The 108,193-nt window shown below is 41.7% G+C and overlaps 4 protein-coding genes across 9 annotated transcripts; 2 read left to right on the forward strand and 2 right to left on the reverse strand.

Annotated features, from left to right (window-relative positions):
* Window positions 1-300: 300 nt before the first annotated feature.
* LACTB2 (lactamase beta 2) lies at window positions 301-16,249 on the reverse strand. The gene is made up of 7 exons (XM_072151772.1): window positions 16,036-16,249; window positions 15,579-15,742; window positions 14,191-14,317; window positions 6,691-6,869; window positions 5,873-6,021; window positions 4,240-4,321; window positions 301-1,770 (listed from the first exon to the last, which is right to left on the reverse strand). Exons 1-7 carry the CDS (start codon window positions 16,158-16,160, stop codon window positions 1,727-1,729), a joined length of 870 nt encoding a protein of 289 aa, XP_072007873.1. The 5' UTR covers window positions 16,161-16,249; the 3' UTR covers window positions 301-1,726.
* Window positions 16,250-23,049: 6,800 nt separating this feature from the next.
* Window positions 23,050-33,072, forward strand: XKR9 (XK related 9). The gene is made up of 4 exons (XM_072154657.1): window positions 23,050-23,605; window positions 25,634-26,154; window positions 28,642-28,844; window positions 31,377-33,072. The coding sequence occupies exons 2-4, from the start codon at window positions 25,889-25,891 to the stop codon at window positions 31,997-31,999; spliced, it is 1,092 nt and encodes a 363-aa protein (XP_072010758.1). The 5' UTR covers window positions 23,050-23,605; window positions 25,634-25,888; the 3' UTR covers window positions 32,000-33,072.
* A 1,695-nt stretch (window positions 33,073-34,767) lies between these two features.
* On the reverse strand, window positions 34,768-80,053 carry CSPP1 (centrosome and spindle pole associated protein 1). Of its 6 annotated transcripts, none has more exons than XM_072151776.1 (33): window positions 79,921-80,053; window positions 75,250-75,295; window positions 73,440-73,552; window positions 71,474-71,585; window positions 68,332-68,435; window positions 66,776-66,799; window positions 65,163-65,243; window positions 63,366-63,476; window positions 60,092-60,468; window positions 58,122-58,211; window positions 55,788-55,889; window positions 54,908-54,996; window positions 54,441-54,537; window positions 53,784-53,841; window positions 49,878-50,170; window positions 49,058-49,176; window positions 48,726-48,816; window positions 47,332-47,449; window positions 47,103-47,250; window positions 46,408-46,533; window positions 45,996-46,108; window positions 45,310-45,459; window positions 44,925-45,080; window positions 43,407-43,511; window positions 42,356-42,422; window positions 41,018-41,144; window positions 40,729-40,871; window positions 40,381-40,524; window positions 38,855-38,898; window positions 38,685-38,748; window positions 37,621-37,715; window positions 36,776-36,929; window positions 34,768-36,658 (listed from the first exon to the last, which is right to left on the reverse strand). In XM_072151776.1, exons 3-33 carry the CDS (start codon window positions 73,536-73,538, stop codon window positions 36,420-36,422), a joined length of 3,840 nt encoding a protein of 1,279 aa, XP_072007877.1. In that variant the 5' UTR covers window positions 73,539-73,552; window positions 75,250-75,295; window positions 79,921-80,053; the 3' UTR covers window positions 34,768-36,419. The 6 variants fall into 6 exon arrangements, with proteins under 6 accessions (XP_072007877.1, XP_072007874.1, XP_072007875.1 ...); XM_072151773.1 differs by having other exon boundaries at window positions 37,606-37,715; XM_072151774.1 differs by having other exon boundaries at window positions 37,606-37,715; window positions 79,944-80,047.
* A 2,216-nt stretch (window positions 80,054-82,269) lies between these two features.
* On the forward strand, window positions 82,270-100,716 carry COPS5 (COP9 signalosome subunit 5). Its single transcript, XM_072151779.1, has 8 exons — window positions 82,270-82,454; window positions 86,164-86,398; window positions 88,355-88,483; window positions 89,261-89,326; window positions 89,466-89,551; window positions 97,783-97,894; window positions 99,657-99,805; window positions 100,422-100,716. The coding sequence occupies exons 1-8, from the start codon at window positions 82,315-82,317 to the stop codon at window positions 100,504-100,506; spliced, it is 1,002 nt and encodes a 333-aa protein (XP_072007880.1). The 5' UTR covers window positions 82,270-82,314; the 3' UTR covers window positions 100,507-100,716.
* The last annotated feature ends 7,477 nt before the right edge of the window (window positions 100,717-108,193 follow it).

Below are 108,193 nucleotides of genomic sequence, written 5' to 3' on the forward strand. Positions count from 1 at the left end.
CCAAAGTGTAAAACACAGACATCAAGACAAGACAGAACTAATAGAGGTTTAGGATCGTGTCAAAACCAAAAGGACAAGTGCAGTAGAAAGTCAAAAAGCAAAAGGATAATCTGAATACAAACAAGGGGTGAGGGTGTCACACTTTTATTATTTTGACTGTGGTGGTATCTCAAGGGGGCTGCAAATGTGGCATAGACCTGAAATCTAGTTCATCAGAATCTGCCCTATGGTGTGCCTTCCCTTCTGTGCCCTTCCATTCGACAAATTGCAAAAAAAAAAACATTCAATGCGTTTTAATTCCTGTAAATAAGCTTCCTACATGCTTGAATAATTAGATGGGAGAAGTTTTTAAAATGGGGCGATTTGTGGGTTTTCTTTTTACCAACTGAATTTTCAAAGCTCCTATAGAAATAAAGTGGACCCCAACATTAAATCTATTCAATACATTTTATTCAATTAATTTTTTTAAAAAAGCTATTAAATGTGTTACCTCTCTAACATTGTGTTAAAACAAAATCACATTTGTTTTATGGAAAACACAAAACAGAAGTAAATTTACCACCCGTTTCTGAAAAACAGAAAATTAAAAAAAATATGGAAGTTTATTTAAAAGTTTCACGTAGTTCCCTTTTTTCATAAATAACTGGAAATAGTAACAAATACAATTTGTTAACTTACATAAAGTACAGACGTTCCCCTAGTTACAAACGGACCTCTGGATGTTGGTAATTTACTGTACTTTAGCTTTAGGCTACACTGATCAGCTGTAACAGTTATCACAGGTGTCTGTAATGAAGCTTTAGTGTTAATCCTGATTCTTATGACAACCCAACATTTTTAAAATCCAATTCTCACAGAGACCAAAAAAGTTCTGGCTGGGATTACAATGATAAAATATACAGTTCCGACTTACATACAAATTCAACTTAAGAACAAACCTACAGACCCTATCTTGTATGTAACCCGGGGACTGTCTGTATATGTCATTAAAAAAAAAACTGAATTTGTTAAAGTCTTCTAAAGTTGTTACCACATACAATGAAATATGCCCTTTATGAAAAATAGGGCTTGGTCCTCAAATGAGCTTATAGTGTTGGTGCTGCTGTTCACTGGCAGACAGGGACTCCTTGCATCATACTTCACTATGATGCTGGGAGTCTCGTCCCTGCCACTGTGCATGGTACTATGGCACCCGCCTAATTTACATGAACTTTATTCGCAGCTAGTGTGGGCTCTGTTTTTCTCAATGGCTCCTTTACTGTGAAAATGGGTCAGAGTGCCCAATAAATTAGAGCATTTTCTATCTTATTATAGCTCTGATTTATCTCGCTGCTCCAGTCAGCTGTCCAATAAATCCTTAGTGCTGGTCCCATCTGGACATGTCCTTTGTAGGGCTCATCTCTGGCAAAAAAAACATGGCAGACCTTTGGAGATGAGATAATAATATTCCAAAGGGACGTAGCTGCTCAATCTTGGCGTTCAGCAGAGAAAACTTTTTTTTACATACTTCCTAAAATATTCCTATAAAATGTACAATTAAAATGTACTAATTACATCTGTTTTAGGAACTACATCTGCACAATAGAAAACTGAGGTGCAGCCGTACAACCAGCAGTATCACGCATAGTGTTACCGCATACAGACACTATAAAGTTATTGGTGAAAGATATTCCTAGTGATTTCATTTCACATTCTGTTGATTTGATCAGGTTTCCTATGCGCCTTTTTATAACTGACTTTTCCATCTGACACTTGGTGACTCTTCTTGTACTGAAATGAAATAAGGATACAAGTAAGTACTTCTGCTATAGGAAGATTCAAAATTGCCATAAAATAGATGAAAATGCGCCCTAAAGATTATAAAATGTAAAGGCCATCTACCCGCTGATTCCCTGATGATAGATAATTTATACTTGCCTTCCTGTCCGGTGATTTTAGTATAAATGTTGGCGTTCCTATTTATAAGAAATAAAAGTTTTTAAAATGTACAAATGCATCAGAGGCTCTGCAGATAACCTCTGAGCTTGTCCGTCTTTCAATTTATTCACTGCTCTCCTCCCGCCCACACTACAAGCAGAGGGTCTCTGCAAATTTTGCGTATGCAATGTTGGCTGCACAGCTGCAGTCAGTGGCGTATCTACCAGTACGGCCACTACGGGTCTGTGAGGTTAAGGGGCGCGGGGATGCACGGTCCCTGTGTCCCTGCAGTGCTTTGCCACGGCCCCGAAGGAAGTGGTCCGGGGACCCACAGCCACCCGAATCGAGCCCACAGGCCCCTCCCTGTGTGTCCCGGCTACCGCACTCCTAAACCTGGTCCACCCACCTCTCTCCTGGCCCGCAGGTCAGTGTATACTTATATGTATATGGGTGCAAGTATACGAGTGTAGAACTTTATGTGTGTGTATATAAGTATATTAGGTGTGTATATATCAGTGTATAAATGTGTGTAATTGTATAAACATGTCTGTATAAGGGTACATTCACAAGAACGTATATCTGGCAGCAAATTTGCCATTATATACTTCCCTCATAGTTGCCTGGGCTCGGTACGGTGAGCACAACGAGTACTTGCTCTATTCTCTATGAAGAGGGCAGGGGTGAGCCGCGATCAGGTTGATGTAAATGCAGCCTAAATATGTAAATATATTTTTTGGGGGGACGGGGGGCCCCCCCATGCAGAAATCTGCTATGGGGCCCAGCCTCTCCTAGTTACGCCCCTTGCCGCAGTTCTTATCAGCCAACATTGTATACACAAGATTTTAGAAAGCCAGGTGACGTCACAGGCTCTCTGCGCAGAGGTTGGGTCGGAGGCAAGAGCAGATCATGAAAAATTAAAAGACGGAAGAGCTCGGAGGTGATCTGCAGAGAGCTTCAGACTCATTTAAATATTTTAAAAACCTTTATTTCTTCTAAATGCAGCTGTTTCTAATTATACTAAAAGCACATTAGTGCAAAAGGGGGAGGGACAGGGAGGTCTATCTGGGAATCTAATAGTAGATGTCCTCTAAAGGCGTTGTCCACTTTCAGCAAATAATTATTGTCTGTGTAAGGAAAAGTTAAAACAATTTTCCAATAGACTTTCTGTATCAATTCTTCACGGTTTTCTAGATCTCTGCTTGTTGTCCTTCTATAGAAAGCTTCTCTTTCAGGGAGTAATCAGATCTGTGTGATATTAATAATTCGTGCATCTGTGTGACATCACATCACATGACCATGGACAGATTTCCATCTACAGGATGTAAGCAAAGAAGCCATCTATGGCAGGACAGCAAGCAGCGAGCAAGAAAACTATAAAGGATTGATACAGAAAGTATTTTTTCATTGTTCCAGTACTTCCAGTTTCACCCCTGCATCTGACATGTAGTTTTAGGGAGTCATGGGACCCGCTTTATCTAATAAGTGGCCTTCAAGGACAACACAGGAAGTAAGTGGAAGTTACCCCCTACTACCTGGAAGGGGACAACCTACTACTTGTGTTCAGACGCAGGGTCTGAAACTGGGAGTACCAGAGCGACGAGGGGATAAGGCTAATAAAGGGCCCACAGCTCCAACAAAGGAAATACATAATTTGAAGCCTACCAGGAGTCTTTTTACAACAGGTAATTGCGATTTGGGCTGAATGCATCTTCAAGTTCCAAAAGCAACAAGAAAATATTATAAGACACCTTGCACATAGCTTAAAGAAGGCAGCGAAACAAACCGAAAATGTGCTATGGTATGAGTAAGGCTCCGTGTGCTACCTGATAACTCACATAATAATCTCACATGCAATTTAATTTTTTAAATGTATTTTTTCACCAAATATACAAACAAAACATATATTCTAGGCATATATACTCGAGTATAAGCCTAGTTTTTCAGCACAAGAAAATGTGCTGAAAACCCAAACTCGGCTTATACTCGAGTAAAAAAAATATAGGTTTTACCAGGTTTTTGTGGTAAAATTAGGGGCCTCGGCTTATACTTGGGTCGGCTTATACTCGAGTATATACGGTATATATTATATTACTATATTAGTCATGTCAGCACCCGCTTACTGTTTTAGATTTTTCTTGTCTTGGTTTCTCTACATATTAATGTGTGAGATTTTTGTTATTTCTCTGTTAAAAAACTATAAAACTTTAATATGAAAAAACGTACAAAAAACATAATGAAAAATAGACAAACAAAACAGTACAATAAGAACTTTATGCTGCACTCAAATCAGACATCAATACACTATAGAATTCAGAAACCTACTTATTTTTCCTTCTCTCTTTAGTTTGTGTAAATGATGAGTTAGGTTGAACTCTGCAGCTGCATGTAAATGCTCCGGAGTATCCTGTAGGAATAATAAACACTATGAAGACATATATTGTGGCTCAATAATAAAATGCAGGTGTTCTGTGTAAAAAACACAAAGTCATAACATAAGTTTTTCTTCTTTACAGATTCCACATGTGAAACTCAAACAACCAACGTTACAAGTGTCACCAGAAAATTACCCAATACTAAACCAGGTTTTTATGCAATCATTTTTAAGTATTTTGAATTTTTTTCCATAGACTAAGGCTACATTCACACACATGTATGGGGGACGTATACGCGTCCTATCTTTTCCCGTGATACGGCGCCGTGCGCTGTAACTTCCTATGGAGAGGGGCGGGGGAGAGCAGCGCTCATCCCCTGCTCCTCTCCGCAGCGCCGATGTATGCTCGCCGTACTACGGTACGGCGGGCATACATCGTGTGAATGTAGCCTGATGCTTACTAATTCTGTAAGGAATTTCTGTGCAGCAGACACTTTATTTACAATGCCAATAAGACAGGATTACAATAGAAGATGATAACCTCTATAGAAAACATCATCATTGTCTCCATTACTATTATTAGATGACGTCACCATCTATCTACACCTCTTATCCGCACAGAGAATGCATAGCATAATATCTATAGACCTCAATGAGTAATTTTCAGTGTATTGTTGCTTATGGCCGTGAGGATGCTGTAAAGCATATTGCTAAACGCTGTTACTAGGGCTCAATCAAGAAACCCCCCCAAAAAAGCTTTCAATAGCCCCAATAATTGTAAAAAACAAAAAATGGAAGAAGCTCTACAATTATAAAAAAAAAACCCTCTTATTTAAATTGTAACTAAACCTCTGAATATTTTTTTGTTGCAGAAATTAATAGATCAGGTGAAATGGTAAACGCTGAAATACAAGTAAAGCAGCTTCTCTGTGCATATTTTTTCTCTTCTTTCTCCTATAGTGAGCAGTGTATCTGGAAATCCTGTACACAACATAGGAAGCAAGCTAACGATATTTAGAGCATATTCACTTGCTGATTCAGCTCTCTAAGGAGATTAGACTATACAGTTCCTTTTATCTTTCGCTGTCAGTGGATACAGGACAGCGGAGGATTTACACAAACTGCTAACATAAGAGAGAAGTATTTCTTTGTGTAGCTTAGTTAAAAGTTTAGTGATGCTTTAAAGGAGTCAAAAGTATACCTGGTAATATATTACCTATAATGCAAAGAACACAAAGTGCAAAAAAACAAACAAACCCTAATTCATTTTGTTATCAGGTCAAAACAAATATGTGCAACTATTTCCCTTATAAGGTTTATCCAATACAGCCTGAAGTTTTGCTGATTTAGTCATTTTTTCCATAATTATCTGCCAAATGCTCCACCTGGTGGTTGAAACAAGATAAATCCCTTTCCTTTAACATCCCACATTCCCCCAGGCACCTAAACGGTGTCCATTCTTATTATTCCCATCCACAGCCAGATTCACCTTAGTAAAAGCCAAAGTGAAAGACAAAGTACTAAACAGTTTCCTTTCCCTCCAGTTCAGAAGTTTTAGGAAATTACACAGATGTGATTATTTACCTTGTACACAATCTTTACCAGTTCCGCGGCAGTCAGCGATTTCCCAGAATTTTCTTGTAAAACTTGAAGAATTTGTTGTTCCCGAGCTTGTCTATGCAAAATGTACTCCTGAATTTTGTCTCTTGCACCTTGGACTACAGGGCCATGACCTGAAGGTTAGAAATTATAATGGATATTGGGTAATAAATAAGACACCGTTTTAAAGGTTTTACTACCTGAGGAACAATGTTGCTCAGGAATTCTTTTATTATAACTCTACGTATATAACCAAACATCATGATAGCAGCAATGTAGAGTTATAAAAATGATGCTACTTAGTACTACAGTATATGGGGATTTAACACATCAGACAGCCTCAGGTCTTTGTATGACCCAAGGCTGTCATAGTAACCGATTGCCGCCCCCTGATGACTTCACAGGGGGCAGTCATCAAATCCAATAAGCTGGAGCCCACGCTCCGACAGGATTTAATTGCCTCCAGCAGCTTTGCCAGAGCCATTTACAGGGTCCACACCTGCAATTGGTGCCAGAAACAACCACGGGTGTTACCGGTGGGCATTTGCAGCAATATGTCCCTATTGTCACAGATGGACATTTTTAGAGATCAACCATAATGTTGTCTGCGAATCTTTATCTCACAAGTTATAGGGTTATCTCTAAGGACCTTCCTATGTAACAGGAAACATCTTGATATGTTGTAATATAGTATGTGGCATACGTAGCAACACTAGGGGAAGAGGACGAGCTTCTAACCCTAGCTGTAAGATAGAGAACAAAAGCTAAAATTACCTCCTAACATAAAATACTAATATACTAACCTGGGTAAATTTTATCAGCCTTTACGTCAAGCAGTTTTTGTAAAGACTTCATGTAGTCATACAAATCCTCAAACACAGCAGTTCCTTCTCCAAGGATACAATCTCCGGAGAAAATGGCATTTTCTTCCACTAAAACCAGAGCCATGTGATCATCTGTATGTCCGGGGGTAAAGAGGACCCTGGATATAACACAGAAGCAGAATCAATACAATTTCTATCTTTACTGGTGATCATCAAGATTTCCAGATAACAGAAGGATAGTACAATGGTTATCAGGACTGAAGCGTCACAAGGCATGGAAGAGCCACAATTCCAGCCACATGACTAGTAAACTAAGTGACTTTTTGTCGGTTTTACACCACACACACACACAACACATATTTGAAAATGGACGTGGCGAGCCAGGGCCATCCCACCAGTCTTAATACTGTCCCACTGTACTCAGCTAATATTTTTGGTCAGGCTTCCTGCAGATTTATATGTCCATACTAGTAGATCCACTGGTCTTCATGTCATCTGCAGGTTGTAAGTCTTCATGCTAGCAGCTTGTAGGTGCTTCTCCTATTTACTTTATGCAAACTATGTCTGCAGTCAATCCAGGTGGCCACTTTTAACATTTGATAAATTTGACACTAATGACAAGCGGTGCATATATTAGGTCTCAAAGGAGGGCTAATTTGATATTTTAAAAGGCCTGGAGGAAGAGAGAAGAGGCTCCCTCATGCCCTAGAGGTGCGTTATGGGACAGTCTACCACCGAGAAAATGTTGGTAGATGTCCATTGTGTTCAATGCATAATGGATGTGCAACAAGCTCCCTCTAGTGGCCACTGCGTGCATCAAGCATGTTACCCCATGACAGAAAATGCATCTTTATATTTACTTGTTACTTCTTTTTTTGCACCTTTTTGGGAGGTAAGAAGTTTACCTGTGTGTGTGTCGGTTGCAGTGTTCCCAATGTATCGTTGTAGCGTTTTCTCTGATTTGCACCTTCTTATTTCCCTATTTTTAGCAACTTTTTGGCACAAATCAAAGTGCAGTTAACCCATACTTCCATACATGTTTTAAAATGCGCCTAAAATGTTGCAATAAAAAAAAAAGTTTAAAAATGTGCAGCAAAAAACATGTTCTTATGTATCTCAGACAAAATAGGCAGCAGAAATACAGTACGAGCCCCATTGTGTTTCAAATAAAAATAAAGAGACTAGATAGATATACACAAGTATCTAGTTTTGAAAAAACCTCAAAAAAAAAAAAAAAAAAGATTAAAAAGGATTGTCGTACAATAACAACTGGACTAGTTATAGGTCTCGCATGTCGCTCCATTCATTGCTCCACACATTGCAGCGTCCGCCCACTGGGGCATGACATAGGGGGCAGCTGTATTCCCCTGGCACCTGAGTCGCTAGAGAGTGGTATAGTGCTAGCCGGGTTACAGATAACCTGGAACACGTGAACTGGCCTCTTCCACGCCGGGCAGAGACAGCAAGGGGATACAAGAAGAGCGGGAGGCCGCAGTATGATGGAGGTTGGGGCACTCCTGATGTATGTGTGGTGTAGGGATCTCGGAGAAGATGGCTGCTACTCTCCGCAGGCCTTGTATAGCAATGGAAAGCTCAAGACTGATTTGGAATCCAGCCAAAGGGGATATTTTTTACCTCCCGCTCCGAGTGGAAAACAGAAGTTACTTACCGGTAATGATGTTTCCTCGTACCACGACGGCACCAACCAGAGAGAGGGATCCGCCCCCAGGGACAGGAAACCTGAGCTTAAAAACCGCACTCCTCCTATCCTGCCTCAGTGGGTTACAGAGACTTGGAAGAGATTCATCATTAATACATCAGAAAAATTTTTTTCATGCATGCGTAGTATGCGGGTATATACACATATGTACATGACAATTACACACACATATATATATATATATATATTTTTTTTTTTTTTTTTTGCGACACCCAATTGACCGACACCAAGAAAAGGTAAGAATGACACCCGGGTGGGAATATACCAGGTGCCGTCGTGGTACGAGGAAACATCATTACCGGTAAGTAACTTCTGTTTTCCCCAGCACCACGACGGCACCAACCAGAGAGATTTTCAGAGAAGAAAACTTTAGGGAGGGATAATAGAGGAGAGAACCTTCCTCCCGAAGGAAAGGTCGAGAGAACCCGCCACATCCAACCTATAGTGTTTAAAGAAGGTGTGGGGGGTAGACCAACATGCAGCTTGACATATTTGCTCTAATGAGGCATGTCTGAACTCTGCCCATGATGTTGCCAGAGCTCTGGTGGAGTGGGCATGAATATTTTCTGGAATAGATTTTCCGGCTATTTCATAAGCTAACTGGATGGTAGCCCTGATCCATCTAGCGATAGTCGTTGATGATGCATTTGTCCCCTTGTTCTTCCCTGAAAAGAGAACAAACAGACTATCTGTCCTACGGAACAATTCTGAACTTTCCAAATATTGAAGTACACCACGCCTGACGTCCAGATTATGGAAGGACTTTTCCCTATCTGACTTAGGTTCAGAGCAAAAGGAGGGCAGAACTATATCCTGAGACCTATGGAAGTCCGAGACTACCTTCGGAAGGAACTTAGGGTCGGGTCTCAATACAATCTTATCGGGAAATAAGGTAAAGTATGGAGGCCTACGAGATAGTGCAGCAATCTCACTTACCCTCCTAGCAGAAGTAATGGCTACTAAAAATACAACCTTAAAGGTAAGTAGTTTTAGAGAGAGATCTTCTAAGGGTTCAAAGGGAGGACCTGATAGTGCCTTTAATACCAAGGATAAATCCCAAGGCGGAAAGCTTGACCTAGTGGTAGGGCAAAGTCTTATGGAAGCCTTAATAAATCTAGCCACCCATGGATGGTTGGCTATATCCTGGTCGAATAGAGCTGCAAGGGCCGACACCTGGACTTTCAGTGTAGATGGTTTCAGACCCTTTTCTAGGCCTAGTTGTAAAAACCCCAGAATGTTATTAAAATCTGGATTATACATATCAATTGGTCTCTGACCCATAAACCTAAAGAAAGCCTTCCAAGTTCTTAAATAAATCCTGTAAGTGATGGGCTTTCTACTTTTTTGGAGGGTCGAAATGACTTGACCTGACAGACCCTTTCTTTCAACCTCTCAATAGCCATGCCGTAAGATGAAGTCCCCTCACCTCCGGATGATAAATAGGGCCCTGGTATAATAAGTCTTTCCATTCTGGCAGAACCCATGGGTCCGCTATTGACATGTCTCTCAGACTTGAAAACCAAGCACGGCGAGGCCAAAAGGGGGCGATGAGGATGACTTTTGCCCTTTCCCGCTTTATCTTCCCCAGAGTTCTGGGAATTAGGATCATGGGGGGAAAAGCGTATAACAGGCGAAAGTCCCCCCACTTTTGGGAGAAGGCATCTATTGCTAATGGATGATCCCTGTAATCTATGGAGAAAAAATGTTTCACCCTTCGATTTTCTCTGTTGGCAAAAAGGTCTATTTCCGGGACCCCCCACCTTTTGGTTATCAGGTTGAAGATTTTCCCATTGAGAACCCATTCTCCCTGACGGATGATGTTGCGGCTTAAGAAGTCTGCTTGGGTATTTTCTGCCCCTTTTATGTATACCGACTTCAATGACGCTAGGTGTGACTCTGCCAGCTGAAATATGTGAGAGGTTATCTGCATGAGGTGTGGACCCTTTGTACCCCCTTGCTTGTTTATATATGCTACTGCAGAGGTATTGTCTGATCTTACTACAATGTTTTTGTCTCTCAGGAAAGGTAGAGCTGCTTCCAGCCCCTTTAAAATGGCTAGTAATTCTTTGCCGTTTGATGAAAGAAGTTCTTCCTGAGCGCTCCACTGGCCCTGAAATATTCTGCCTTCCAAGTGTGCACCCCAACCCCATGGGCTTGCGTCTGTTGTAATGATTCTTTCTGGAGTTAAAACCCAGGGGAGACCTTTTTCTAAATTTATACGATTCAACCACCAATTTAGAGATTCCTTTACTAACTCTGGTATATGTATCTCTTTGTCTAAGGAAGAGGGATTTTTGTCCCAAACTTGAAGAAGAAAATACTGTAAGGTTCTTATGTGAAATTGAGCCCAGGGAACTGCGGGAATGGTGGCCACTAGACTTCCTAGCAGAGACATACCTTTCCTGATGGTTGTACGTGAGGACCTTTTTATATTGATTATACTTTCTCTTATTCTTTCTTGTTTCTCCCGGGGAAGAAAGGTCTTCTGGTAATTTGAGTCTAGGAGAAGCCCCAGAAAGAGCTTCTGTTGGGATGGGACCATTTCTGATTTTTCTATGTTGACTAACCAACCCAGAGAAACTAGAATTTTCCGAACTCTGATTACTTGTTTTTTCACTGCTTCTTCTGAAGGCCCCACCAGAAGAAAATCGTCTAGGTAAGGTATGAAGATCCCCTGATCTAGTCTGATGAAGGCTGACATTTCTGAAATAATTTTTGTAAAAACCCTTGGTGCGATAGCAATACCAAAAGGGATGGCTCTGTATTGGAAATGTCCTATTTTTGGACCTAACTGAATCGCAAACCTTAGGTACTTCTGATAATCCGGGTGAATAGGTACATGGTAATAGGCGTCTGTAAGGTCGATTGACGCCATAAAACATCCCGGATATAGCAGATTTACCGCTGATTTTAGTGTTTCCATTTTGAAGCTTGGTACCTGTAAGAAACTGTTTAACTCTTTTAGATTTATAATAGTTCTTAAGGCGCCACTTGGTTTTTCTACCCAGAATAGTGTTGAGTAGAACCCTAGTCGTTCTTCCTCTATTGGAACTGGGCACAGTACCTTTTTGGAGAGTAATTCGGTCACTTCTGCCATCATCGTGTTGCCTTTCTCTCCTGATGGGACTCTTGTTATCCTGAATTTTTGAGGAGGAAAGTTCTTGAAGTCCAGCTTTATCCCCCGAGATATGGAACTGAGAATCCACTGACTGCATGAAATGTGTTCCCAGGCGGGGAGGAAGTGGGATAATCTTCCTCCCACCTGGGGCCTCGCGTCATTGTGGCCGGGAAGTGGTCTGCCTAGACTGCGTCTGCTGTTGGCTGAACAAGTAACCCCTGGATGGCTGAATGGGTCTGGATGGACCTGGTCTGTTTTCTCTATCCCTCCTTTGGTACCTTGATCTACGAAAGGACCGAAAGGGTCTCGGTTTATTAGGAGTAGAGGCAATAGGAAAACCTTTCTTTTTGTCACCTGCTTTTTCTAACAAATCGTCCAGGATGGGACCAAATAAGAAATTTCCGTCACAGGGGATGCTGCATAGTTTACCTCTAGAGGCTATATCCCCTGACCAATTTTTTAACCATAACGCCCTTCTGGCTGAGTTAGACAAGGCTGCGGATCTAGCTGAAAGCCTTAGTATATCTACTGAAGCATCGGCCAGTAGAACCGCCCCTTTTTGAATACCTGCTATTGAGGTCTTTAGGGATTCTCTAGGGACTTTATTCTGGATATCCCCCCCCAGCTGGTCTAACCATAACAGGAGTGAGCGAGCCACACAGGTTGCCGCTACTGCTGGTCTGAAGGAAGTGGTCGCATACTCCCATGATTTCTTGAGAAAACCCTCTGCCTTTCTATCCATGGGGTCTTTCAGGGCATTGATATCCTCAAAGGGTAAGGAGGCGCCACGGGAGATTTTAATAATAGAAGCATCCACTTTTGGTGGAAGGCCCCAGGCTGACGTGTCGTTTTCCTCAAAGGGGTATTTTCTCTTAATCGCCCTAGGGATATAGGACTTTTTATCGGGGTTTTGCCATTCTTTAGTGATCAGGGAACGTATGGTATCATGGATTGGAAAGGTACGCCTTTTCCTTTCCGACAGTCCCTCAAACATTATGTCTTGTATTGATTTATGAGGTTTTTTCTCCTCTATGTCCATGGAGGATCTAACCATCCTCAATAGCCCTTCCGTATCTTCCGCTAAGAATAAAGGACGTCCCGACAGTTCCTCTTCTGAGACTGGAGAGACATCCCCCATTTCTCCCTCCTCCTCTGATACGGATAATGTTTCCATGGGAGTAGCCGAGGAGGGTCCCGGAAGGTCTTTTTCTATAAAGGTAGGTTGTTGGTCAATAATATTTTTAACTGACACCTGCACTTCTTCTCTAATGACAGACCGCAAGGATTCCAGCCAAGAAGAGGATTCTTCTGCCACAATCTTTGCAATGCATGCGGAGCAAGTACTTTTCTCATAGTTTGTAGGCAACTTTCGACTACAGATTTTACAATCCCTGTGATGGGTTTTTTTGGTAGCTTTTTTGGGGACCTCTTCTCCCTAAAAATAGTTTTTTTAGAAAATTGGTATTAGTGTCAGAAAACCACCGAAAAGAAGTCCCTAAGAACACACCACCCTGAATTACCGGAGTCGGGGTCCTCAAGGGCTCAGGAGCATCACGTCTTTCTGCCATGCTGAAAGAGTGTTAGAGCGCCATTCACCTGAAAGCCCGGTCTTTTTATGAAAATAGGCTCCGCCCCCCCTTCCGGTGCCGCTTTGACTCTTTTGAGTTTTCTTACTCTAAAAGAGTCCCAGAAATAGTGAAAAACTACTATATTATAATAAACAACTCACCCAAGGAGGGAAACTAAAATCCCTGGGCTCCTCCTGGATCTTGGCGGCGTGTCAGGGAAACACGGCCCCGCAAACCGGAAGTACTTCTTACTTCCGGTCGCGCTCTCTGCCATGCGCCGGACCAAGTTTGAAGAAGCGCTCTGCGTGCGCGCGCCTGGTCCCCGGAGAAGTCGGCCGACCGCGGGTGCAACTCCCTGGATGGAGGCCTCCGCAGGTAAGTAATATATGAACCGCCAACCAGCGGTTCCAAAAAATAATAAACCAGAGAAGCTCGGGTCCCTTCCAGGGACAGGAAACCACTGAGGCAGGATAGGAGGAGTGCGGTTTTTAAGCTCAGGTTTCCTGTCCCTGGGGGCGGATCCCTCTCTCTGGTTGGTGCCGTCGTGGTGCTGGGGAAATCAAGTCTTCTAACCAATAGGCGCAGAGAAGAATTAACATTGTATACCATTATAATGTCCACACTGATATCTTTAACCTGTTCCTTCAGGCGGATGGGAAATACAGATGCAATACCAGAAAAGAATAGTAGCTGGTGGCAAATAATAAGAGATAAATAGGTTTCACATAAAGAACTTCATCCAGCACCTCCTAGATTGTACAATAGAGTTGGCATTACTAATTATTAAGTAGTTAGGGGCCAAATAAAGTGTAAAGCTTCGCAAGGTCTCGACCAGCGGGCAGTTACATAACTCCGGTCTCATGATCTATGGTTACTCACACAGTGAGAACCCAATGTATTGCTTATTACCTCTCCTAGGTCACAAGTTGCTAATAGAGAACGACTTTTATACAAGGAATATTATATGTAGGTTAAAAATTCCTTTTGGTAGTAAAACACCCTAGAAGTACTGAGTAGAGCGAGTACAGACATGGAGACTATGATTGTTGTATTTGTGTTGTCTATCTACTCACTTCAGGGTTGCTCCCTCTGTTGTTATCACATCTCCATCTTTCAGGTAGTTGTACTTTTGCTCTCCTGTCCCGATGACCTCCTCTTTATGAGGGTTGCGGGGAAGTTTGCGGATACAAAAGTCTGAGCCTAGAGCAAGGTAAAAAGCAAAAATATATATAACAAGGCTTCCACTTGTATGTACATGAATCTTATCCATGTTATAATAAAAAGTTCTATCTTAGTCCCTGACTATTTTTCAGTTTTCCCATCAGTGAGTCACTTCAGCTTGCTTTTTATTTATTAAACATAATGATAGCAGATGATAACCCAGGGGCACTTACTCATAGATTCACGAACTGTGACTGTGGTAATCCTCTTTTATTTGTTATCCATGGGCGCTTTTCTTCTAAAATCAACTTTTACAATGATGCCAATGAGCCTGAAAGGCTACCCTAGCCCTTCTACAATCTGGCTTTACAGACTCTTACACGGTCTCACCTTTGCCCTGCTCCCTCAGCACTTGTGTAGTCAGTGAGCACTTCCTGCGGGGGGTAGTTGAGACAGTGTAACAGCAAGTAAAGCCAAATCATATGGGGGCTAGGGCAGCCATTCAGGTTCATTAGCATAATTGTAAAAGATGATTTTAGAAGGAAGGAGGCCATTGATAACAAATATAAGATTACCACAGTCATGAGTCTATGAGTAAGTGTCCCTGGTTTATCATGATGGATTTTTATGGTACATTTCCTTTAAATACATTACAAAAGTAAAGGAATAGTAAATTAAAATGAATAAAAAAAAATTATGATAAACAATGGATCATAACAAATAAACGAAAATGTGGGTCCTGTTTCCATAGGTATCCATCAATTGAACTTATACTTTAGTTTCAATTCACTGAAAGTAATAAACTGTTGTAAAAAGTTTACAAAAGTAAATATGAGTTCATAACAGAAGCCCTAACGCAAATGTGAACTTTGGATGGAGGTCGGATGCTAGTAGCCAAAGTATTAGAGAAGGAGGCACCTTACTCTGATTACAGTGCAGAGGACGGGACTCCAAGCATCATATTGATATACAATACAAGAAGTCCCTGCTTTCCTGTTGTAATCTTGAGCACTGCTGTTCTATATGGAAGATGGGGTTCCTTGCATCATATATAACTATAAAACTCGCCAGCCATATATTTTGCCCCTATGTTATGAACAGAGGCATCACATCTCCTAATTGTGGGCCATCCATATACCGAATATTTGGTTTACATAGTACAATCATGTATAACAACAAATACCGGACACTGGTCAGTGTTTATCCTTAAGAGAAACCATGAGCTCTATAGACATGGAGGAACCCGGTGTGTATACATAGTGCATGAATATTCCTGCTATAATAAACCTTACATCCCTACCCTTGGTGATATCTCTGCATATATCAGTGATGCCCCCGGAGTGGTCGTGGTGCCAGTGGGTGACGATTATCTCCTGGATGGCAGCGCTGGAGTCACTCAGCACTTGCTTCAGATTGTTGATGTATTCTGGTACCGCCGGCTCTCCCGTGTCTATGAGAATCCTCCTATATACACAGCAAAACATAAAAAAGTCTATTTTATAGGAAATAAAAAAATTTAATTAACCATATTGGGGCAAACTCAAGCATAGCAGAAAGGTCAGTGAATGTCTATGATGTGTCCTCACTGATGGTGCAGGTGGCCCTGTAGTCTCTTCAGTCTACAGATTATATACAGCCGCTGGCAATGTGTGCACCTATAGCTATGTAATGTATGTGCTCCATGCATCTCGTCTTACTACATACCACCACTAGAGGCGCTATGATGAACATACCAATACCCGTCCTGCAGTACTGACCTCTGGCCGGTGCCCACCAGGTAAGTGTTGGTGCCCTGTAACGTCATGGGCCCCGGATTACAGCCCAGCACACGGATCACCCGGGAGGACAAGTGCTCTACACGAGGGAGGAATGACAGCGCCATAGCGGATTCCAGTGAGTAGCTGCAAACTCCACTTTCCGGTAAGGACCTTCTGACGTCAGAACATCACATCACGTGATCGTCACATGGTACACGGAAGCGGCGATAGATAGAAGTGCACTGCGCAGTGCTGTGCTATACTATACTATACTGAGCAGTGCAGTGCAGCGCTTTACTATAATGTGCAGTGCTGTGCTATACTATACTATACTGCGCAGTGCTGTGCTATACTATACTGTGCAGTGCAGTGCTTTACTATAATGTGCAGTGCTGTGCTATACTATACTGTGTAGTGCAGTGCTTTACTATAATGTGCAGTGCTGTGCTATACTATACTGTGCAGTGCTTTACTATAATGTGCAGTGCTGTGCTATACTATACTGTGCTGTGCTATACTATACTGTGTAGTGCTGTGCTGTGCTTTACTGTAATGTGCAGTGCTGTGCTATACTATACTATACTGCGCAGTGCTGTGCTATACTATACTGTGTAGTGCAGTGCTTTACTATAATGTGCAGTGCTGTGCTATACTGTGCTGTGCTATACTATACTGTGCAGTGCTTTACTATAATGTGCAGTGCTGTACTATACTGTGCAGTGCTGTGCTATACTATACTGTGTAGTGCAGTGCTTTACTATAATGTGCAGTGCTGTGCTATACTATACTGTGCAGTGCTGTGCTATACTATACTGTGTAGTGCAGTGCTTTACTATAATGTGCAGTGCTGTGCTATACTATACTGTGTAGTGCTGTGCTATACTATACTGTGCAGTGCTTTACTATAATGTGCAGTGCTGTGCTATACTATACTGTGCAGTTCTGTGCTATACTATACTATACAGTGCTTTACTATAATGTGCAGTGCTGTGCTATACTATACTGTGCAGTGCTGTGCTATACTGTGTAGTGCAGTGCTTTACTATAATGTGCAGTGCTGTGCTATACTATACTGTGCTATACTATACTGTGTAGTGCTGTGCTATACTATACTGTGCAGTGCAGTGCTTTACTATAATGTGCAGTGTTGTGCTATACTATACTGTGTAGTGCTGTGCTATACTATACTGTGCAGTGCTTTACTATAATGTGCAGTGCTGTGCTATACTATACTGTGCAGTGCTGTGCTGTACTATACTGTGCAGTGCTGTGCTATACTATACTGTGCAGTGCAGTGCTTTACTATAATGTGCAGTGCTGTGCTGTACTATACTGTGCAGTGCTGTGCTATACTATACTGTGCTATACTATACTGCGCAGTGCTGTGCTATACTATACTGTGCAGTGCAGTGCTTTACTATAATGTGCAGTGCTGTGCTATACTATAATGTGCAGTGCTGTGCTATACTATACTGTGCTATACTATACTGCGCAGTGCTGTGCTATACTATACTGTGCAGTGCAGTGCTTTACTATAGTGTGCAGTGCTGTGCTATACTATACTGTGCAGTGCTGTGCTATACTATACTGTGCTATACTATACTGCGCAGTGCTGTGCTATACTATACTGTGCAGTGCAGTGCTTTACTATAATGTGCTGTGCTATACTATACTGTGCTATACTATACTGTGCAGTGCTGTGCTATACTATACTGTGTAGTGCTGTGCTGTGCTTTACTATAATGTGCAGTGCTGTGCTATACTATACTGTGCTATACTATACTGTGCAGTGCTGTGCTATACTATACTGTGTAGTGCTGTGCTGTGCTTTACTATAATGTGCAGTGCTGTGCTATACGATACTGTGCTATACTATACTGTGCGGTACTGTGCTATACTATACTGTGCTATACTATACTGCACAGTGCTGTGCTATACTATACTGTGCAGTGCAGTGCTTTACTATAATGTGCAGTGCTGTGCTATACTATACTGTGCTGTGCTATACTATACTGTGCAGTGCTGTGCTATACTATACTGTGCAGTGCATTGCTTTACTATAATGTTCAGTGCTGTGCTATACTATACTGTGCTATACTATACTGCGCAGTGCTGTGCTATACTATACTGTGCAGTGCTATACTATACTGTGCTATACTATACTGTGCAGTGCTGTGCTATACTATACTGCAGTGGTGGCGAACCTATGGCACTGGTGCCGGAGATGGCACTCGGAGGCCTCTCTGTGGGCACTCGGGCTGTCTCCCAGGCACATAGTTTGCCTGACATGACACCTTCCTGCAGTCTCAGGCAGTCCAAGTAGTGACCCATCCTGTGCTGCTTGGTCCTGTCTGAAGAGTGAGAAGATGTGGACAGGGTCGGATTGGAGCTTAAAGATTCTGGTAGCAATAAGTTTGTTACTGCCTCAATTGCCGTGTTGGCACTTTGGGAAAAGCTTGTGTGTTTTAGGTCTCATTTTGGGCACTCGCTCTCTAAAAGGTTCGCCATCACTGCTATACTGTGTAGTGCTGTGCTGTGCTTTACTATAATGTGCAGTGCTGTGCTATACTATACTGTGCTATACTATACTGTGTAGTGCTGTGCTGTGCTTTACTATAATGTGCAGTGCTGTGCTATACGATACTGTGCTCTACTATACTGTGCTGTGCTATACTATACTGTGTAGTGCTGTGCTATACTGTACTGTGCAGTGCTGTGCTATACTATAACGTGCAGTGCTGTGCTATACTATAACGTGCTATACTGTGTAGTGCTGTGCTTTACTATAATGTGCAGTGCTGTGCTATACTGTGCTATACTATAGTGTGTAGTGCTGTGCTATACTGTACAGTGCAGTGCTGTGCTATACTGTACTGTGCAGTGCTGTGCTATACTATACTGTGCTATACTATACTGTGTAGTGCTGGGCTTTACTATAATGTTCAGTGCTGTGCTATACTATAATGTGCTATACTATACTGCGCAGTGCTGTGCTATACTGTGTAGTGCTGTGCTATACTATACTGTGATATACTATACTGTGCAGTGCTGTGCTATACTATACTGTGCTATACTATACTGTGCAGTGCTGTGCCATACTATACTGTGCAGTGCTGTGCTATACTATACTATACTGTGCTGTGCTATACTATACTGTGCAGTGCATTGCTTTACTATAATGTTCAGTGCTGTGCTATACTATACTGTGCTATACTATACTGCGCAGTGCTGTGCTATACTATACTGTGCAGTGCTATACTATACTGTGCTATACTATACTGTGCAGTGCTGTGCTATACTATACTGCAGTGGTGGCGAACCTATGGCACTGGTGCCGGAGATGGCACTCGGAGGCCTCTCTGTGGGCACTCGGGCTGTCTCCCAGGCACATAGTTTGCCTGACATGACACCTTCCTGCAGTCTCAGGCAGTCCAAGTAGTGACCCATCCTGTGCTGCTTGGTCCTGTCTGAAGAGTGAGAAGATGTGGACAGGGTCGGATTGGAGCTCAAAGATTCTGGTAGCAATAAGTTTGTTACTGCCTCAATTGCCGTGTTGGCACTTTGGGAAAAGCTTGTGTGTTTTAGGTCTCATTTTGGGCACTCGCTCTCTAAAAGGTTCGCCATCACTGCTATACTGTGTAGTGCTGTGCTGTGCTTTACTATAATGTGCAGTGCTGTGCTATACTATACTGTGCTATACTATACTGTGTAGTGCTGTGCTGTGCTTTACTATAATGTGCAGTGCTGTGCTATACGATACTGTGCTCTACTATACTGTGCTGTGCTATACTATACTGTGTAGTGCTGTGCTATACTGTACTGTGCAGTGCTGTGCTATACTATAACGTGCAGTGCTGTGCTATACTATAACGTGCTATACTGTGTAGTGCTGTGCTTTACTATAATGTGCAGTGCTGTGCTATACTGTGCTATACTATAGTGTGTAGTGCTGTGCTATACTGTACAGTGCAGTGCTGTGCTATACTGTACTGTGCAGTGCTGTGCTATACTATAATGTGCAGTGCTGTGCTATACTATACTGTGCTATACTATACTGTGTAGTGCTGGGCTTTACTATAATGTTCAGTGCTGTGCTATACTATAATGTGCTATACTATACTGCGCAGTGCTGTGCTATACTGTGTAGTGCTGTGCTATACTATACTGTGATATACTATACTGTGCAGTGCTGTGCTATACTATACTGTGCTATACTATACTGTGCAGTGCTGTGCCATACTATACTGTGCAGTGCTGTGCTATACTATACTGTGCAGTGCTGTTCTATACTGTGCAGTGCTGTGCTATACTGTGCAGTGCAGTGCTATACTATACTGTGCAGTGCTATACTATACTGTGCAGTACTATAATATACTGTGTAGTGCTATACTATACTGTGCTATACTATAATGTGCAGTGCTGTGCTATACTATACTGGGCTATACTATACTGTGCAGTGCTGTGCTATACTGTTCAGTGCTGTGCTGTGCTATACTATACTGTGCAGTGCTGTTCTATACTGTGCAGTGCAGTGCTATACTATACTGTGCAGTGCTATACTATACTGTGCAGTACTATACTATACTGTGTAGTGCTATACTATACTGTTTAGTGCTGTGCTATACTGTGCTGTGCTATAGTATACTGTGCTATACTGTGCAGTGCTGTGCTATACTAATCTATACTGTGCAGTGTGATACTATACTGTGCAGTGCTATACTATACTGTGTAGTGCTGTGCTATACTGTGCTGTGCTATAGTATACTGTGCTATACTGTGCAGTGCTGTGCTATACTAATCTATACTGTGCAGTGTGATACTATACTGTGCAGTACTATACTATACTGTTCAGTGCTATAGTATACTGTGCAGTGCTGTGCTATACTATACTATCCTGTGCTTTTCTATACTATACTGTGCAGTGCTGTGCTATACTGTTCAGTGCTGTGCTGTGCTATACTATACTGTGCAGTGCTGTTCTATACTGTGCAGTGCAGTGCTATACTATACTGTGCAGTGCTATACTATACTGTGCAGTACTATACTATACTGTGTAGTGCTATACTATACTGTGCAGCTCTGTGCTATATTATACTATACTGTGCAGTGCTATACTATACTGTGTAGTGCTGTGCTATAGTATACTGTGCTATACTGTGCAGTGCTGTGCTATACTAATCTATACTGTGCAGTGTGATACTATACTATACTGTTCAGTGCTATAGTATACTGTGCAGTGCTGTGCTATACTATACTGTGCAGTGCTGTGCTGTGCTTTACTATAATGTTCAGTGCTGTGCTATACTATAATGTGCTATACTATACTGTGCAGTGCTGTTCTATACTATACTGTGCAGTATAGTATAGCATTGGCTTAATGTTACCCTTAACCATTCCTGCCAATTCCTTATTTCATTTTTGCGTTTTCATTTTTTGCTTTCGTCCTCTACAAATCCATAACTTTTTAATTTCTCTTTGTACAGAGCTTGATGAGGGCATCCTAGTGTCAGTATTTAAAGAAAACCTACCACTTCGGATAGGGCTTATAAGCAGCACATGCCGTACACCAGCTCAGGGTGAGCTGGTGCCGGCGCTTATATCCGTTATGTTTTTAAACGTTTTTAAAGAGGTTTAACACTTTATTAATCTTTATATCTGAACTAGCTTCCCCACACCGTGGTCCGCACTCGGCGCACCATGCGCGCTACCACTTCCTATTCAGGTGCACGCACGGTCGCACGCATGGTGCGTCGAGCGCGGACCACGGTGTGGGGAAGCTAGTTCATAACGAATATAAGTGCCGGCACCAGCTCACCCTGAGCTGGTGCACGGCACATGCTGCTTAGAAGCCCTATCCGAAGTGTTAGGTTTCCTTTAATATTCCATGTCATGTACTGGGAAGCAGGGGAAAAAATATGAAATGCAGTGAAATTGACAAAAAGAGTTTGCGCCAATTTCTTTTTGGCTGTTTTTTACAACTTTTTTTTTGTGTATTCTAAATCACCCCTCTCCTTTATTCTCTGGTATCACAGGGATACCAAATGTATATAAGTTTTAATAGCTCTTTATTAAATGAAAACCTTTTGTACATAAAAAAAATTTGTTTTGCCATATTCTGATGCTGATAACTTTTTCATACTTTGGCATACAGAGCTGTGGTAAAGGGATTGTCCGGGTGTTAAGAAAAAATCTATATAGCTGACCTGGGGGCTGTGAACCCTAAAACTTATACTTAGCCTCTCCGGCGTTCCCCCAGTGAGAGGAGAGAACCGGTTTACAGAGGCCGGCACTGTTTCCACCCATCTGGCATGTCCACCTGTTCACTGATGCCACGCCGGATATGCATTGAAATTAGGTGGTTTCTCTGCATTAGGCAGGTGGTTTATTATAAGATATGTGAATGTGATCTAAGATATGAGATCCTCAAGGCTTATGGTTCTTTGAGCAACAGAACTGGACATACAGGCAGATAAAAAATAGGTGGGAACTGGATCTTTTCTGCAGCTTTCATTTCCATATCTTTAGCTGTAGCTCACATAAGCCTGATGTCATCTGAAAGATGAGATTGTTATCTTTAATATGACACCAGTAACATGTTTCTAGTTGCTATAGAACAGAAGACACTGGGGGACATTTACTATGGCGTTTCCGCCAGTTTTGTGGCGCTCTCACCACATGTTCTGCTCTCAGACGTATTTATTAGCTGGCGGCGCCAGAAAAAATGACTTTTTCCGTCTGCTCCGACTCTTCTCCGAAAAGGGGCGTGGCTTTGGCGGAGTGGAAACTCAGACACAATTAATATGTGTCGCAGCCCTTTTTGGGCGCTGTAAACTGGCGGAAAGTAGACCAAAAGAAAACTGGTCTAGCAGGGACTGTTGGACGCATTTCTGGTGCTCGGGACAGATTTTGGTCCCAGGGACAGAAAATAGTCTCGGCGCCAGAAATGTCTCTGCACAGCTCTACAATATTAAATGTGTATCTTCTTTCCCAGAGCAGGTCGGTAACAAAGCCAGTGCAGACACCGACACTTTAAGTAAATGTCCCCCACTGACTCTACCCCTGTAACCACTAAAATTTACTCATCTCGGGGACCAGATATCACATAAAAGAGGGAATTTAGAAAGGACATTTGATACGCAACCTGAAAGGGCTGGTAGTTTAGTAGGGTTCTCTTTAAGCTCCCCGTTAGATAAAAGCAAGTTGTGTGCTTTAAAATGTTCAGAGGTCACATTGAGTTCACCTGTAAAGGTTTTAGGTTTATCCTTAAGTTTTACACACAGTCCCTTGATATGGTATGTGAATATATTGTGTAGTGGCAGCCGCATTATTTATAAAGGGATTTTCCTCTTCCCGTCATGGTGGAGGAGTAGCCTTTGACATAGTTTGTTGCCGGAGTAACCCTGAATGTATAATGAAAGCAGCCGACCTGCCCATACCTACAGCCCTTCCTACATTGTTACCCCCGTGGATATTCTCTACGCTGCTTCCTCCTTGCTGTAAGCTGCAGACTTCTACAAGAATTTATTACCTTCCCTTCTATATTTCTTCTCCAAATACTATTATCTGTGAGGTAAGAGCCATTTCTGCCACTTCATTTTATACTGGGAAAGAGAACAATGGATATAACTGCAATAAGAAGTAAAAGCCGAGCACAGAGATGATGAGGTATAAGACTAGTAACATCTACATGGTATCTAAGGCTGCGTTCACATCTACATCATTGCTTCCATTAGAGTATAGGAAAAACAAGTGAGGTTTGGGCGACTCTCTCGTGTCTTTATTAGTGTTATATGAAGTTGTTATACCTCAACATCTGTGACATCATAAATAGGTTACATTATATTCACATTATTAGAATTATGACAGGTTGTAATAAATGAGGGGGTCCCCTTTTTAGAACTGCAGGCTACACCTAGTGAACATCAATGGACCTGAAAAATTCTCAATTACTTTGTCTTTGTGTTAAACGCTTTTGTAGCTAGATGTAGGTTTTTACAACTCCCATACAGAATAAGTAAGTGTGATACATACAGATATATATACCGGTAACATTTCACAAGTTTAATATTCTTTACCAAAGATAACATTCATAAAAAAGATAAGAGATAACCCATTTATGATATTATATACAAGATAAATATAACCAGTCCTCTCCATACTGGTCTGGTGTCTGCTGTATTATATAGCAGACACCCTGCATTAAAGGGGTTGTCTGGGTTTAAACAAAAATATATAACCAGCCAGGAGGGATACAAAACACAAAAAAGAGCTCATACTTACCTTTGCCGTTGCTCCATGCCATCTTTTGTCAGTGCCATGCCTTTGTAAACAGAAGCAGGTATGCCGCCCCGACCACCGGACACGGCATTAGATTCAATGCTGTCGTCGGCGATCAGATGTTGTTGGATCTCATTTTTCTGCAACTTTTCCATATGTGCACCACAACGATTCACTTTAATGATCTAATAATTATAGCTGTTTAGACTCAAGTTAGTTGTATTGGCCACCTGCGGCTTTTAAAAAAGTTGGAAAAAAACTGCATTACAGCTTGCCGGGCCTCAGGTGGCAAACTTGGCATGAAGAAGCAAGAGAACCAAAGAGTTGCATTTTTCACACCAGGCATCAATGTTAGACTTACAGACACACACCCAATTCAACACAAGGAAAATCCAACTAAGAAAAAGTAGACTAAGAAACAAGAAAAAAAAAAAGGAACTAGACTGACAGGAAACTAGAAAGAGAAAATAGAAATCTCCCACAGAGTCTTCATAGGGCTTTGTAAATGAAAAATAAAAAGTTTTGGATTTTGGAGTGCAGGAAGTAATTTAAAAAAAAATAAATTAGGAAATCTAAAAAACTGTCTATAGATGTGTGCTTTACAGACCAAGCAGAGGGAGTCCCCTCCAACATTTATCATCATATTGTATCATATATCTTTCTTAAAGGTCACATGAATAACCTTTGCACTTGATGGGAGTCCTTGCATTGTACAGAACCCTCTAACCCTTCTCAGTCTAAAATTCGGTGGCTGGTTTGGTTGGCCATGGGCCCCTTAAAAGCTTGGGACCCGGGCTACCGCCTAAACCGCATTTATTGTAATCCACTACTGCAGCCAGCACATGGAGCACAACCCCTTTAAGGAGATTATTGTTGAAAACATTGGGGCTCATTTACTAAGGGTCGGCAGCCCACAGTATTGTCAGAATATCGGACGATTTCCGATGTGCGCCGCATTTAGAAGGGCTTTTGTCGCACGCAATCGGATTTCACACGACACAAACCGGGGGGGGGGGGGGGCGTGGCCGTCGGAGGATCTCACGTATCCGGACAACGCGGGATTTAACATTCAAAATTGTGTCACAAGCCATGCACTTACATGCACCAGGATGAAGAAGGTGAACTCCGGCGGACCTGAGTGGGGAAGCGACGCATGCAGGAAATTGGATGTACGATGTTAGTGAATCGCGGCAGCTCCGAATCCTCGTCGGACAACGCACCTTGGGATTGCGACAGGACGGGTAAGTAAATGTGCCCCAATGACTGATATGGTAGCCATGACTATTTTGTGACTGTAACAGATTTTACCTCTACATTTTAGGTAGATGTCAATTACCCAATGGCTGCAAACATTCAAGAACTTGAAGAATGAAATTTTCTACAACCTTTAGTAAAAATTACCTTCAGCATGAAAACATATCATACACATGAAACATGAGTTGATATGTATATTTTAGAAGAAATGTTGCAAATTGACTGTAAACTCTCATGACCGCTGTTGTGCGGTGAAGAAATGAAGTGATGATTGTGGTTCGTGGTAAAATGATGTAAGACAATCCCAGCAGGACTCCGGAGGATGAGCTTCACAAAATGGAATTTTATTATGACTGTCTTTGGGATTTTCTCCTTCCTCTTTGACATCGGAGTAGATTTGTGGATTTCCTTCAAATACTTTCAACAAGAACTTCACCTCTTTGCACTGTTAACCATCTATTTTGCCCTTGTGTCCACACTAATTGTACAGACTTTTAGTTATTCCTGGTTCAAAGATGATGATGACGATGATAAAAGTACGAAAAGTGTCCTCATTACTCATCTCTTTCTTGTAGGAGCCTTACTCAGGTAAGTGTAAAGCAGAAAAACATATGCACATGTCAAGTCTGGAGGTGTGCGTTTTCTGATCTTTCCTGAATGGGGTTGTCCTTTTTCGAGTTCTCTCTTATCCACAGGGTGTTGATACCAAGGGGACTGGTCAGGGTCCAACTGCTGGACCACCACCGCTTACAGAAATCCAGGGAGTCCCATTCTCACTAAATCAGTAGTATGACAGAAATCACCCTGACATCCCTTATGATGTGGATATGGGATAATTTAAAAACTTTGGACAACCCCTTTAAGGCTATACAGATTACATGTCAGTGAATCAAAAAGAATTAATAGTTTATTGTTCATATAACTTGTTTGTAGCACAATCCAATATAAGTGAGTGGGGCTAAGGTGTAATGCCAAGCATAGCCACTGTGCAATGTACGGCGCTTTGATAAGTAAGCAGTAACTTCTGCACTTTTCTGAACACTGCTCTCGCTCTCTGGAGATGATGTAACATTGTCCAGTCCTTATCATTATTCCTTATCTACCTACATAATACATTTGTGTGTATAGTCATCAGCTGTGGCCGTGAATACATGGAATCTGGGTTAGGTCAGAAGCCATTAGCTTGTGGTTGACCTAAGAATTTGCTATTGTGCATGCGGAAGTCATATAAGATTAGGTGAATTGTTTGCACGGCTCCATATCTCAAGTGTTAGCAACGTGGTTATGTTTCGGGGCATTGGTAGTGAACACACTCTATGGGCCGCATTTATCAGAACCAGTGCAGTGTGTACTATGTGCAGTTTGCTTGTGTAGTGTACAGGGGGCGCCAGATTAATCTAAACTGGCGCTCGGTCTTCATTAATCTGGAGCCCCCTGCACAGTTTGGGAAGTGTGCACTATTTTTTTTTGGGGGGGGAGCACCTTGTTCATGCTGCAGAATTGTGGCGCTGACAGTAATAAATGTGGCGCAATCTCCGACTAAGCACTAACAGGTCCCCTGTGGTGCACATTTTTTCTGTCTTGTTGAATACAGTGCACATGTTTTTTTCAGTGCAAAGTCAGACAAAAGGTGCAAACACTAATAAATGTGGGCCATAGTATGTGCTAGGGTTGCACAATGCATTGAAACATTGGTACTTTTTCGATACTTTAAAGGGAACCTACCACCACGATTCTACCTATAAAGGTAGATCGGGTGGTAGGTGGATGTATGGGACATGAGGATAGCCCTTTTTAGAGCTAAACCTCACGTCCCGGCTCTTTTTTAGAAAACGTTATTAGGCTAATATGTAAATTTTGTTAAGCGGCAACTGGGGCATGGAGTAACCGGACATGAGGCTACACATCGCGGCTACTCCACGCCCCAGTAGCCATTTTTCTCCTCCTACCCTGACATCTTTGGTGCGCGGCTCATCATCGCTGCTGCGTGCTCTCGTACGAGAAGCCAGCGTTCTGCACAGCTATGAGGAGCTGCGCGCCGAAGATGTAAGAGTAAGAGGAGAAAAGAGGCTACTGGGGCGTAGAGTAGCCGCAACGTGTAACCTCATGTCCGGCTACTACACGCCAAAGTAGCCGCTTAACAAAATTTACATATAATAACGTTTCCTAAAAGATAGCCGGACGTGAGGATTAGCTCTAAAAAGAGCTATCCTCACGTCCCATACATCCACCTACCACCTACCTTTATAGGAAGAATCGTGGTGGTAGGTTCCCTTTAAAACTCAGATGACTGGATGACAGATTCCTAGTAGCCATCTGCAGGGGAATCTTCAGAGGTTGTGCAGGGAATCCTTTGAATAGATGTGTCAGGCCATTGGCAGAAACCACATTGTCAGGGAAACAGCATGAACGGTCTAATTTTGGGTCAGACAAATTGAACTTGTAATCTCCACTCTTTAGCAGTGCAATCCAGTGCTCCTATCCTAGGCTATTAACCTACCTGCAATAGGAAGGATTTTTAGCTAACTAAGAGCTTCCATAGAGTCACACAAACTCCATGCACTGGTATATAGAGATGGATATACTCAGAGATCTCTATATATATCAATACATTATCCTTATTTTTAAAGCATGTAATTAATACAGTTAAATTGTATGGGACACAAAATAAATTATACATTTTAATTTAACATTACCAGGACAACCTTTACAATACGTATAATAGATTGTGATAACGAACAAAAGATTTCCTCGCAAAACCCTGTTTGATCTTTAAATGGAAACCCATACACAATCGGGCAGCGCCCCAGCCCTGGCATTTGCATTGCGTTTTTTAACACAACGTAAATGCCCCATGTGACTGCACCTTAAACATTTTTCATTCAAATAATAGTTTTTTCTTTTCTTGAAAATATTGAGTACTGTGAGACTTCAGATATCATATCAAAATTCTGGTATCTGTGCAACCCTAGTATATGCTGAAAAATATTGGAACATCTGTATTTTTTTTTTTTATTCTAATTTTACATTTCTTAAATATTTTGTTATTAACTGACCATTCTTTATCACATCTAGATACTGGTTTGCAGTGAAATATGGTTATCAAGCGACATACGACCATAGAAGATGTAAATTTCAGGCTACCAAGCAGAAAGCAGTGTGTGCTATGACGGACCTGAGCATGCTGCGCTGCTTCAAAACCTATCTGGAAAGTACCCCCCAGTTCATACTTCAGCTGTACATCCTCATGGAGCATGGTCACATCACCATCATGCAGTGTGAGTCAGCAGTCTAGTATTTGCTTTGTAATTAATATGCGTTTCACTTATAAGCCACTATATAGAGTTTCTATTAAGATTCAGGGCACCCTCACTCTTTTTTGTTCATTTACTTCCTAAGAGCAAATTGAAGGAAGTTTCCAAATAGCTTTTATTATAACTATTATATAATCCTCCTGCTGTATAGTCTGCGCTACTCTTATACTTAGCCGATTGTGCTGCTGCTTATGCCATAGTTTGGACTGCACTATACTCCTGGCTGTGTACACTCTCTACCCAGACCCCTCTGCTTACATTAGTGAAAGTTGTATACATCAATTTAAAGTGTTGAGTGAATATCCAATTCGATATTTTGAAATTGAGACAGACGGAGGAGCGTTTACTATGTATCAGTGTAGCGAGAGAATAAGGCACATAGGGTGGGTTCTAAAAAGCGAGGGATGGATAAAATACACACTCTCCAGCAGCAGTATCTGTAATTATCTGGATTTATTCATTGATCACTAATAAAATGTGTCTGTGACGTAATTACCGACAAACACCTTTTCTCCTTTAGCAAGCTAATAGGCTGTGAATGGGCTGGATACTGGGAGAGGGGCAGTAGGCTGTATACTAGGGTACAGGGGGCTGCTGGATGTATACTGGGGGCGGGGGGCATGCACTGGCTGGCTGTATACTGGGAACAGGCTGGGAGCAATTTCCTACCCTCGGCTTATACTCGAGTTAATAATTTTTCCAGTTTTTTGTGTTAAAATGAAGTACCTCGGCTTATACTCGAGTATATATGGGTATATAGTCCCTTGGAAACAAGATATCTGTCCTTTGATACAACCACCGCTGCACTACTTTGGCGCTATTGAGCACTGCTTGACCAGTTGGATTCAATGTTCATAACCACAGGACGGCTGTGGGACATACAGCAGTGATGGTGGTATCCAAGGACTGCTAATTAGTTTCTAAGGGATTGTGTAACTGCATTTATGGGAAATTATCGGCACAAAGGTACTTTTTTTTTTTTTTTTAATAACAACCAATTGAAGAAATATATGTATAAGAAAGATTAATTAAATTTAATATGAATGACCAGCTAAAAATACCCCTTTAATATATAAAATGATCTTTATTTTTTAAGTGCTTTGGGGCCCAACTGGGCTCCAGCCAGATCACGGCCCCTATAACAGTAGTATGCATGAGGCCTTAAATTACCTTTTTTCACTGTCTCCTTCACTTGCTGTAGTTAATCTAGGTCTTACTTATACACTGATGCCAAAATTTCAATATTCCAGGTGTGCCTTGCCCTTAGATGATATATGTACAGGACCTACCTCTACAGAAAGGGAAACTTGATTTGTTTTTTTTTAAACTGTTCTCCCTCCTCATGTAGCTTATTGGAGAGGGGAGGGAGAACAGGGGGCTCTGAACCAGAACTAGACTTGTTTTATACAAAATAGCTGTAATAAAAATGTGAATGTCAAAAGTAAAAAACCATCACACAAAACCAATGACAAAAAAGTGATGTGTCCTGAAAAGCAGAATCGGTCCTCATCCTGCCATTAATACTTACAGTGCATAATTCATATTGGGTATTGCCATGTCTGTAACAAACTGCCATAAAAAGGTTAAAAAATTTTGAAATTTTTTTTTAAATATCTGCAGATTTGAGATCTGGGGGTTTGAAATGTGGTGACATGAAGCTGTTTTTATTTTATTTTTTTTTCTGGAAAATTCATCATGCAAATGTCAAGACATTTACAGACATTATTCATAGTTGGTGTTTCCAGTATTGTACTGAGCAGGAAGATAAATATTAAGTCGTGAACAGAGCGTAAATTAGAAAAATGTAAAAAAAAAAATGCTTTTACAAAATTCAACTTAAGCCAAAAAAAAAACAAACCAAGCCCTACGATACATCTAAGATGGGAAGAGTTATGGACTTTTAAAAATGTAATGGTCAAAATAAACATTATTATTTTTCTTTCATGCCAGGCCTGGATTATTCTAAAGACACTGATATTTTTTCCTTACTTGACCAATAACCACTGTAATCTACTGAAGGGACAGATTTGTGTTAAAGAGGGCCTATCACCAGAATTTTACCCCTCACAAGAGAAATACCTGGTGGTAAAGGGTTAAAAGTCCTAAAATCATCTACCACTTAGTAGCTGTTCTTTAATTACAGCCATTTTTTTCTGACACGCAAAAGGAGTATAGATGAGTAAACATCTAAAGAAAAGAGTCAAGTTTTCTCCCGAGCTGCCAGTTAACCACGCCTCCTTCTTTTGACTGACAGCTTTGTGTCTCTTGAAAGCTCGACCTTAGTAGACAGGAAGTCCTCTACGTGTCATTACCAGAATGTTGTCCCTCTCACCGCATGGTGTATTGCAGTGAGCACTGTGTGGGAAACTTTCGGTCTTCTCACCATTTCAAGACCCCATGGTAGGCGGGGCCAGTGGGGGGGGGAGGAGTTTATTGTGCCTGTTCTTGATGACAGGTTTTCTTTGAATACCTAACATTATTACATTTCCTTTTTAGATCTCTCCATCCTGATATCTGCTTTCAGTATTTCATGGTCTACCGTGGATTATCAGATGTCATTACGAAAATCTCTACCCGGAAAGAAGGAAATAAGTGTGGGGTTCCCGCTACTCTCCTACACCCTCTACAAGTTTTTCACTTTGACCTCCTGGATCGTCAGCGTCGTCTTTCTAATAACCTGCAATATTTATATTTTTGCCGGCCTTGTGACTTCCTTGGGTGTTGCTGGATTTTGCTGGGCTTGGATGCAGGACACGGATTTCTGCACCAGCAAAGGAATGGAGATCCTGTACAGGGCTGTAGTAGGGATCATTCTCATCTTTACATTTTTCAATGTCAAAGGGGCTAAAACCCGAGTTTCTGTCTGTGTTTACTACAGTGTGCGTGTCTTATGCACACTAGGGATTCTCGCCCTGTGTTTCTACCTCAGACCTGCCTTTGCACGCACTTTTATATTTGCAGTACTCAGTGTGGCCACTGTGGTGACTCTGGGACTTGGTATTTTATCGCTGATCCTGTATTATGCCTGCTTCCATCCCACCCTCCACGCTATAGGTCAAACAAGTGAAGATGTAGTAGATGGAATCCCGGGTAGAATACAAAGATTCCTGATGCCATAGAAATGGTTTGTTTTAAGATTGTTTGATTCTGCAGCAATTTTACTTCTGTTATTAGAGATCCTTCAAGGAAATCTACCATCAAAATCAAACATGGATAATGAACCAGGGACACTTACTCATAGATCCAGGCACGGTGACTGTGGTTCTCTTTTTATATTTGTTCCCCTGGGCTTCCTTCCTTCTAAAATCAACATGTAAAATTATGCTAAGCAGGGGCACGTTACCAGAGCCCCTCCATGCTGTAGCTTCACAGGAGCACTTCTCCACCCCCACCATGTGCTGCTGTGAGATTTCGGGAAGTGCTGAGGGAGCCGGGGGTAGGTGAGACAGTCTGACAGCCTGTGAAGCAGAAGCATAAAGGGGCTCTGGGTAACACTCCCAAAGCACTTCTGTCTTATTACCATAATTTTAGAAGTTGATTTTAGAAGGAAGGAGACCATGGATAACAAATATAAAAAAAAGATTACCACAGTCACATTGCCTGGATCTATGAGTAAGTGCTCCCGGTCTATCATGTTCGATTTTGATGGCAGATTACCTTTGAAGGGCGTTTCCTATGTTTAACAGTATAAAAGGATCGCATTTGGATTGGTGACGGTCTGACCACTGGAAGCCCACTGATAGAATGAGGATCCTCTTCACCCAATTAATGGAGCAGCAAGCTGAGTAAGTGTCCAGATGCTCCATTCAATGTCTATAAGACAGCTAGGGGTAGCCGGACACTATATCCACAGGATAGGGGATAGCAAGAATCAGGTGAAAATTTTACTTTGGTTATGTTCAGCCATTTCACAAATTAGTTTTTAATATTAAAAATCCACTCGAAGGGATAAGTCATCACTCAAATCAATGGATCCAACACCCGGCAGCCCCAAGGATCAGCTGTTCTTATCGGTGTTAAGCAGTGGAACTAAAAAGAGAATACAGGCAGTCCCCCGGTTACGTACAAGATAGGGTCGGGACATTTGCTCTTAAGTTGAATTTGTATGCAAGTTGAAACTGTAAATTTTATAATTGAAGTTCTAGACAATTTTTTTTTTGTCCCAGTGACAATTGAGTTTCAACATTTTTTGCTTTAACCCCTTCCCGACGCGCGCCGTACTAGTACGGCGCGCACCGGGTCCCGGTGCATGGAGAGGGCTCGCGGGCCGAGCCCTCTCCATAGCCGGTAAGTCTTTGCTGCATATTGCAGCAAAGGCTTACCGGTAACACCCGCGATCGGTGTTTTCTCCGCGATCGCCACCGGCAATGCTGCCGGCGGCTTCAAAGAGATGGCGCCGCATAGGCGCCGCCATCTTGTCGTGGATCGCTGCTCCCCGATGACGATGACGGGGAGCGGCGATCCGTCGCCATGGTAACCTCGGGTGTTCCGAACACCCGAGGCTACTTCGTTTTAACCTATGCATTACAATGTGCTAATTGCACATTGTAATGCATGGGGAGTAAAATCCACATATACTGCCATACTGTAGTATGGCAGTATATGATAGGATCGATCAGACTACCTAGGGTTAGAGTACCTTAGGGAGTCTGAAAAATAGTAAAAGTAAAAATAAAAAAAAGTAAAAAAAAAAAATTATAATAAAAAAACCTAAAAATTCAAATCACCCCCCTTTCCCTAGAACTGATATAAAAATAAATAAACAGTAAAAATCATAAACACATTAGGTATCGCCGCGTCCGAAAATGCCTGATCTATCAAAATATCATAATGTTTTTTCACTATGTTTAACCCCATAACGGAAAATAGCGTCCAAAGTCGAAAATGGCATTTTTTTGCTATTTTGAAAAATATAAAAAAATTCATAAAAAGTGATCAAAAGGTCGCACAGTCCCAAAAATTATAGTAATGAAAACGGCATCAAAATTCGCAAAAAATGACACTATCAACAGCTCCATACACCAAAGTATGAAAAAGTTATTGGCCCCAGAAGATGGCAAAATAAAAAAAAAATATTTTGTACAGGTTTTAATTTTTTTAAATGTATGAAAACATTATAAAACCTATACAAATTTGGTATCCACGTGATCGTACCGACCCAAAGAATAAAGTAGACATGTCATTTGGGACGCAGAGTGAAAGCTGTAAAATCCAAGCCCACAAGAAAACGTCACAAATGTGGTTTTTCACCATTTGGAATTTTTTTCCCGCTTCCCAGTACACGCCATAGAATATTAAATACCGTCACTATGAAGTGCAATTTGTTACGCAGAAAATAAGCTATAACAGAGCTCTTTATGTGGAAAAATAAAAAAGTTATAGATTTTTGAAGTTGGCGAGTGAAAAATGGAAGTGAAAAAACTAAAAAAGGCCAAGTCGTGAAGGGGTTAATGGGACCAAGGATTATCAATAAAGCTTCATTACAGACTCCTTACAGCTGATCATTGCAGATGGAACTATAGTAACATCCAGAGGGGTCACAGTGGGCAGAGGGGTCCGTCTGTAACTAGGAGTCGTCTGTAAGTCGGGTGTCCTTAAGTAGGGAACCGCCTGTAGATGGGAAAGCTCCATCCACTAGTGGTCATGCCACAGTACTGCAGCCACAGCTCCTATTTACAGCACAGGAGAATAAATAAACTCATTTAGACCTAATTTTGGCAGAGGGACGACAATATGGAAGACATTTTTCTATCCTTCCTTACAGAGGGACCTTCTGCCACAGTGTTATATTCCCTGTCTTCACCTTGTTGTTATTGATGTTTTTGTACAATTGTCTTCTTCAAGAAGTTGTTATTTTTATATTAAATAAAAGAAGAAAAAAAACGGATTTGATTGAAGGTAATAAAATATAACTTTATTAAGTTAGAAAACATACTTTCTCACAACATCCTTAGATCCATAATAAAATAGTTTCAGTGCAAACAAGGGCGAACAAACGGTGAAACAAGTATATACAACAAGTTTACATGAAGCAAATACTAGCTTAACATTCCCATGGTGTCGTTTCTTAAGAGTAGAAACCCGTAAACTATCAGTAGAACACGCCTGTTGTAGTTGGACTACAGTCACACATCACGGATAGTGTGGTATATGTTCCGCTCACACATTTCAATATTTTTTTATATGGGATTTGCATTACACCAAGCCACGAGGTGTGACTGCAGCCTTATACACCTACCCAGAAAGCTTTGTTCTTCATCTAAAGCGAGTGTTTCCACTGTGATTCAAGTATGTAGTATCTGGATTTACAAGCATAACCGCAATACTGCTCAGATGTGAGGGGTTCTTCAAGTTACTCCAAGGATTGTCCATGCATCTACTAGTCAACATCTTCCACTGATGACCCATATGACTGACCAGTACCGTACTCCGTATGGAACCAGTATGTATCAAGAGGAAGCAAAGGACAACACACAAGGTATATATTAATAAGTCCCTGGAGTTATGTGAACTCAATTGGTCACTAGCTTAAGTAAATTAAGAGTGACAGTAAATGTAATAAACTTTGTAAAAGTGACGCGCTTCTTTCTCCACTTACCTGGCTCCTCTCATGTTCCCTTTCTTCCTAATAAAATTTTTAATTAAAAATAAAAGAAGTTTCAATCAAAAAAATCAGCTGGATTCCATTCTGCTAGGAAGCAGGACAGAAGCTCGCAGTGGTGTCAGAATACATAAAAGTCTATGGAGAGAGGAGGAGGAGAAGCAAGTCACAGCAGCTAGGTCTCCACAACTGCTGTAAAAATGCTGCGAACAAGTTATATAATGTCCATATATAGTATTGTGCCTTATATCCTCCGCTGTGCTATTGATTGATGCAGAGTTTGTTAAAAAAAAAATTAGGTACGATTAAAGGTATCTGACAAAGTTATAATCGCATAGCAGATATCAGTACTTCCGTAACTGCCTTACAGAAACAGGAGTCATTTTGGAGAGGTTTTATAAAATTTTGATGCGTGGGGCTCATAAATGCTTGTTTCCAGATGTTTGCACTACGCCTTAGAGTTACATGGAGCTCAAGCATCGATGCCCCAGGGCCTTTAACTAAAATTCATCAACTCAAAATCAGTATATGAGCAGTGTTTAGGTTGCACTACGACATTGTCTGGTAGAAGGATACAGACATAGACATCCAGAAGTCATGCTCTAAGAGAACGGTCTATGTGCTGTATGGCAGCCATGGAGGAAACCGAGGGGATTCATCTCATGTTTGCTCTACAGTTTGTCCTGTAAAACTGGCATCAGATAAACAGGTGCCCGTCTAGTATCTATGTTCAAGCATTAATATGTAACATTCATCAGAAGCCACAACATCTGAAAAGTGCTTTAGTGATTGACATTCAATCTCTAGGAAAGGCACATAAAGGACTGTGCTGAGAGGTGAGACGAGAAATAAAATGTGCGTTTCTTCTAATTCACCCACAAAGAGTGAAATGAAGAGAAGAATTGCCTCAAATCCCTGATACTTTAGATCAATGGCCATTACCCATGAGCAGTGGACAGGCCCTGCCAGTTGAAGGTTAAGGCATTTTCACTGGTAGGTTTCTCATTACTCATCTGTCCAGCTATAAACCTCTTCAGTGTCTCGGATGTGCCGGGACGCATCCATGGCTCTGTGGCTACTGTGTCCACCGTGTCCACAGACTGCGGCCTACGAACAGGTTTCACAGGGAAAGGTTTGAGAAGATCTTCTGCGTTTCCAAAGCCATCAGGATCATCATCTTAAGGTAAGACAAGTAAAAGGATTAGCAACCATTATAAAACAATACATCCAAAAATAGTTTGGATCTGGAGCCATCAACATGACTGTGTACAACGAACTCAGAAAACATCTGTACCTGTGCTGACTGTGCTTCTCTGGAGGTTGCTTAGTCTCCTGAGACGCTCATCGTTTCTGGCCCGCAGCTCATCTACGTTGAAGCTAGCAGCGGAGGTTAATGAGTAACGTTCCGGCTGGTGTAGGGGAAGGGGCGGCACAAGAGGAAGGTCATTCTGTGGATACATATTAAAAGCTTATAAATAAACTTGGAGCAATTTATCATTAATCTTTATAGAATATTTAGCTCTATAGCAAGGAATATGCAAATGAGTTGTGGGAAAATATGCCCACAGTGCTACCTTAAAAGGCAGCTCTCTCTATATCAATGTCTGGCTTACAAGAAGCCTAGTGATGTGATGTGCAATGAAGTGGGATAATAGCCAAAAAAGTAAGTCTCTGACAAAAGGAAACCCCTAACTGTACACAGCGCTGTTTCGATGTAATTTCAACTAGTTCAGTGTAGGGAACAGGTATAGATAGGCGTGAGCCTTTGGATGTAGGGAAGGAAGGAATTTGTCCTCCTTTTAAGACTTCTTATACAGGCATATGGAGTCTTAAAGGCCATGCATGCTCTATTGTTGTTATGTAAACAGTGTAGAACTGTCCTTTTCTACCTCTTTTACTGTACTGAATAGTAATTTTAATGTATGCTTTTACATAAAGTACTCTCACCCACAGGAGAAAGAACATCCATTGAGCACATCATAGTGCCCACATTTTGGAGATTACTTTATAGAAAAGTATATGGGAGTTATGGAAACAGACCAGATTGTAATTTGCAACATTTGCCTTGAGAGTGAAGCTTGAGAGAATAAAAAAAAAAAATTTAAATAAGTGATGGTATCATACATCATAGTCCGAGACCTTATTCTTGTGTCTCCTGCGCTCTCTGGCTGAAGGTAATGCTTGTGGATCAGGGATTGGATCGAAGAATGCAGGATACGGTTCTCCATTTTCACCTTAAAAAGAAATATACCAAGTAGATATATAAATATAGGTAGGGAAGTCCAGCTCTGATCTCTAAATGGTCTATTTTGTACAACACAATCTCCATTGGACTCTGAAGAATCCATATATTGGAGATAACGTATGCAGGATGTACAGTACAAGGTACTGCCCTTGTAAGGGGGGGAGCTCTCTTCTGCGGGTATAAGGGTCAGTTTAATTTCATACACCCTACATACTAGTCTCTACACTTATGACATTTCTCCGCAACGGCCCTTTGGGGTAGAACAGGATTTATGTCCCTGTATGTTGGGCATCTTCATGGGCTCAAACAGCCGAGTACGTTTATCCCTGTTGAGAATAACTTTCACAGTTTTTTCAGCAGGTCCTGTGTGGAACTATTAAATCATTTAGGATTTTGGCATCTCACTTTTCTGCCTGTATATTTACATTATGAAGTTAGAGTAGGGTACTGCGACACTCGGTGTAACCCTGCTTATCTGTACTAATATAATTTTCAGCTTTTGCATTAAACGATGGAAAATCTGCATGGCTGTGCAGACTTTGCAGATTATTTTAGAACTCTGATGATATTGTACACCAAAAAATAAACAATTAGAAGTCTAGGAAATGTAGCAGTAAAGCAATTCACATGGATTCACAATGTTCAATGTCTGTCTATACTTTATGCCTGCAGAATACTTCTACTACTATGACTGCAGCACATAAGCCAATAAATACACTGTAGATGTGCGGCTCCTAATAACAATTTATTAGGAGTTGATAACTCCTAATAAAATGTATCTTGGGCCACACTCCCGATAAGAGCATGACCCATATGATGCTCAAGCGATATAGAATTGTATAAACAACGTAGTTATCAATTACAAACATTCAAACGGCTGTTCCATACAAAAATGCTAAAAAGTGTCAAATACATCTAGAAAGAATGAAGCCTAGAGGGCAGAACAGGTTATTCTTACCTATGAACGCGCTCTCAGATTCAAGCAGTGAGGTCTTCAGTAGGTCTTTCGATGGATCACTGAGCTGTGGTCAAACAAGAACGCACACACATTTATAAAGAAGAAATCCAATGTATATACATATAAGAACAATCAGATGTTACTGGTGTACAGAGGGTGCAGATACGTACCATTCCAGGGCGCTGAAGGCTGTAGACCGGGACGGGTCCAAAATCTATAATGTAATAAAATGTAATAAATGTTAGAGGGGTATGAGAGGGAGGAGGAAGCAATGGAGGGGTGCTTACATTTAAGGTCACCCCAAACTCCCCTGGATAACCCATTACTAGGGTTTGGCATAATTACATTTACATTTTACACAGCGATGGAGGGGTATGAGAGAGAGGAGAAGGAAGCGATGGAGGGGTATGAGAGAGAGGAGAAGGAAGCGATGGAGGGGTGTGAGAGAGAGGAGGAGGAAGCGATGGAGGGGTGTGAGAGAGAGGAGGAGGAAGCGATGGAGGGGTGTGAGAGAGAGGAGGAGGAAGCGATGGAGGGGTATGAGAGAGAGGAGAAGGAAGCGATGGAGGGGTATGAGAGAGAGGAGAAGGAAGCGATGGAGGGGTATGAGAGAGAGGAGAAGGAAGCGATGGAGGGGTATGAGAGAGAGGAGAAGGAAGCGATGGAGGGGTATGAGAGAGAGGAGAAGGAAGCGATGGAGGGGTGTGAGAGAGAGGAGAAGGAAGCGATGGAGGGGTATGAGAGAGAGGAGAAGGAAGCGATGGAGGGGTATGAGAGAGAGGAGAAGGAAGCGATGGAGGGGTATGAGAGAGAGGAGAAGGAAGCGATGGAGGGGTATGAGAGAGAGGAGAAGGAAGCGATGGAGGGGTGTGAGAGAGAGGAGGAGGAAGCGATGGAGGGGTGTGAGAGAGAGGAGGAGGAAGCGATGGAGGGGTATGAGAGAGAGGAGAAGGAAGCGATGGAGGGGTATGAGAGAGAGGAGAAGGAAGCGATGGAGGGGTATGAGAGAGAGAGGAGAAGGAAGCGATGGAGGGGTATGAGAGAGAGAGGAGAAGGAAGCGATGGAGGGGTATGAGAGAGAGGAGAAGAAAGCGATGGAGGGGTGTGAGAGAGAGGAGAAGGAAGCGATGGAGGGGTATGAGAGAGAGGAGAAGGAAGCGATGGAGGGGTGTGAGAGAGGAGAAGGAAGCGATGGAGGGGTGTGAGAGAGGAGAAGGAAGCGATGGAGGGGTATGAGAGAGAGGAGAAGGAAGCGATGGAGGGGTGTGAGAGAGAGGAAAAGAAAGCGATGGAGGGGTATGAGAGAGAGGAGGAGAAAGCGATGGAGGGGTGTGAGAGAGGAGGAGGAAGCGATGGAGGGGTGTGAGAGAGAGGAGAAGGAAGCGTTGGAGGGGTGTGAGAGAGAGGAGAAGGAAGCGATGGAGGGGTATGAGAGAGAGGAGGAGGAAGCGATGGAGGGGTATGAGAGAGAGGAGGAGGAAGCGATGGAGGGGTATGAGAGAGAGGAGGAGGAAGCGATGGAGGGGTATGAGAGAGAGGAGGAGGAAGCAGTGGAGGGGTATGAGAGAGGAGGGGCAGCAATTCAGGGGAATGGAATGGAGGAGGCAGTAACAGGAGTGGTATGGGAAGATGATGCAATAGCAGGAGGGGCATGGGAAGAGGAGGACGGAGCATATTAAACAATAATCCTCCTTACCATCTGGGATCACAGTCTTCTTCTTCATCTTGTTCAGGTTTTTCTGCTGTTCCCTTAGTAGTGCCTGCTGCTGGATCTCTAATGTTTTATCGTCCTTTGGAGGATCAGGAAACATGATCCTAACGCCTTCACGAGTATCTGTATCTGTTTTGAAAGAGGAATCCTTTTGTTCCAGTGTGACAATAGAACTGAATATATTATGATATATGCAGCAGTATCTAAAGGATAAGAGTGATGTCTAAGGTACCTGAATCCTGTATCCCTGACACCACATGTATCAATAGTCAAAGTTATCTATAAAACAGGCACTGCATGTACCTTTTATTGTATACTGCATTGGTTATTTACCTCTGTACTTGAGGTTGTTAAATTCCCTGATGTTCTGCATGTTCACACTTTCCAGCCCTTTTAAAGACGGCCTCCTTACTGTGGCTTGAAGCTTCTGTCTGGCCAGTTCAAACACATCTGCTGAACTCTTCTCTCTTCTTCTTCTTTATGTATAAATAAAATTCATATATTTGCATTCACATTTGAAGGACAAAACATTCAATACATAAAAAATCTTCTTTATCAATATTTATATTTTTAATATTAAAAACCCCTATAGCTGGACAGGTGAACACACTGAGTACAGTACCCGCTCATGGATGGTATTGATTCATTATCTCCCTCTGTATCTTGTAATCGACCCTCTAGACGTCGCTGCTCACTGCGCAGCTGCTTCCTCAATTCAGTCAGCTCACTGATCACACTCTTCTTCTCATCTGTGGGTAAAACACAAAAACCAGACAAAGATCTTAAAAGCTTAGAACAAGTTTATTTATTTTACACTGGATAGTAGGGCTGCTCCGAACGCCAGAGACACACAGTTTGCAACAGCAATTCCTCCAGCACTAAAGTAAAAATGAGTGATGGGGACAGGAGAAGGATGGTAATGTTTAATTTCAAGGTAATAGCGGTTTCAATCTCCTCCACAGCCTCTATCACATCCTCTGATGAAAACCGGATAGTAGCTACCTTGCTCATGTTTAAGGCCTGTACATAAGACAAAAGGATGGCCAACACTAGGCTGCATTCACACGACAGTATGAAAACGGCCATATGCTTCCCGTACCGTTTTTTACGGGTTACATATGGCCACATTCATTTCAATGGACAATACATCCGACCATTTATATTGGCGTTGTTAACACTGTTCCGTTCAGTACCATACGCTAGCCATATAAAAATATAGAGCATGTCCTATTTTCTCCCGTATTTCAGTTCCGTATGCCCTAGATCAGTGGTGGCGAACCTATGGCACTAGTGCCAGAGGCGGCACTTGGAGCCCTCGGTGTGGGCACCCAGGTCATCACCCCAGAATGTTCACCAGTCAGGACTCAAAGAATCTTCCTGGAGAATCTTCCTACAATGATAGGGAAATTTGCCCTCCTCCTTTCAACTGCGTTGGTGTCTTTAGGAGGCTGAACGATTGAAAATTGTCAAAGAAAAAGGAGAAATAAATTACTGCTTAAATTGCTGTGCTGGCACTTTGCAATAAATAAGTGGCTTTTAGTTGAAGTTTGGGCACTCCGGCTCTAAAAGGTTAGCCATCGCTGCCCTAGATCCTAGAAGTTTATGGGGACATATAAAATATGGGTTACATAAGTGCTGTATACGGATGAAAAACGTTACGTATATACGGGCTCATGCGGCACAGAAATACAGGACTGGAGAAATCACACGTTCGTGTGAATGCATTCTTAGGCTGCATTCACACACGGTATGCCCCCCGTGTGGGCATACTGCCGTGTGCTAGAGAGGTGCAGGAGGTGGCCCCTTCTCCCTCCATAGGAAACAGCGGCGCACGGCCACATCTTCTATATACATTAGATATGTGGCCAGCTCAGTTGAAAGCAGTTCAGCCAACTCCCATCTAATGTGTATGGTCGCCTTTACGGCTGATCTTTCCTCCTGGATGATTTGCCTTACATACCATAAGCTCTCAGCTGATTCCTTCTGGCTGGGACTGGAGGAGAAGCTGTCCTGGATTGTGGTTCACCCTGTTTTACAAATCAGACAGAAGAAAATATTTGTACTAAGTAAATAGAACCATCATGTGGAAGATGTGAGATTTACAGTATAGTGTAATGAAGATTTAAGCAGAAAGTTGTCTTTCAGAGAACACTTCACAAAACACAAAAAAATTCCTAGAGAAATTATTGGAATAGCTGTAGTTAAACTAAAAAAAAAATGTAACGCCACTAACCTACCTGCACCCTTGGATAGGGTATGATATATCCTTTTTAGCATTCCCTATTTTATGTGAAATCTCATCCACTTACCTATAAAATAAATCAACTCCTGCGATATGCAAATGACGAGAGAAGAGTCAGTTTTTGCCTGAGTTGAGCATTAGTGTCACTTCAGGCTCAGATTTTTATCCTTAATATGATACCAAAAGCATGGTACTAGGTACTTTACAGAAGAACAAAGAGGCCTCTGAAGTTATGCTCCTCTCCCAGCCTATAAAAGCAACTACAGGCAGTCCCCGGGTTACGTACAAGATAGGGTCCGGAGGTTTGTTCTTAAGTTGAATTTGTATGTAAGTCGAAACTGTATATTTGATAATTGTAGATCCAGACAAAAAAAATTTTGGCCCCAGTGACAATTGGAGTTTAAACATTTTTTGCTGTAATGGGACCAAGGATTCTTAATAAAGCTTCATTACATACACCTTACAGCTGATGATTGCAGTCTGGCACTATAGTAATGTATCCAGAGAGCTTCACCAGAGGTCACAGGGGTCTGTCTATAACTATGAGTTGTCTGTAAGTCGGGTGTCCTTAAGTAGGGGGCCACCTGTAATCTCAAAATATGACTGTATTCAGCATATTAGCACATGACTTTGGAGTCCATTCTTTGAATGGACGATATTAAACATAAAAGAGTGAATAGTGGAAAGGTCATTTCATACTCTGAGGAGGCTGGAAGGTAAATGGGGTAAAAGCTGTTGACAGGTTCCCTTACATTTCTACAACACCTACATGTGACTGGACGGAGGCTTCACTCTCTGCTGTTGGCGGCCTCTGAGTACGAGATGAGAGCTTGTGTTGCAATGTTGGGATGACTGGTGAAGGTTGTCTTGGAGGCTGTGAAAGAAAACCCTGAAGAATTACTGAAATTCTGAAAACATCCACCAGTCCGGGGTAGCGCTTTTATACCGATTGGTGTGCGGCTAAAGGGGAGTCTACAATTTATCCCTGCATTTTAGTAACGCATTTTATTTACTATTTATATTTACTATTTATGCTAATTAGGGTCATATCAATGCTTCCTGGCGCACGAGTTTTGGTTTTTTTAGATTGTAAAAGGGTGATTTAGCAATAGCCATGAGCATACTAGAGCAGTGGGGCCATAACCGGATTCAACCTTGGCATATGGTCAACACCATGACCCTACTCAGTGTCCAGTGCCGAACATATGTTTTGAAAGGTGTCTAGAGAATGACCCTAGGCCCAGTTGAGTCAGTTATGTAAAGGGGGAAGGCAGGCATAGTTAACTTTTGTAATGTTTCAGCCATCAATTTTTATTATTAACCTTCCCTGATAACAGTAGTCTCCTGTTATTTTCTGTTTTGCACAAAAATATTACACAACAGAAACCAGAAAAAACCCTCAAATAAAAAGACCAAAATAACACTTCAATACAGGAGTTGCAGCAGCCTGTGTCTCTGTCTCCTGGATGTACCGTATATACTTGAGTATAAGCCGAGACCCCTAATTTTACCACCAAAAACTGGGAAAACCTAACGCACTGGTCACAGCCTCCCAGTATATAGCCAGCCAGCTCCCTGTAGAATACTGGCTGCCCAGTGCGCGGCTCCTCTCCGTTTTTCTGTAACAGCCGGCAGAGAGGCGCCCATGTTATCTGTCGGCTGGCGCATACTATGATGCAGCCGCTGCTGACATCATAGTATGCGCAGGCCGCCAGATAACATGGCCGCGCTTATGCCGGCTGTTACAGAAGACCGAAGACAGAAGAGGAGCCGCGCTGACATCGAGGCTGCCGGATGGTGAGTATGTAAGTTTATTTTTTTAATTGACTTGTGTATAATCTGAGGTGAGGTTTTTCAGCACATTCCCCCCCCCCTCCCCCCCGCCTGAATTTCCACCTCTCCGAGACTCACCACGCACTGCTGGTAGGGAGCCAAATAGTGTGTAATAAAGTTTTATAAAGTAGTGGCAGTTTTCAGAAAGCTGACAAAGTCATTTTTAAAATCAGCATAACATAAGCTATTGGAACCTGTCACCAGCTGAAAATGACAGTCCTGGTGAAAGGTTCCCTTGAAGTTGCATGTTAGATGTTTTTTCGATGACACAACATTTTTTCCTATTCAGATTTTCTACTTCTATTCTTTTAAACAATCTTTTATACTACTTTCAGGTTATGCGCTTTTGTATTAGGATTAAATCTTAACTCCTTATAACGTTTACAAGAAATCTCTAGCTGGATTAACAAAATTCAATAAAGCAGCCTCTACAAGGGTTTTATGTTGCACTCACTCTATCTTGCTCTTCAGGGATATTTTCTGATCTCTGCTGTTCATACAATCGTTTCATTTCTTCTTCGTGTTTTGCTTCCTCCTCTTTTCTTTTCCTTTCAGCTTCTTTCCGTCTTTCATCAGCCAGACGAACTAGCTCTTCGTTTTTTTGTCGTTGCTAAAAAAGTTTCAAAAAGAAAATAACTTTACTCAGCCCTGTGCTCTGCTATTAAAATTCCACAGCCAATCCACCATTTTGAATTTACCCAAATGTAGCAAACACTTAGGGAAATAAATAAAATATCAATAGAAAAACACCAATGCAATGAAAATATTGACTGCAAAAAGGCATATTTATAAACTCCCAATAAAAGCATAGGCTGTCTGCTATAGGCCACTTATATTACCTCTTCCTCCTTCATTTTCTTCCTATTTTGCTCCTCTTCAAATTCTCGTTGAATCTTAGCCCTCTGTTCAGCAAGTCGTCTTTCTTCTCTTTCTTCTTCAAGACGAATTCGGTCTCGCTCCTCTTCTTCTTTTCTCCTCTTCTCTTCAATCTGGATCAGACAAAGGTTTCTTATTGTAAGATATGAATCTAGAATTACAGCTAGTATTTTCTGAGATAATGATGACAATGGGACCTGTTATTCTTAAAATGTGCATAATTTTTACTATTTAAAATACTTTTTATCGCATAGCGTCGCCTCCAAAAACTTTAAATAGGAAGAAATATTTTGTACTCTACTTTCTTAACTTCAGCTACTGCTACTCCATCATAGCTCATGGCTCTTCTATAATAATCAGAATACATTAGTAATGAAGTATCATCAGAACCTAATGATTATTTGAGTAATATTTTGGAACTTTTGTAAGTTTCTATAAAAAAAAAATATATATATATAAAAAACAAGCTTTTTGTTATAAATTGTTGGCTTGAATTTGGACAATGAAAAGACCACAAAGCTCACATGATGGGTGACTGTCACAAGACGCATAATATAATTCTCATATAATATGATCCTCTCCTTTGTTGTAATGTGATTTCTGTTAAAAGTTTACTGTTCCCTTGTGCTCGGAAGATGTAACCAATTACCTGTTGGCGTAAGAAGTTCTTGTAGGATTCTTGCTGATGCACCTGCTGTTCACTAGGGGGTTCAGAAAATACATTGCCTCTTGCAAACTGAGAATTATTTGCAAACGAAAACCCTGAAAATTAAGTGCAGGTTTAAGATAAAATTTGCTGAAGAATTAACAATATTTACGTGGTGAAAAGGGTGTAATTAAGGAACAGCCGCAAGTGAAAATGGACATAGTGGTTCATAGTAACTTCTACACTTTAATTGTGATATTTTTATTATTATTGAGATATTAATTGGCATATTGCACTTGTGTACTTACATCATTTTTATACTCACACTGCATGGCCAATACAAGCCAATAATAACCAGTATTCTGTTTGCAACACTGTTAAGTACAACCATAGAAGAGTCTCTAATAGTATTTACCTGGTATCTTGCCAGTAGACTCTGTAATATCAGCGAGATTGTTGTCTACAGCAACAACCTCCCTCTTATCTTCATGGGCTCTAGCGTCTGGATCTTCATTGTACTTGTGCATTTGTTTAAGGTCAGCTGAAATAACAATGCAGAATATTTTTACTTACATGAAAGCTTCTAATGATACATATTACATAAAAAACCCATATGTAAGACTTACACAAATTCAAGTAAAAGTAAAGACAAAGATTGCCTGTACTTTAAAGTACACATATATTATTCTAGGACAAACCTATTAGACAAACCTATTAGATACAGAGTGCCAAAACTACAGCCCACTTATTAATCGCAAAGTGCCAACATGGCAAATTAAGAAGTAACTTATTTCTCCCTGCTCTGTCACAGCTTTCCATCATATTGGTGTCTTGAGGACACCAATACAGTAGAAAGAAGGAGGAGTAATTTGGAATAGTAAATAGTGGAGGGGCTATAAATGCTGAAAACTACACACTGGCTACTTACTTTCCATGGCACGCTTGCGTTCTATTTACAATATTCACTAAAAGAAGACCTGCTTATAACAATAGGAATTCCCCTTTACTTCTGGCACTGCATAGTGCAAGGACTTAGTATTGATGGCCTATCAACCACATGTTAGATATGTCGAGGTGAGGTCCTCTCAGAAGTGAAGAAATGCCACTTACTAATTAGATTTCCCTTTTGATCCTTTAGAGGAGCTCCTCCACCTCCTTTACCCCATGGGTTGTAATTCTTCATCTCTGCTTCCAGTTTAGCATCATAACGTTCCTTCTCTTCTTTCTCTTTTCTGCGCCTATCATTTTTCTCCCTTATCTGCAAATACAACAATGGTAGGACATGAACAGAAAAGTCTTGGAAACACTTATAAAGCTTGGAACTTTGTTACATACGAACCTGCCGTTCAAGCTCCTCTTGATATGAAAGAACAGCCTCTCGGGTCTGTCGTGGCCTTTCTTCTGGAAATGATCCTAAACTGGCCCCCTTTCCAGTACCCGATTTCTGTTTGTTGTCACTGTGAAACGTCATGACATTTTTTCAGCGTCTTTCTTTCAGAAGCTTCTGAACACAACTAACTATATACAGATAGGAAGCTATTTTTATTTAATTGGGAACCATCATAAAACAAATCCGGCTCCATGTTGTCACATAGTGTTATGACAGGTCTACAAATATTATGCTGGCTGACTAATATGTTAAATCGAAGAATAAAGTTAGTACTACACCTGCCACTTACTCATAGAATCAAGCACCATGGCTGTGGTAATATTCTTATATTTGTTATCCATGGCCTCCTTCCTTTTAAAACCAATAATTACATTTATGCTAATGATACACAGGGTATACAAGGGGCATTACCAGAGCCCATTTGGCTCTGGTGTTACAGGCTGTTTAACCGTCTCACTCTCCCCCTGTGCAGAGGATGGTGGGTGGGTGAGACAGTGTAACGGCCTGTAAAGCCAAATCACAGAGAGGGGCTAGGGTTGCCCCTCAGTCCCATTAGCATAATTTTTAGTTTAGAAGGAAAGGGGGGCATGGATAACAAATATAAGATGATTACCACAGTCACAGTGCATGAGCACATCTATAAGTAATTGTCCCTGGTTTATCATACTTGATGCTGGATTTTGGTATATTTCAACTGGGTAGCACCCAACAGTGTACATCAATAGCTTGAGAAGTTCTGCTCCAGTAGCATGGTTAAAAGTCAAATGTCATTTTTATGTAAATGAAGTGGAATGGCTCTGGGCGGTGTCACCAGAGCCCTTGCAACCTACAGAGCTTTGACTCTTACACACCCTTCCCCCAAAGCACTCCCCCCCCTCCCTCTATCTGCTGGCACCAAACTACAGAAGCCTGAGTTTCTAATGAAGTTCAAGCCATACTCAACCTGCAGGGAGCTACCCAGCAGCATTAAGGGTCAATACAGCTCTAAAACAGTTGTAGATTTCCTTTAATTAAAAGGTTATTGAGATAACTGTCATTTGTGGTATAATTGTAAGGCTTAAAGAGAACCTGTCAGGGTGATTTGGGATTCTAAACCACTCACAGGTCCTTACGAAAGCATTCAGCAAAAAAACCAAAAAAACAAAAACAGATGTGAATCTGATGTGCCTCCTCAGAGATGAGTATAGAATTTTTTTTTTTTTTTTTTACACCTAAAGACTACAAAAAGGGTTGATTTGAGAGCCTAAACCAAACATCCATAAGGACCTGTAGGTGGTTTAGGGTCCCGAATAGATCTGACAGGTCTTTAAATTTTTGTATTAGATAACAAAAAAGTTACTAACTGTATGTGATCTTCCGGATACGTCTGGATAACGTGTGTTGTAGGCATGCTAATACCTGGAGCAGTCTGCATTGTCATCATACCTGGAGGATCTGTGTGAAAAAGGATACATAAATGAGTTATAGACCTTATAAAACTATAAATCTACACTTTCAAATAAAAAAGACACCTCACTGTTCACCACTATAAAAAGCATAACACTATCATCAGTAGCAGAAGGTCCAGTATAGAGTCATTTAGTACAAAGACAAACTTGGGAGTGGAAAACTAAATTGGATTATGCTTCAGGTATAATTATTGTAGTTCTCATTTAAAGAACTACTTTGTCCTTACGATAAGCAAGGTTTGGGTCCAGTGGGTTCCTTGCACCATAGTAGTAATAAGCATCATCATAGGGTGTTCGGTAGTTGTCTATTAGAACTGGGGGTTGAGGTGGAGGAACTGCTGCAATCCTATAGAATGTAGAAGAAAAAAAAATAATAATAATAATAAAACACACAGTTAACCTTCATGAGATTTTCACATCCATGGATTTCACTGCAATTACAAGGAATACAGAAAAAGTACATGAAGCTGTCCCATATGTATCAGTGTTACACAACCTCATAGCAAGGGTTGGAGCAGCACGTTGGCTCAATGGTTAGCATTACAGCCTTGCAGCCCTGGGGACCTGGGTTCGATTCCCAGCGTCAACATCTGCAAAGAGTTTGTATGTTCTCTCCGTGTTTGCGTGGGTTTCCTCCCACACTCCAAAACATACTGGTAGTTTGATTAGATTGTGAGCCGCATTGGGGACAGGGACCGATTTGGCATGCTCTGTGCAGTGCTGCGTAAAGAAACTTAAGGAACTACTTAAATTATTCAGTTCTGAATACAAAGAGAAAGAGTCTGAATGACAGACAGCTACGACCCTTTGCATCATTCATACAGTGTATAAAGCTGAATGCTGGTTTTGGTTATACTCTGCTTTTGGGTGATGCTCACACCGGCCACTGGACCCCCCCGATCCACTAGTTATGATCTTATCCTGTAGATAGGGCAAAACTTGCTTTTGCTGGAACATTAACTCTTGCATTAGAGGAGTTAAGAGAAAAAAAACAGGAACACAAGTGAAAATGTGAAGATCAAAAGAATGGCTGATGTATGTATGTACCTGGGAGCCACTATTTCCCCAAGGCTGTTGGATATTCCTCTGTGGTATTCCTCTCTGGCTGCATTGTAAGCTGCGGGATAGGCATTACCCGAGACCGCTGGCTCAGGAAGAGGAGTCTGAAAAGCTACTCGGGGTCTTTCTGGTGGGGCCCTTTCATCGATGACCGGCTTGTTTTCGATCACTGTCCTGCTCGTCTTTTGTTGGTCAACAAGTATTCCTGGTCGATATGGGACATTTCGATCTGCCATTTCATGCTGCCGGTTTATTGCCCCAAATTGTCGTAACCTGTCAGGCTTTTCAAAGAAGTTGTAAGATATTTTATAATTGGATTCACACAAGTTTTAGCATTAAGTGAAATGATTTGAAAAGTTGTTAAAAGTAAATTCCACAGTAGACCTTCCTCACTGAATACCATCTGCATCAAGCTCACATACTTAAAGGGGTTGTCCACTATTCAGCAAATAATTTACATTACTTGGGTAATGAAAAGTTAGACACTTTTCCAATATACTTATTGTATCAATTCCTAGTGATTTTATAGATCTCTGATCGTTTTTATTCAACTTTATTGTTTAGTTCCTGTAGATCAGGGGTGGCGAACCTATGGCACGGGTGCCAGAGGTGGCACTCAGAGCCATTTCTGTGGGCACTCAGGCCATCAGCCCAGGACAGAGTTCACCAGACAGAAACAAATCCACCAAATCTTCCTGCAGTCCCAGGTAACTTTAGAGATGCTGCTCCCAGCGCTATTTTTGAGCGACACTTCATTGGCTGTTTGGAACTGCGGGAAAAGTGAGAAGGTGTAGACAGGGCTGCAGTATCTTTTTGAGGTCCCCCGCTGGACCCTTCATTCTTTCTCTACAGAGAGACCCTGGTGAGAAGCTACAACGAGAGTCTGAAGATGCACTTTCTTTCGACTGTATTGGTGGCCTCAGGTGTCGATACGATTGAAAGATGTGGAAGAACAGGTAGCAATACATTACTGCTTAAAATGCCATTTTGGCACTTCATGGTAAATAAGTGGATTTTGGTTGTAGCTTGGGCACTCGGTCTCTAAAAGGTTCGCCATCACTGCTGTAGATAAAAACGGTTCCCTCGTAACACAGGTGCACGGATCCTTATATCACAGCGAGTAATCAGAGATGTAGAAAACCACTGGGAATCGATACAGACAGTATATTGGAAACCGGTATAACTTTTTATTATACAAACAATGCCAATTATTTGACATTGTGGACAAACACTTTAAGGGGTCTTGGAATTATAATTGATTGTATAATTGAAGGTTTATCTCCCGTATCTTATTTTGGTGAAGAAATAACTTTTTAATCCCTTAATGGTTTAATAAAATAAAGTTGTTTAAAGGTGGATAAGTGTTCCTACCATTTCCTCCATATAACAATATTTCAAACCAATTCCAAACGCATGCACATGCTGAGGTCTACATGGTAAAATCTACTACAACCATGCAATTTAGAAGGTAAAGTATGAAGCCATTATTGTACGGCAGCAAAAAATTAATAGTATTAAAAATTCAGCTCAATTTACCTCCTCTTCATTTAGCTAGAAAAATCATGTAAGAATCATTAGCAAAATAATATGCATAAAACAAAACACAGCTTAAAATATATACTGAGGCCCCTACCAACTATTACTAAATGTATCACATATTTTTGGTTGCAGAAAATGAAAAATGAAACCATTTACTGTGTGAGAATAACTTTTGAATAAAAATTAGGTTTTGTTTAAACAAACAAACAAAAAAAAAAAAAAACGGAACCTGTGATGGAAATGTTTTTTTTACAAGATTCGAGGATTGTGCTGGCAGAGACATAGGTAACCTTTAGTGCTAATTGTTGGGGGTATGAATGATGCGGCTTCCACAGATCAAGAGAATGGCTGTCCATTATACCTGCTATCTTGGTCAGTGCCATAGAGAATAAAGCAGCAGCACGCGTGTGCAACTGGCAGCTCTGTTCATCTAGGGGGCAACAGGGGTGCAATCTTGTGATCCCTGGGGGTTGCATCACTAAAGCCCTCAGCAAGTCAGTCCTGTAGAAAGGGGCTAACATATTGGGCCAAATTTATCAAGTGTCTGAAAGTCAGAATATTTCTAGTTGCCCATGGCAACCAATCGCAGCTTTAAAATATTCATGAGCACTGGTAAAATGAAAGCCGAGCTGTGATCGGTTGCCATGGGCAACTGGAAATATTCTGACTTTCAGACACTTGATAAATCTGCCCCATTGTGACTGGAAAGTCCTTTAATTTTCCATCCAGATGGAGCTATTAGTCAATGAGTTTATGAGGGAAATGTGATGTTAATTGCAGCCAAAATCCCTTGCACCAGTCATTAAGGATTTTAGATGGTTTTTTAACACTTTATATATACGATACAACGGCATGGTCTATTTTGTGCCAAAATTTTATGGCTTTTATACATATGCTGTATGATATAAAAAGTGCTAAATTAGACCAGACAGTCTTAAAGAGGACCTTTCACCACCCCCAATGTATTAAATCTAACATACCAGAGTGTAGGGGCTTGCATATGGATTTAGGGGCACTTTAAATTTTATTCTTAGCCCCCACCATTACTGAGATATGAGCACCGTTTTCTGACCATTTAATGTGCAGGATCGTCAGAGAGGAGGTGCTGCAGCAGGGGTGGGGGCGTTTGTGACTATGCTTATCTTCTCTGACACTGTCCAATCAGCAGTGACAGCGTCAGAGAAGACATTCCTCAGCAAGTGTAAACGTCCAGAGCATCTCCTCCCTATATGCCTCCTAATGTGCAGAGCATATCCTTCCTAGATTCCTTATGTGTCTTCACATAGAACAGCACATAGAACACAGTGCAATATCGCAGTGTTGATGTGCGCACCCAGCAGACAGAATGATCACTTTGTGCAGAGCACAGGAGGGGAGCTCACAGCAGCAGGCAGAGTGGTCCTACTAACTGTAGCATAGCAAGACCACTCTGCACCTTCACAGTGCCTAAGGAAGGTCTTCTCTGACACTGTAGCCAGTGATTGGACAGTGTCGAAGAAGATGAACACTCACAGATGCCCCCACCCTCCTTTCAAACGATCCTGTACATTGAATGATTAGAGAACTGTGCTCATATCTTGGTAACGGTGGGGGCTAGGAATAAAATTTAGTGAATTAATGTGCAAGCCCCTACATTCTGGAAGGCTAGATTTAATAAGTTGGGGTGGTGAAAGGTCCTCTTTAAACTACATTGGATTTAAGACACTTTGATAAATCTTGCACAATTCAATAAAGGCTTTACAAAGGTATCCAGACAAACTTGAAACTTTTAATAGATTAGAGCAAAACTCTATCAATTTTTATTTTGTGTTTTAAGTCTAAGAATCTACAAACTGGGCAGGTACCGTAGTGCAGGAATGAGGGAGGAGGGAATGAGGGAGCCGAGAGAGATGTTAGTGAAAAAAAAAACAAGCCCATTGCGACTCAGTGACACTGCTCGCAAGGACCCAGCTACATTTTCATAACTGATTGAATAAAGATATGAGCTATGGATTTTAATAATTGAAAACTAAATGGGATACAGTGAGAAGACTTCTGTAAGAAACGGTCATTAGATTTAAAGGTGAAAGCCTGATGACAAGTTCCCTTTAAGTGAAAACTGAAGGATTGGTTTAGGCTCCCACAGTCACTAACACAAGAGGTGAGCCTTATGCCTGTCTTTCCCAAATAGCAAATTCACAATAAATTGGATTTAACGGTGATGCCTAAACTATGCTTTGATAATTTTGTTACAGCCACAAGAGACAGGCATATCCATTGCAAAGCGCAATATAGTCCAGCTGAAGCTTTGACACAGCCAATATAAGGGATACAAGCAGAAGAAGACAGTTTTAGGTACAAAGTCCTGTTACTCACTTGTTTCTCTGGATCTATAGCTCCAGAAGCAGCAACTTTCAATTCCAGTTCCTTCTCTCTGGAAAATAATATGTTTCAATAAATAAATGGTTCTCCCACAATCGCAGCTTTTACCTGTCCACAGTATTGGTGCTCTAGCTACAATTCCCACCAACCATAACACCCGACCTATGACCCCCTTATTTCGAATGAGTAACAGGCATGGATAAAGTTCTTACAATACAAGAATTTGGACTGAAATACATAGAATTGCAACTATTGATACCAGAACGAGAGAGTGAGTGCACCCCCTTTGTAGTCACTCTCTGCTCCGAATAAGAGATAAGGGATCTAAACAGAGGACCCACCACCCTTTAGGCCAGTATTGCCCATGGAGTATTTCTAAACCAAAGATAATTTTTTTTAAATATGCTAAAAAAATTAAGGAGAATCCTATACACCATCAACTAAGTGTCACAACAAAGGGATGCATTCTTCGAATGCTAACAGGGGCAAGTCTGGGTAGGAATGACCCTTTTCACAGGGAGAAAGATCATAAACAGTGAATTTATTTATACATGTCCAGGGGGTATGGTACAAACCAGAATTCCAATATAAACAGTACAGTATGTCCGCTGGCATACATTGTTTCAATACAGTTATAAATTACACATGTACCTTCTCTTGTTTCTCTGCTGTTCCGCCATCTGTTCCATTAGTTCTTGTCTGTAACGCTCTTTCCTTCTCTTCTGAGCCTCATCTTTATCTGCGCCACCTACGATACAAATATGATACAAACACTGAACATCAGAAAAACATAGTGACAGGAGGTGATGGAGCATGAGGATTTTCCAACATGTGCTGTAAGATGAAGCTCACCAATAATAGATTATTCCCTCAAGACTGATATCACAGGAGTGTAGCATACTGTATATACTTTTTGGTGCCCATACTACAGAATGAATTTTTGATCTCCACCCCAAGCTGGCATCCAGGTCACAAAATTCTACACACCACACTGACTTTTATGAAAGAAAATATATTTCAATCTACTTATGAAAATTTATGTACACAGGATAAATTGACTATACAGAGCATGATGTACGTGAACCTGTAATTTTTCTTGTGTGATACATTTTCCATACCAAGTAGAAGGCCTGTGGAGAAGCTTTCATCTTTAAGGTTGGCTGACTTTGAGCGCTCTGTATGCTGAACTGGGTTTTCAATTTTGGCTCTGGTTAGGAAAAAAGAAGCAAAGAAACAGATTGATAGTAGCCTCTTCTAATATTTAAAAGTCAGAATTATTTAGTTAAAATGACAAAAAAAAAGATGTATTTGCAATAAGGGAGATTTATCAAGCAAAGTGCACCAGAATTCTGGCTTGATTTAATGCTCAGAAATTCACCATTTACACCTTTTAGACTCTTTTGCCAGTTGTTTGAGCAACGCTAAAGCAACGAATAATGACAGACTTATCATTCAGCATCAGACGCTGTAATAAATCTGACTTAGGCTGTATTCACACACATGTATGGGGGATGTATATACGGCCGACGTATGTACGTCCCCCATACACTTCTATGGGCTCACGGCATCATACAGGAGCGGTACGGTGCAGCACACATGCGGCACCGTACCGCTCCGTAGCCCGGGGAAAGATAGGACATGTCCTATCTTTTCCCGTATTACGGCGCCGTGGCCCATGTTCCTATGCAGAGCGACGGGGATGAGCACCGCTCACCTCCTCCTCCTCTCCCCGCGCGCTGCCGTGTGCCCGCCGTGCTACGGTGCGGGGGCAACGGCAGTGTGCATGTAGCCTTACTTTAACACTGTCTAGGCTAACTCTGCATTGATTAACTTAGACACAGATCAGCAAATCTGCTGCAGTATTTTCGGGGCATTATAACTTAGCTGCTGTAATGTTCAGATCACTTTTAGCAAAGCTCAGACTGAATCTCTGCAAAATCTCGGTTTCTTCTTTGTCACAAATTCTGATAATTTTCTAGCGAGGGAGAATAACGTTACCTGTTCCTTGCAAGTGATGTAGCAGGCCTGCGATTCGGTGGCTCTCGGAAATCATCTTCATAATCCATGGGATATCGTTCATCTCCCCTGTCTTTCGGAGGCCTGTATTTCGTACAGCAAAAATTTAAAGAAAAACAACAACCCAAAGCTACTCTCATGTATGTAGTAGGCAAATACAACTTCTTGACATGATTTTGAAAAGGTACTTTTTTGGGTAATTTGCATACACAAACCAATCAATATAATGAAGACACAGAATCCAGGACTGACTCAAGGCTACAGCAGGTCCCTGGGCAACAGAGCCCCAGTGGGCACCTTTGCAGTGAACTCATGTGGTGACATTAAAAATTCAGACGAAAACTAAAATATTCCCTACTTTACCATTCCCAAACAGCCCTGTCATGGTTCTTTTGTATACAGCTCCCCCCCCCCCAATGGATTCATTATATACAGTTCCGCTCACTAGCAGCTTTGGGCCCCAGCACTTGCCTGTGTATGCCTGGTGCCGGCCCTGACCGAATTTATGAATCAAGATATCTCCAATTCTAAAATAATGAGCAGCATAGACTACAACACTGTACAAAAGTATAGGATCTTCTAATCAAATTAAATTATTATTTAATTTAGTCCTGCTTGATAATTATTTTCCATATACAACTAGCTGTTAGTGCTAATGACCTGCACCCCTGTTTAGTATCTTTTCTTATATATTGAAATGTTGCTCTGAACTGTAATAAATATATTTTATATATTATATACATTTTTTATTAACTTTCCGTAAGTTATTCATTATACAGCATGCACCTACTGTGTATGGAGGGGACTCCTGCGCCCTCTCCATACTCCATTATAAAGGAAACTTACATGCTCCATGTGTAATTTTGTATGTATGTACAGCAGGGAGCCAGCCTCACCCAGCTTTCTCAAGGTTCTGAATGTTATAATAGTTTTTTCAGCAAAACCACTCAACGCAGGGATTAACCAAGATATGATCCTGCATTAGTGTAGCTACAGCATTCTCAAGGTATGTTTGCTTCATAATGCATCAAATCAAATGGTAGGTTTCCTTTAACAACAAAGTGATGTAATGTCAAAGACATAATCCTGATTGTAAATGATCCACCAATTATTTATTGTTTAAAATCCTTGAACACCAGTTAACACACATGACACATGATGATTTTAAAGTTAACAATAAAGTATAAATGGATTTTTATTTCGGTGGATTATTTTACGAGGATGGAGTTATCTGTGCACAATATGCTTTGCACCATAACTACATGTAACGATCCTCAGGTGAGCCGACTTTGTCTTCCGGATGAAAGTGATGTAATGGTACAAATGAAGTTAAGCCTAAAAACTGCATTTAGGGCGCATCACATGATGCATTGGGTCAGATTTACTTACCCGGTTTATTCGCGATCCAGCGGCGCGTTCTCTGCGCTGGATTCGGGTCCGGCTGGGATTTATTAAGGCAGTTCCTCCGCCGTCCACCAGGTGGTGCTGCTGTGCTGAAGAGCATCGGAACAAACTGGAATACCTTCACTCAGCCCGGCTCGGTGTAAGTGCAATTTTCGCAATTTTTTTTTAAAATGCGGCGGTTTTTCCGTCGGCCACGCCCCCCGATTTACGTCGCGTGCATGGCGGCGCCGATGCGCCACAATCCGATCGAGTGTGCCAAAATCCCAGGGCAATTCAGAGGAAATCGGCGCAAATCGGAAATATTCGGGTAACACGTCGGGAAAACTCGAATCGGGCCCTTAGTAAATGACCCCCATTGTGTTGTGGTTTTTTATGCATTTTTTGATGAATTTTAAAAGGCTCGAGCCTGGATCGCAATGCTAAGGTTTCCATTGCATTTGCTAAAATGCAATGTTACTTAAGCATGTGTTCAAGGCTGAAGCCTGTGGAATACGCCAAACACGCATAAAAAAACTGTGACAACGCATTGCGTGAACGCGCCCTTAAACTTAAAAGTATTTTTGAAGCACGGCATAGAGTCCACTTTCCTCTAGGCAAATTTCCCTTTTCAAGAAGGCCTTTTTGTACAGTCCTAAAAATGGTCCTAAAATAGTTTAAAAAAAAAAAAAAAAGTGGCACAAAGCATGGCAGAATTCTGGCACATTTTCCTCAGTATGTCTCCCTTATTGTATGTTGTGTCATCAGGTATTAATCATTTTTAAAATCTGCTTAACTTCTCAGCACACTTCAAATAAATCACTAGCACTTCCTGTTTCAGGCAAGTATTCATATACTCCGTTAAACTATGATTGTGTTTTACACAGCTTTAAAGTTAGCAACCATTTAAATGATATGTAGAGTTTTTCTTCCTACCTGTGATCACTCCTTTCAATCTGGAAGTAAGAAGCTCGATCTGGTCTGTATTCATGGCTCTCCCGAACATCACCATGCTGATGTACTACTCTGTAAATGAGTTCGGTTACTATTATTATGCATTTAGTTAACACTATTTACACAGAGATGTAAAATATCAAACATATTTTTTCTGTTCAAAAGTCAAATTAATATAAAATCACACTAAAAGTTTTTTTTCCCCCCCTACAACGTGACCTATTTTTTCTTTTTAGGCATCTAGGCCTCTCTTGAACATGCACAAAGTATCCGCCATAACAACCTCTTACGGCAGAGAGTTCCACAGTAAAGAATCCCTGTCTATGGTGATGGTAGAACCTATATACATACAGGATGCAGGTACATGTACTACATTATGATTAGGTTTACCCCCAGACATACTTTTTGTTTGTAATCCATCATTGTATTCTAGTCCCCCCATTCCCCTAATCATCTTGGTTGCTCTCTTCTGCACCTGTTCCAGTTCTATCATGTCCTTCTCATATAGTGGTGCCCAATATTATTCCATGTGTGCTTTGACCAGTGATTTGATATCTTTATCATAAGCTTTTATGCCTTTCTTGATACATTTTATTTTCCTTTGCAGAAAGTCTCTATAGTCTCCAAGCGTCTTTTTGTTAATTTTTCACTCCCCTCCTTCATAAATCTATAAGTTTTTAGATTTGTGTTAGGGCTTTCTGTGTAAAACAAATTGTACTTCATAGTGATGGTATGTGTTATTCCATGCCATGTACTGGGGGATAAAAATTCAAATGTGGTGAAATATTGCATTTGTGACATTTTCCTGTGGGCTCGGTTTTTACGGCTTTCACTGGGTGCTGCAAATAATAAGTCTCCTTTATTCTTTGGCTGGGGACAATCACAGGGATACCAAATGTATCCAGGTTTTATTATGATTTTACTACACTTCCCAGGTAAAAGGGGGGTGATATGAATTTTTAGGTTTTTTTAAAAAAAAATTTTAAACTATAATTTAGATCCTTTAGGCTACGTTACCCCTAGCGAGTCTGATTGCTTCTAACATATACTACTGTATTACAGTATATGGAGAATTTGCTATAGACATGTAAAAGTGTGCCACTGGCGAGTCCTGGAGTCTTGTAAATGACGAGTCCTGGAGTCTTGTAAGACTTCAGGCTGTCATGCCAACTGACCATTGCTGCCCGATGACGTAGCGGGCAACGACAATAAAACCAATACGGTGGCATCTGGTGGCTTTGCCGGCAAGAATCAAAAGGTCGACACCTGCGATTAGTGCTAGCACTAATCGCGGGTGTCAGCACTGAGTGTTTGCTGCAATATGCAGCAAACACCAGGTCTGCATGAAGAGATGAGATAATCCTTTATAGCATCTCTAATGAACCATTCAAATATTTTCCTCACAACTGATACTAACCCTTTCTTGATCATGACCCTTTTTACAGTTCTGTTCAGGTACCTTTGAAACAGGTTTAAATATCAAAACACTACTTTGTTTTTCATGACATGTGAAACTGTAACATGATAGGATGGATAGTTTAATTAATTACATGTTTTGGTTTGTAGAATTAGCAGGCAAATCACTAAATATGTGAGACTCTACAACATTATGGGGCACATTTATCATGGCCTGTACAGCAGTTTTTTTGCGTACACGCTGTGAACCAAATCGTAATTCCTTCAAACCACCTCAACCAAAAAATGGGTATGAAGGGGGCTATACCAGGCGGCAGTGTAGGCCAAGTAGATTAAAAGGTTATTTCCATGCCAGTCAGGACCTTGCATAGAATTGTGCGCCAACGCAGCCAACTGGTGGATACATCAGGAGGCTCCGGCGCAGTGGAGGAGCATATGATAACTTTTTGTTTGTTTGTGTTTATGAGACTATTTAAAATGGGAAGGATCTTTACTATTCATCCACTTGGCCTAATATAGACTGCATTAAAAGGTACCTTTCATGACGTGGGTTATAACGTATGGATCTTTTGTCTTGTGCTTCTCTGTCATATTTTAATCTACTGGTATCATTCATCTCATTGCTCAAATTTAGCCTGAGTGGTCTTCTTTCTGATTCCCAATCCTTGGAAATGTATCGGGGCTGATCGATCATGTCACTATCCCCATCTGCTCTCCTGATAAAGGCATCCTCAGTTTCCGTTTGATTGTCTCTTCTACGTGTCCTCTCAGCTTCAGATCGTCTTTCTTTGAGGAGCTGCTCGTAAACCTCCATAGATGTGTAAGCGTCTTTCTTGGGAAGAGTTTGGTCCCGAGTGGACATTGGCACTGTTGGATACTGTTCTGGTTTTAATCTGTTTTTTGTATTATTATCCTGCAACACAATGGAGAAAAATTTTGTTTATTTTCCCCAACTGGAGAAAGATGTAGAAACCTATTGCAGGGACATGGAGCAGCTGTGGCGTTGTGAGGTGAGTAGGGTTACCAGTTCTCATCTCCATTATTTCATCAGTTATTATGACCCAACACCAGACATGGTAGAAAACACAGTACAGCAGCAATACACCTCATAGCAGTGTAGTCTCCACACCTAGTTTTGTCTCATAATAACCAATGCAAAAAATTATGAAATAACTGAGATGTGAACCATCTTAAAGGGGTTGACAACTTTCAGTAAATAATTGATACGGTTTGTGTAATGAAAAGTTATACAGTTTTTCAATATACTTTCTGTATCAATTCCTCACGGATTTCCAGATCTCTGCTTGCTGTCCTTCTAAAGAAATCCTCTATGTTTACTTCCAATGGATAGATCTGTCCATGGTCTTGTGATGGACATGCAAGTCCTGTATGTCCCTCACATGACTATGGGCAGATTCTATCCACTAGAAGTAAACTTAGAAGCATAATAATAATAATAATAATAATAATAATAATAATAATAATCTTTATTTATATAGCGCCATCAAATTCCGTAGCGCTTTACAAATCATAGGGGACATATACAACTATATTACATTACAAAGAACAAACAGTCATATGGAACAATAGGAGTGAGGGCCCTGCTCACAAGAGCTTACAGACTATGAGGATGAGGGGGTGACACAAGAGGTTATAAAGAATGGCTGGACCATTATACAAGGGAACAATATAAAATAATTTAATAAATAATTTACTAAACAACGATGTTGCTGCTTGGACCAGCCATCAGCCGCCATCTTATTTACAGGGTCCTAGGTGAAAAAGACTGCAGAGAAGCCTGGAGCTTGGTATATATCAGCTGTTTGCCAGATAACAGATGGGAGATAGGACATACGATGAATTAGTAAAGGGAGAGTTGACATTTCAAGCAGTTAGCGAGTGTGATAGGCTTGCCTAAAGAGATGGGTTTTAAGAGCACGTTTGAAGCTTTGGAGGGTGGAGATTAGTCTCAGAGTCTGAGGAAGGGCATTCCAGAGAATTGGTGCAACTCGGGAAAAGTCCTGGATACGTGCATGGGAGGTTCGAATTAAGGTAGAGATTAATCTAATGTCACTGGCAGATCGAAGAGCACGGGAAGGGCGATAGACTGAGATGAGAGAAGAGAGATAGGGAGGTGCAGCATTATTCAGAGCTTTGTGGATGAGGGTTATTATTTTAAAGTGAATACGGAAGGAGACAGGTAGCCAGTGCAGTGATTGGCACAAACTGGAGGCATCCGTGTAGCGTTTGGCCTGAAAGACGAGCCTGGCTGCTGCATTAAGAATAGATGGAAGAGGAGAGAGTTTAGAGAGTGGAAGACCAATTAGTAGGGAGTTACAGTAGTCTAGTCGAGAGTGAATAAGTGCAACAATTAGCATTTTAGAAGTTTCAAATGTCAGAAACGGCCGGATTCTGGAGATGTTTCTGAGATGCATACGGCAAGAGCGAGCAAGAGATTGAATATATGGTAAAAAGGAGAGGTCAGAGTCCAGCACAACCCCAAGACAGCGGGCCTGCTGCCTCGGTGCTATAGTGATCCCACAGACCGAGATGGAGAGGTCAGGGTTGGGTTGGTTAGTAGATGGTGGAAAGACAAGAAGTTCAGTCTTAGAAAGGTTAAGTTTCAAGAAGAGAGAGGACATGATGTTAGAGACAGCAGAGAGACAATCACTAGTGTTCTGGATTAAGGCAGGAGTGATGTTACGTGCAGAAGTATATAGCTGGGTGTCATCACCATAAAGATGATACTGGAAACCAAATCTGCTGATGGTTTGTCCAATGGGGGCAGTATAGAGGGAGAAGAGAAGAGGACCTAGGACTGATCCCTGAGGAACCCCGACACAGAGGAAGATGAGTAGAGAAAGATCCAGAAAAGGAGACACTGAAAGTGCGGTCAGAGAGATAGGAAGAAAACCACGAGAGTGCAGTGTCCTTTAGGCCAATGGAGTGAAGCATCCTAAGGAGGAGCTGGTGGTCCACAGTATCGAACGCTGCGGATAGATCCAGGAGAATGAGGAGAGAATAGTCACCTTTGGATTTTGCAGTGAGGAGATCATTGGAGACTTTAGAAAGAGCAGTTTCAGTGGAATACATAGAGCGAAAACCAGATTGTAGGGGGTCATGGAGGGAGTTAGCTGAGAGATAGCGGGTTAGTCGAGAATAGACCAAGCGTTCCAGGAGTTTGGAGATGAAAGGGAGGTTAGAAACTGGTCGGTAGTTAGTAGCATTGGATGGGTCCAGTGAAGGTTTCTTTAGTAAAGGGGTAACAATAGCATGCTTGAAAGAAGAGGGGACGACCCCAGAAGAGAGAGAGAGATTGAAAATTTTAGTTAGGTGAGAAGTGACTGCTGGGGAGAGAGACTGTACCAGATGTGAGGGGATGGGGTCACTGATGCAGGTAGTGGGGCGAGCAGAGGAAAGGAGCCTAGACACTTCTTCCTCTGTGACTGGCTCAAAGGAAGAGAGTGAACAAGATAAGGTATCGGAGGGAAGGGGATTGGAGGGGTGAGTGGATTGAGCAATTATTTCCTGGCGGATACAATCAATTTTGTCCTTAAAATAGGTGGCCAGATCTTCAGCCCCAAGGTCTGTGACAGGTGGCTGCACCTTTGGTGTTAGTAAGGAGTGAAGGGTATTAAAGAAGCTTTCAATGGGAAGTACAGCAAGCAGAGATCTAAAAAAACATGAGGAATTGGCACAAAAAGTACAATGGAAAATTGTGTAACCTTTCTTTACACAAACCATATCAATTATTTGCTTAATGTTGACAACCCCTTTAAGCAAATGTGTGTAATGCTCATCTTGCAGTACCAGAACATATTTTTCTTCCTCAAGCACAGCTTTTTGCAGCCTCCTATGATCGTCTTCCTTCATCCTGAGGAACTGATTGTACTCTCTGTTTCTTTCGAGGCGTAATCTTTCCTGAAATATATAAAGAATACAACACAATGGCCCTTTTGTAGCAGTACACCCTTTTTAACCCTTTTGTGACCAGGGGTCATTGGTATCTCAATTTTTGCAGTTCTTTTCTGCTCTTCTTAATAGAATTACCATTTTTACTTTGCCGTTTTCATGACATGCGAGGCTGAAACTTGCTAGTTGTATTAATTGCATACTTTTTAAATAGAATTAGCGTACAAATGTGAACATTGTTTTTTGTCTTTCTCGTAAAAAATCTTTTTAAGTATTAAAATTTAGTAAGTAGTAAAATTTAATAAACCTTTACCACAATCTAGTAAAAATATGTACGCAGTCAAATCAGTCACCCTTCCCAGGGAAGGCTACAGATAGAGAGTGTGCATGTACTACTACAAACTGTAAGCTCTGTCTCCTTGCAGCTCCTTCACCATTCTGCCTTCAAACGCTAAATTTGAAGGCAAATTCTGGTGAGAAATTTGAGAATCCCCTTTTGAAAGAACCAGGATTGTGTTTCTATGTGCCACAGCCTCAGTGATTAGAACTGCTATAGTTACAGTCAGAAGTAGGGAGCTTTACATAAAAGTTGCATTTTTGACTGCAAATTTAAAGGGGTTATCAGAGTTTAAGAAATAATTTAGGTGGCCTATTTAAAAAAATAAATGTGTACTTCCACCTCCGGCTCTGCTGATGTCCTGCGCCACGGTCCGTCTGATCAGTGCCGGAAGTTCCATTCGGACACCATCTCCCAGCACTTACAATGCTGAATGATAGGGGACGGATGGGGGTGGCCGGCCACCTCGCCAGCCGGAAGCTCCCTGTGCGCAGCTTCTGCGCCCCTGTAAACAAACAGGGGCACAGATCAGACAGACCGCGGAGCGGGACATCAGCGGCGCTGGAGGAGGTAAGAACACAGCCCGGCCCCAAGTTATTTCTTAAACCCGGATTACCACTTTAAATGTGGATATTTCCGCTTCTGTGGCACCAAGAAACACAATTCTTTCATATGACAGTAGTTTGTTTGTAGGTGCTACGGTTAAGAAGATACAGCTCTCTGAAGACATGATGACTATTTGCATGAGGTATGTGCAATCAGGACATACATAGCCATATGGCATTCATGAAGGGTTTGAACATGAATATTTTTGTCCCCCCAAAAATATTAAAGGTCAGACTAGCAAAGTCCACAGCAGATATTTCCTAGCAGACACCACCATAACTAAAAGTTACAATGTAAGATATGCAGATGCAACAATGGGTGCAAATACCCAAATAATTACCCTATGTACAAATTCAGACCTTTTAGATTTACATCCAACACCTACCATAATGAACAAAGCATACCAGTGTGTATGATATAAAAATGCCATTTCACAGCCTACAATTGGCTGATTTTCACCACATCTTCAGCAGGGATTTCTCTGTGGTTGGTCTGCTTTAACTTTCAATCTAAACCCAGATTGCTAAACTGACTTGCTGCAGTTACAAAAGCTGCACTTGAAATGCAGGATTTTAAAAAAAGAACATGGATGGGGTAAATCAAAATATATTCTAAGATTGTAATTCGCTGGTGAACTGCCAGCATTTTTGCAGTAAATAACCCAAAACTATTTTGCCATAGGTGTCTTTGGGCTTGAAGACATGGGCCACGATGTGGAGGATAATTAGATTTTTTTTTTATTCAAGTCTTACCTTGGCGGACAGCCGCTCACCGATAGGGAGAGACATTCCATGAGTGAGTGGGTTTACCTCACCAGTACTTGTCACGTGTTTCTAAATGAGAAGAGAACTTGATAAGGCTATGGCCAGACAGTGTGACAGCCACAACCAGCCGGGGAAATTCACACCTGTGACAAACAATGGCTGCATACAAATTTGCATCTAACAATTAGTTTTACCTGCAAACCTGTGCAGCCATTGAGAGCCAAGAATGAGTGGAGATGTGGCCGCGTGTAGTTACTGCACTGTGTGGCCGATAAAGTCATAACTTTAGAATATTGTCACACGTTTAGGTTGTATTGATGCAACCAAAATAAAGAGTGTATCATACAAGGAGAATAAGCAGCATTGATTGTACACGTCAACAATGTGAGTGTGTCTGAATTACATATGTGTATTCAGATGTCCACTCCCCAGTAGCAGGTCTCCAAGCATTACAGTTGTGTTACTCGTCTCTGAATCACCATGGGACTACAGGCGGTCCCCTACTTAAGAACACCTGACTTACACATGACCCCTAGTTACAAATGGACCTCTGGATGTTGGTAATTTACTGTACTTTAGCTCTAGGGTTCTATAAACAGCTGTAAAAGTTATCAAATGTGTCTGCAATGAAGCTTTAATGTTAATCCTTCTTCTTATGCCCAACATTTTTCAAATCCAATTGTCACAGAGGCCACAAAATCTTCGGCTGGGGTTACTATTCTAAAATATATAGCCCCGACTTACATACTCATAAGTCCGCGGTTTACGTTTAGGATAGGTTCTGTAGCTTTGTTCTTAAATTGAATTTGTAAGTGTCCTGGGTTAATCCATGCTTGATTTTTATGGTAAATTTTCTTGAATCCAATATGACAGCCGCCTCATGTGTGGTTATATGTAAATGAATGCTATCAAAGTCTACAGATTCTAAATTAATTAATTTTTTATCTGCAAATGTTTTTTTTTTTTTAATGTCCATATGGCATCCATTCATAAATGTGTTTGTGTATTTTTAAGCCCACACAAAAATCTGATGGTTTAACATTATAAGAAGGTAAAACAAATGGCCCTAGGTAACTGCCTCAGCTATGAAGAAAGGCAGCTGAAAAACAAACAGTTCACAAAACAAACAAAATCAATAAAACAAAGTTAAAATGATCAAACATTACATATCTCAGAGGTTACTGTAAAGCCAATGCAAAGTGAATAAACAAGATCAACATACATATTGCATTCTTAAAGCAAGGACTGTAAAAACGTATGCAGCCACTAGAGGGTAGCAAAGCCTCGGCAAATAAAGGATCATGCACATCAGGCAAGTACTGATTGTAAGTGATAATAAGCCACACAAAGTGAAGAAGCATTAATAGGTCCCACCCCAGATCAGGTCTGACGGAAAAAAAAAAAAAATGATTAAAAATATCAATAAAAAACTGCCCTGTGTGAACATGTCCTTAGGAACATGAATCAGCAAAGCTTAAAATGATATCAATGTGATGAGGTTAGTAAGGAAGCAAAACATTATTAGCATTAATTGTGCATAAATGTATGATGACACTGCGTGTGCGCGCACACAAGCGTGGAGCCAAACATCAGCCTCCTACCTTTCGTTTGACCTGAGCATTTCCCTAGAAGTCAGGAAAATACAGCACACTATTACACAGAAATGAAACTTGACTGTGGAGAAAGATCACAACAAAGATTCTTTGCTTTGACCACAGTGATCACCAGTGAAGCTGAGCACAATACACTTCTAGATCTTGAGGATCTGCCTTTGCAGTGAGCATAGGGAAAATGCGTATAACAATAATAATAATTCCTTTATTTATATAGCGCACACAGATTACGCAGCGATGCACAGAGCTTTATATAGGGATACTTTCACACAACAGTACAGTGGTTCCTCAACAGAATTTAGGAATTGGTTCAGGGATGATTACTGCATTTCGAAAGCTTGACTGTGGAAAACTGAGAACTAAAGCTTCCGAATTGTCAACCATAAATCACATAAATTTATTAAAGAAATGGAGTATAAAGGTAACACATATAAAGCTTGTAATTAACTAACAGTGAGAAGAAGCATATCAACATCGGGTAACCACTTCATTGACTCTTCTTGATCTTGGATAGTGAATGACCTTTGACCTGCCGGAGGGATAGTTCTCTGATGCGTCTCTATATTCTTGTGTCTTACAGTTGCAACTTTATCTCTATTTTTGCAGCAACAATTCTCCTTTATTGTGCATAATTCAGTGTATAAGCGTGCACAGAGCTGGTGGAGCGCTGATTGGCAATTGTCTTGTCCTTAAAGAAAATCTACCATCAAAATCCATCATGGATATCCAGGGGCACTTACTCATAGATCCAGGCACCGTGACTGGGGTAATCTTTTTATATTTGTTATCCATGGCCTTTCTTCTAAAATCAACATTTAAAATGTGTTATAATCCCCCTGAAAGGCTGCAAAAGCAGTTCCCGGAGCAAGAGATTCACAGACTGTTATACTGCCTAACCCTTCCCTCCTGCTTGCCACTCCCCTCTCCCTCTCCCTGATGTAATCTCGCTGCAGCAAAGAAAGTTTCAGCACACAGTGGGAAGCTACAGCATGGAGGGGCTCTTGGAACCCTCCTTTCCCAGAGTCTTTCAGTAGCATGAAGTAAAAAGTTGATTTTAGAAGAAAGGAGGACATGGATAACAAATATAAGAATATTACTACGGTCACAGTGCCCAGATCTAGTTTGTGCCTCTGATTTATCATGATGGATTTTGATGGTAGATTTCCTTTAAAGGTTACACACACTGTTACACCGGATATCCCAGAAAATGGAGTACCGCAAACTATCACTAAAGTTACTGGAGGCATTTTTCAACCTACAATGGCATATTAGAGGAACATGGCATGTTGTGGTCACTGGAGGTCAGATGATCACCGTAAACTGGCCAACGTATTGCAGGCAAAACACTGATATTGAAAAGATGAGCATTTTTTCTATATTTATGCACCAGTCCTGACCTTGGGTAACAAATACTGATGCAAAATACTGACCAGAATACTGCTGTGTGAAACTATCCAAACTAATATTTGCTACAGCATAGCCACAGCCTATGGCTCCAGCTCACTATGAAGTGGAATAGCCGTCTGCTGCTTTATCATATTCACCTGATTAAGGTATCTTCTATAATCTTGCCGTAATTCTTCCTTCAGTTTGTGTTTTTTTCTCTCGTAATCTTCTCCAAGAGGTAAACTCAATCCATAGCCGCTATCTAAAACATAATTTCAGGATAAGGCTGTGAAAACAAATAACTGAAAACCAGATTAACTTCTGCAATTCTTTTCTACTCTTCCTTAAAGGACATCTACCACCAGGATGAAGGATTGTAAACCAATCACACTTACATACTGGTGTGTGCCCACACACTCAATTTTAGCTCTTCTTTTAGCTTCTTAGGACCTTGCTTTTACAAAAAAAGCCTCATTTGTATAATTTTGAAAACCTTTAGCTTCTTGTGCCCTTGATTTTAGGAAATAAACGAAGAGTGGATCCTGTGAGAAAGTGCACATCAGTATGTCAGTGTGCTTGGTTTACAATCCTTTATCCTGGTGGTAGTAGATTTTATTTAAAGGACATCTACCATCAAAATTTAGCATGATAAACGAGGAACTTATAATCTATTATACCCCATAATTTAAAAGCAACTTTTAGAATTACGCCAATGAGTCAGAAGGGCTATGTGGGGGGGTGGGACCAAAGCCTCCATGCTGTAGCTTCACAGGCGGTTACACTGAGCAGGAGCAATTCATTCCCCCCACTGTGTGAGATTATATCAGGCAGAGGGAGGGGGAAGTGCTGAGGGGTCAAAGGGAAGCTGATTAAATCTCATTAAGTAGAAGTCCTGATCCGATGCAGCACGCTATTGCAATCAATGAAAGATATAAAAACTCCTTCCCCTAAAGTACAAATGGTGTTGTGATGTTACACATTCACACTTGGTGAAAATGTCTCTTCAGAAGGTGTCACAACACCATTTGTACTTTAGGATAAGGACTTCTTTTATTGAATGCAATAGTGTGCAGCATGGGGTCAGGACCTATACTTGATAACATTTTGTCAGCTTCTATTACATATTACATATATTGTTCCATGCCTGATCTTTTACAACATAATGACCTCTTGAGGTTGTACATGTGGATATGACCATCCCATATTATACCATCCTTTTCCATTCCTATTATCTTTTGCCTGTGTGTATAAGTCATCTAGAAAGATTAGTTTTCTTTAGAAATGTACATTTTTAGCTATTAAGTATTATTGTGATTATTATGTAATTTTTGTTGTTTGCTTTCTTTAGATCTTTTATGGGGTAAATATTTGAGGTAACCTCTTAATTTAGGTTTCTATTTTGGGGCCCCACTTGTATTAAAGTGGACTAATTTATTTTTTGGTTTCCTTACAAGTCTTTGCAGGTCAATACATGGGAGTTCCATCTTTCGTGTCGAAATCTACCATTTGATTTCATGCATTATGAACCAGACATACCCTGAGAACGCTATAGCTACACTGATGCAGAAAGATATATTGTCTAATCCCTGATTTAAGTGGTTTTTCTGAAAAAAACAATTATAACATTCAGGACTTTGGAAAAGCTGGATTGCATTCAGCCTGCAGTTCATAAACACATTACACAAGCTTCCTGTACTGTCCAGACAGGACTAATCAGCCTGAGCTGCATCACTCATACACAGCAGCTGGGGGATGGTGCAGCGATTGATTACTTCTGCCAGTCAGTCACAACACAGTGGGGCTTATTTACTAAGGGTCGCCAATCGCACTTTCGTCGGACTGTTTTGCTGTTTTCGTCAGCTGCTGTTTTGCGCAGCTTTGAGAAGTATTTAACAGGGGTTTCCGCTGGAATTGTATCACACACGATCGGATTATGGTGCAGCTGCGCTGGCTTTCAAACTATAGAAATTGGGGGGGGGGGGCATGTTGTCAGACGATCCGACTGATTCTGACTGAGGGCGGGATTTAACTTTCAAATTGTGTCGCAAGACAATGCACTCACATGCACCAGGAAGAAGGTGAACTCCGATGGACCTGAGCGGGGAAGGGACACATGCAGGATATTGGGCGTTTGATCTTAGTGAATCGTGGCAGAGTGCATTATCGTCAGGCAATGCTTTCGGTGAACACCGTGACCAAGTAAGTAAATGAGCCCCAGTGATTATATCATTCTCTCAAGCAGTGCATAAAAAACGGAGCCTCAGCACAAAAGCAACAGAGCACCTTATCATTTTATAATAGTTTTTTTTTCAGAAAAACCACTCAGCACAGGGAATAAACAAGATATGATCCTGCATCATTGTAGCTACAGCATTCTCAAAGTATGTTTGGTTCATAACGCATCAAATCAAATGGTAGAATTCCTTTAAATCCCGGTCTAAAGAACCTTACACTTATTCTTTGTCTATTCTTAGTGCAGGCCTAAGACAGTGTATGAGGGACATTCATCTTAAGTATCGAAACACACTTCTAGTTTGGGAGATTTTTTGTAAGGTTTTGGGCAGAAAAGTCTCACATATTTAAGCAACAGGTTTTCGGATGGACGGATGTTATTCGTCCAAACATTTGCAAATTTTACTGCAATTGCGCAAAAAATGTTCACACATCTACATTTTTATGATAAATCGGGCGCAGCAGTGTAAAACTCTGACACAGCAAACTTTGCAAAACGGGTGTTAAAGCCGCAAATTTAGCCATAATTACACTAAAAAGTTGCAAATAAAAGAGAAAAAAAAATGATAAATGAACCCCTATGTGATTTAACTAGAGGGAACCTGTCACTCCCAAACCCCACAATAAACCCCAAACAGTACCTTATAGGCGACTATAATTGTTGTGTAATGCCAATGCATTGGTGCTTCAACACACACACAAAAAAAGGAGTCATGAACAATCTTGGATGCATTCAGGGTCATGGCCACTCCGATAAAATCCACCCCTGTGGACACCGTGTCACAGCCCTCAGCCCCATGTCACACCTAGATATGAAAATTCTGCACATGGCAATCCGGCGCCAGGCGGCTTTTCTCCGGACACTTCCAGTGGTGCACTGCGCATCCGCAAGTACTGTGTGTCAAACAGCCAATAAACAGAAATTGATTACCTATCCTGAGGATAGGTCAATAAAGATATATTAACCAGAGGATAGGTCAATAAAGATATATTAACCAGAGAAACCCCTTTAAGACTTCTCCCTTAAGTCACCCATGAACCATAAGCGCACACACGTTCACAACATACCTCCCGCATTGTTCTGTGCGGCTTCTCTTTGAGCTAGTCTGTTAGGTGGAATGTTTTCCTTGGCATAAGTCCTTGGCTGATCAGCTATAGGGGGATTCTCAAACCTTTTGCTCTAAAGAAAACAAAAATCATAAACATATATATTGTATTGCATACTGAGACTCAATGTAGCTAAGATGGTTCATATAAGTAAAACCTTTGCCCTGTGCCCAGCATATGAGTTACCTATCGCCTTCACTTTTAGGAAGGTGAAACTTTCAGTTTTTCTGCATTGCTAGCATGCTTACCCCTTATGAACATCCCCGGTTTCCAATAACTAAAAGCAGTAACATGGATAAGATGACCGAGATGGATAGAGCAAGTGCTGACAACTAACAGTCCTGTCCAGAAAAGGAGCTAAATAATAAGCCATCCCACTGGGATGGTTGGGAGGTATTCAGAAGACATGGCATAATTGTGTCTGCTCATACATGTAATATGCATTGCAGAAGCCTAATCTAATAGATAAAGGGGTTTTCTGGAGAGGAGCTGTTTTTGGGGAAAAGAACTGCCATGTTTTTCACCCCTTTAAATTGGTTGATCAGGAAGAATAAGTCGGAAGCAATCGGCCCTGTGCTCCATGTAGTGCCAAAATCTGTAACTAAAACTGTTGATCGCATACATTTCAAAGGCAACCCACCAGCTGTAGTTGGGTCTTTCTTGCATTACACAGGACACAGAGCCTTCTGCTTCCAACTCGGTGTCCTGTATTTATGACAGGTGGAACAGCCGATTCGTGCAGTGTCTGCTGTCGCCCCTACACCTGCATATAGCCTATCAATACTAATTCCCTGAAAACCACTTATCTATGTCACGAATACACGGCATCTGATGCATGTTCATAGGATTAGTCTCATCACGCTGTCTAATCTCGCTGCCAGCACTGCAGAGACTGCAAATGCCAGACTAAGCAAGTAATAAGGGACATTTATCAGGACACCAATGTGCTTCCTTATACAAGCCATGAAATATTTGCAATGCAATGTGATTATTTTCCCCTTTACATCACCTCCACACCAAGTGTGCCCCATGAATGCGCATTCGTTGAGAGGTCGCAAGGAGGAATATTCAGTAAATAATCATGTGATTAGAATTGTGCAAGATAGCGATCAAGTGCAATATACAAGCTCTAGTATCTGTTGTCTGGAAACAATCATTATTTGTTGGTAGTGATCATAACTAAATGTTCCTACGCATCTTTACTTTAGGATACTAAGTACATAAAAACAATCAGGGTGCGGTCACACTCAGGGCTTGCATTGCGTTTAGAAACCGTACCTAATATGGAAATACAAAATATTCAGTGTGTTACTTATGGCTCATTAAGACGGCTATATGTTAGCCCGGGCCAGATCTAGGGCAAGCACAGGACTGGGAGGAGAAGGGGAGAGGGGTGCACACTCTTCACTCCTCCTTTCTATAGAGGGAGACGAGCAGGTCATGACGACTTGGTCATGGTGTTCTCACTGCATTGTGACCAGGAGACATAGAAGTCTATGGGGGCTCTGTGATCTGGCTGCAAATTATGCCCCGAACGGCAGTCTGAATGAGCCCTTGTCTTGATTTACAGCCTATATAATACCCCAGAGCTGCATTTACATATACAAGAGTAACTATAGTCTCATAGACAGTCTATATAATTTGTCTAAAGTGACGTTTATTACAATAGAAATCACCACAGCAAACAGTTTGTAGCCAATGTCTAGGCAAGGAGAGAATTCTGGGACATTTAGGCTACAAAACCCCAAAAATTATTAATGTAGCAGCGGACAATAAGATTAGCTGGAAATTAAATTTACTAGCAGATAAATAAAGTTCATATTTGCGCTATTGACTTGTCCACACGTCTTTAGGAACTCCTTGTTTTAACCCGGCAACAGAAGAGTTCTTCTATACAACTTTTCCTGCACAATGAGAAAAGATTTACCCTGATTTCCATATACGGTGGATCTTTTTCCAGTTCTGCCTTGTCCTGTGCAAGTTTGGCCCTTTGCTCTTCAAGAAAATAATCCAGATCTTCCCCCATTTTAAAAGGGATTCCTGTGAAGAGAAATACATTATGAAACATAATACACCATATCATTTCTGCAGTACAAAATACAGAAATAATCATAAGAATACAGAAAAGTGAAGGCATGTTTTCTTCACAAGCATGCTGAAAAACAGAAGCGTCCATCACTGATTCCACAGATTTCTGAAGGAGTTTTTCAGTAACCCCAGACCTAAAGCATTCATCACTGTGATCTCACTGTGGTGGGAAGGGAGGAAGTCCTCCTACAGCACAGAGGGGCTCAGGTAATATCCACAGGATCCCTTCCAGCTCATTAGCATAATTGTAAAAGTTGATTTTAGAAGGAAGGAGGCCACGGATAACAAATATGAGAAGATTACCTCAATCTCAGTGCCTGGATCTATACAAAAGTGCCCTGGTTTAACCTGGGTTACCTTTCTCTTTATACTGTAATTATAGAGAATGCACATGTATGAGATAACAAGCAGTAACTGTGTTACGTACCAGAGGGGTTTTGTAGGTTTGTTATCAAGTTGATTTTATATATAAGCAGAAACAAGTATATTTTGTAAGTGTAACTTCTGACAAATGATTTTTTGGTCGCTGTGGCACTTGGATTTTAAACATTTCTGGTTGACAAGGGCACAAGAATTAACAATAAAGCTTCATTGCAGACACCTTGCAGTTGATCATTGCAGCCTGGGACTAAAGTACAGTAAATTACCAGCATCCAGAGAGCTTCAAGAGATATGACAATGGGCAGAGAGGTCAGTTTGTAACTAGGAATCATCAAGTCTTCTTAAAGGGGTAGTCCCACGAAGACAAGTTTCTTATATGTACTCAGCATAAGAAAATAAGACACATTCTCTAATTCACTGTTATTAACAAAAATGCAGCATTTCACAGATATTAGACCATCCTGTCTCTATCAGTCCTGGTGTACATAATTTCAGTTTCCGCTGGAAATGACCCAGTAACTTCTCAATTAGGGTCGGCAGCCATCTACGATTTTTGTGTGAGATCATGCTGCTGGGATTTATGTCTGTAGCCACAGCCCCCTGCCCAGAGCTCAGAGACACTGACTGATCACATCCTGTCAGCACATGATGAGCAGAAAGAGAGGAGATAAGTGATCCGGGGGATGGGAGAGGCAGGCACATGTCAGTGAGATGTAGCACAGGTGTGTGTGTGTGTGTGTGTGTGTGTGTGTGTGTGTGTGTGTGTGTGTGTGTGTGTGTGTGTGTGTGTGTGTGTGTGTGTGTGTGTGTGTGTGTGTGTGTGTGTGTGTGTGTGTAATAGACATCTAATGGATCTCATGATCTGTGAGATGTAGTAGAGCTCTGTCTCATCTCTTTTTATGTGTTAGAACAATGTCAGAAGCCAGATGAAAGTGCGTATACACCTTGTACCCTGATAATGTAACCACATTGTCATCCCCACAGAACTAGATGGACATTACAGTAATGTGTCAGTTTAGTGACTCTGGAATATAGGAGTGATAGGAGCTAAAACAGCAATAAAACTGAGTAAAATTGTAGAATGAATAAATGAAGAATGAAATTTGAGAACATTCTTTCATGGGCAAACCTCTTTAATAGATGTTGGGGGAATTATTTTAGACCATTTTTGTGCTAAAATTATGACACAATTCTGTTGCAAGCAATTTAATAAACCTGTCCCAGTATATAAACCACATCTACAGGCTGTTACCCCTTTAAATATCTACCTGTTCATGTTCTTATTGCACTGGAAGATCGTTCTCTATGTTTCCTCTGCAAGAAAATAGAATGTATTTTTTAAAGAAATGTAAGTTATAATTCAATAGTAATTAATCCACATAAAACACATGGAATAAATCAATCATGCCCACAATAAAATTCTGTCTTTTTCTTTTTAAATCTTGATTATTCCAAATGAAAGATAAAAGCTATAAATACAAAGCAAATGTAAAACAGTGACAAAGCCTCCAGTGACCACCTGACAGTACTGTGTGCCATGATCAGAACAAACATTTATAAGCCCGTGTGTTGATGGCCCTGCAGAGGTTGCTAGGATAAGGAGGAGGCTGTGGATGCAGCTGGCTCCTGGCCCCATAGACACCAAGGCAACAGGATGACAACAAAAAGGGAAGGCTGAGAGCATAAACAATGTCCAACTCTTATGTAGCATCAATGCACCAACCAGAAAAGTTCATTCCACATAAAACTGGCACTCCTGCATGGTTTTCAATGCTAGACTTGGCCTATATAGTCAAGTTATATCTAGCAAAGTCCAAAAATGAATTATGAAACTTGCAGATATTATAACAATTTGTGAGAGAAATGTATTAAAAGGGGCAGATGATCTTAAAGTGTATGAAGAGGTATGTGTAGGAGAACAATATTTCTGAAATAGTAAAAGAAAATGCGCCAATCTCGCATGCTGGATGCCCATTTACCATATTACTCTTTGGTCTCTTATCCACAAATGATTTCCCTGTACAAGTCTACATGGGACAGCACTCTGAAAACCATATGATATGTAAATAAAGCAATAGAAGCAGTCAAAGGCTCTAGATCCAATCCTAAATGTGAAACTTATCCACTGAAGTCAATGGTTGTGTTAAAAAGAATGTTGTCATCCTATGCGGTCAGTTTTTCCCGCACTTCATAGTATCATAGTGAAAAGGTGAGAAAAAACATCATACTAAATTATACCGTGTTGAACCAGAAGAAGGCAAAAACCCTGCAAGGCTGATACCAATTGACCCAATGCAGGGAAAAATACCTTCTTGATGCCTAATATGGTGGTCAGAATAACTCCACGAATCAACAGAAATTACGTTTTTATTCCATTTCCCCCTATGTCCTTATCATGCAAATCTCGATAAATCACACAATTCTTTTTCTCCATCAGTTTCACTAAAAAAATGTACCCTTTAAAAGATCATTCTTATTTTCACTTCCTTGATTCAAATGCATAAACCTCATCTGCCATTTTTCAGCCCTGACCTCCTGATTCCACAAACCCCTTTTTAATAGTATACGATCCTCATCTGTAATTACTTTACAGAGTTTAGTAACATCTGAAGATTGTTTTAACGAAGAAGCTCAGAGCTGTGTTTTAATCTCTGGTTGGATGTGATTATTTCTACTGACCAAAATCGTGCAATTTGACTCTTGGTTTATTGACAACTTCCTTAAACAGAAGCTCCAACCATTGTCCAGTGGCAAGACATAGCATTCTGATCCAGCAATGTCCATAGTGAAAATTCCATCTCCATGAACAGCTGATTAGTAAGGGGTTTAGGTGTCAGAGCCCCACACATCACAGTAGTGTGGCACAGAAAACCCATTACGCTAAGTTCAGAGCTGTACACCTGCATAGCATGAGGGGGGGGGAGGGGGGCCAACGCATGAGCTTTTCCCAAGTGCAAGATACAACCCACACAAAATAGGGTCTTCAGATTCGGATCAAGGGACACAGAGGTCCCAGCCCATAGATTTATGGCACCTCCACAGAAGAAGCAGCTAATTATCTACGGTCAGTATTACAGATTTATCAACCCCCAGCAGTGAACACATTATTGGAATGAGATTACATCTAATACATTAAGCTTGGAAAGGCTTGTCTCTTGGACTTCATTCACAAACACCACCTCTGTGTCAGTCTTCAGATTATATTATGACTCATTTATCCAGCAGGAATCCTTATAAGATGCAGTGTTGTGCAGGATGAAGTTCCTGGCAGAGCTCATGCTTGTGGCCTTCCATTAATAAATAAAATGGTGTATGCAGTGTCCTGTAACGTATCATGTTACTTGAGGGTGCGTCCACATGTTCGGTTTTTCACATACAGTCTTGATGTCCAAACCAGGAGTGGAGTGAAAAAAAGAGGAGGTAAAGCACCTCCCAATTATACGTTCTCACCCATTATGATCCGCACCAGTTTTTACCTGAAAAACTAGACACGTGTACATGGTTTCCAACTGTACTTTTTTTGTGTGTTTTTAAACATATCTAAAAGGCAAGTGGAAGGGGGTTGGGCCAAAACGCATTTGTGTTTTATGGGATACGCATTCGCATTTTGGCCAGACCACCTATACCAGTGGTGGCGAACCTATGGCACGGGTGCCAGAGGTGGCACTCAGAGCCATTTCTGTGGGCACTCAGACCATCACTTCAGGACCAAATCCTGCAGTCCCAGGCAACTTAAGAGATAATGTTTTAAAGCGACATTTCATTGGCTGTTAGTAACTGCGGGAAAAGTGAGAGGCTGTTTACAGAACTGCAATGTTCTCGGAGGTCCCACTGCTGGACCCACCATTTTCATTCTACATTGAGAAGCTACAATGAGAGTCTGCATATAGTCTTTCAACTGTATTGGTGGCCTCAGGGGGTTGATACGATTGAAAATTGAGGAAGAACAGGTAGCAATAAATTACTCCTTAAAATGCAATGTTGGCACTTGACGGTAAATAAGTGGATTTTAGTTGTAGCTTGGGCACTCGGTCTGTAAATGGTTCGCCATCACTGTCCTATACTTTAGGGTTTAGGATGCTTTTAAAAATGCACACAAAATATAGCTGTCACACTATAGTACAAGAGAGTTCTTCCTTCTGTAGGACAATGATACTGTAACTAATACAGAGAGACAAAGAAACGATTATACCTAATATTGATACAATGTAATGACCATTTATTATGGGAAGCTCTTCAATGTAAAGACTATTATAGAATAATATTATATTATCTGCTGCATCACTTTCTTGAGAAGCGCAATTGTGGACGTAATGATTTTTCTGATAACAAGACTTACAACATCAGCACTGTATCCAAATAGAAACACAATTTATGCTTGGCAAGTCATTTATTATGTATATGTAAACTACATCAGAAGCCAGAAAGGAACTGTCAACCTTAAAGGGGGTCCTAAGATTTACATCTGATGTCAATCTCTGTCAGCTACATAGAGATGAATGGGTCAGCATGTGTATGCGCGACTGGCTGCGACAGGGATACATAGGACCCCATCAAACACCTTTTCTAGTGATCTGTGGGGGTCCCACCATTGAGACCCCCACCGATCAGCAAGTTCTGTGGATAGGGCCTAGAACCGCCTTTAATCATTTTCCGGCCACGTTCACAGGATGTGTTGCGTTTTTGGTGCATTCCAAAGTCTTCATCCTTCATCAAGTGCAAAGGTTACATTGCGTTTCCACTGCATTCGCTAAAACAAAAAGTAACCTCCGCACGTGATCACGATTCAAGACTGTGGAATGCGTCGAAAACGCAACAAGAAAAAAAAAAAGCAACACAACATAACGTGTAAACACGGCCTATCTTCAAGATGCTGCCAGTCATTGAAAAGAAACATAGCCTCTTACTTCTCCTCATACTATATTTAAAATTCTCTTGACCCATACAAGTTATATCCAGTTTCATACAAAGCCTGATGGCCATAATGCAGACATATCTACCTGTCTATGTAATAACCGTAATTCTGCCCTGATCATTGATCTAACAACAGCTCAAACAGTCTGTGCTATAGGGGTCTATATGATGTTGTAAGGTCAGGACACCCCTGCATGAGATGGGATTTGTGTATTATATGTCCATAAACTATGTTCGCAGCAATTATTAGCCCCTTATATGATGGTGTCCAGATGTTACAGCTGTGCAGTTCAGATGCAATTTTTGATGATGAAACGAGTGGAATAAAAAAAAAAAAACAGAGGAGGTGATGCACACCGGCTTTTAGCTTTAAAAATGAGATATGAAAAACTGAACGTCCGAGGGTCACACAGCAGTGGTGCTAAACACACAACGTATAGCTGCCACACTGTAGCACATGAGAGATCTGCCTCCTGGAGGACAGTGATACTGTAACTAATACATCAGTGATTGTACATAATATTCATACAATGTGATGACTACTGTATCAGTCAGTCTTATAAACATTGGAGTCTACATGTAAGACCACCGCTGTATTCACACTGCAAACCCCTCTCTGATGATCAGCACAGCCCGTGTGTGTGTATATATATATATATGTATATATATATGTGTCATGAGAATATAGACATTGAGCATAAACAATATCATTCACTGACAGCAAGCAGAGGCACCCAGCACAGATGTATAGATCTCCATGACAAGTGACGTCACCACCCACACAATATCATGGCACTGGAGCAGGTTGTCAGCACGTAGCCTCCATGTATACCTGTCCTGACAGAACCTGGGGCAGCAGAGGATGATGTATAGAGCCGGCCATGTTATCAAACAGTCCTCCATTATACCAGGCTGCAGACACATACACACAGCACTGTGCCTTGCGCACCATACACACTGCTCTAGTCAGCGCCACAAAACCGCACATTTACAGACAACATGCCCACTCACAACCGCATCATTACCGCGCGCTCCGGCCGCTCCTCACCGCTGCTGCTGTGTGTGTGTACAGCCGTTAGCTGTGCGTCTCTGTGGTGACAGGCGCCGCCCCCACAGCTCAGCTGAGTGTTCGCTGAGAGTTGTGCTCTAGCGCTCCTAGTGGGGAGGAGGAGTAATGTCTACATTTTTATAACAAATTGTTACTTCATGGGATACATATTGATGATGTAATAAATCACTCCCTCATCACACTGTAGTGTATTTGCCATGGGTATGGACAGTTTTATCATTGTATAATGTTATATGATAGTGATTCTGCTGCTGAACTGTGGCAGGTTGTCATTTTGTCATTCCCGGGTAAGGTATTTTGTTCTCAGTTATATCACAGTATTCTATAAAGAATAAGAAAGGGCTATAACCATAGCGATGTCTAATTATGGGGTTTATACACACCGTGATGTCATTGAACAGGGGTTATAAACATGGTGATGTCACAGCTCCTGGTTAATACACATAGTGATGTCACAGTACAGACATAATACACACAGTGATGTCACAGTACAGAGATAATACACACAGTGATGTCACAGTACAGAGATAATACACACAGTGATGTCACAGTACAAGGATAATTCACACAGTGATGTCACAGCACAGGGATAATACACACAGTGATGTCACAGTACAGGGATAGTACACACAGTGATGTCAGAGTACAGAGATAATACACACAGTGATGTCACAGCACAGGGATAATACACAAAGTGATGTCAGAGTACAGAGATAATACAGTGATGTTACAGTACATAGATAATGCACACAGGGATGTTACAGTACAGAGATAATGCACACAGTGATGTCACAGTAGAGAGATAATACACACAGTGATGTTACAGTACAGGGATCATATACACAGTGATATCACAGCACAGGGATAATACACACAGTGATGTTACAGTACAGGGATAATACACACAGTGATGTCACAGTACAGAGATAATACACACAGTGATGTCACACTACAGGGATAATATATGCAGTGATGTGACAGTACAGGAATAATATAAAGAATGATGTTACAGTGAAGAGATAATACACACAGTGATGTAACAATACAGAGACAATACACACAGTGATGCTTACAGGGATGCATAAAATAACATAAACACACAAGACTACTGGCATTAAACTGTCTTACATGCTTTGCATCATATGTTTTTCTCTGAAAATAAGACCTACTGTGAAAAGACAGTTACAAAGGTTATATTATTCATAATCATGACACCTAGAAACTCAGTTCTACTGTCATATTAAACAGGAGATTATCTCCTTTAATATTGCATATTGGGTAAGATTTATCAATCTGTGTACACAAGAATTCTGGAATCATTTCTGCCTGAAATGCTGTGCGCCACATTCATTCAGGGTTCCAAAAAAGGGACATGAGCTCCGGGAAAGTTGGATGTAAACTAGACTAAAATAACAGTGGGTCTAAAGTAGACTCCACAGCTGTAAACTAGCCCAGATACTTCACCCAGCATGATACATCACCTGGCTTGTTTACTTACAGTTGTATATACATCTACCTCATTGACCCAAATTATTAAAGTGTTGGCGCTAATTTTCTGTCTGACTTTGTACTAAAAAGAACATACAAACTGCATGCACCTGTATTTATAAAGTGTCTGCGCCAGTTTTGTGTTGTGGCTGCACTTAGACTGACAAGGCAGAAAAAATGTGCACCTAAAGGGGCGGGTTAGTGCTTAGTTGGACTGTGTGCAACATTTATTACTAACATATTTCTGTCTGCGCCTCAATTCTGCAGCATGAACAAAGTGCGCTAAAAAATGCTGCACACTTTCGGAGCAGTGTAGGGAGAACCAGATTAATGAGGAGTGTGCACCAGTTTTGATGAATCTGGCGCACTCTGCACATTCCACAGGCGAACTGAACCAAGTACAGACTTCACCGAACCAGATACATCCGTAAATAATACATATAGAAATAAAACACATCAACAAACAATAGCCACCTGCAGATACAGTAACTACCCCAAATTGGTTCTCTATAAAGATGGTGAAATTACAGTGCTGGTGTCAGTAATCTGAATGGTCACTAGGTGGCGCTCCTATCTCAAAGCTCTTCCTACAGTTCATGTTCTCGGGCTCAGAGGATCATACCATTATACAAAAAGGGGGAGTAAAATTAGCAAACAACCCGTCACGATATCTAGTACAGCGAGTAGATCTTTATTTATTTATTTATTTATTTTTAAACAGTATAGCCTCAATGAGAAAAATAAAACACGGAATCGATATATAATATATACATTTATATATAATACCCCCCCTTCCGCCCTCCGTCTTGATACCGGTAAGTGACATGCGCACTTGCAGCTGTTGTGTGACGGCTCCGGTAAGATGGCGGCCGGCAGCAGTGTGGCCCAGAAGACCTGGGAGCTCTCCAATAACATGCAGGAGGTGCAAAGCATCGATGAGATCTACAAGTATGACAAGAAGCAGCAGCAGGAGATCTTGGCCGCCAAACCCTGGACTAAGGAGTAAGTGCTGAGCCGCCCGCCGGCTGCGGGGTGGGTGACAGCGGGGAGGACGGGCTGATACACGGGAATATGGAAGGAGATAGGAGGAGGCTGGGAGCACAGAGAGCTAAACGACATGGCCGCTGTGTTGTTATGTCTTTATAACCCTGTGCTGTTGCCCTTAGCAACCTGATTTTGGGTCTGACAATTGTGATGTGATCTGTTGCTACGGCCAACTCTTATCCGCACGTATGATATATACACAGCAGATGTGCTGCAATGTATCTCCTGCATAGTACAGGAAGGAATCATTTTAGGAAATGTCCCATTTTGTGAGTGGTCCGGCAGTTTGTGTATCAGGGTTACGCAGATGCTTCACTACACAGTAATACTGCACCAGATTATTTTTGGGCATGGGAAAGGGGATATAATCTGTTTGGTTGAGGGTCTCCTGTTAATGGGGAGGTCCTGTGGCTGCTTATGAATGGAACTATATAATAATAATCTTTATATAACAACTTCATATCCTGCATCGCATTACATGGTAATGGTTCAATAGTAGGGAAGTGTTGTAACCAGCAGAGGAGTCCTACTACCGAATCTACACATTCATACGTTTAAAATCAACAGCAAGAAGCTCTTGAGGGAAAATGGGATGGAAATCCTTAAAAAAAACCTATCAGTGATGTTTTAGAGGTTGTTTTTACTTGTATGAAAACTCATGTATCCTCTGAAGCAGTGATGGCGAACCTTTTGCAGACAGAGTGCCCAAACTACAACCAATACCCATTTACATGTCACAAAGTGCCAACATGACAATTTAAGTAGTAACTTATTGATCCCTGCTGTATCTCATTTATTGGTGTCCTGAGTTCACCAATACAATATTAAGGTAATGGAGAAATTTTGATTCCCTCCAGGATCCACTGAAGAGAAAGAATCAGGGGACCCAGAGCAGGAGCTCCAACGATAGCCCATATCTATCCACACCTCTCCTGTAGTCCTGGCAGCAAAGGATATTGCTTTAAAATGGCACTGAGCATGCCACATCCTGGTCTGTCTTGGACCACAGGAGAAAGCTTTGAGTCCTGTCTGGAAAACTCTCTGTTGGCATGAAGCCCTGGGTGCCCACAGAAAGGGCTCTGAGTGCCACCTCTGGCACCAGTGCCATAGGTTCGCCACCACTGCTCTAAAGGGAACCTGTCATCAGAAATTGACGTAATTAACCGTTACCAGTATGTTGTGAAGCAGATGAACACCTTCCAGATGATGTTTCTTTCATGGTGCTGTGTGGTGGCATCATCCAGAAAATCTACTTTTGTATTGAGTTGCAAATTGTTTTTATAACTTCATGGAGGTGGAGAGTTCAGCATTGAGGTCAAGCTCCCCTCACCTCAAAATGAAGGAGACCTGGTTATTTATGTGTCTGAATGTAGAACCATCGATTACAGTGAAGAGGGCATTCTGAAGTGAGGAGAGCTTGACTTCAGTGTTACCAAGGCCCCTTTATGCTGTAGTAAACCCCGCTCCCTGAACCCCCCCCCCCCCCACTGTGTGTTAAAATTTCTCTACAGTTGTGAAATTATATCAGGAGGGCCAGACAGTGCTACAGCCTGTGAAGCTAGAGCATTGAGAGGCTCTCTTCACAGCGCCAGGATCCCTTAGGAATAATTTTAAAAGTTGACTTTTAGAATGGCATAGACCATGGGTAACAAATATTAGAACATTACCGCAGTCTCGGTGCCGGGATCTATGAGTAAGTGTCCCTGGTTTATCATGATGTATTTTGATGGTAGATTTCCTTTAAAAGGCATTGGCCAGTAAATTATATGGCTGATCTATTTGCAGGATAGACCATTGTTATCTGTTTGGCCTGATGTAAATATGAAAATGAGTTGAAATAATATGGAAGGATCCGCTCCCTTTGTGTTCCTGTAGCAGGAGAATCTAAGCTGCGGCTTCACTGACAACTACCAGCCGTTCAAGTGTTAAAGATTGATATAAATAACAGGACAACCCCTTTAAGGCAGGGGTCACAGTGGGAAAAGAGGCTGTTGTATTTCGGTTCTAAGGCTAACCACACCAGCCGGCATCCAACCACATCCACGTCCGTCCCCTTTTGATGTGTAGATTGTAAGCTCTTTCTAGCAAGGACGTCATTCCTATCATTTCACCTGACTGTTCTATATACACTCACCGGCCACTTTATTAGGTACACCATGCTAGTAACGGGTTGGACCCCCTTTTGCCTTCAGAACTGCCTCAATTCTTCATGGCATAGATACAACAAGGTGCTGGAAGCATTCCTCAGAGATTTTGGTCCATATTGACATGATGGCATCACACAGTTGCCGCAGATTTGTCGGCTGCACATCCATGATGCGAATCTCCTGTTCCACCACATCCCAAAGATGCTCTATTGGATTGAGATCTGGTGACTGTGGAGGCCATTTGAGTACAGTGAACTCATTGTCATGTTCAAGAAACCAGTCTGAGATGATTCCAGCTTTATGACATGGCGCATTATTCTGCTGAAAGTAGCCATCAGATGTTGCGTACATTGTGGTCATAAAGGGATGGACATGGTCAGCAACAATACTCAGGTAGGCTGTGGCGTTGCAACGATGCTCAATTGGTACCAAGGGGCCCAAAGAGTGCCAAGAAAATATTCCCCACACCATGACACCACCATCACCAGCCTGAACCGTTGATACAAGGCAGGATGGATCCATGCTTTCATGTTGTTGACGCCAAATTCTGACCCTACCATCCGAATGTCGCAGCAGAAATCGAGACTCATCAGACCAGGCAACGTTTTTCCAATCTTCTACTGTCAGATTTCGATGAGCTTGTGCAAATTGTAGCCTCAGTTTCCTGTTCTTAGCTGAAAGGAGTGGCACCCGGTGTGGTCTTCTGCTGCTGTAGCCCATCTGCCTCAAAGTTCGACGTACTGTGCATTCAGAGATGCTCTTCTGCCTACCTTGGTTGTAACGGGTGGCGATTTGAGTCACTGTTGCCTTTCTATCAGCTCGAACCAGTCTGCCCATTCTCCTCTGACCTCTGGCATCAACAAGGCATTTCCGCCCACAGAACTGCCGCTCACTGGATGTTTTTTCTTTTTCGGACCATTCTCTGTAAAGCCTAGAGATGGTTGTGCGTGAAAATCCCAGTAGATCAGCAGTTTCTGAAATACTCAGACCAGCCCTTCTGGCACCAACAACCATGCCACGTTCAAAGGCACTCAAATCACCTTTCTTCCCCATACTGATGCTCGGTTTGAACTGCAGGAGATTGTCTTGACCATGTCTACATGCCTCAATGCACTGAGTTGCCGCCATGTGATTGGCTGATTAGAAATTAAGTGTTAACGAGCAGTTGGACAGGTGTACCTAATAAAGTGGCTGGTGAGTGTATGTCCCCATGATCAGTAATGTGCTGCAGAATATGATGGCGCTATAGAAATAAAGACTTGTGTTGTAAAAATTTCTGTTTTTAGTATAATAAGTCCATAACATTAAACAAACTAATAAAATAGTTTTTTTATTGTATCTTTTTGACCATACAATCCTGGCATGCAGGGCTTCATGACTACTCTTGCTGTAGGATATACAGTATTTCTGAACTTTTCATAAAAGTTTTAAATATTATTACAAGGAAATCCTTTTGTTCCTAAATGTACTTGTATCTATTTAGCTTCTCCGGTTTTGACCTTTTGTCCCTTGCCTTACAGTCATCATTACTTCAAGTACTGCAAAGTGTCTGCCCTGGCACTGCTGAAAATGGTCATGCACGCCAGATCGGGAGGAAACCTGGAGGTGATGGGTCTGATGTTGGGAAAGGTGGATGGAGAAACCATGATTATTATGGATAGCTTTGCTTTACCAGTGGAAGGAACTGAAACTCGAGTGAACGCACAGGCTGCTGCCTATGAATACATGGCGGCATATATAGAAAATGCCAAGCAGGTAGTGTCATTGAACAATACTACATTCTCATTATATTGTATACTTTTTTTTCATAGAGGTGAAGTATTCATTAGGATGTGACTTTAAGGGTGCATTTTCCCATTTATAGCTCTTATTTGTATGCACCAGATATAATTGTTTGGCAACTGACTCTCAGCGATCACTTGGAGTCTCCAAATCCCTGTGTAAGTGGGGTGGTGGTGCAGACAAGCACAAGAGCACCGCTATATTCATTCCTATTCTATGCCACATGGCTGTTGTTTTTGGACGTGTGCTGACCAACAGCCGAGTAGCGTTCTGCCAGACCCATAGAAGTGAATGGAGTACTGCTCAGGCATGAACCCAACCACCCCATGTAACAGGATACTTGGGGACTACTGTTCTCCAGGGTTCATAAATGAAAGTTACCAAAATGACTTCATTGCTAGCTATTTAGTCACTGGATGCAATTCACACTTGGTTTTTGTCATGGACATCAATAAAATTATTTCCTTTATTTATATAGAGCACACAGATTCTCTTTTTAGCGAGAAAAAAACGCAACTCTAGAGTCACACAATGGCAGAAAAATTACAGCACAGTGTGTGCAACACCACATTTAGCAACTGAGAATTTTCAAAAGAACGCAAATTTAATCGCAAAAATACAGCACATAGGAGGGGGTGTGTGTGTGGGTCCATTGCTACTACAGGTAGATTTATCTCCAACTTGCTCAATTTTGAAGTAAGTTTTTGCTCAATTTTATGTTTGAGGTATCTGAGAATTTCCTATGCAAAAAAGTTGAAATTGAGCGGATGTAAAACATACGTGCGACTGGTGCAGTCTATTCGCATAGATCACACACAGCTGATGGTCACATCAGAAGGCATATAACACTGCACATACACCGCACTATAAATCAGACTGCTGGAAACCTGCCAGTCTAACACATAGACAACTGCTCAAAATTCTGCCTAATGATAAATCTCCCCAATCAATGTACATACATTTATATAGCACCAACATATTCTGCAGCGCTTTATGTATGGGGTTATATACAAATAAAATAAGGTCATTACAGAGTAATAACATGGTCAGATGAAACAAAAGTGAGGGCCATGCTTGCAAGAAATCACTTTCTCATCAGTATTTATTGAATTCTGACACGTATACCTTAAAGGGAACCTACCACCACATATTTACCTATAAAGGTAGATCGGGTGGTAGGCGGATCTATAGGACGTGAGGCTAGCCCTTTTAAGGGCTAATCCTCACGTCCCCGCTATCTTTTGCTAACTTTAATTCGGCAAATATGTAAATTTTGTAAAGCGGCTACTGGGGTGTGGAGTAGCCGGAGCTCGTAGTTGCGCGCCCTCGTCTGAGAATCCTGCCGTATGCGCAGTGGCTCCAGCTTTGGAGCAGAGACCGTGCAGCCCCGGGCCTGCTGTTCTGCGCAGACGGCAGGATTCTCAGACGAGGATTTTTGTTGGAGGAACAAAGAGGCTACAGGGGCATGGAGTAGCCGCGCTGTGTAGCCTCAGCTCCGGCGACTCCATGCCCCAGGAACCACTTTACAAAATTTACATATTTGCAAAATAAAAGTTAGCAAAAGATAGCGGGGACGTGTGGATTAGCCCTTAAAAGGGCTATCCTCACATCCCATTTATCCACCTACCACCCGATCTACCTTTATAGGTAGATATGTGGGTAGGTTCCCTTTAAACAAAATCTCCATGGTAATTTGAGTTATGATTATGGTATTGGCGAATATAAATAGAGGAAAATAAAGTGGATGGGCTGAATTTTGCCCAATTTTTTTCTCTTTCCTCTCCTCCAAAGAAATAAGGCATTGGACACTTGAAATCCAAGTCTAGAGCATTAACTCGTTGTTTAGCCAAGATAAAACCTGAATTTGGATAGCATGAATGGGCCACTAGAGGGCAGCAGACACTTTACTAATTGCTTTCTCTTTCTCAGGTTGGAAGACTTGAAAATGCCATTGGATGGTACCACAGTCATCCTGGCTATGGCTGCTGGCTTTCAGGAATAGATGTCAGCACTCAAATGCTAAATCAGCAATTCCAGGAGCCTTTTGTTGCTGTAGTGGTGAGTGTCATTTCTTTTATACCTGATGAGGAATTCTTCTTTGGGATGAAATTAAACTTTAAACTAATCCATGTTGGTGTATTGTAGTCTCCTAATCTGCAGCCATATAGTAGGCATCAGATTTGAAGTACAGGCAGTCCCCGGGTTACATACAAGATAGGGTCTGGAGGTTTGTTCTTAAGTTGAATTTGTATGTAAGTCGAAACTGTATATTTTATAATGGAAGTTCTAGACAATTTTTTTTCTTTTGCCCCAGTAACAATTGCAGTTTCAAAATTTTTGGTGTAATTGGACCAAGAATTATCAATAAAGCTTCATTACAGGCATCTTACAGCTGATCATTGCAGTCTGGGACTATAGTAAAGCATCCAGAGAGCTTCACCAGAGGTCACAGTGGGCAGAGGGGTCTGTCTGTAACTATGGGTTGTCTGTAAGTCGGGTGTCCTTAAGTAGGGGACCGCCTGTACTATTGTAATGATTCAATATTGGTAATTTTCAAAATATCCATGCTAAACCGCACTCGGACTCCAAAGTTAGTAGGAAACGCAGCAGAGTGCAGGTCAGTATTGTAATTTTATCAATTTTATTGGTCAGTTTGCACGAAATTAAAAATCACTACAGCGATTTATGACACTATATGAAGTTTTATTATTGAAGTCTAAATCCTGGTATTGCAATAACTTAGGAAATATATCAGCAGAACCTTTCAATAAAAGAAGGTCTACAAAAATATCAGTGTGTGATACACAATGATAACCATTACACTATCTTCCTTAGATCGACCCAACCAGGACAATATCTGCAGGAAAAGTCAATCTTGGAGCTTTCAGAACTTACCCCAAGGTAATATGTTTTGTAGTAATTGCACTTGTAGCACATCTGCAGATGCTTATTGGATGATATATACAATATAAGTAGTTAGCAGGTATAATATGTTTATTTTTAAATTTCATATACAAACTGCTTACTTTCTGATTATTAGGGATACAAGCCTCCAGATGAAGGTCCATCAGAATATCAAACTATCCCCTTGAATAAAATAGAAGATTTTGGCGTGCACTGTAAACAGTAAGTTTATTGTAATGTTATGCAACATTTTCTGTTCAATAAACTTTATTAAAAGTAATTAGTATCAACATACATAGACTTGTCATTGAATCACAGTAAAATTTCAGAATATAAGCTTTCAAGGCATATACACACATAACTTTGGCGTGTCCAGTATTCATTTGCATTACAAAATGCATTCCGCACCTCTCAAAACGATAATTATACCTAGTTGAAAGTTGTCTCCTTTAGTGCATTGAGCAAGGAAACTGGAGAGAAAGTCTATGTTACTAAACAATTATTAACAACTCGAACCACATTAAACATTTACGACGTGGGGAACCATAGGAAAACACATAGCGGTATACAGAGGGGAAGGGGATGTAGATAGGGAGGGGAAAACACACCGGGTAAGAGGGAATGGTAAGAAGAAAAGGGAAAATTTCTCACTCAGGCCATGCGTCCACCACCTGTTTCTATCCAAGTGGCAAATTCTGCCGAACTGCGAAAGTCGATCCATGGGGACCATACCCTGGTGTATTTCTCCATCTGAGAGTCCGCCAGTCCCTCCACGGCTCTCATCTCCTCCATTCTCATAATATGATTTAAGGCTTCCGCCCACTGGGCCCTTGAGGGACTTACGCTTGACTTCCATAGTCTGGGAATGATCTGTCGAGTGGCGGCAATGCAGTGTCTCAGAAAGCCTTTCTTTATCACAGAGATAGAGCCAGGGATCATAGATAATAGCCCGATCTCTGGGATCGGTGCAACCGAGTCCGACCATAATTTATTGTAAAGTGCAAAGACCGCCTCCCACAGACCACTCACCCAAGGGCAAGACCACCAGATATGTAACATGGAACCACGTTCCCTGTCACATCTCCAACACATATCAGACACCTCAGGGAACATCTTATGCAGCCTCTCTGGAATTCGGTACCATCTGGCGACGATTTTAAAGTTAGTCTCCTGTATTTGTGACGAGACAGAGAGTTTATGAGTTAAGACAGACTCCTTATCCCAATCCTCTTCAGTAAATGTTTTGTTCAGCGCCCGTTCCCAAGCTTGTCTGTACGGGACTGGCGTATTTTTAGTCCTCTCTCTCACCAGCCACCCATAGACCATAGATATTAGATGCCTAGGAGGTTCTTTATTCGTAAAAATTTGTTCTATAAATGTTAGTTCCCTTGTAAGGGATTGTGTGTGCCCCAGGGATTGTAGGAAGCTGCTCAATTGATTAGCCATAAACCATCTGCTGCCTCTCATTTCAGCGGGGAACCACCCTTCCAGAGAATGTATGTCGCGGCCTTTTAGTGCGTGTCGTACTTGTACTACCCCGTTTAACGGTAGACCGAATATTTCAGGATTCATATCTCGTAGGGGGCACCTAGCATCTAGAAATATTGGAGACATGGGGCCCGGGATGGATGTCAGTTTATGTCGTTTCCTCATTCTGTCCCAACTGCCTAGCAGTATCCTATATAGGGGTGTGCAGGGAGAGGATGTGTTGCGGTCTACCGGGGAAAGCCAGAGAGATGGCATCAGAGGCGACAAGTTCAAAGAAGCCTCCAGCGTCACCCAGAGCTTGGAAGACGAATTCAAGGCTGCATCTACTATGCAAGTCAGCATAGAGGCCTCATGGTATAGTCCCAAGTCCGGCAAGCCCGCCCCTCCCATCTCTTTAGGCCTAGTAAGTAAAGTGTGGGCCATCCGAGGTCTAGAGGAATCCCATATAAAACCTGAGATCACCCTTTTAAGTCTACTAAGGAAGGAAGGGGCTATTTGGAGGGGTATAGTTTGGAAGAAATAGAGTATTTTCGGCAGGAAATCCATTTTAATTACACTAATCCTTCCGAACCATGAGAGCGGAAGGCGCTTCCAGGCAAGGAGCTCCATCTCTAGTGACACCAGAAGGGGCTGATAGTTATCCTGAAAGAGGCAAGATAAATCCGTCGGGATTTTTATCCCCAGGTACGTGATGACTTTTTCGGCCCATCGAAAGGGGAACTCATTCTTAATATCCCCCACCGCATTGTCAGGCAGGTTTACATTAAGCAGTTCGGACTTCGTGAGGTTTACTTTAAAGTTAGAAAGTTCAGAGAAGATTTTAAACTCTGCCATTACTGACGGAAGCGTTGTGCGTGGTTGAGTGATAAATAATAAATCATCCGCGAAGATGGCCATTTTATGACGGAGCCCTCCCAGCTTGAGGCCCTTGATAGATTTATTAGTTCTAATGGCGTTTGCCAATGATTCCATCACTAAGATGTAGAGCAGTGGTGATAAGGGGCACCCCTGGCGGGTTCCGTTGCTTATGGCAAACGGGGTAGTAAGATCCCCATTCACCCTGACCATCGCCGTCGGGTTCTGGTAGAGGGCCATTATACGAGCTAGCATGAGGGGGCCAAGACCTATCTGCCTGAGTGTCTGTTCCATGAAGTTCCAACTTACTCTGTCAAATGCCTTTTCGGCATCAACAGAGAGCAGGCACATGGGGATCTTCTGCCTTTGGGCAGCGTTCATCAATGACACTGTTTTGATAGTATTGTCCCTGGCTTCTCTGCCTGGGACAAACCCCACCTGCTCCTTATGTATAAGACCTGGAATTAATGTTTGCAGGCGTTGCGCCAGTAATTTAGAGTATATTTTAATATCTATGTTTATGAGAGAGATGGGTCTGAAATTGGCACAAAGGGTGACGTCCTTCCCGGGTTTTGGAATCACAGATATATGCGCCATTAGGGATTGCTTTGGAAAAGTAGCCCCCTTAGCTATCGCATTGTAGGAGGAGAGGAGGGGTTCAATTATATCCATTTTCAGCGTTTTGTAGAAGCGCGGAGAAAAGCCGTCCGGTCCCGGACTCTTACCCACTTTCAATTCCTTAATCACCTGAGCAAGTTCCTCAGATGTGAACTCCAAGCCCTGAGCCAACTGCTGTGATATACGTTTTGGGGCATATTTGGACAAGTATGCAGCTATGGCCTCCCTTTTATCCGCATCTTCCTGCATTGGTAAATTATATAGGGATTCATAAAATTTCCTGAATTCCTCCAAAATTCCAGAAGGGTTGAAAATCATGCCATTAGTTGGCGAATTGATAGACATAACCCTTGAAGATAGTAGTCTGGGATGCAGGGCCCTAGATAACCACTTGCCACATTTGTTGCCATACTCAAAGAAGCCAAATTTTAGGCGATCCCTTGCACATAGGGTTTTCTGGTCTAATATTTGCAAGATTTGTTGCCTAACTGAGGATAATTCTGCTCTCAGAACATCAGACCTCTGAACTTTATTTGCAGACTCAAGAGAGGCCAGAGTAGCTAGTAAGGATCTAAGTTTGGACGCATTTTGCCGCTTAATTCTAGCCCCGTGTGACATAAAAATTCTGCGAAGTTCGCATTTTAGCACCTCCCACATTAGCGGAGCATTATTATAATCAATAGGGTTGCCATTCTTAAAACGCTCTATAGCCTCCTTGACCTCAGCCGAGCACAGGGCATCTTTTAACCCCTTAACGCTCTGCGCCGTAGCTCTACGGCGCAGAGGTATAAGGGAAGTATGAAGAGGGCTCACGGGCTGAGTCCTCTTCATACAGAGGTGGGGGTTTTTGCATTTTGCACAAAACCCCCACCGCTAATAACCGCGGTCGGTGCTTGCACCGATCGCGGCTATTAACCCTCTAAACGCCGCCCGCAAAGTCGCGGGCGGCGTTTAAAAGACGGCGGCGCGCGGGCGCCGCCATCTTTTTTTCGATCGCCACGCCCCCGAACGTCATCGGGGGGCGGCGATCGGTTACCATGGTAGCCTCGGGTCTTCTCTTGACACGAGGCTACATGGTTTATGCAGGTTCGTTACAATGAGCCAGTGGCTCATTGTAATGTAAGACCTGCAAAAACGCCATATATTGCAATACTGTAGTATTGCAGTATATGGTAGGAGCGATCTGATCATCTAGGGTTATTGTACCCTAGATGGTCTAAAAAATAGTGAAAAAAAAAAGAAAAAAAAAAGTTTAAAAAATAAAAAAAATTAATAAAATATTAAAAGTTCAAATCACCCCCCTTTCCCTAGAACGGATATAAAACATAACAAACAGTAAAAATCACAGACATATTAGGTATCGCCGCGTCCCAAAATGCCCGATCTATCAAAATATAAAAACGGTTACGGCCGGCGGTGACCTCCGAGGCGGGAAATGGCGCCCAAATGTCCGAAATGCGACTTTTACACCTTTTTACATAACATAAAAAATGAAATAAAAAATGATCAAAATGTCGCACAGACCTCAAAATGGTAGCAATGAAAACGTCGCCTCATTTCGCAAAAAATGACCCCTCACACATTTCCGTGCGCCAAAGTATGAAAAAGTTATTAGCGTCAGAAGATGGCAAAAAATTTTTTTTCTTTTTTGTACACATTCGTTTAATTTTTGAAAATGTATTAAAACACAATAAAACCTATATGAATTTGGTATCACCGCGATCGCACCGAACCAAAGAATAAAGTAGGCGTGTTATTTGGAGCGAAGAGTGAAAGTCGTAAAAACTGAGCCCACAAGAACGTGACGCACGTGCGGTTTTTTTCCAATTTTTCCACATTTGGAATTTTTTTTCAGCTTCGCAGTACACGGCATGTTAAAATAAATAACATTACGGGAAAGTAAAATTTGTTACGCACAAAATAAGCCCTCACACAGGTCTGTACACGTAAAAATGAAAAAGTTATGGATTTTTGAAGTTGGAGAGCGAGAAATGAGCCGGAAAACCCTCCGTCCTTAAGGGGTTAATAGATGATCGTTAAGCCGCCAGGAGAATGTCTTCCTCCTTTGAGGATAAGGTCTTATAGCACCCATTACCGGCGCGTGGTCAGACCAAATTATGGAATCGATAGAGCAAGTAGGGCTGAGATCAAGGAGGGAATGAGAGACCAGGAGTGTATCAATACGGCTATACGTGTTATGCACACTAGAATAGTGACTATAATCCCTTTGTGCCGGGTGCAGTATTCTCCAGAGATCCACTAAATTTAGTTTAGCTAACTCCTGTCTTAGTCTACGGGTGGCTGCAAATGAGATTGAGGACTTACCTTCAGACGTGTCAAGGTCTGGATCAAGTGGTACATTCAAATCGCCGCCAAGAATGATGTCCGAACCTCCAGCAAAGCCCGCCAAATCCTCCAGGAGATGGATACCATATGCAATTTGTCCTACATTAGGGAAATAAACATTAGCCAGAGTATAAATAGAGCCTGCGACAGAAATTTTTAGGAAGAGAAATCTGCCTTCCTGATCCACCCTAGAATCTAGGATCTGTGGAGAGAAGGAGGAGTGAAATGCCACAGAGACCCCTTTGGACTTCTGTACTGGGTTTGGTGCATGGAACCAAGTGTTATAAAATTTATTGCGACAGGAGGTCTTAAAATGAGTTTCTTGAAACATGACTATTTACACACGTTTTTTATGGAATCCATAAAGGATTTGCCCTCTTTTTCCTGGGCTATTCAGGCCCCTAGCGTTAAATGTGGCGAAGGATAAATTAGTCATTCTAAGCTAGTGGTAGGATCGCCTGTACACGGCCTAAGCAAGAAAGAGAGAGACTAATAATTAAAAGGGGGGGATAGGAAGACAGGGACTAGACGTTACTTACAAGACGAACAAAGACAGACCGGGGTTTCACAAATAATATAACTACCAACAAATAAGAACTTCTGGGTTCCCTGGTTCCCAGTCAATAGACCAGGTGTTAGACCAGGGTAACTCGTATTCTATACTATTCTACACTACAGTGTTATACACTAGGCAACACTATATGTCGCCAACCCTACTTGGGAACTTGGGCAAAAACTTTTGACGGTCGTGCATTAGCACCGGACCCTATGAAAAGAAGAACACACGGCCTCTCAGGCCAGATATAAAGGCAGCAGGCATTTGTTTCAGCAAATCCATGTTTGCATTTTAAACCATCTCCCTATTGGCGGTACAACCAGGGATATCTACAAAAGCGTTAAGCTAACAATATTTCTCTAGAACTTCAACTACATGCTTAGCTCAAGGTTTCAGGGTTGACCCGCAAAGGTAGCACTTCTGGATCTCTTGGAGTCTCGCTGTTGTTTCGGCGGGACCTTGTTCCATTGTTCCCTTGGAGGGGACACCGGCAAAGAGGCCGGACGCGGCCAGTCTGGCAGGGACACCATCGGGAGTTCAAAAGTTCCTAGGAAACCAGGCAAATCTCCCAGACGTCTGAAAGATGCACTCTTCCCATCCTTTTTGGCCAGCAGTTGAAAGGGATATCCCCATCTATATAAGATGTCGCGATCTCTTAGCAATTGCAGTAAAGGCTTGAGAGCTTTTCTGAGGAATAGCGTACGTCGAGCAAGATCTGGCAAGATCAGTAAGGGCGAGTCCCCATGTTGCAGTCCACCAGAGTCCCTGGCATGTTGTAAGATTCATTCTTTATCCTTATAAAAATGTATACGGCAGATGACATCTCGTACACGTTTAGGATCTGAGGAACGCGGGCCAAGAGTACGGTGGATCCTATCTATTTCGATCTTTTTGTTAGGAGGCATTTGTAGCAAATTGCCAAAGAATTTCTGGGCCCAATTCTCTAGCTGTGATGGCAGGATCTCTTCCGAGAGGCCCCTTATTCTCAAATTATTCCGTCTATGACGATTTTCTATATCATCAAGATGGTCCATGATATCTGCAATTTGAGACGAATGTTGTGCAATAACCTCTTTATGAGAATGAATAACGTCACGCAGACCTTCCTGATGTTCCTCCAATTCTAGGACCCTGTGCCCCACGTGCTTAATCTCCGATTTAATATCCTCCATATCCTTCTTATGTGAGGCCTCCATCTTTCCTAGGAGAGTCTCTGTAGATCTTCTCTGGTAGGGAGAGCCATTATGTGTGACTTCCAGTCCCACTCATCATGCGTGGACCGTGGTGGTGTGGATGTCTCCTGCCATTGTCCCATGCCGCCAGCAGCAAGGGAATTGAGCGGGGAAACGGGGCTATGAGCAGAAGCCCAGCAAGGAGAGGCCCCCAATGAGGCAGACTGAGCCCCAGGGCTTGATTGAGAGAGCCCATGTTGGTCCTTTTGAGGGGGGATGATATGGGCACCTGCTAGCCCTCCTGCAACAGTTGGAGAAGGGGGGTTGCATTCACTTGCCGGGGACTGTAATGTCCAGGGGAGCTCCCTGGTGACCTGTCAGGCCTCCTCTCTTCTGGCGGAGCCGCCATGTCGGCCCACGTGGCATGCTCACGGTGAGCTGCGGCCTCCACCATCACGGCCCGATCCCCTGCGCCTACCTGGGCCGGGGCAGACTGCGCTGCCTCCCTCTGTGTGCCCTTCTCCTTTCCTCCTTCCCTCGGCACTGTAGCTGTTGCAGCTGCTGGCTGCGACAGCTTCCTGCTCTCCTGCGGTGATGGGGCAGTAGCGCTGGAGTTTTCTGTGCCGGCGGCCATCTTGGCTGTTGCGTGCTTGCTGGTGACTCAAAGAATGTGGCCACACTCCCACTTTCCTTTCGGGATCGGGATCTCCCGGCGCTCCTGCCTCCCCTGCCCACCATCATGTCCCCGGTCAGGGTCTTTGGATGCCTGCTGCTCTATTTCTGCGGGTCTCGGAGCGGAGCACTGCAGTTGTGCGTCCTATCCCGCCATTAGCTAGCCACGCCCCCCATGTTATGCAACATTTTAAGGCATATTTACCTATAACAGGTTTATGCACCTAACCTATTCAATGTCCAAACCAATAGAACATGTATATGGTGCATATTTTTTTTAAAGGAAATCTACCACCACAATGAAAGACTGTATGCAAATGAGCCTGAGGGGCTCCAGGCTCCATTAACACCTATAGTGCCTGGAGCCCCTCAGGCTCATTTGCATGCAGTCCTTCATCCTGGTGGTAGATGCCCTTAAATAACTCTTTTATAATTGAAACAGTTGTAAGAAAGTGCTAGTGACCATTGTCCTACTGCAATGGTAATCTTGCTACTGTATAATATACACTTCTGTGGCTTGGCTATAATCTTGTTGATGTAGTTTACATAATTATATAGCACGTATTATAATTCCTAGCTTCTGGTATGATTGAGCCCATTTTCATCATGTTCCTTCCTAGCAATTTTATACTTTGGCAGCTATGAAACCCGTGTTCTTTTCATATTTATTCTTGAAATTTTTATTTTTTATTTATTTTTATTTTTTTCTGCTTTGGATAATTTATTCTTAATTTGATATTATTTAGGTATTATGCTTTGGAGGTCACATATTTTAAGTCTTCTCTTGACCGCAAGCTGCTGGAACTTTTGTGGAATAAGTACTGGGTTAATACACTAAGCTCTTCTAGTCTATTAACGGTAAGTACCACAATTAATATTTAATTCTTTGTTTTAAGGCAGCGGCCACATCATTGGGGCAGGATACCTGCTGTAAATTTCTGCTGCAAAAGCTACTTTAGGATGGGGCCTCATGGGCAGCCATTTTAGTTGTGTAGCCACCATGAACTCGCTAAAGGCTATATACAGGCCAAGCTTAGTGGGAATGATTTCTACATATCGCCTGTCAATAGCGACTGTAGTTTTGGACCATGGTATAGGCTGCAACAGTAAAATATATTTACATGCTTATTCAGTTTACTTAGATATGTAAATGGCATTTAAGTATAGATACATCCAGGAAGGAAATTTCCGACTCAGTGCTCCTTTTAAAACATTTTCGGGAGCTTCTAAATGTACCCAATCTGGCTTTTCAGACCAGAACAAGGCTTCTATGTGGTTTATGCCAAAATGCAAATCGTGAAGGAAGCCTTAAAGTGGTTTCTCTCCATAGAAAGTGATGGCATACCCTTAGGGACTCCTTGGCATCCTCATCGTTCTCAACTACTTGCACATTGCTTTCTCAGCCACCCACTACAGAGGAGAATGCCGCTCGTAGTGTAAGGCCGCGATCAGACAACATGTGCTCGCCCAAATAGCGCCGCACTGTCGTAGACACAGGGAAAGAGAGAGCGTGTTGCCAGATATACATCCCCACAACGGTCACTTGAATGTGGTCTAACAGTGTGTGGGACGGCACATATTAAATCCTAAAACTAGTTGTTTGTATGACCCAGTGTCTCTAAGGACTGGTAAACACAGGTAATCCCTGTATCTTGCCCTGCAGGTAGCTCTCGGCCTCGTCACTGCTATACTTTTATGTTCTCGGACAATGCTGAAGTCTCAGGGAGCGGCAAGAGCATTTAGCGCAGTGTTTACTGAGGCTGTTATTGTCACTGCAAGAACTGGGGGCAGGCGGAGTGACTGGATTAGAGATTTTGGCTCAATTGATACTTGTTAAACAGTGTGTGCTTAGTAATGCTTTCTAACTCCTGTGATGTTCATTATTGTCTGGGTAAACAACTTAGAAACCATGCAACTTAAAAGACAAATGAACTGGAATCCATTTTACAAACGCTCCAATTATGGACGATAAAACGCCTTTTGAGGCCGTTCTGTTAATGCAGTAATATTATGTATCATGAAGAAGAAAAGAAGCGTGTTACAAAACTAGCAAACTTTTATTCACATCTAATACATGTACAAAAACATAATGACTAATCGTACAGAACTGTCAAAAAATTAAACTGTACAACACAGTATAAGCACTCTAACCAAGGCGTAGATAAATGCCACAAATACGCAGTAGGTCAAATGTTTCCTTAAGTTATCAGGTTTCGCCGAATTTTTGAAAATTATCTTATAGATTAGTTCATCCACTGTCTTCCACGTGGGGTAGATTGTTACTGTATATGCTGTGTATAAAATACAATACCTGTCAGAATTACAGTCACACATTAAAAATAGAGAAAATGACATCTCTGCATTTTGGCCACTGATTTTTTATTTAAAGAAATTCATGCTTATGGTAAGTGTAACTTAACCTTTGAAGCTTTTTTTCTATTTCACAAATGAATAGTTCAGGTGGTACTAGTAAACTTTGTAATATACTTCATGAATTAAAACCGTTTCTATGTGGTTTTTGCTTCTTCGTTCTCCTGTAGTGAGTAGTGTAGCTTAACTCCTGTACACAGCTTAGAGATTGAATGTTTTCTCATGTTTCATCTTTCTGTCCTCTCCGCAGAATGCAGACTACACAACAGGACAGGTATTTGACTTATCTGAGAAGCTAGAACAATCTGAAGCTCAGCTCGGTCGGGGAAGCTTTATGTTGGGTTTGGAAACCCATGACAGAAAGTCCGAAGACAAACTAGCCAAAGCTACAAGAGACAGGTAATTTTTTGTTTTCCTGATTTAATAATTAATAAAAAATGTCTGTCAACAAATAACATGATTTTGTAGGTGATTATGATATGTACACACAGGACTGATGCTTCTCTTCTGTAATCCATGGCACAATCATGCAGTTTGTTGAATATGTCGGCCCATGCATTGCAAAGGGCAAAAATGCACAACATAAGTTTAACATAAGTATAACTAATTTGTGTGTGAAAAGACCCAGGGGCTATCTTCTGCAGTAGAACCCCCTTGCCAAATAATGTTTACAGTACTGGCACTTCTGCTAGGGAAAGAAGTTGGAACTCCATGCATCATATGTCACTATGATGTATGGAGTCCTGCCCCTAGAAGCTTTGTCAACCCCAAAAAATTGGTCTAAGATGGATTGTTATGCTCCTGTGTATGACATAGAATCTTGCAAATGAGGCCCATGTTTTAATAAAGTTGAATTTTTGTAAGAAAAAAAAAAACCACAGCCGGCCCCATATCATTTTGAGCAAAATGTAGGACGTGTAAAATGGCCAACCCCTTTAAGTGTAAAGCCAGCCTGATTGAATTTGTGAAATCTATTGATCACTTATTCTCCTCCCTTTTTTTTTTTCTTCCCCAGCTGCAAAACAACAATTGAAGCGATCCACGGCTTGATGTCTCAAGTGATAAAAGATAAATTGTTTAACCAAATTAATACTTCCTAAGCTTTTAATCGGCTGTTTCTTTTTCTTTTTGTTCTTGTTTGTACTCTTGTATGTGGCTTCTTTTGTGCAGAAGCTGTAAATGTCATCAGGTAGCACTTACTTTTTTTGTTTCAGCAACAGGGCACATAGGAAATTCTCGCATCCTTTTAGCAGTACTGAACATGTTCAACACTGATGCCTTCTGTACGAATAAAGTTTCAGTTCAACCTGTGCAACACTGCTTCTTTCAAAAGGGGAGGTGGGGGGTTGTAAGGTAAATTTCCTTATAACAAGTTGACTTGGTTCTTAAATCTCAATCATAGTATTATTCTATTATCCTATATTTTTATTGTACTTCTGGTCACCCATCTTGGGTTTAAGCCACGTATAACCATGCTTTTAATATATCTTACTAAAGATAAGAAACTAGGTCCTGATGAACCCAGGATACTCGTGTATAAGCCGAGTTTTTCAGCACAAAAAATGTGCTGAAAAACGTCCCCTCGGCTTATACACGGGTAAATACTTAATATATATACTTAAAAAATATTTAAAAAATAATAAACTTATATACTCGCCCTCCGGTGGCCCCGACGTGCAGCGCTGCTCCCCCGATGTCCGCGCGGGTCCTCTTCTGGCTTCCGCGGCAGTCTTCTTGCTTCTCTAACTTCGTGCCGGGCGCCGCCATTGTTTTTCTTCCAGGCGGCGCCTAGTATGACGTCAGCAGCGGCGCGTCATACTAGGCGCCGTCCGTGGGAGAGCAATGTGACCAATGCATTTCCCTACCTCGGCTTATACTCGAGTCAATAGGTTTTCCAAGTTTTTGATGGTAAAATTAGGGGTCTCTGCTTATACTCGGGTCGGCTTATACTTGAGTATATACAGTAAATGTCTGAAGCGTCTTAAAATGACTCCTTATTTTGGAAAGGACGTTTCCTTTCACCCGGCCTGAAGTGGCTAGTAGTTAAGTTGGATAAAAGCTGGTGATAGTGTCGCTGGAGTGATTGGGGCATACAAAAATGAAAAAAATTAAAAATATCAATGACACTACTTTTCTCTGAATTAATCTAAACAGATAGTGGACCTTACCACCACATTCTACTTCATTGCCCTTCACATTGGGTTGATGCACCGAAATTCACACACAGACGATGAATTCACACACTGCAGACCTGCTGCAGGAAGTTCAGCTACGATCTTTCATTCAATGTCGCATATAGAAATCCATACGCTTGTCTCTAAACAGTGTCATACAAATAAATGGGATTCCTTTTCGTTTGCCTGTGTTCTTGCAGAAATCTGTGAAATTTACTTACAGGAAACTTTTTTTTTTTTTTTACGTCACATTATAAAGATTTTATTTTAGTTTTTTTTTTGTATATGCAGGCGGCCCCCTACTTATGAACGCCCTACTTACAGACGACCCCTAGTTAAAGACGGACCCCTCTGCCCACTGTGATCTCTAATTAAGCTCTCTGGATGCTTTACTATAGTCCCAGACTGCAATGATCAGCTGTAAGGTGTCTGTAATGAAGCTTTATTGAAAATCCTTGGTCCCATTACAGCAAAAAATTTTGAAACTATTGTCACTGGGGCATAAAATTTTTTTTGTCTGAATCTACAATGATAAAATATACAGTTTCGACTTGCATACAAATTCAACTTAAGAACAAGCCTATGGAACCCATCTTATACATAACCCTGGGACTGCTTGTATATCGCTGCATGACAAGTCTATACCTTTTGGTGGTGTACTATTATTGGATGTCAGACCAAAGCCAGAACCTATGGCAATGAGTACAGAGGACATGTTACCAAGTATAACACATATACAGGATAATCAATTAGAGTTTTTTTCCTTACTCATACTAGCCAAGCTGTAAACACTATATATGATGAAATTAATCACCTAGGTGCACACCGTATAGCAGTGCATTTTATTGTTTGTTTTACATTACCTTTCTACTTGCTACATCCGCTAAATAAACTTTTATATCCTGAATTGTTAACAGAAGCAAACTCTGGATTCTGCTGTGGATGTGCAGAACAAACATTATTGCTTGTGTGAGTTGTCAATCTGCACCGGATCAACACAGAAGAATACAGAAAGGTGCAGCTTTCATCAGTGACGCTCCATAGATTTTCTATAGATTCTCCCGCATTTGCAGAAAACTGATTGACAGCGACGTCATTCTATTTGTTAACGGCAACGTGACAAATTGCTGCAATGTTCTTATACCTAAATATTCTACTTATACCTCAGTGTGTAGGTGGATTATTTAAGCTGGAGAGTACATCAACTTTAAGATAAGTAAAGGTCCCATCATTAGGGAACAGAGACTGGAGGACTTCAAATGGGGAGGCCTGTACTTTCTCCAAATCTGATTCTCATTGAAAACCTATGGGATGAGCTGAGTGACCATATAGAAGCTTGTAACGCTCTACCCCAGAACCTCACTGACTTGAGTCCTGCCCTTAAGAAATAGTAGGATACCTCCTCAGCAGACAAGTAGACAACAGCATGTGATAGCACGGTGGCTTAGTGGTTAGCATTACAGCCTTGCAGCGCCGGGGACCTGGGTTCAAGTCCCAGGGTCAACATCTGCAAAGAGTTTGTATGTTCTCTCCGTGTTTGCGTGGGTTTCCTCCCACACTCCAAAACATACTGGTAGGTTGATTGTGAACCCCCTGATTAGATTGTGAGCACCATTGGGGACAGGGACCGATTTGGGAAGCTCTTTGTGTGTTATATAAAATAAAATAATGAAAATTAATTATGTGATGATGTTGTTAGCTCACAATACAATCTACATATATTGTTGTTTTTAAGAGTTCTCCTAACCAAAGGAAAATAAGATAAATTAGTTTTCACAGGGACATAACTCTTCTTCGTCCTAATGAATACAGTTGTTCCGTCCTGGTCTGATATAGCAGCTTGCAGAAAATAATAGAACATCTCATGTGGATATGGGATAAAGTTTAAATGTTCTTCAATATGCCTCCAGTATATGTGCATTACTTATTCTGCATAGAGAATGAAACAATGTCACATGCGTAATGTAAAAAACGTTGAAGTCATTACAATGTATGATTTATAACACGCCAGGAGATTTCCAGTCCCAGAAGAACGCGCTTATATAGAAACATTCTTCTAACATCTTGGTCCGGGCTATTGTTGTAGAAAAGTAGCCAGTACCGTACAGTGTAACGGCATGATACATGCTCCTACTGTATGCTCCATAGAGTGCAAATAAACACAGCATAACAAAAGCGGAGCGAGACGTTACCCTGTAAACTTTTCTATATTGACAGATTGTCACTTGAGTGATACATTACAGAAGTGGGAATTATTCATATGCACAGGAATCCATTGATAGGCTCTGCTCTGCTTTGTATCTGTACGCGATGATGTAAGCAGGACGCCATAGAGCCCGTGACTGGTTACTCCAATGCCAAAGGAAGGACACGTTGAAGGCTGAGAAAGGTTATGGTTAGTGTCAGAACTTAACCCCTTCTCTGCCAGACGACTTATCGACTTATTTCTAACTCTTACAAAATCCCCACATGTAATTTTATCTAAAGCAAAACATACTATGGATATAATATTACACGATTATGTAGAAAAGACTATCTTTATTTCCGGATGGAATCCAGACTATTTTCCAATATGTATGAGACTCTACTATACATTATTTATCTATAGTTAAAAATAACTAGATTATACACTACACTAAACTGATTTCTCTAGTTAGATTTTCCTGCGTATAAAAGCAGGTGTTGCTACAAATTTAGATCATTATACATATGAATGTTCTGCTGAATGTATGTCTGTTCGACAGAAATAAGGCAGGTCATACAGACAGCTGTGAGTAATCTCACACCCTCCTACTCTTCCATATTGACTAAGGTCGTGTTCACACATGGTGTTTGTGTTGCGTCACACTGGCGCCGCTTTGTTTGCGCTTGCAAACGCAGACAAAGTCGCGCCCACCTGGGCGGGCCTCGGCCCGACCGCATCGGCGTTTCTATGGAAACGCCTGCGATCGGGAACGAGGCGCCGGTGTTTTGCGTTAATTTAACGCGAAACGCCGGCGGCTCGCTCCCGAACGCAGGCATTTCCATAGAAACGCCGATGCGATCGGGCCGAGGCCCGCCCCGGTGGGCGCGACTTTGTCTGCGTTTGCAAGTGCAGACAAAGCGCTACGTGTGGCGCCGGCCTAAGTTGATGTCCTACATCCCGATCCTCATCAATCCTGAAATCTGCTGTGGAGGGGCTGGTTAGGGGGACTGCATATATGTTGGATCGTCGTCCAGGCCTGACACATTTGACAAGTGAATGTCAAAGATGAAAATCACCAGGGCATACAAGGGTATAACCAGTAGCTAGGAGAGTAAGGGCCCATAGCTCTTCAGAAAATATACATATTTGTGTACTCACACATTTATACACTAATGCACACAAATTTAAGGCCGCGGTCACACGTACCGCTAGGCGTCCGTTCATAACGCAAAAACGAAAAAGGCGGGACTAGCACACCTAGGATGAGTATAATGAGGGTCAAGGCTATACATATAAAATATGGAACTCACAAGAAAACAGAAGTATGCCCCAGCTTCCCCTCACCTCCCCTTTGCATCTATCCCGGTTGCAGCAGGTAGATATGCGTATCCATCTTTTATATACACCTCATTGCATTTGCTTATAGATTATTCTGTTGGAGGATTGTTGGTTTACTTTTTGCTGACTCTCCCGGGATTATGAGCTTTGACCAAACACACTGGATATCTTATCTACTATAAGATACATTTCAGGATTTTGTGCGGCTAGGGGAGTGTCATTTCAGGAGGGGGAGCTGGTGGTTTGTAGGGGTGACCAGCACTATCACATGCTAGGTCTCCTTGCTGGATTGTTTGTTTGTGTGTTAATAAAAGTCAATAAAAGTTGTTTATACTTTACCTTTTTTTGGTCCTTTGGCATACTTCTGTTTTCTTGTGAGTCCGTTCATAACGCGACGCTAGCGCACAGGGGGAGGTCCTCGGCCCGAACGCACATGCGTTTCCAGGGAAGCACATGCGATTGATAAGCCGATCGCATGCGTTTCTCTGGAAATACATGTGCGTTCGGGCCGAGGACCGCCCCCCTGTGCGCTAGCTTCGCGTTATGAACGGACGCCTAGCGGTATGTGTGACCGCGGCCTAAGCACTGATGTACATTTCTACATTTACACAGATCTGTCCCAGTAGCTTCTGGCCGCCTGGGGGAAGTACACAGCAGCAATTAGAGTTGAAAGATCCCTAGTCCTGTTGTTCTGCTGTCCCCTTCCTCTCCCACAACATTTCTTATCTGAGCTGCTGATTCTTGCTATGTACTATGGAAGATGTGCACTGTTATATACATATTATTCTGTACAATGTGCAGTATGTTTATAATGGTGCACATGCTCCATTCTTCAGTGTATAAGGGCAAATTCTAGGGCCCCCTGGCACTGCGGGCCCAATAACAGCTGCTATAACCGCTGTAGTTACAGGCCTGGATATCACATATGCACAGCACATGTTATAAATACATGACAATTCCAGAGGTGAGATTACCTCCGGAATGATGGTCTGCAGCCCAGCCAAACGAATATCTAGGTTTAATCTAAAAATCAATCCCTGGTCATGTGATGTCACACAGGTGCATGGTATCACAGAGAGTAAACAGAGCTGTGCGTGAGCCGTGCACTTGTGTGACATCACATGACCAGGGACAGATTTCTATCCACTGAAAGTACAAATCCTGTGTTGCTGCAGTTTCTCTTCTGCCCTCTCCTTTCATTGCATAGCACTGAAGGAGCTGGCATGAGAAAAGCGACATCACAACCGGCCCGCCACAAGTGGGGCATCACAGACTGGAAGTCCCATTCAGAATGATTGTCGTAAGCCAGCCAAGACCTATGGCAGCCGCATGAGAACATAGGACATCTCCGGATCCAAGAAGCATCCACCAAGTGTACGAAGATGGATCGAGGAGGTATCCCTGGACCAGGCACAAAGGTAGGTAGGTAGTCCAATATCAGGATTTCCTGTGGCTAGTCACTGTTCACTGCTCCATCAGTCAGAGTCTACACACTTCATCCAATCTTCTTCACCTGCGTCTCCCTCCCTTTACTTGAGTAGTACTGCAGGATCGCATGCTTCCTGCATCACTGCAAGGAGCCAATGGATGAGGCCAGCGACTGGGACTGGGTATGAAGTGGTTGTGTGCCTCACATGCCGTGAGAGCGCCACAAAACTGCCGGAAACGCCATAGTGAATGTCCCCCAACGACTCCTATTCTACCTTGAGGGCGCCTTGGTTGCGTTTTCATTGCGTTTTAAAATGCATTACAACAGCTGAGGAGAGGGGATTTGCCTAATTACATTACTATTTACATTTGTTAACGCTATGTGCGTTAATGCATTGTTTACGCATGCATTACCAGTGCGTTTACAGTGCGTTTTGTAAACGCAAATGTTAACAGTAATGTAATTAGGCAAATCACCTCATCTCAGCTGTTGTAATGCAGCTGTTTAAAACGCAATGAAAGCTCAGGTCAAAACGCAACATGTGGACGCGCCCTGAAAGACAGCCCCTTTATACTGGTTTGGCTTAATCCCACATCATGTTATTAGACTTCTTGTAGGTCATACTTGGTGTTAAGGGGGCTGCCTTTCAAGGTAGCAAATTTACCATTTAACACCTTGGAAAACATATTTGCATACTTCCCAGATTTCTCTAGTGGAGCGTCTATGGCAGTGGTGGCGAACCTATGGCACGGGTGCCGGAGGTGGCACTCGGAGCCTTTTCTGTGGGCACCCAGGCCATCACCAGAGAGGACTCCAGGTATCTTCCTGCAGTCCCAGACAGCCCAGGACTTGCTGTGCACAGAGCTATTTTAAAGTGACAGTGCTACCTGGGACTACTGGATGAGTGGGAAGGTGTTGTGACAGAGAAGGGAGTATAAATCACAAATAAAATTTCTGTGTTGGCACTTTGCGATAAATAAGTGGGTCTTGGCTGTAGTTTGGGCACCCGGTCTCTAAAAGGTTCGCCATCAGTGGTCTATGGCTTTGTCTCCACATACCTGTAAGGCGGCCTTAATTGGCAAACTTTCCATAAGGCTACATTCACACTGACGTATGGAGGACGTATATACGGCCGATATACGTCCTCCATAGACGTCAATGGGCGCACGGCGCCCTACGGGAGCGGTACGGTGCAGCGCACGTACCGCTCCGTTCCCGGAAAAAGATAGGTCCTGTCCTATCTTTCTCCGTAGTACGACGCCGTGCGCCATTAATTCCTATGGAGAGGGGCGGGGGTGAGCTGCGCTCACCTCCTCCTCCTCTCTCCGTACACTGCCATTGCCCAGTATGGTACGGGCAGTGTGAATATAGCCTTAGGAGAACTCTTTCCTTCTGACCCCAAGCAATCAGAGGTACACTTGTTCAAGTCTATAATAATAATAATAAAAATAATAATAAAGATATATAAATAAAGATTATTATTATAAGTCTAAGAAAGTGAGAATAAAAGTTAGCCATTTTTATAATAAAAATGAAAGGAAAGTTGCTCAGTCTTGCTTTGATATATCAGCACTTTGGATTACAAGCAAGGTAATTTGTTCATTGGAAATTTTGCTTTGATATAAAAGGGTTTTGGAATGGAATCACATTCCCAGAACGAA

Source organism: Engystomops pustulosus, chromosome 5 (genome assembly GCF_040894005.1).
Source record: "Engystomops pustulosus chromosome 5, aEngPut4.maternal, whole genome shotgun sequence".
In the NCBI taxonomy this organism is placed as follows: Eukaryota; Metazoa; Chordata; class Amphibia; order Anura; family Leptodactylidae; genus Engystomops; species Engystomops pustulosus.

Bases quoted from the DNA above. Each gene is read 5' to 3' on its own strand.
- LACTB2 (XM_072151772.1), bottom strand. From the start codon at position 16,160: ATGGCGCTGTCATTCCTCCCTCGTGTAGAGCACTTGTCCTCCCGGGTG. The intron at 15,743-16,035 runs GTCAGTACTGCA...CTGTGTATATAG, and splicing joins CTGGTGGGCACCGGCCAGAG to GAGGATTCTCATAGACACGG. The intron at 4,322-5,872 runs GTAAATAATCAC...TTATTCCTACAG, and splicing joins TGGTAAAGATTGTGTACAAG to GATACTCCGGAGCATTTACA.
- XKR9 (XM_072154657.1), top strand. From the start codon at position 25,889: ATGAGCTTCACAAAATGGAATTTTATTATGACTGTCTTTGGGATTTTC. The intron at 26,155-28,641 runs GTAAGTGTAAAG...TATCACATCTAG, and splicing joins CTTGTAGGAGCCTTACTCAG to ATACTGGTTTGCAGTGAAAT. The intron at 28,845-31,376 runs GTGAGTCAGCAG...TTTCCTTTTTAG, and splicing joins TCACATCACCATCATGCAGT to ATCTCTCCATCCTGATATCT.
- CSPP1 (XM_072151773.1), bottom strand. From the start codon at position 73,538: ATGGGGGAAGATCTGGATTATTTTCTTGAAGAGCAAAGGGCCAAACTT. The intron at 54,538-54,907 runs GTATGGAAAATG...TTTGTATCGTAG, and splicing joins CTCCACAGGCCTTCTACTTG to GTGGCGCAGATAAAGATGAG. The intron at 40,872-41,017 runs GTACTGTACTCA...TTATACATAAAG, and splicing joins TCAATACCATCCATGAGCGG to AAGAAGAAGAGAGAAGAGTT.
- COPS5 (XM_072151779.1), top strand. From the start codon at position 82,315: ATGGCGGCCGGCAGCAGTGTGGCCCAGAAGACCTGGGAGCTCTCCAAT. The intron at 82,455-86,163 runs GTAAGTGCTGAG...CTTGCCTTACAG, and splicing joins GCCAAACCCTGGACTAAGGA to TCATCATTACTTCAAGTACT. The intron at 97,895-99,656 runs GTAAGTACCACA...TCCTCTCCGCAG, and splicing joins GCTCTTCTAGTCTATTAACG to AATGCAGACTACACAACAGG.